Genomic DNA, 144,179 nt, shown 5'->3' on the forward strand with positions numbered 1-144,179 from the left:
GTTGCGGGTTCGGTCCCTGCCCTTGCTCAGTGGGTTAACGATCCGGCGTTGCTGTGAGCTGTGGTGTAGGTTGCAGACGCGGCTTGGATGCCGCGTTGCTGTGGCCTGGCGTAGGCCGGTGGCTACAACTCCTATTCGACCCCTAGCCTGGGAACCTCCATATGCCGCGGGAGCGGCCCAAGAAATAGCAGCAACAACAACAACAAAAAAAGACAAAAAAAAAAAAAAAAAAAAGAATGTTAGATATAGATTTTTTTAATGTGGATGCTTATTATTCAAATAAGTTCCCTTTTATTACTACCTTTTTCATTTTGATGAAAAATTTTGATTTTGTCAAGAGCTTTTTGTACATCAGTTGATAAAATTGTGATTTTTTCCCCTTTTTTAGCTTATGTGATGAATTACATTAATTGATTTTTGAGAATTCAGCCAGCTGTTCATCCCTAGAATAAATTCCACTTGGTCATGGTGCCTGATTCTTTTTACACATTGCTGGATTCTATTTGCTGATATTTTGTTAAGAATTTCTGTATCTGCATTCATGAGGAATAGTTTGTAGTTTTCTTATTTTGTGCTTTTCCCTCAGTTTTCACATCATGAATTTCTAAGTGTTCCTTTCTGGGAGAAATTGTGTAGAACTGGTAATAATTCTTTAATCATTTGTTTGAGTTTCCCAGTAAAATAATCAGTGCCAGGAGAGGTTTTTTATGTTTGTTTGTTTTTTTGGTTTTTTGGTTTTTTTTTTTTTTTTTTTTTTTTTGATATTGTTTTTAATGGTTGCACCCTTGGCAGAGAAGTTCTTAGGCCAAGGATAGTTCCAAGCCACAGCTGCAGCAACACCAGATCCTTTTAACCTACTACACCGGGCCAGAGATTGAATCCACACTACCACAGAGACAATGCTGGATCCCTAACCTGCTCTGCACTCCCAGGAGAGTTCTTTTTTGAGAAGTTTTAAAATTATAAATGCAATAATAGCTACAAGGCTTTTCAAATTGTCTATTTCATATTGCGTGCATTGTGATAGTTTGTGCTTTTTGAGGAATTAACCCATTTCATGTAGGTTGTCATATTGATGTGTGTATTATTCCTTGTTATCTTTTTTATGTCTGTGGGATCTGTAATTTTTTTTTTTTTTTGGTCTTTTTAGGGCCATACTCATGGCATATCGAGGTTCGCAGGCTAGGGGTCTAATCAGAGCTGCAGCTGCCAGCCTACACCACAGCTGCAGCAACGCCAGATCTGAGCCATGTCTGAGCCATGTCAGCTCACTGCAATGCTGGATCCTTAACCCACTGAGCAAGGCCAGGGATCAAACCTGCAACCTCATGGTTCCTAGTCGGATTCATTTCTGCTGCGCCATTACGGGAATTCCATAGGCTCTGTAGTGTTGTCCATTGTTTCATTTCTGGTATTTGTGATGTGTGTCTTTTCTCTCAATTTTACTAGAATTTTTCCAATATTGATGATCTTTTCAAAAAACTGTTTTCTTAACTTGTTTCTACTGTTTTTCATTTCAATTACTTTTTTTCTCCCTTCCTTTAGGTTTTGTTCTTTTTCTAGGTTCATGTGGTGGGAGCTTACATTGTTGATTTGAGACTTTTTTCTCTAATATAAGCATTTAGTTCTTTAAATTTCCCTCTTGGAGTTCCCGTCATGGCTCAGTGGAAACAAATCTGACTAGGATGCAAGAGGATGCAGGTTCAATCTCTGGCCTCACTTAGTGGGTTAAGGATCTGGCATTGCTGTGAGCTGTGGTGTAGGTTGCAGATGTGTTTCAGATCTGGCATTGCAGTGGCTGTGGTGTAGGCCAGCAGCTACAGCTCTGATTTGACTCCTAGCCTGGGAAACTCCATATGCCCTGGGTGCAGCCCTAAAAAGACTAAATAAATAAATAAATGTCCCTCTCAGCACTGATTTAGTTGTATAACACAAATTTTGGTGTGTTGTAATTCCATTTTCATTCATTTAATGTAAATTTTTGATTTCCCTTCAGATTTCTTTGAAGGAACTAACGACTGTGCCCCATCACTGTTCCCCTCTTAGTTTAAATCAACACCAGCAGTGTGTGGCCTCTTTATTGCTGGGAGATAATGAACGTTGACTCTGCTAGAACTTCATGGACACCACCACGATAGGGAACTGTAGGGGCTCCTAGTTACTGCCAGGTGGATGCATGTCCGGTCTCTCGCCCAGGCTACCTGACACCATCTCGGAAGGGTGGGGCTGAAGTGCCTTTCTAAGCCAGGTGAGTGTGAGAATCTAGGCTGCCCACTCAGTCTTGCTTGGCACTGGTAGGGAATGGGGCCACAGATTTTTTTGTTTGGTGTACTAGTACCTCTATTGTCTAAATGATTTCTGTTTTGGTAGATTGCACCTTTCCTGATCCTTAGAGAGAGCAGGATTTTTGTGTCCTTTTTGCTTTTATTCATTCATGTTTCTGAGTTGCTAGCTTCTCCATCTCCAAGTATGGGATTTGTAAATCAAAAAGGAAACTCAGGCAGCTCAACACAGTGTTTTCCTTGGGTCACAAGGTCACTAGCTGGGCTGCCTTCTTCTCTCAAACTTTCAGTCTTTTTACATTTGTTCTGTATGTAATGTCCAGGTTTTTAGTTTTACTTAGTGGGAGGAATAGGTAAAAGTATGTCAACTCCATCTTTTCTGAAGAAGAGTCTTCCCTTTATAATTTTTGGTAACCTCTTTATTATATGCTGATCTTATGTATGATCTTGCACATGGTCTTATATATGATCATGTCTACTAGTACTGAACTAGGATATTTCATATAATGCAATAACAAACTATAACTTTTAAATTTTGTGACAGTACTTCACTTTTCAATTTTTTAAAAATTTTATTGAAGTATAATTGATTTACAATGCTGTGATAATTTCTGTTGAAGAAAAAGTGATTCATTTATACATATATGCAATCCATTCTTTTTCAGATTCTTTTCTGATATAGATTATCACAGCATATTGGGTAGAGCTCCCTGTGCTATAATGCAAGTCCCCATTGGCCAACCATTACATATACCGCAGTGTGCCTATGCCAATCCCAAATTTTCAATATATCCCTTACCCCTACCTGTCCCCTTTGGTAATCATTCATTTGTTTTCAAAGTCTGTGAGTCTATTTCTGTTCTGCAAATAAGTTCATTTGTAACCTTTTAAAAAAAAGATTCCAGATATAAGTGATATCATATGATATTTGTCTCTGTCTGATTTGCTTCACTTAGTATGATAATCTCTAGGTCCATCCATGTTGTGACAAATGGCATTATTTCACTCTTTTTTATGGCTGAGTAATATTCCATTGCATATATGTACCATATCTTCTTTATCCGTTACTCCTTTGCTAGAAATTTAGGTTGTTTCCATATCCTGGCTATTGGAAATAGTGCTACAAAGAACATTGGAGTGCATGTATCTTTTCAAATTATGGTTTTCTCCAGATAGATGTCTAGGAATGAGACTGCTGAATTATATGGAAGTTCTATTTTCAGTTTTTTTGAGGAAGCTCCATATTGTTTTCCACAATGGTTGTACCAATTCTCACCAACAATGTAGGAGGTTCCCCATTTTCTCTACACTCTCTCCAACATTTATTTTTTATAGACTTTTTGATGATGGCTATTCTCACTGGTGTGGGGTGATACCTCATTGTAGTTTTGATTTGCGTTTCTCTAATAATTTGTGATGTTGAGCATCTTTTCATGTATTTTTGGCCATCTATATGTCTTCTTTGGAGAAATGTCTGTTTAGATCTGACCATTTTTTGACTTTTTTTGGTGTTTTGATTATAAAGCTTCATGAGATACTTGTATATTTTGGAGATTAATCCTTCGTTAGTCACTTTGTTTGCAAATATTTTTCTCCCATTCTGTGGGTTACCTTTTTGTTTTGTTTATGATTTCCTTTGCTGTGCAAAAGCTTTTAAGGTTAATTGTGTCTTATTTGTTTATTATTCTTTTTATTTTCATTACTCTAGGAGGTGGATCTGAAAAGATACTATTGCAGTTTATATCAGAGAGTGTTCTGCTTAATATTTTCCTCTAAGAGTTTTATAATATTTGGTCTTACATTTAGGATTTTAATCTATTTTGAGTTTATTTTTGTGTATGGTGTAAGAAAATATTCTAACTTCACATTTAAATTGATCTAGCTTTATAATGTATTTTAATATCTGGTTATATTAATCATTTTCAACCTTCTGATGAACTTTAGTGTCACAATGCCAAGAAAAACTTTGGATATCATCAGGGAAAGTATTAGGAAACAAAGATTTCTATTATCTCTCTTTAAAAACTACAGTGCATCTACACTGTGAGCAATTATGGTGGCAGCTGTTGCATTGTCCTTGAGTTGTGTGTTAGAATTAGAAATGTCCCCAAGTAGATGGTCCAGGTAGTTGTGTTTTAGATAATGTAGATACAGATTTCCTCAAAAGCCCCCAAAGATTTGGATAAGGGATGGCCCTTGACGCTTAAGTGATTTTAGGACAATTAAGTAGGACTTTTCACAGTTGGTGTAAATAATGGAGCTCTATCTGATGTTTAAATGCAACAACTCATCTTTGGTTCTGAGGATTGGGATTGGCGAGCATAACACACACCCTCTCGGGATAGTGATATCTAATTATGTCTTTCCAGGACTGGCCTTGTTGATACTTTAAAAATGTTGGTCAGTATTTCTATACTAGTGTAAAGGTGGTGTCCAATAGGTCTCTTCGCTGTGGTATTTATTTTTTAGAAATAATGTCAGCCACTTTTTCTTTCCAGCTTCTTTCTCCTAATCAGCTGCTCTCCTTTCACTTAGGTGTTTCTGTAATCAAACTGACAAATTCCTTTCAAGTTCCATTTTGCCTTAGCATTCAATTTACCTCAGGTTCCTTAAATATTTTGCTGGTTATTCACTTGGCAAAACATTCAGCAATTTCCCCATGTAATGGATCTGGCAACATGGTGGAGTTCAAAGGCTTAGCATCTACAAATGAGAATCTAAATATATCAGAGACTACAGTCTGTTTCACTTCCTTGCTTTAAAAAACAGGAGTTGAACTTTGCTTTGAAATAAAATGGCAAAAATTATATATTCTCCCTTTTATTCACCTTTCTGTTTAGGAGTTTAGGACACTATTGCTGAATTAGAAATGTAGGTTAATATAGGCTGTTGCAATCATAATTTTAAAATAAGAGTATTCCAAAAGCCAAGCAGTTAGGAATGAGTATCTTTATGTTTATGTGGGATAAATCTGTTTTTAATAATTGCTGTTTAAAAGCTGGAAACTGACTTAATAGTACTTTTCCTTTATGAAATCTTAGTTCGCTAAATATTTTCCATGAAGATTTGGTTGCAGTGATTAAAATTTGGAGATTAAGTTTTTATTTTGATTATTTTATGATCATCTTCCATTGTGTCTAGAGAATTTAGGTCAAGAAATTAGAATTTACATGAAATTGATTAGAGTATTCTATTTTTCCTTCCATGAATTACAAGATATTGTGTAATTAAAAAGCACAGTTATAATTTGGTATTTTAAACTTTTGAGGCATCTGCTCATATTAAAAAAAGACATTTCAAAGCTTTTACAATCATTGACAATATTCTTGTTTATTGATATTCCTTTCATTTACATAGCTTTCAAGTTTATGTTTCTGTCATTTCTTTGGGGACTGAGAAAGAAATTTTCCTAAGCATATAATAAACATTTAAATAAAATGCCCTACTTTCATTATCATTTGAATTATGATAGTAATTTCTAGCAGCTATTAAGTGAATTGTATTTCTTTATTTCTTACCATATTTATCCATGCAAATAATTAACCTGTTAGCCTCAATTATGTGTTTTCTTTTAATTTAAAATTGATTGGACAAAGTGAATTCTCTTTTGCTTTTCTTGTCATGACCCAATATAATTTTACTAATCTATAGAGACTGGCAGGAAGATGAGGCCAATTCTGGCAACCATTGTATTTAAATTAATGACCCCAGTTAGCAAAGTTGGAGGAAGAGGAGACGGGAGATGATAGCAAACCCTTCTTTCTAGCAGAAAGAAGACACAATTAAGATGAGAGTGAAGCACTTCAGAAGAGGTGAGACCATTGAAGAATGTGGACATTTGTGTAACATGGGGTGGTCTGAGGAATACAGAAAAAATTTGCCCATCGTAAGAGAATCAAGTTCGTTTTGTTGTTCATCCCAAGAAACATCATTTTATCTAGACATAATGACTAGACCAAAATTTAATATATGTTAGCCTAACTGAACACACACTCACTCTGTGACTTCTCAAACTAATATCTAAATTGAGAATGGGTCCATGAAAGATGCCTTGTTCATGAATTTAAATCAGGCCTTTGAAAGTGATTGAAGTGATTATTTCAGAATATTAAGTTAAAAACTTTTGAAGCAAGATATGGTTTGGGCCTTGTTTTTATACTTATCAAGCCAAAGAAGGCAAAATTTGAAACTAAAATATGATTAAAGGAAAATACATTACCCTGCACAATAAAGTAAAACAACATTTACAGCAAGGCTGACAGCCATGCAGGTCTTCCTCATGGATCTGGACTGTGCTGTCTCTGAGGAATAGTCATCTTTGCCTATGTGTGTGTATGTGTTTGTGTGTGTGTGTGTGTGTGTGTGTTGGGTAAGTGGTTAACAGTTACCTTCTTGACAACTGGAGGAAAAAGTAGGCCTATCTGAGGCTACACTGGTAAAGAGATGTCAAGTGAACCCAGGCTCAAAGTCACACTCCTTTCCTGACTGTTCTGATGAACATGACCCGTGAAAGCCACCATGACCTCTCTCTTGTTGGCTGTAGAGGGTTCTCTTGGGCCAAGGAGATGAGCTGTTGCAGTGAAGTAACACTGTTTTTTGTGGGGAGGTTTCCTCAAAGATGACAGAGATTAAAAGGAAGAAAGATGGTTATTTATGGAATAGACAGAGTATTAGAAAGGTAGACTTCGAGGATAGGGGAGCATATTTAGAAACTGGGAGTATTCACAGAGGGTGAATGTATATTCACTTCTTAGATGCTGTCCTCATTGACTATAGGAAAAGTAATGTTTTCCAGAGAATTTGTTTTTTTCTCTTTCAGTATTCCCTACATCCATTCCCAAGGCTTCACTAAAATCTTGTGTGCACTTAAAAACTTGTGTCTATGTTGTAAAGAATAAAGTAAAAGAGCAATAAAGGGACATATGACCTACCTTATTCATTTCTGTTCACATTTATTACACCAATGGAACCCATTCAAAAAGAGTGGCTATGTCATGGAAAAGATGTATAAAAGACCAGGAAAAAAAATTAAGCAGAAGCCCACGGCAATGCTGGCAATGATGGAGAGAAACACATATAATGGAGAAGCAACTTTTGGGTGATCATCTGGAAGGTATTCTGGGAGTGGGAAGAGGAATAGATTGATATGGGTTGCACAGCTAAATAAATATCAGTGAACATTTTCCTTAGCCCTTATCCTGGTTCTTTTCAATGGTGCTTGATTTGTTGCATAGAAATATTTCTAGTTATATTAAGCAAATGTAATTCTACTTTATCCTGAATGAATGACCTCTAATGATAATTTCTTTTCTAAAATAACTCTTTCTACTTTAGATATAATTTGAAATTTGTCTTTAATGATTAAAGCCTTTAGAATTTAGTTTTTATGGAAGGTTGTTATTATGATTCTCTCATTTGTAGCATCTTTTCTAAAAATTTGGAAGAATTAAACCTTCATGGGTTAATTTCTGTTATCCATGATTCAGGTTACTTAGCTTTACCCTTGGTATTATCACAAGGTGTTTCCCTGATCGGTTGATTTATGTCAGTGCATAATCTATTTTGTTGTTAAAAAACACATTTGAAAAGTTTATTTTCTAGGTCATTTGCCTTATATCCATTCTAAAGACCTTGCATAACTTTGCCCTGGAGAATTTCAGCATAGCTATGCAACAGAAGACTTTTTTTTTTTTTTAATTGCTCTATCTTGTGGCCATGTGTCCATCCTATAATGGGCATAGGCAAATATGGGATTTTTATACATGCTTCAGGGTTTTGAATCAGTGAAAATTTTGTATTTCAATGCAAATTTTGTAGCCCAGTCCCTCTCTAGGAAGAAGATCTATCTATATATTTTATCAGATCATTGAAGTTGCCCATGACCCAAAAAAGCATAAGAAGCCTTGCAACAGAATGTCACCTAGAGTTTTTGCAGTATTCAGTGATCCACATACATAGGGATAGGCCAAACTGGTTAACACAGAAAATTAAATCAAAGACATGCATTGTGATAAGGCAAAAGGGGTAGGGGTGGATTGTCTAGTCTGATGTTGATATTCTTTGTGTGGTTTTTTTCAAGTATAATTACTTAATGTTTACTGACAGTGATACTTGAAAAACTTCATTTTATGTTTGCAATTTGAGACAGAGTTACAAAGATTTATTTGTAAGACAGGAAAGGTTGCTCTTTCTAGGCAGTTCATGAACTTATAATGATTTCTCTTTGTTCAATTCATTTTTCTTGGCCTTTTGCATTCACTTTGTGTCTTCGATTATTGGAACAATTTGTGTGACCAATTATGTGAAAATAAATTTCAATGTACTTTTGCTTAAAAACCTGGGTTTTCTTTCCTTTTTGTTTCAGATTCAAGAGAAACAAGTTATCTTTGACCATTCCATTTTATCTTCTTTACCCACCTTTCCTCTCCATGTGTAATGCAATATTCCTTAAATCCATCCTAACTTTTCAGGTTCATGACTGGCATTGCCTTGGCATAGGCTGGATTATTCAGTGGCTTTCCAACTAATCTTCTTACTTAGTTTAGCCCCCATGAATCCACCTTTTGTACATTTTTAGAAATGATCCTTTTAAAATCTACCTCCGATCTTGCAGCTTCCCCCCTAAAAAGCATCTCCTTGGATTTTTACAACTTTCATGAAATTTTTTCAAACCGTTTAGCTTTTGTACACATGAAGCTATCCAAGAAATGGATCCTACAATTCTCTGTCTTCCACTATTACTGCCTCCACTTTATTCATAGGACCTACACATAGCGTCTGGCATGGCTCACAGTACTTTATGGCTTTGTAGAAACAAAAGCAGCAATAATCACTGCATCATCATCAATAAGAGTAGCCAACATTTGATCATACATTCTGAATGTGACATTGTGCTTTTGTGTATTTACATATGTTATTCCATGTAATTGCAAGTCCATTTGGGAAACTTACTACTGTTAGAGCTATTTTACTGAGAGCTAAGGAACTTGATGGATCCACTTAGAATAAGTGAAAATGAGTCCAAATCCAGGTCTCTCTGATTCTTTTCACATTCCATTTTCTGTGCCTGAAATGATTTGCCTATGCTACATAATAATTCTTCTTTCAAAACAACCCATTTATCGCTGTGCCTTAGGAACATTTTCTGACATCCCTCCCCATTATGACTTAGATGACTTTTTAAAAATGTCTTTCCAAGGAGCCCTCTGAATACCTCTATTATAATATTTTATCATATCTTAATCACTTTATTAATTTCCTTTTACTCTTAGACCAGCCAGAGGCTCCAGAGACCACATTTGTAAATTTCTTCACAATTTTCCGTAATTGGATTGAGGACAGCTGATCTCAAAGTATAGTCTCTAGATTAGCACTGTTAATCTCATGTAGGACTCTACTGGAAATGAAAATCCTAGGATGTCACCCTCAATCTTTTGAGTCAGAAAATCTGGAGCTAGTTAGAAAAGCCTTGCATTCTGTGTTTAGATTAGCCTTCAGGTAATTATGATTTACATCAAAATTTCCAAATCACTATTGCATAGGAGACTGATCTAATCCTATTCCGATATGGGTTATGTTCCTCTTATATGTACCCGTCGATCTCCTCCCATCCTACTATATGCTTACTTCTGATAGAGTATTTAGGAGATTATATTACACCATACTATTGCTTTGAGGGTGGGGATTATGATTTACCAAACATTCATTCCCTCACCCCATATGTAATAGTTGAGAAGTATTTGCCAATGAATATAATGAGGTGAATCTGTGATATGATCAGAAATATATTCATTCTGTTTTAAATTTTGTTTGTAAAATTTGATTGTTTAAATTAATGGCAAGTATTTCATTATAATTTGTTAATGGCATAAGACAACTTAGTTTTAGATGAGGTAGGGTAAATAGGAGACAAATATTTTTGCACTTTACTGATATGCATGAGCATACCATAAAAGTTTTCCTATTATTTTTGGTTTCATGATGAGATAGGATCAACATAGCTGTATGTTTTATGTATTTATTTATTTATTTATTTTGTCTTTTTGTTATTTCTTGGGCCGCTCCCATGGCACATGGAGGTTCCCAGGCCAGTGGTCCAATCGTAGCTGTAGCCACCAGCCTATGCCACAGCCACAGCAACGCAGGATCCGAGCCGCATCTGCAACCCACACCACAGGTCACAGGCAAGGCTGGATCGCCAACCCACTGAGCAAGGCCAGGGACCGAACCCACAACCTCATGGTTCCCAGTCGGACTTGCCAACCACTGCTCCACAACGGGAACTCCATAGCTGTATGTTTTACTTCTTAGACTGCCAATGTTAACTTACTGATGTTCTTTCAACAAGTTCAAGTTCCTAGTTGAAGACAAATATATTTGGGCACATTTAAGGGCAAATCAATGCATCTTATTTTAGGGAAGAAAGGATAATACATTTCTGTTTACATTCCTACTAGTATTTTTGGCTTTTGTTTTTCACTCTTCCAGGCTGGCAAGACATCATCCGTTGACAATGGGCCACTTGCATGCTCTAATCAAAGACCCTGCTACTTCTTTTGAGAGTCATAAGTTCTCAAAAAGTAGTGGTATGACTAACCAAAATAATAGCAGCTTTCATTCAATTAAACTCAGCATCTATGAACAAGCACCTGCATTCTAGGCATGTATTTATGAACTCAGAGATGATTAAATCATACTGACTCAGATGATGTAGTTATCATTAGGATACTCAGAGGTACTTAATGATAACATTAAAATCAAGATATTGTCAGAGCTTAATGGGGGGAGAGAAACAGCTGAAAATTTTGAGTTGCTTTATTTGAATTACTGTATTGATTCCTTTTTTTTTTTTTTCCCCTGTCTTTTCTAGGACTGCACCTACGGCATATGGAGGTTCACAGGCTAGGGTTCTGATCAGACCTGTAGCTGCCAGCCTACACCAGAGCCATAGCAACACAGGACCTAAGCCGCATCTGCGACCTATACCACAGCTCACGGCAATCCCAGATCCTTAACCCACTGAGCCAGGCCAGGGATCAGACACGCAACCTCATGGTTCCTAGTCAGATTCGTTAACCACTGCACCACGAAGGGAACTCCTGTATTGATTCTTTATACTTCAATACTGTTTGACTTCTGATAGTCCTACACTTCGCTCTTTTTTCCCCTCTCACTCCAGTTGGTCCTCTTTCATCATAGTGTATTGCTTTGTCTTCCTTAGAGGTACTCACACTTAAAAGCCCATTTCTTTTTATAGATATATTAAATTTTGTGTATAATCACACAATTTCAGATCTCTTTTTTAAAAATTCAGGAATAGGGAAATGGCTAAGCTGATTGCTGTCCGGATGCTATCACTAAATAGACTGTGGTCTTTACCTAGTTCAGGCAGATTCATGGTGTACTGCTGCCAGTCCAGCTATGGATTGATTCAAAAGTGACCATGTGTGAGTCATATTTTTTTTCAGAAAACCACTCAGGAGGCTAAGAGGCTTGTCCTAGAAATAGGGTTATAGGAAAACAAAGCTTGTACTTAGAGGCTATTGTCATATTGTTAGAGATGCTCTTAAAGATTTTTATCAGCTTGTTATCCCTTTGGTTGAAGACAGCAGGTGCATGGCACATGGCTCATTACAACATTTAGGATTCAGTTCTTCCCCAAATGAGTAAATGTAGAGCAGGGAGAGTGAAGGTATTCCAGACATTTCTTAGAAGTGTGAAATATTTGATACAAAGGAAAACTTTAGGGGTCTTTCTTCCCACAAACATATTAAAGACAGCCACCAATTAAAAAAAAGAAAATTATAAATAAGAACTAACAAGTGGTAATTTCTATAAATGAAGTACTAAATTGAGAGTAAAAAATACAGAATAGAATTTGATTTAGAAGAAGAATCTTTATGGTAATGGTATTTAATGACTAAATGTATTCTTTTCTCAGGAAAGTGTTATGAAAAGATTTTTTTTGTCTTTTGCCTTTGTAGAGCTGCACCCATGGCATATGGAGGTTCTCAGGCAAGGGGTTGAGTCTGAGCTGAAGCCGCCAGCCTATACCACAGCCACAGCAACACAGGATCTGAGCTGCGTCTGCGACCTACACCGTAGCTCATGGAAATTCTGGATCCTTAACCCACTAAACAAGGCCAGGGATTGAACCCATGTACTCATATATGCTAGTCGAGTTTGCTAACTGCTGAGCCACTACAGGAACTCCAAAATATTTTTCATGAATAATAGAACTTTACAGCTGGGAAAAGATCTGATATATTATTTCCCCCATATTCATAATACATACAAGTGGAAACTGAGGTTCAGTTTTTGCTCCCTGTCCAATTGTAGAATCATGGAATTTGAGGGCTTCAAAGATGAGAAATATTATTATTAGTAGTAGTATTAGTATTTTGGTCTTTTTGCCTATTCTAGGGCCGCACTTGTGACAGATGGAAGTTCCCAGGCTAGGGCCTAATCGGAGCTGTAGCTGCCAGCCGACACCACAGCCACAGCAATGGAGGATCCGAGCCGTGTCTGTGGCCGACACCACAGCTCATGGCACCACAGGATCCTTAACCCACTGAGCGAGGCCAGGGATCGAACCCACAACTTCATGGTTCCTAGTTGGATTCGTTAACCACTGAGCCACGATGGGAACTCTGAGAAATGTTATTTAATCAAACCACCGTTTGAGGTTTAAATTGGTTTTCTTTTTATTGAAATCTTTCATTCAGTAACTTTTTAAAAATTACAAAATTTTTGAGTGCCTGCTGTGGTGCAGTGGGTTAAGAATCTGACTTCAGTAACTCTGGTCACCGTGGAGGGGTGGATTCAAGTGCAGTGCGTTAAAAGATCCAGAGTTGTTACAGCTGTTGCATATATCATGCCTTCTTTATCCATTCCTCTGTTAATGGACATTTAGGTTGTTTCCATGTCTTGGCTATTGTAAATAATGCTGCAGTGAACATCGGGGTGTGTGTATCTTTTTGAATTAGTGTTTTCTCCAGATATATACCCAGGAGTGGGATTGTTGTATCATATGGTAGTTCCATATTTAGTTTTTTAAGGAACCTCCATATGGTTCAACACAGTGGTTGTACTAATTTATATACCCACCATCATTGCAGAAGGGATCCCTTTTTTTCCACACCCTCTCCAGTATTTATTTTTTGTAGGCTTTTTGGTAATGACCATTCTGACTGCTATGAAGTGATACTGATTGTAGTTTTGATTTACATTTCTGTAATAATTAGCTATGTGGAGCATCTTTTCATGAGCCTGTTCTTGGGAGAAATGTCTATTTAGAGCTTCTGCTCACTTTTTAATTGGGTTATTTGTTTTTCTGATGTTGAGCTCCATGAGCTATTTGTATATTTTCAGGATTAATCCCTTGTCAGTCATGTCATTTGAAAAGATTTTCTCCCATTGTCTGGGTTTTTTCATTTTGTTTATGGTTTTCTTTGCTGTGCAAGGGCTTTTAAGTTTAATTAGGTCCCATTTATTTATTTTTGTTTTTATTTTCATTATTCTAGGAGGTGTATGTGAAAAGATATTTCTGTGCTTTATGTCAAAGTGTGGTCTACCTGTGTTTTCCTCTAAGAGTTTTGTAGTATCCAGACTTACATTTAGATCTTTAATCTGTTTTGAGTTTATTTTTGTGTATGGTTTAGAAAGTGTTCTAATTTCATTCATTACATGTAGCTGTGCAGTTTCCCTAGCACCACTTATTGAACAGACTGACTTTTCTTCACTGTTTATTCTTGTCTCCCTTGTCATTGATTGTCAGCTGAGGTGAATGAAGTTTATTTCTGGGCTTTCTATTGTCTTCCACGGATCTATATTTCTTTTGTGCCAATACCATACTGTTTTGATGACTGTATTTTTGTAGTATAGTCTGAAGTCAGGGAGTATGATTTCTCCAGCCCTGTTTTTCTTGCTCAGGATTGCTTTTTATGTTTCCATACAAATTTGAAAATTTGTTGTTCTATTTCCATGAAGAACACCATTGGTAATTTGATTTGGATTGCATTGAATCTGTAGTTTTCTTGGGTCATGTTAACAGCATTGATTCTTACAATCCAAGAACATGGTATATATTTCCATCTGTTTGTGTCATCTTTGATTTCTTTCAACAGTGTCATAGTTTTAATAGTACAGGTCTTTTGCCTCCTTAAGGAGGTTTACTCCTAGACATTTAATTCTTTTTGATGCATTGGTAAATGGGATTGCTTCCTTAATTTATTTTTCTGATCTTTTTTGTTAGTGTGCAGAATGAAAGATATTTCTGTGTATTAATTTTGTATCCTGAAACTTTACGGAACTCATTCATGAGCTCTGGTAGTATTCTGGTAGTGTCTTTAGGATTTTCTATTTATAGTATCATGTCATTTGCAAATAGTGACAGTTTTACTTCTTCTTTTCCAAATTGGATTCCTTTTATTTCTTTTTCATCTCTGATTGCAATGGCTAGGACTTCCAAAACTATGTTAAATAAAAGTGGTTAGAGTGGACATCTTGTCTTGTTCCTGATCTTAATAGAAATGTTTTCAGCTTTTCACCATTGATATATATGTTCTTTTGCTGTTTTCTTAATTATTTTAGATTTGTTTTCATGGATATTTTTCTTCCCTTTTTATTTTGTTCTCTTGTGGTTTGATGTCTATCTTTAATGTTGTGTTTGGATTGCTTTTTCTTTTTTTGTGTGTGTTTTATTCTAGACTTTTGGCTTGTGGTCCCCATGAGGTTTTGATATAGCAGTTTATATATATATATACTCAAAATTGTTTTAAGTTGCTGTTCTCTTAATTTAAAATGCCTTTTCAATAAAAGCATTTCTACTCTCCTCATGATTACAAATTTTGGTGTCATATTTATGTGTGGTTGATCTCCTACTTTTGGCATGGTTTGCCTTTTGCTGGTGAGCTTTTCCCTCTGTAATTTTCTTCTTTCAAGTTATTTCCCTTTCTTTTCCATCTAAAGAAGTTCCTTGAACAATTATATGGCAACAAGTTTGACAATCTGGAAGAAATGGACAATTTTCTAGAATCTTACAGCTTGCCAAAACTGAATCAAGCAGAAACAGATCAACTGAACAGACCCATCACTAGAAATGAAATTGAAGATGTCATAAAAACACTCCCTACAAATAAAAGTCCAGGACCAGATGGCTCCACAGGCGAATTCTATCAAACATATAAAGAGGAATTGGTGCCCATCCTCCTTAAACGCTTTCAAAAGGTTCAAGAAGAAGGAATACTCCCAAAGACATTCTATGATGCCAACATCACCCTCATTCCAAAACCAGACAGATACCACCAAAAACAAAACTATCGTCCAATATCTTTGATGAATATAGATGCAAAAATTCTCAACAAAATCTTAGACAACCAAATCCAACAACATATCAAAAACATCATATACCATGACCAGGTTGGGTTCATCCCAGGTTCACAAGGATGGTTCAACATATGCAAATCAATCAACATCATACACCACATTAACAAAAGAAAAGTCAAAAATCATATGATCATCTCAATAGATGCAGGGAAAGCATTTGACAAAGTCCAACATCCATTCATGATCAGGACCCTCACCAAAGTGGGTATAGAGGGAACATTACTGAATATAATCAAAGCCATTTATGATAAACCCACAGCAAATATAATCCTCAATGGGGAAAAACTGAAAGCCTTCTCACTCAAATCTGGAACAAGACAGGGATGCCCACTCTCACCACTGCTCTTCAACATGTTTTGGAAGTCCTAGCCACAGCAATTAGACAAACAAAAGAAATAAAAGTCATCCATATAGGAAGAGAAGAGATAAAACTGTCACTATATGCAGATGACATGATACTATACACAGAAAACCCTAAGGACTCAACCCAAAACCTACTTGAACTGATCAACAAATTCAGCAAAGTAGCAGGATACAAGATTAACATTCAGAATCAGTTGCATTTCTGTATACCAGCAATGAAATATTAGAAAAGGAATACAAAAACATGATACGTTTTAAAATTGCACCTCACAAAATCAAATACCTCGGAATACACCTGAACAAAGAGGTAAAGGACCTATATGCCGAGAACTATAAAACTTTAATCAAAGAAATCAAAGAAGATGTAAAGAAATGGAAAGATATTCCATGTTCCTGGATTGGGAAAATCAATATTGTAAAAATGGCCATACTACCCAAAGCAATCTACAGATTCAATGCAATCCCTATCAAATTACCCATGACATTTTTCACAGAACTAGAACAAACAATCCAAACATTTATATGGAACAACCAGAATCGCCAAAGCAATCCTGAGACCCAAAGACCAGAATCGCCAAAGCAATCCTGAGAAACAAAAACCAAGCAGGAGGCATAACTCTCCCAGACTTCAAGAAATATTACAAAGCCACAGTCATCAAAACAGTGTGGTACTGGTATCAAAACAGACAGACAGACCAATGGAACAGAATAGAGAACCCGGAAATAAACCCTGACACCTATGGTCAACTAATCTTTGACAATGGAGGCAAGAACATAAAATGGGAAAAAGAACGTCTATTCAGCAAGCATGGCTGGGAAACCTGGACAGCTGCATGCAAAGCAATGAAACTAGAACACACCCTAACACCATGCACCAAAATAAACTCCAAATGGCTGAAAGACTTAAATATACGACAGGACACCATCAAACTCCTAGAAGAAAACATAGGCCAAACACTCCCTGACATCAACATCATGAATATTTTCTCAGGTCAGTCTCCCAAAGCAATAGAAATTAGAGCAAAAATAAACCCATGGGACCTCATCAAACTGAAAAGCTTTTGCACAGCAAAGGAAACCCAAAAGAAAACAAAAAGACAACTTACAGAATGGGAGAAAATAGTTTCAAATGATGCAATGGATAAGGGCTTAATCTCTAGACTATATAAGCAACTTATACAACTCAACAGAAAAAAAACCAATCAACCAATGGAAAAATGGGCAAAAGACCTGAATAGACATTTCTCCAAGGAAGATATATAGATGGCCAGCAAACACATGAAAAAATGCTCTACATCGCTGATTTTAAGAGAAATGCAAATCAAAACTACCATGAGATACCACCTCACACCAGTCAGAATGGCCATCACTAATAAGGCCACAAATAACAAGTGCTGGAGGGGGTATGGAGAAAAGGGAACCCTCCTGCACTGTTGGTGGGAATGTAAACTGGTACAGCCACTATGGAGAACAGTTTGGAGATACCTTAGAAATCCCTCCACAGAACTACGATATGACCCTGCAATCCCACTCTTGGGCATCTATCCGGACAAAACTCTCCTTAAGAGACACATGCACCCGCATGTTCATTGCAGCCCTATTCACAATAGCCAGGACATGGAAACAACCCAAATGTCCATCGACAGATGATTGGATTCGGAAGAAGTTGTATATATACACAATGGAATACTACTCAGCCATAAAAAAGAATGACATAATGCCATTTGCAGCAACATGGATGGAACTAGAGAATCTCATACTGAGTGAAGCAAGCCAGAAAGGCAAAGATAAGTACCATATGATATCACTTATAACTGGAATCTAATATCCAGCACAAATGAACATCTCCTCAGAAAAGAAAATCATAGACTTGGAGAAGAGACTTGTGGCTGCCTGATGGGAGGGGGAGGGAGTGGGAGGGATCGGGAGCTTGGGCTTATCAGACACAACTTAGAATAGATTTACAAGGAGATCCTGCTGAATAGCATTGAGAACTTTGTCTAGATACTCATGTTGCAACAGAACAAAGGGTGGGGGAAAAATGTAATTGTAATGTATACATGTAAGGATAACTTGATCCCCTTGCTGTACAGTGGGAAAAAAAAATCTGAGGAAAAAAAAATAAAGTTCCTTCAGCATTTGTGGTAAAGCTGGTTTTTAGGTACTGAATTATCTTAATTTTTGCTTGTCTGTAAAGCTTTTGATTTCTCTGTCAAATCTGAATGAGAGTTTTGCTAGGTAAGTATTCTTCATTGTAAGTTTTTTCCTTTCATCATTTTAAATATATCATCCATTCCCTTCTGGCCTGCAGAGTTTCTGCTAAAAAGTCAGTTTATAATCTTATGGAGATGCCCTGTTATTTGTTGCTTTTCCCTTTTTTCTTTTAATATTTTCTTTGTCTTTAATTTAGTCAATTTGATTAATATGTGTCTCAGCATGATCCTACCTGAGTTTATCCTTTATGGTACTCTTTGCGCTTTCTTGACTTGGGTGACTCTTTCCTTTTCCATGTTAATGATCTCGGCTATTATGTCTTCAGATATTTTCTCAGGCCTTTTCTCTCTTCTCTCTTTGGGATCTCTATAATGTGAATATTTGTGCTTTTAATATTGATTTGGAAGTATCTTAAACTGTCCTTATTTCTTTTCATTTTTTTTTCTGTATTCTGTTCTGCAGCAGTGATTTTGACCATTCTGTCTTCCAGTTCACTTATATGTTCTTCTCCTTCACTTATTCTGCTATTGATTCCTTCTAATGTATTTTTTCATTTCAGTTATTGTATTATTCAACTGCTTGTTTGTTTTTTATGTCTTCTAGCTCTTTGTTAATTATTTCTTGTATCTTCTTCATCTGTGCCTTCATTCTTTTTCTGAGATCTCGTATTATCTTTACTATCATTACTCTGATTTATTTTTCAGGTAGATTGCCTGTCTGCACATTACTTATTTGTTCTTCTGTGGTTTTATTTTGTTCCTTCATTTGGAGCATATTCTCCTCTCATCCTCTTTCATTTAACTTTCTGTGTTTGTGGTCTCTGTTTCACAGGCTACAGGATTGTAGTTCCCCTTGGTTCTTTTGTCTGCCCCCTGGTGGGTAAGGCTGGCCTAGAGCCTTATGAAGACTTCCTTCTGGAAGGGACTAGTGCCTGCCTACTTGTGTTTGGAGCTGGATCTTGTCCCTCTGGTGGGCAGGACCATCTCAAGGGGTATGTTTAGAGTCACCTGTGGGTTCACGAGGATTTTAGGCAGCCAGTATGCTGATTTGTTTTTGTTTTTTGTTTTTTTTTTTTGGTCTTTTTAGTGCTACACCCATGGTATATGGAAGTTCCCAGGATAGGGGGTCAAATTGAAGCTGAAGCTGCTGACCTGCACCATAGCCACAGCAATGCCAGATCCAAGCCACATCTGTGACATACACCATAGCTCATAGCAATGCCAGGTCCTTAACCCACTGAGGAAGGCTAGGGATCAAACCAACATCCTCAAGGATACTAATAGAGTTTGTTACCACTGAGGACACCTGGAACTCCCTGCCTGTAGATTGATGAGGGCATGCTCTTGCTTTGTTGGTTGTTTGGTCTGAGACATCCCAGCACTGGAGCCTGAGGGCTGTTGGGTGGGTAAGTTCTTGGTGTCAAAATGGCAGCCTCCAGGAGCTCTCATGCCAAATGAGTGCTCCCTGGTACCTCAGCCATCACTGTCCTTGTCCCCACAGTAAGCCACACAGCCAACCCTCAAGAGACCCTCAAGATGAACAGCACGTTAGTCTGGCCCAGGTTCCTATGAAGGTACTGATTTTTCCTTAAGTCCTGGTGCACACAAGACCTTATGTGTGCCATCCAAGAGTGGAATTTATTTCCCCCCTAGTTCTTTGGAGCTCCTATACTCAAGCTCCACTGGCCTTCAAAGCCAAATGTTCTTGGGGCTTCTCCTTCCTCTGCCAGACCCTTGGGCTGGGGAGCCTGATGTGGGATTCAGACTTCTCACTCTGGTAGCAGAGCCTCTGTGATATAATTATTTTCTAATTTGTGGATCATCAAGCTAGGGGTACAGGATTCTATTATATTGGGAATGCACCTCTTCTACCATCTCGTTGTGGTTTCTTCTTTGTCTTTGGATTCAGAATATCTTTTTTTATAGGTTCCTATCTTTTTTGTTGATGATTTTTCAGTATTTAGCTGTGATTTTGATGGTTAATTATAGGAGGTGAGCTCAAGTCCTTCTACTCTGCCATCTTGCCTCCAACCTTGAATCAGTTCTTCACTGAGTACTAGAATTTGAGGCTGAAAAGGACACTTAATGACTTTTTTTTGCTGTCCTTTTATCTGAAGTGTGAACCTTTTGCATGATAGCAATCTGAAGAGATTATCAAATTGCTTTTTAATAATTGTTTTTACTTATGGTGGTTATTTTTTAAAGTTTCCATGACCACTAAATTAGTGATTATTGAATCTTTGTCTGTGGGTGGAATATGGAGTTAGTTTTTGGCCAGTTTCTGATCACAACATTTTTTTAAATCAATCAATACTTAACTTTCTTTTATACGTGTTTCTGTTTAAAGTACCATACTTAATTTGTAATGTTGATTCACTAGTTTTGAACTCATGGACAAAAGTACTATAATTAATGCCTCCAGGAAGTTTATTTAATACATGTATTTTCTTTGTAAGGCACATCAAAGCCTTTTTATGCCTAGGAACACTTTGTATTGTCTCCACAACTCTGAAGTTCTTTCTGTCTCATTTCTACAGTTATTTAGGTTTATGACTCTGTATTATCAGCTAAGAGAATTGGAGTCTTTCATATCACAATGTTTGAAAATATTTTATCTATGCAACATATCATAGTATTAAAAATATATGATATATATTGAGTGTAGTATTTGGGAATCTTATTGTGTATTATAGGTTTAACATAGTATTCTTAGTAATAAGCTGGAAGGAAAGCTCTAATTAAGTTCATACATCATTAAAAACCTGTTCTCTTTTGTGCTTCCTATTTTTGGCAGCTTTGGTGTTTCTCATTGTGAGTTTCTTCCCTGTAGGTGAGCATTTGGAGGCAAGTTTCAACACCTACCACCTCCTCAGATGTGTTGTATGAGTAATTTTGAAATGTTTTTGCATATTCAAAGACCTGCCTTCTGGCCACTGTGCACAATTATCAAAGCCTGTTGAATTTTGGAAAGTGTATTATCCAAAGTCTAGACATCATTGCTGCTTTACTTCTTATTCACTATCTTCAAAGCATAGCCTCTGTTTGACTACAGAAAAATGCTTCCTGATAGTGGACAGTGGCACTGATAGTGGATAGTGGACAACAATTAGAGAAGAAAAGTCTGGACCTAAAACAAGAACAGTAATAGCAGCAAAAACAGCAGCCATAGCTGTAACAGTTATAATACAGTCTCAGACTCTTATCATCAGCCTCTTTCCTCCTCAATATTAATAAGATGAAAGGGTGGGACTGCCTTTCTGGTCTCCATAACTGCATTATGCGGGAGTTGTAGGAAATTTTTCCTTTGTAAGACAGACATGATGTTCATGCTATCATAATTTTTCTTTTACTCAAATGTCACAATGGGGAGTGAGCATTCTTTGTAATATAACCTGTAACCCTACCTTCTCTGGGCCAAATCTTCACTATCTGTGTTTTGACATGAATATATATGTTTCTTATTTATTACAAGTTCAATCCTCTGCTTTGGAAATGAGTTTTGAGGATTTTGTGGTTTCACCTCAGAAATATGTGATGCATATTAAATAGCTTTGTGGTGTGGCTATAGCAAGAAAGTCATGTTGGTTCATAGATATTAGCCCTTATGCCATATAATCATTAAATACATAATTATGATATCAAAGGCTCATTTATTTTCTTCTCTGTGTCATATTGGAAATCTACTCTTTGTCATGGAAGAATTGTGACTCTAATATTTCAACAGATTGGAGCACAGATTATGTCTCACCCTTTTTAGAAAAAAAAAATGGGTTTTAAAAGTTTTCTTCAAGTGAACGATTACTTTCTCTCTGGGTACCTCTAGTTCCATGTGGAATTCTTTTTCTTGCAGCTGTTCTCATATAAAATTCAGTACCCATCATATGTTATAAACCACACATGAAAACAGAATGATTCTTGTATTATTCTGCAGTCAGAGTTTTTATTGAACTAAAGTAACCAGATATATCTAATAGTACTGTATCTTGGGTCATTCTATCAGGAGTAGTGGCGAGAGGTCATTTTTCTTTGTCCTCACCTATATTAGCAGCTCAGGCTATTACCCTATATTAAATGTAACAATCACAATTGCTGGCTTTATAGCAGTAAGAAAGCTTCATTATGCTTAATCATGATGGGTTATTTTTGCCTGTGACTCAGTTGCATAGTTTTTTTGTTTTTATTTTTATTCTAGAAACTTAAGCTAACAATGCCATAGGGGCAACTCTAAAAAATAGCAAAAAAAAAAAAAAAAAAGAAAATTAAGCTGACAAAGCAACCATCATATAAAGCACTGCTGTGCTTGTGGCAGAGAGAAGGAAGAGAGTTGCTACATTTGCAGTGACTCTTTGAATTTTTTTGTCTTTTTCTTTTCTAGGGCTGCACCCGCAGCACATGGAGGTTCCCAGGCTAGGGGTCTAATCAGATCTGTTGCTGCTGGCCTATGCCAAAGCCACAGCAACACAGGATCTGAGCTGCATCTGTGACCTACACCACGGCTTACGGCAATGCTGAATCCGTAACCCACTGAGCGAGGCCAGGAATTGTACCCGCAATCTCATGGTTCCTAGTTGGATTCATTAACTACTGAGCCACAATGGGAACTCCAAGAAGTGACATATTTTACTCAAACATATTTACTGGCCAAGCAAGTCACATGTACTCCACAGGGAGGGGCATAACATATTTGGAAATAATAATAAATGCTGTCTTAGTCTATCACTTGGTAACAAAATTCCCTCATCTTCCTTCTATGCCCCTAATATACGAAATATTAGACTGAACAAATTGTATTCCAATAGAAAAGATCTAAAAGTCCCATACAATCAGACTCAAAGTCCAGGTTTGTTAGACAGTCTCCACATCAGGTCAAGTGTGGTTTCTCTTGAGCCAGAGGCTTATTTTTTTTTTAAAAGTCACTCCTTCATGCGCCATATTCCCCTACATATCAATAGAAGAGTAAGGACTAGATAATTATGACAAATAAAATAATTCCACCTGAAAAAGAGAAGAATAGAAGGCACAAGAAGCCGTTGATCACAGCAGTTCTGAAATCACATTGGAATGTACTGTGAGGTTCCCTAATATGAAGATGGGGCATAGGTCTTAAGTAGGCCCAAGTCCATTGCCCTCCAAGACTCTTGGCGATCTTGGCTCCACTCTTTTGGAGGTCCTTTCATTTCCATTAATGTGTATAAGAAGAAATAGGAATGTATGTTCTGCTTGAGGTCTGAGCAGCTTTCTCAATCTGCTTCTTGCTCATTGAAATAAAAGGGACATTTCAATCCTCGAATAGTCACAAGTTTCACTTATCCTAAATTCATGATTCTAATGATATTACAACTTTCTTGAAAACTGTCATCTTTGTATTAATTTGATTGATAAAATTAATATTGGTCAATACCCACAATTTCTTTTGAGACATGCCTGTCTTTCTAGACTTAGTTATTGGCTACAGTATTAATTTTCTGTTGGTAATATGATGAATTACTACAAAAGATATCCTTAACTATAGTTAACATAGTCCTAAAAATATATAATTTTATTATTATATAGTTCTAGAGGTCAGAAGTCCAAAATAGGTCTCATGAGTTAAAACCAAAGTGTTGGCAGGACTATGTTCCTTTTAGAGGCTCTTAGAAAATTTGTTTCCTTGTATTTTCCAGTTTCAAGAGGCTCCTTCCTCTCTCACACTCTCTGGCTCATGGCCCTCTTCCTTTTCAAAGCCAGCATCTTTATCACATTTTCTTCTCTGACTCATCTCCTGCCTCCTTTTTTTAACTTTGTGATCACATTGGTTCATTTAGGTAATCCAGAATAATATCCCCTTTTCAAAAATCCTTAACTTAATCATATTGCCATGTAAGGTAGTATATATTCACTGGGGATAAGGAAGGACATGGACAATTTTGGAGGAAAGTATCCTGCCTATAACAGGTACCTTGTAGTTGTCAAATGGGAGAGCCATGCCATTAGTCTTTTTTCCTTGAACCATTTTGTAAAACTGAACAAATCTGCTGTTTGCCATCTTAATACGTAGTTTTTTACAAAAAGCTTCTTTAATTTGGTCTTTAAAATGAAGCTGAGTTTAAATCAGCTTCTGTTTTCAAATTTACTATTTACCAGTTAGAAATAAAGACAAGTTGCATTTCGTACTCAGATAAGGCCTAGAATTTCTAAAACTCTCTTCTGCTTTCTCCATGCCCACCCACCCAGCCCCCAATTCTGTTGTACATTGGCCAGGTCTTTTCTGTGTTCATCTTTTTTTTACAATACCTAGCCAAAAGTAGCAACCAATTCATACTAGCAATATTCTTTTTCAGACTTCTTTATTTGAAGCCAGAAGATGGTTAGGTATGTTATCTGCCCTTCAACTTATTGGAGTGAGTTTTACCAAATATGTGCTATTGCATAACATAGGTTTTTTTCTTTCTTCAAAAAAGCTTTTCTTGTTGATAGTTCCTGATCTGGCACCATGTATTTTAGGGTACTGTTCTGGCTGCACTTCAATACTTGTAACAACTTCTCTGTTTGAATGGCTTAGACTAAAAGACAAGAACTAACAAAGAACTTGGAAATCTCATTGGCTTTAACAAAGATTTCATTCTCATTTATGGTACCTATGTATCATTTTTTTTAACCATACCTCATATCTATATATTTTTTTCACTAAGGATGCTGGATGATGAAAAGGTCCTATCTGACATAATGCTGGGATTGTGTCAGAAAGAATCATCCAAATGCCTTTCTCACTTCTGCTAGGAGATAACTTTTATCAATTCTAATGACATTTTAGTGGTCAAAGAAAGCCACATGGTCAAACCTTGTATTAAGCAATGATAGATCTGAATCATTGTTCTTTCCCTTACTAACTTTATAGCTCTGGGCAATATTCCTAATTTTCCTGAGAATCTAATTCCTTATATTTAAAATGGGGTTTAGAGTGTTTGCCTTGAAATTGAGTTAACATGATGGTGTACATTGTATAATTACTAGCCTAGTATAAACCTTGAACTATATGGTCCAATAAATTGAGCAACATGAAGGATTTTACTCGATATAGACTTCTCTAACTTTTAGTGGCAAAGGAGAACTTAAATTGATTAAAAAAAAGAAAGAAAGAAAGGAGGCATTCAGATGGATGACATGGATGGCATAGACTCAGAAGAAAAGCATTTGCAATAATACAGGGCATAGGAAAAATAAATTCTGTATAGTACAGCCTTTAAATAAGCATTTTTAAAGGACTAGAGTGGAAATGAGGAGGTGCAGAGGAATAAGTTTGATTAGGTGGACTTATCATTTTATAAATGTTTAATATCTTATTTATTTGTATTTTCCTAAAAGTAGATATGGTACCTCTAAGGCAATCGGATTAATTGTCACCTAACTGGGACTGTTCCATATGCTCAGTTTCCCTTTTGGAGGGTAATGGGATAAAGACCAGATGTCCTCCTACACATACTGAGATCTGTGCTCTAGGTGAGGAAGCCTGAAATTAAGAATCTGGGGGGTTAGAGAGGAATATTGCCTCACCTCCCACCCCTTGCTGGGAAATGGAGTAAAACAATTGCTCCTTAAGAAGGATCCTGTGTTTTTTTACCCTTTGAAATGTAAATATGTCTTAGTGGGGAGAAAAGGCTAGTACCAGAGTTTGTTTAGGGTTTTATTCCCTCTTGAAACTCCTGAAAGTTAAATCTCTCTGAAATTTTCATTAGCAATTCAGTTATAATTTAGCTTTGTGTCTTAGCCCAGGTAAGTTTCAGTAAAATTTGCTCAGAAAGCACTACAGGTATTAACTGTGAAGAAATATAAAAATATTCTCTTCAGAGCCTCACAGTTCAGTTCAAGATGGTGCTGAAGCTGAAAAGTAGTGGAGGGAGTATTTGACCTTGCAATAACAACAAAACAAAGATTCTTGTGTCAGAGAAATTTCACAATCCAATTAAGTTTGAATTACATTGTTTCAGAATTTGTAGAAAAAAAGGAGACTAGAGGTAGAGATACATTTTGAAGCTGTGTAAGGATCTGTGTTTGACACATAGATGTGGATGACACAAAGGACATAGAAACAAGATAGCAAGGAGCTAATACGTTCCCTTTACTGTTAGAGGGAAATGGTAAGTATGCGGATGGGCAGTTGGAAAGACTTCAGTGAGTGGTCAGGTCATTGATAAGAGGTAGAAAGGACAGGTTATAAATATGTTAAAAAGTTCTTTTTTCCCCCCTATAATGTGAATACTTTTGAGAAGGACAGAAAGAGGGAAATGAGGAAATGAAATGGGCATATTCTTAAAGGGTTTGAAATTGGAGCAGTGCATGTCAAGGCCAGATGTGGGTCCAGGATATGGAGAATGGGGATGAGGAAAACAACGGCTGGGAAAGGCAGGTTTGGGAACTCACAGGAACATGCGATGAAGAAATGAGAGGTTAAGGAAGAATGTTATATACAATGTTTGAGTGATCATAGAGAATCCAGTGCCAAGAGTATAAAGGTCAATGCTAGAGAACTGGGAAGAGATGTAAAAGAGAAAAAAGTACCACAATGTGAACATTTATAAAGTGATTAGGGGAAGAAATGTAGATGGGAAAGCTGAAAACAATTGACTTTGGGTCTTAAAGCTACATAGAAAAACCTAGAGTGTTAAGATTTTATAATCTCATTTTGAGATTACACTTTTGTTAATACTGTCATACATCTCAATGGAAGGAAATATGTTAATGGGAGAAATTTAAAGAAGAAAAAGATACTTGTAACCATATTACCTAGAGGTTACAATATTAATATTTCCATATTTTATCTGATCCATAATTTTTTGTTTGTTTGATTTTTGCCTTTTCTAGGGCGACTTCCATGGCATATGGAGGTTTCCAGGCTAGGGGTCTAATTGGAGCTACAGCTGCAGGCCTACACCACAACCACAGCAATACAGGATCTGAGCCACATCTGCAACCTACACCACAGCTCACGGCCACACTAGATCCTTAACCCACTGAGCAAGGCCAGGAATCAAACCCGCAACCTCATGGTTCCTAGTCAGATTCGTTAACCACTGAGCCATGATGGGAACTCCCATAAATATTTAAAAAAATTTTTAAATGGCATTTTATATCCATATACTTATAAGATCCTCCTCCACCTGTCATTCAATAATAAACAATATACTTACTCTTGTTAGATGTTTCTCTACGGCATCATATTAAGTGATGCTTTTTGTGTTTCCTAACAATTTTTGCAGATAGTCCTTCATCTCCTAAGTTGAAGAGAGTAGAAGAAATAAGAGAATCACACAGTTCATATTCTTGCAGTTCCAGCTTTGGGTCTTTACATCCCAGGGCTAGTAGTATAAGGAGCTATTTGGCTTATCACTTGTATCTGGTACAACATTTCCACAGAAAGGTCAGAACAACACCGGGATTATTCCTTTTAGGGGATGGGCAATATTTACAAATAATTTTCTATAGTCATTGTCCATTATATTTTCACACCAGCCTAGTAAGGTAGGTATTATTATTATTTAAAATTTGCAGATGTGAAACTTTAAACCTTAGAGAGATTGACTAATTTTTCTAAGGGTATGAAATGCATAGGTAGTGGAGCCAAAAGTAAAATCCATATTTTCTTTCTCAAAATTCTATTCTTGTTCTTTTACTTCCTAAAGGAATACAATAAAGGAGTATTAATAAACTAGTCTGACCCTCATCTATAAAATTGGAAGGATTGCAAATGTCAAAGACTTCATAACTCACATATTTACAGAGTAATTAAAGCAGCTGGTAGAAATGGACAGAAAACAACATTGTAGAAGCCAAAATTGGAGGTCAAGTCTGTGTTTGGTATATCTGCTAGATAATTGCATGATGTTCACAACATTTTGCTCTCAAATACAAATATGTTTCCTGCCATTGATATTGTGTGTTCTGGTGGTGTATGAGGGGGCTGGAAGGAAATGTCACACTCTCCTGAGGCTTAAGCTTGTTACTGGGCTTTGGTTATGGTATCTTTACCCTAACACATGTAGAGCTAACCACCTTCCATTCAGGTTTTTCTGGGAGTTGGCAGGGACATTGAGAAAATACAGAAATAATATCTATTATAACCATAAAGAACTTTGGATCTGGCAAATGATATCCTGATTTTATGTGCTAGCATCATGGCAAAATTTAAATTAACACCATAAAGCCAAAGTAAATTCTAATGTGAAGTTATTACCTAATAACTTTTGCAGAACCTTGACAGGTATTGAAGGAAACATGAAGGTGGACATGACCAATGCTCAAGGCATAATAGCTGTAAGAAGGCTAGTAAAGCATGCTCTGGGAAGAAAATTGTTTATCAGTATGAGGCTAATTACCTCTTTGAGGACACTGGAAGAAGTGACATTGACAAGAACAGAAAACCTGAGGTCCTTGGAAATCATACTCTTCACCTGTTTGGAGGGACAAATAAAGGGATGCGTAAAATGACCTTGTCTTGCCACACTGCAAACATCCCTCCTCTCTCTGCTAATGTCTAATTCTAAGACTGAAATGGGAACCATTCTTACTTGGGTGTGGTTCAATCACATTTCAGAATCTTCATCCTAAATTTGAAGACAGCAGGAACCTTAAAATGATCCACTAAAAAGCTGGATCCAGTCAAGCACATTCCAAAGTGGGATGTTTTAGAATCTTTCCAGATTGACATTGGATAGATTGTAGGCATTTATTACTCTTTATTATGCGAGGCAAGTAATCTATGAGTACTGTCCTGACTAAATAGGTTTTTTTTTCCTTAAATAGAATGGCAAGTAGAATTGGAACAGTGCTCCTTGAAAATTAATTCAAAATGTGCATAACTATTTTAAGTGCTGAATTGATATTACATATTCTTTCTGAACAAGGCAATGTTAGACTAAATAGTAATACTACAGTAATAAAAATGTGCTTTATGTTTAGTATAATAGCACACATTTATGGAACACTCTGTGAGCCAGGTACTGTTCTTAACTTTAACAAGTATTAACTCATTTTATCCTCATAGCAATACTTTGAGGTAGATGCTATTATTATCATCCATCTTTTATAATCATCAAAGTAAGACCCAGAGAAGTTAAGATCACCTCAAATTACACAACAATTATGCACTAGGTGCAAGGATTGAGTTCAGGTAATCTGATTCCAGGGCTTAAACCCTTGACCTTTATGTCTTGTTGCATCTCTGGGCACACATGATATTAGCTATTCACCGGCATGCAACGTACATTAATTTTCCCACTGTAACAGATCATTTAACCAATGGATTTCCTATTTATAGTTAAGTAACTATAATTGCAGTACTGTTTTATTCCATTTCTTTTTCTTGCCTGGAAAATAAATTTATTTCAGAGTATATCATAAGGAAATCTACATATAGGAAATTTGGCAGGAATATATGAGGGGAAAAAAAAAAGCAGTTTTGAACTCAATTGTGTAAGGCTCCAAATGCCACATTTGCTATAGTTTCCAATCTTATTCATTATGATTGGCTTCCAGAGTCTCCATGCTGTCAGTCTTCTCACTAAGGTGATATTATCTTTCAGATGCTCAAATATTTCAACATTGCTTTAAGTCATTGAAATGCATGTTTGAGTACACTGAACACATCTCGATAGCTTTGTTGGGCAGATTTGGTGGCTGGCCAGACCAACAGAGCAGAACTATCTTAGGCTTAGGAATCGGTATTCATACCAGGAAGAACGTTTATTATAATTCAGTGTTTGGCACTTAATTAATCATGTTACATTGCCCTTTGCCCATCTATAAAATGGAGATATTTCTGACTTCCTCACACAGTGTTTGTGGCAACAATAACAACATTATTATTATTATTAAGACAGATTATTTTCAAGTGGGGATGATACTTTGATAGCCAGTGTATCTATTCATGGATAGATAGTCAAATTATATAATATTTGAGAATTTTTGTTATAATAAAATGGAACAATTGATAAAATAACTTGATATAATTTCAGAAGAACACATTTTTTTGGAAACACTCCTAACTTCTCTGTGAATAGTTTAGAGTCTTGGTCAGTGGTCCCATTCATGATCAGTCCTTTAACATATTATAGAACCTGTCAGTCAGCAATGTATTTTATTTCTTGACATGTGGGTCTGCTGGATACTTGAATTCTCATAGAAGAAGCATCAATACCCATTAATTTTTATAGCTATAGCATCTGCCACACTGTTTGCTACAGAGTAGATGTTTATGAAATAATTGATAAGTAAATGGGCAAACTAATTTTAAGTACTAATTGTGGACATCAGCTGAAATACTGGATTTCATTAAAAATTATGATATCAGCTCAGTGATAATACATTTAATTAATCATATTTAAGTGAAGTGATAAATGTTTTGGCTATTCTCATTTTCCTATATACTTCATGAAAGCCAGGTTCTTTGGGGACATAAATGCCAAAGTTACCATAGTTACATCATTTTAGCAATAAATGAATATATTTTCTATGGACTCACTGACAGAGTGAATGAGTCAATTGACCAAAACAATGTTCAATGTATTAAGCTAAAGAAAAATTTCTTACAAAAGGCAAATTGGTCCGTTCTTAAGTTGCCAATGAAGTTTCTCAAAAGTTGAATCAGTAATAATCCCATTTGTAGTCTAGATAATTGAAATTAAAATACTTGTCAATTGAGTTAGAACCAAGGAGGAAAAAATGTGTATTCTTATCTTAATTTAACTTTAATTGTGTAAGCTATAAAAGAAGAAAATAACATTTCTATGATTTCAATATGACTTGCCTGTGATGACACTGGAGTGTGTGATGGCTCATGTATATTGTTGCCGCCCTAAAATGAGGGCTTATGGAGGAAATAGGGTCTTTATATCATTATCCTTTTCAAGAGCCGGCTCTCAATTAGTGAGATCTATTATTTTTTTCTCCTGGCTTTTCTCCTGTGGCCCACTACCTTTTCTCTACTTGAACTGAGGTGAACATTCAGGGATTTGTGCCAGTTTGCTGAAATTTTTATAACCTGAATTGACTTTTTTGGGTTCAGGTAGCAACACCGAGGATATTAAATTTACACTTCTGAATTTCCCAGGGCTGCTAGCACACATCTGCTCTTCATTTCTACACAGTTAATGGAATGTATATTTTCTAAATCACAAGGATTTGCAGAAAGTTGTTGCTGACAGGATTTCTGAAAAAGGTAAGATGCAACATGAGACACACGAATGTCCCAGATCCTTGATGATGTTGGCTATTAGGCTATGGAAGAGTCTTCAACATCACTGTCAGGCTGATTTTCAATCTGTCTCTGGTGATACTGAACAATTCAAATAGAGAGACAAGGGTGGCCAAATGAATGACTGGCATGGAAGTAGTATGGTTTTAGGAATAATGTAGAATAGATTGTTTGAAATGAAGCAGAGCAGTGAGTTTAGGATACAGTGTGGTCCAAATGTCCATTTCCATGCAGGATGTATAATGGGGTAAACACTTTTACATTGGTAAAATTTGGAAAACAGGTGAGTTTCTCAGACTAGACTCTAAAGATGTTTAAAGCTAAAATGAAAACTGTGCAGTTGAAATAGAGAGTAGTAGAAAATATTATTACCATACTCATGAAGAGGGAAGCTGCATAGAATAGTAGTTAAACATTTCAAATTTGTTTTTTACTAGTTATATGACCTTGGGCATGTAACTCAATCTTGGTAGGTTTCAGTCTTCTCATTTATACAATGATAATGAGACTAATATCTACCTCTGATATTAGTTTTGAGGATTAAGTAAGTTAGTGCACACTGAGCTTTTCCTAAAACAAAAACACTTAAGAATTTTTTGTTATTATTTAAAATTAACATAAGATTGGAGAGGGATTAAGATGGTGGAATAGAAGGACTGGAGCTCAACTTCTCTCCTAAAAAAAAAACAAAATTCACAACTAAAGACTAAGCACTCTTCACCCAAATGGACCGGAAAATTTTAAAAAGATATCCTATTCCAGAAGAAAAAGACGAGGACACACCAAGAGGTAGGAGGGGTGATTTCAAGATATAACCAACCCCATACCTCCTGGATGGAAAGCTCCACAGACTGGAAACTAACTGGTTCACAGAGACTCACCCACAGGAGTGAGAGTTCTGAGCCACACATCAAACTCTCACATGTGGGGATCTGGCAAGGGGAGAAAGAGCCTCTGGAGCATCTGGCATTGAAGGCCAGTGGGGCTTGTGCACAGGAGCTCCACAGGACTGGGGGAAATGGAGACCCCATTCTTAAAAGGCACACACAGACTTTCATGTACACTGGGTCCCAGGGCAAAGCAAAGTCTCCATAGGAATCTGGGTCAAACCTGACTGCAGTTGCTGGGTGACATCCTGGGAAAACAGGGGTGAACATGGCTTGTTGTGAGGGAAGGACGTTGGAAGCAAAGCTCTTGGGAATATTCAGCAGCTGCCTTTCTCTGGAGGTGGCCATTTTGGGAAAATCTGGCCCCACCTGTCAGCCAGCTGCTGAGATGCCCCAGGGCAAACAACAACCTAGCTGGAATCATAGCCCTGCCCCTCAGTAAACAGGTTACCTAAAGACATCTCAGGCACACAGCTGCCTCTAATCCCATCCAGAGACTAAGCCCCACCCACTAGAGGGATTAGAAGCAGCTCCACCTACCAGTGGGCAAGGATCAACCTCTCCCATCAGGAAGCCTACAGCAAGCCTCCATACTGACTTTGGCCACAAGGGGGGAAGACCCCAGAAGGAAGAGAGGCTACAACTCTGTTATCTATAAAAAGGTCACCACACCAAAAACCTATCAAAATGAAAAGACAGAGGACTATAACTCAGATGAGGGAGAAAGGAAAAACCCCAGAAAATCAGCTAAGTGATGAGGAGACTCTCAGCCTCCAGGAAAAAGACTTTAGACTGTTGATGCTGAAGATGATGCAAGACATTGGAAATAAACTGGAGGCAAAGATGGATAACTTACACGAAACACTGAGCAAAGAGATACACGATATCAAACTTAAACAAGAAGAGATGCAAAATACAATAACTGAAATAAAAAATTCACTAGAAGCAGTTAACAGCAGAATACAGGAGGAAGAAGAACAAATAAGCAAGGTGGAGGACAGATTAGCAGAAATTACAAATGCAGAACAGAAAAGAGAAAAAAGATTGAAAACAAATGAAGAGAGTCTCAGAGAACTCTGTGACAACGTTAAACACACCAACATTCATATAATAGGGGTGCCAGAAGGAGAAAAGAGAGAGAAGTGGACAGAAAAATTATTCCAAGAGATAATAGCCGTAAACTTCCCTAACATGGGAAAGGAACCACTCACTCAAATCCATGAAGCACGAGTGCCATATAAAATAAACCCAAGGAGGAATACACCAAGACACATATTAATCAAACTGACCAAAATTAAAGACAAAGAGAAAATCTCGAAAGCAGCTAGGGAAAAGAAACAAGTAACATACAAGGGAACCCCAATGAGGTTATCAGCAGAGTTTTCAGCAGAACATCTGAGGGCCAGAAGGGAGTGGCATGGTATACTCAACGTGATGAAAGGAAAAAACCTCCAACCAAGATTACTCTACCCAGCAAGGATAAATCAAAAGCATCACAGATAAGCAATAGCTGAGAGAATTCAGCAACACTAAACCAGCCTTATGACAAATACTAAAGGAACTTATAGGCAGAAAAGAAAAGGCAGCAACAGGAAAAAAAAAATTTCACAAATGACAAGCTCACCAGTAAAGGCATATATAAAGTAAAGATACAAAATCATCTCTGCACAGTTATACCACCAAAACCAGAAATCATGAGAAGAGGAGGGTACAAATGCAGGACATGGAGATGCACTTGCAATTAAGAGAACAACAACTTAAGACAATCTCATATACACATAGAATCTTATATCAAAACGTCAGAAAAACTGCAAACCAAAAATCTACAATTGATACACAAACAAAGAAGAATCAACTCAAATACAATGCTGAAGAGAGTCATCAAACCAGAAGAGGAGAGAACAAGAGAAGAAGGGAAGAAAAAAGAGCAGCAAAAACAAATCCAAAGCAATTAATAAAATGGCAATAAGGACAAACATTTCAATAATTGCCTTAAATGTGAATGGACTAAAGGCCCCAACCAAAAGACTCAGACTGGCTAAAAGGATATGAAAACAAGAACCATATATATGCTGCCTTCAAGAGATCCACTTCACTTCTAGGGACACATACAAATTGAAAGCGAGAGGAGGGAAGAAAATATTCCATGCAAACGGGGATCAAAAGAAAGCTGGAGTAGCAATACTCATATCAGACAAAATAGACTTTAAAATAAAGAATATTTTAAGGGACAAAGAAGGACATTACATAATGATCAAAGGATCAAACAGATGATATAACAATTTTAAATATCTGTACACCCAACAGAGGATCACCACAATAGATCAGGCAACAGCTAACAACCTTAAAAGGTTAAATCGACAATAACACAATCATAGTCGGGGACTTTAACACCCCACTTATAGCAATGGACAGATCAACCAGACAGAAAATCAATAAGGAAACACAGGCCCTGAATGATGCATTAAACCAGATGGACTTAATAGATATTAATAGGACATTTCATCCAAAAGCAACAGAATACATATTCTTCTCAAGTGCACATGGAACTTTTTCTAAGATTGATCACATCCTGGGCTACAAATCCAACCTCGGTAACTTTAAGAAAATTGAAGTCACATCAAGCATCTTTTCCGACCACAATGCTATACGACTGGAAATCAACAAGAAGGAAAACACTGGAAAAATCACAAACACGTGGAGACTCAACAACATGCTACTAAACAACCAATGGATCACTGAAGAAATCAAAGAGGAAATTAAAAAATACCTGGCAGCAAACGACAACAAAGATATGACACTCCAAAACCCAAAACCTATGGGATGCAACAAAAGCTGTTCTAAGAGGAAAGTTTATAGCAATACAAGACCACCTCAGTAATCCAGAAAAAGCACAAATAAAAAAGCTAACTTACATCTAAAGCGGCTCGAGAGAGAAGACAGACAAGACCTAAAGTTAGCAGAGGGAAAGAAATCATAAAGATCAGAGCAGAAATCAATGAAATAGAAACAAAGAAAACCACAGAAATGATCAATGAAATGAAAAGCTGGTTCTTTGAAAAGATCAACAAAAGTGATAAACCCCTAGCCAGGCTTATCACGCAGAAAAGAGAGAGGACTCAAATCAATAAAATTAGAAATGAAAAAGGAGAAGTAAAAACTGACATCACAGAAATACAAAGGATCATAAGCGACTATTACATGCAACTATCTGCCAATAAAATGGAAAACCTAGAAGAAATGGACAAATTCTTTGAAAAATACAATCTTCCAAGACGAATCCAAGATGAAATAGAAAAGATGAATGGACCCATCACAAGAACTGAAATTGAAAGTGTGATTAAAAAACCTCCAAAAAATAAAAGAGCAGGACCAGATGGCTCCACAGGCAAATTCTATCAAACATTTAGAGAAGAGCTAACACCTATCCTTCTGAAACAATTTCAAAAAATTACAGAGGAAGGGATACTCCTAAACTCATTCTATGAGGCCACCATCACCGTGACACCAAAACCAGACGAAGATACCACAAAAAAGAAAACTACAGGCCAATTTCACTGATGAACATCAATGCAAAAATCCTCATCAAAATGATACCAAACCACATCCAACAATACATTAAAAGGATCGCACATCCTGATCAAGTGGGATTTATCCCAGGGATGCAAGGGTTCTTCAATATCCACAAAACCATCAGTGTGATACACCACATGAACAAATTGAAGAATAAAAACCATATGATCCTCTCAATAGATGCAGAAAAAGCCTTTGACAAAATCCAACACCCATTTCTGAGAAAAACCCTTCAGAACGTGGGCATAGCAGGAACCTACCTCAACATAATAAAGGCCATATATGAGAAACCCATGGCTAACATCATTCTCAATGGTGAAAAGCTGAAAGAATTCCTGCTGAGATCAGGAACAAGACAAGGATGTCTGCTCTCACCACTACTCTTCAACATAGTTCTGGAAGTCCTAGCCATGGCAATCAGAGAAGTAAGAGAGATAAAAGGAATCCAAATTGGAAAGGAAGAAGTCAACTATCCCTATTTGCAGATGACATGATACTATACCTAGAGAATCCTAAAGACTCTACCAGAAAACTGTTAGAGCACATCCATGAATTTGACAAAGTCACAGGATACAAAATCGATACACAGAAATCAACGGCATTTCTATATACTAACAATGAAAGAGTAGAAAAAGAAATTAGGGAAGCAATCCTGTTTACCATCACATCCAAAAGAATAAAATACCTAGGAGTAAACCTACCTAAAGAAGCACAAGACCTGTGCTCTGAAAACTATACGACACTGATGAAAGAAATCAAAGATGACACAAATACATGGAAAGGTATACCATGCTCGTGGATTGGAAGAGTCAATATTATCAAAATGACTATACTGCCTAAGGCAATCTACAGATTCAATGCAATCCCTCACGAATTACCAAGGACATTTTTCACAGAACTTGAACAAAATATTTTAAAGTTTGCTTGGAAGCACAAAAGACCCAGCAGAGCCAAAGACATCCTGAAAAAGAAAAATGGAGCTGGAGGAATCAGGCTCCCCCACTTCAGACTATACTACAAAGCAACAGTCCTCAAAACCATATGGTACTGGCACAAAGACAGACATATAGATCAGTGGAACAGGATAGAAAGCCAGAATTAAACCCACGCACCTACAGCCAACTCATCTATGACAAAGGAGGCAAGAATATACAATGGAGAAAGGACAGCTTGTTCAAGAAGTGGTGCTGGGAAAACTGGACAGCACATGGAAATGAATGAAATTAGAACACTCCTAACACAAAAATAAACTCCAAATGGATTAAAGACCTAGATAGAAGACCAGACACTGTAAAACCCCTAGAGGAAAACATAGGCCAAACACTCTCTGACATAAATGACAGCAACATCTTCTCAGATCTACCTCTCAGAGTATTGACAATAAAAATAAAAATAAACAAATGGGACCTAATCAAACGTCAAAGTTTCTGCACAGCAAAGGAAACCCTAAACTACACAAAAAGACAACCCACAGAATGGGAGAAAATCTTTGCAAGTGAATCGAATGACAAGGGATTAATCTCCAAAAATTATAAACACCTTCTATAGCTCCATACCAAAAAAAAAAAAAAAAACCTCATCAAAAAATGAGAAGATCTAAACAGACAGTTCTCCAAAGAAAACATACAGATGGCCAAGAAACACATGAAAAGATGTTCAACAGCACTCATCATTAGAGAAATGCAACTCAAAACCACTATGAGGTAACACTTTTCACCAGCCAGAATGGCCATCATCCAAAAGTCTACAAACAATAAATGCTGGACAGGGTGTGGAGAAAAAGGAACCCTAGTACACTGTTGGTGGGATTGTAAACTGGTGCAACCACTGTGGAAAGCAGTATGGAGATGCCTCAGGAAACTAAAAATAGAACTACCATTTGATCCACCAATCCCACTCCTGGGCATCTATCCAGAGAAAACCATGACTTGAAAAGACACATGTACTCCAATGTTCATTGCAGCACTATTTGCAATAGCCAAGACATGGAAACAACCTAAATGTCCATCGACAGAAGAGTGGATCCAGAATTGTGGTACATATACACAGTGGAATATTACTTGGCCATTAAAAAGAACGAAATACCAGCATTTTTAGCAACATGGATGGACCTAGAAACTATCATGCTAAGTGAAGTCAGCCATACAATGAGACACCAAAATCCAATGCTTTCACTGACATGTGGAATCTGAAAAAAGGACAGACTGAACTTCTTTGCAGAACAGATGCTGACTCACAGACATTGAAAAACTTATGGTCTCTGGAGGAGACAGTTTGGGGGGTGAGGTGATGTGCTTGTGTTATGGGATGGAAATCCTGTGAAATCAGATTGTCACGATCATTATACAACTACAGAATAGATAAATTCATTGAGTAATAAAAAAAACATATGCTAAGAACTATACAACATTATTCAAGGAAATTAAAGATATAAAGAAATGCTAAGATATTCCATGCTCCTGGGTTAGAGAAATTAATATTGTAAAAATGCAATCTACATATCCAATGTAATTCCTATCAAATTACCCATGAAATTTTCCCAGAACTAGAACAAACAATCCAAAAATTTATATGGAACCACAAAAGACCCAGAATTGCCAAAGCAATGCCAAACCAAGCAGGAGGCATCACTCTCCCAGACTTCAGGCACTATTACAAAGTCACAGTCATCAAGACAGTGTGGTACTGGTACCAAAAGAGACAGACAGACCAATGGAACAGAATAGAGGACCCAGAAATAAACCCAAACAACTATGGTCAATTAATCTTTGACATAGGAGGCAAGAACATAAAATGGGAAAAAGACAGTGTTTTTAGCAAGCATTGCTAGGCAACCTGGACAGCTGCATGTAAATCAATGAAACTAGAACACACCCTCACACCATGCATGAAAATAAACTCCAAATGGCTTAAAGACTTAAATATAAGACAAGACACCATCAAACTCCGGGAAGAGAACATAGGCAAAACATTCTCTGACATCAACCTTATGAGTATTTTCTCAAGTTATTCTCCCAAAACAACAGAAATAAGACCAAAAAATAAACCAATAGGACCTAGTCAGACTGACAAGCTTTTGCACAGCAAAGGACACCAAAAAGAAAGCAAAAAGACAACTTACACAATGGGAGAAAATAGTTTCAAATGATGAAACTGCTAAGGGATTAATCTTTAAAATATACAAACAACTTATACAACTCAACAGCAAAAAACCAAGAACACAATTGAAAAATGGGCAAAAGATCTGAATAGATTGTCCAACAAGCACATGAAAAAATGCTCAACATCCCTGATTATTAGAGAAATGCAAATCAAAGCTACTACAAGATAACACCTCACACCAGTCAGAACAGCCATCATTTAGAAGTCCACGAATACCAAATGCTGGAGAGGGTGTGGAGAAAAGGGAACCCTCCTGCACTGTTGGTGGGAATGGAAGCAGGTACAACCACTATGGAGAACAGTATGGAGGTATCTTCAAAAACTAAACATAGTACTACCATATGACCCAGCAATCCCACTCTTGGGCATATATCCAGACAAAACCTTCCTTAAAAAAGACACATGCACCCACATGTTCATTGCAGCTCTATTCACAATAGCAAAGACATGGAAACCACCCAAATATCCATTGACAAATGATTGGATTAGGAAGAAGTGGTATATACACACAATGGAATACTACTCAGCCATTAAAAAGAATGAAATAATGCCATTTGCAGCAACATGGATGGAACTAGAGATTCCCATACTGAGTGAAGTAAGTCAGAAAGAGAAAGACAAATACCATACGATATCACTTACATCTGGAATCTAATATAAGGCGCAAATGGACCTTTCCACCAAAAAGAAAATCATGGACTTGCAGAATAGACTTGTGGTTGCCAAGGGGGATGGAGTGGGATAGATGGGGTGCTTGGGGTTAATAGATGCAGACTATTGCCTTTGGAGTGGATCGGCAGTGCGATACTGCTGTGAAGCACTGGGAACTATGTCCTGTCACTTATGACGGAGCATGATAATGTGAGAAAAAAGAATGTGTACATGTATGTAGAACTGGGTCATCTTGCTCTACAGTAGAAAATTGACAGAACACTGTAAACTAGCTATAATGGAAAAAAAATAAAAAACCATTATATAAAAAAGAAACCAGCAACTCAATAAAAACTTTAACCAATCAGGAAAAAAAAAAAAAAAAAAAAAAAAAAAAAAAAAAAAAAAAAAAAAGGCTTTGCTGAAAGCCTTCAGGGAGTTCAGGATTTTTAAGATGTGAGCCACCCATATTTTGAATGCCTTGTGAGAAAACCTTTCTCTGCCCCAACCTCTGACATTTGGGTATAGTTTGGCCTCAGTGTGTGTTGGGCACACAGACTTGATACAAAAACACTGGGAACCTGTTCCAAATGCATATATTCTTGAGCTTCCCCAAACCTACTGAATCAGAAATTAAGTGAGTGAGATTCCTTAACCTATGTCTTAGCAAGTTTTCTCAGTAAATCTTATACATATCAAAGTTCCAGATGGATTGATTTACTTACCCCTGCTCTTATTTCACAGGTGAGGAAACTGAGGCCTCAATTTCTGTAACTGACCAAATTCACCAGCCCTAGAAAATAATTTTTTGTACAAAGGCTAGTAAACTCTCCAATCCCTGATTTCCCCCTTGCTGATTTCCATAGGAGTCAAGCTTCTAGAGCCATGATATGGAGAAACCATTGTTGATTTTCCCATTCACAGTACAGTCAAAGCCTGTTTCCTAAAGTGGAAGCAATACCGCCAAATACTTCTTTCTTCAAATGTGACTACAGAGTTGCTTCCCTAAGAACCCACAATTCTGATAATTTCACCAAACATTAATGATCTCAAAGAGTTCTACAAAATAGACCTATTTTAATTTCTCTATAGAATTAAAGAAAAAGACAAATTATCTTTCTTAATCCTTAAATTTGTCTATTTTTGCATGACACAACCCATCTAGAAGACCCATATACAGTATAGTAAAGGTACCAAAGTTAAAACTTCAACATGTGTGGGAATTTCAATATGTCAGGCAGTTTGGGACACCTGGATCATTAGGTTGTCTGGTTTTACCCCTTACCCCATCTAGATCTGTAGTTCCAGTGCAGTCAGATCCCTATTAATCTCCCTGGGTGTTAATCTAATCTAAAATCACTTGCTCGCTTTTTGGATGAGGAATAAAAATGTTTTCCTCATTTAGTGTCAGCTTACCAAGAGTTTTTCCGATGTTCCACAAAGGTCCCCACATGTTTTAGAAGTTCATTTCCAATAGAGATCTCAAAGGAAGCAGAATTTGTTTGTACATGATAATTACTCAAGAATTAAAAGAATATGTTCTTCCACTCATTGAAAGAAAATATCTTCTAGAATTAGATATTGTAGCTCAAGTCAAAAGTGTACATGAGAAGTTCCCATGGTGGCTCAGTGGAAACGAATCTGACTAGGAACCATGAGGTTGTGGGTTCAATCCCTGGTCTTGCTCAGTGGGTTAAGGATCTGGCACTGCCATGAACTGTGGTGCAGGCCGCAGATGCAACTTGGATCTGGTGTTGCTGGGGCTCTAGTGCAGGCCAGCAGCAACAGCTCTGATTAGACCCCTAGCCTGGGAACCTCCATATGCTGCAAGTGGGGCCCTAAAAAGACAAAAAAAAAAAAAGTGTATATGAACTGGTAAAGCTTGATAAGAATTGCCCTATGCAAGAGCCTCTTTCCAGATGTGCCTACTGAAATATCTGTGTCTGTGTCCAGAAATTGCATGTTCACTGTCTGATTATTTCCTATGTTGGTCAGGCATCTATATTTGAAAGACATACTTCTTATTCTTAAGAAGATGTGTGTTTAATGTTCTGTGAAGATATTAATGCTTCCTGAGGACTGATCTTTGTCTTCTAATTTCAAGCACCTGGTGTATCAATATATTAACTTAAAGTCTTACAACGTCTCCTAAGGCTAATAAACATTTCCTCATCCCCAAGATTTATCTGTTTACAGTATTTTAAATTACTAGTGATCATAAAAAATAACCCTTTATCTCCCTCATTGCTATGACCTTTCAGAATTAAGAGCACTATAACTTATGGAGGGAAAAAAAAGGAGGAAAGAAAAAAAACAACTCAGCTGTAGCATTTCAGATATTTATGACAGCGCCTGGCTCAGTTTTCTCAACAGCTTGCTGCTTTACTAATGATCCCTTTTTCTCTTTTATTTTCTTAATTCAATTTATTTTCAGGCCTGCAAGGGCATGTGCTCTTTCTGCCTCTCCAGATACATCATACCGTTTCCAGAAATTAAATAATATCTGATCACAAATTGAAGAAGATAATTTAGGAAAAGACTGCCTGCTGGTAGGCACCCACCCAACAGCTCTGCCCTCAGACACTCAGAAAATCATCAAGTGAAGGGCTTTCCCTCCCAGACCTATGGTCAGACACAGACTCATCTCACAGGAACAGCACATAGAAATTCATTGTGAGGATGGCATCTGTTATGATGGTTTTACACACTATTAAGAACTGATAATGGCAACCTGTATTATCATGTTTAGTTAACTACCCACATAAGTGGGGTTGTCACTGCTTACTTTGTTTGTTTGATTGATTGTTTTTGCTTTTTAGGGCTCCACCCATGGCATATGGAAATTCCCAGGCTAGGGGTTGAATTGGAGCTTCAGCTGCTAGCCTTCACCACAGACACAGCAACACAGGATCTGAGCCACATCTGCAAACTACACCACAGCTCACAGCAATGCCAGATGCTTAACCCACTGAGCGAGGCCAGGGATCAAACCTGCACCCTCATGGACACTAGTCAAATTTGTTTCTGCCATGCAGCAATGGGAACACCCTCACTGCTTACTTCATTAAATGTTATTGATAACATAGAAAGGAAATCAATTAAGAGAAAAACCTCAGATCAATTGTAGACTGGGCTAGCTTTGTTTTAATTATTTTTATTTTTTTCCATTATAGCTTGTTTATGGTGTTCTGTCAATTATCTACTGTGGGCTAGTTTTAGAAAACTTACCATCCTCCAACAATACACATGGGGTTTTTGTTTATTTGTGTATAAAAAAAACATTGTATTTATCCTTTCCTCACATGCAATACTTTTGACACCAGATGTGTGGGTTTTTTTCCCCACACCAAGTAATTATCTGCAACACTAGTTGAGTGTCCTACAATTTAATTCAATTCTAACACTAACTAAAGTTAGCATAAACCCCACAGGTTAAGGGCTCAGTCTCATCAAGACAGCCTTCCATTTCAGATGCCAATCACAGGCAACCAGGGCAACAACCTCTGCTGATTTGGCTGCAGATCAGAGGTTTCTATAACCCCCTCCTTGGACTAGACCATTTGTAAGAACAACTCACAGAACTGAGAGAAACACTTGCTTCCATTTACCAGTTTGTTTATAATAAGGGTATGATGAGGAATAGAGATGAACTGCCAGAGGAAGCAGAGAACAAGAATTAGAAGGGTCCCAAGTGCAGGAATTTATGTTCCCTTGAAGTTGGGATGGATCTTCCTCCCAGCACATAGATGTCTTCACCAACCCAGAAGCTCTCCAAACCCCATACTCTGGAGATTTTTATGGAGGTTTAATGGAATAATCATTAAGTTAATCTTCAGCTCCTCTCCCCTTCCCCAAGAAGAGGAGGTGGGGCTGAGCATTCTAGGGTTCTAATAATGGCTTGGTCTTTCTGGTTACCATTCCTCATCCTGAAACCATCTAGGAGCCCATAAAGAGTCACCTCATTAAAAACAAAAGACATTCCCACCATCTAAATAATTGCAAGGGATTTGGGAATTCTGTATCAGGGACAGGGGTCAAAAGCCAAGTAACAGAACAAAAGATGCTTCTAGTGCTCTTATCTCTTAGGAAATTATGTTAGGAATTCTATGTTAGGAACCAGAGGCAGTGACCAGTAGATATATTTGGCCTATTGATAGACCAATATAATAGATATTATATTTTCTACTTCACAGTTTGCTTATTGGAATGTCCTCATTTTCTGGTCAATGAATTTCCTATTTTGGATTTCTCTGTAATTTTCTGCCAAATGGGTCTGTAGCCTTTGCCATATGTTTCCACATTTGGAGCAGGTTCAAGAAATGTTTTAGAATGCCAGGTCACTCACAAAAATAATAAATAATTCAAATTTACAAAATGAGATAGTCATTATACTAGAGACTCTCTGTGAATACAATTCTTTTCATTCATTTATAAATATTTTTTAGGGCTTATGTCATCCACTGGACTAAACACTTGGGAAAAACAAACATAAAATAGCCATGACATCTATTTTATACCATCAGCTACATTTGAAGAATGAGACAAACTTAATATGTTTTCCATGCTATCTTGAGATTTTTGTTTTGTTTTATTACCTAGAAATAAATATCTTTCTAAAAGAAATCTATTTCTAGAAATATAAGAATTGTCCATCCACCTTCAGAAATAAATGACTCTTAAGAATTCTCACTTCCAAAATAATCTCCAAACATCAATAATTTGCACTTTTACTAAATGAATATCACTAAATACCTTTGTAAAAGGAAGGTATAGATTGGGAATAGTCCTTGGTGGAAAAGTGCCTGCCTTTGCTGCACCAACACTCTACTTCTGTACTTCTCTTAGCCTTCTCAGACACCTCACCATTCCCACTACAGCAGAGGTGCCTCAGGCAAGCCCCACCCAGGCCTCCCCAGCTTGGCTCCTCAGATTTTCCACTTCCCCTTCCATGAGCCGGATTAATACAGACTGATTTGAGCCGCCTGCTCAGGTTAGAACACACCAACTGCACTAATGAGGCAATAACTTTTAATGTGCAAATTTGTCGCTCTTCTCAAATAACTTATTTGTAATTTAAAGACACAATTCCTTAAGTGAAATAATTGCCATAGACAGGAAATTAAGCAAGTGAGACATTTAGGGATGAAGGAATCTTACAGTGTTCAAATTAGATCAACTTCTGGGAAGATCTAATTGTTCTTTCTCACCTTCCAATCCCTATGATCTTTAAACATCATTTGAGTTCCCTCCCCTTCATGGGCTTCTCCCCATCACTTCAGTCCTGAAATTATATAATGGTTTTTGTCTGTACCCTGGGTTAAATGGAGGCTACATTCTATGTCATTCATTCAGTCATACATTCATTCAACAGATATTTGTTGAAGACCAAATATGAAGTGGGCATTGTAAAAGGCACTGGAGATATGGTAATATGTACTTTAATAGGTACTAGAGATTTAATACTGTAATATATGTCCTTATGAGCTTCCAGCCAATAAAAATAAATAATAATTAAGCTTATGAAAAATTAGAGAATAAAAGCCTATAACAGCAAACTTTGATCATTGCAGTCATTTTAAAATTCATGTTATAATACCATAATAAAGCAGCCTTATTAAATTTTTTCTCATAAATTAAAACATTATGAAACCAGCTGAAAGTTGGCCAAAATGATGTTTAAGTTAAATACTGCAAGAAACAATGCATGTAGACTGATACATGGCATGTAATCCTCTCCCTGACAAATAGTAATTTATCTTATTTGCTGGCACTGTTTTAAATTATTGATCCAATTCTCAAATTCTACAATTTTATAAAAATTCCTGATAATCATTGTTAATGTGATAGATGATCATCAAATTCCACACCACAGCAGAACTTCATCTTCCAAAGTTTTAATTCATTTATCAGTTTATTTGACAAACATTAAAATGGATTGCCAAGCACTAGACATATATGTGATTAGTTACATCCCTATCTTCAAGGATTTCACAATCAATTTGGAGAGGCATACAAGGAAACATGATTTCAAGATGAGCAACTGTAAAATGGATCATCTTCTGTGAGCACATGTAAGAGATATTGCCTATTCATATTCTTAAAAAAAGACAACAAAGAGTGTTGGTCTCCTGGACATTTTAGGCAGATGGACTAATAAAGGTGCAGATGAATAATAAAACAAGCCAGGAATGTGCATGAGTAGATCAAACAAATGCCAATATAAATTCAGTCTCCATGTGATTAAGCTGCCTGTAAAAATATATAGCCATATCCTCTGAATGCTAGGCAGGTGCAAGAGTGTCAGATCACAAAGGGGCCATATGCCATTCTCATGGATTTATTCAATAGGCAATAAAAATACAACTAATAAACCTGGTTTTAAGATAAAGATATTTCACCCCTTCCCTTTTCAAAAATCATCCCCAAATAATAAACAAAAGGAACAAAAACAGTGTCAATGAAACTAAAAGCAGTTGTCATGCCAAACTACTGCATTTAAAGACTGAACTCAAGAGGAATGGCAGATAAATTTCCACAGTTGAAGAAGATTAAATCGAACTCTCAGCAGAGGAGTATATTGATGAGAAGCACATTGGTTCACTCTGAGAAACCCAAAAGATGCGGAGGACTTGGGAGAACAAGGTACTGCAGAAGTCAAGGGGGCAGGTGCAGAGCTGAAGTTAGTTACATTGTTTAAAGTCTCTATAAAAAGTGCACAAAAAGCTCCTAAATCTCCACAGGTTTGACTGTTCTCTCTCAACAGGAAAAGAGAGGTGTATATCTTGGAGAATTTGAACCAGAAGCTCCTGACTCAGGGACCCCACCACATACAGAAGAGCAAGATCAAAGCCAATGTATATTATCTTGAACAATATGAATGGTGGAATATTCCAGCTCTTTTTGCTTCTCAACTACAGACCAAATGCATAACACAAAATTTATTCTTATCCAAATACCCAGAAGGAGATAATTCTGACATGTGCCTGGAGGTTGCTTGTCTGGAGAAACTACTCTCCTTAGAGAGAATACTTGCAGATGTTGATAAGGAAGTCTCCAGTGAAAGGCCTGAATATGCTTCCATCCCAGGCAAAGCCAACTTTTCAAACAAGGCTTGCTCAAATACTCAGAATCAATAATCTTTTCAGTGTTAACTCTTAAAAGCATAGACATCAGTAACAACAAGATGTTTTAGGAAAGACTTCAACATAAAATATAGGGACTGAGGCAGAGCAAGATGGTGGAGGAGTAAGAGGTCTCATAAACCTTCTCCCACAAACACATCAAAAAAAATGCATCTACATGTAAAACTACTCACACAGAACATTGACTGAATGCTGGCAGAACTTAAACCTCCAAAAAAGGCAAGAAACTCTTGGCATAACTGAGTAGAACAAAGGGGAAAAAGATAGAGAAAAGGAATTAGGATGGGACTAGCATTCCCGAGAGGGAGCTGTGAAGGAGAAAAGGAACCCATCTCCTGGGAAGACACCTAACTGACAAAAGATCGGCTGAGTCAGTGGGACCACAAAGTCGCCAAGAAAAGTGTAGCAGCTAGACTGAGAAAAGCAAAGCAGAGTGAGTCCACACAGGACAACTGAACCATCAGCCCATACACCACAGCCTGAGACACTCAGGCGGGGACTGGGCACTGAGACTCAGGCTCTGAGATCAGTCCCAGGGAGAGAACTGGGTATGGCATGAGGGACTAAGGAGCAGTGTGCCATGGGCTAAGGAGGGGAATGCCATGGCAGAGGGAACCTGGGAGAAGGTCTGGACCCCCAGGAGAGGAAAGATGGCATTGTTGAGGAGGGGAGAGGAAGAAGAGTGGGCCATCATAGGAAACTCCCTGTGCTGGAGTGTGTGCAAGCCTGCAGGCTTAGAGGATGGGGCAGCTCTGTGGAAGCTATGGGCAACAAGAAGCCTCTTGCTCATTTAAGGGAGATTAGGCCCTTCTTGTGCAGGCTACTGGTGGTCAGGCACCTATTGTGTGGGCTAAGGACATAAGGGGGCTAAGTGCCACCTGGTGCCTCTTGCATGATCCACAGGTGGCAGGGACAAACTGCAGCAGTCATCTCAGAGGCTAGAAGGAGGCATGGCTTGCCACCACTGACACTAGGCATTTCAGGGGTTGCCAAAAAAGAAAAAGGGCATTGCAACCAAGCACCACACGCTGTTGTTCTCACTCCCTTAGGAACACAACCATCCTTCAGCTGCCATTGCCAAACACTCTAGGGGACCCCTAGACTCTTGGTCACTGACCCTTCCCAAGACCCTACAACTAGGAGCAACTGGTGCAGCACATCCTGCATGGGCTAAGTGGGACAGGGTGTTTCTTGCGTGGTCTGCAGATGGTGGAGATAAACCACCACAGTTACCCCCAATTCCAGAGGTGGGCATGGCCCACTGTCATTGGAGATATCTGGACAAAAATCACTTTGACCCAAAGGGCACCATGGAGGAGGGCATTGTGACCGAAGACCACCTGTTGGTGTTCTTGCACCCCTGGGAACACATCTGCCCTGATGTTGCCACTGCCAAACATTCTGGCTTGTACCCACATGCCTGATCTCTGTCACTTTCCAAGATCCTGCAACTAGGAGCAACCTGTACAACACCTCATATGTGGTCAAAGTGAGACAGGTTTCTTCATGGATGGCCTACAGGTGGTGGGGGCAAACCACCGCAGTTATCACTGACTCTAGAGATTGTCATGGCCTTCTCCCAAGAGGAGTCCCTGAACAGGCACCACCTGCAGTTCCACTCACCTCAGAGGAAGGCATTGCAATCAAACACAAGTTGTTGTGCTCTCACTCACCTGGGAACTCACGCAACCTGCTGTTGCTACTGCCAAATGCTCTGGTCACTTTGAAGATCTGCCTAGAGCTTATTACCACTTCCCTAGGCCCTGAAACTATGAGTAGCCTATGCCACCTTCCTGCAGGTCCTTGCTGCTTTGAGAGCCCAAAGAGCAGGCAATGAATGCTGGCCCTACCCATTGCCTCCTTCTCCCTGAAAACACACTGAGCTTCCTGGGAAAAACAGCCTGCTGACACCAAAGAAAGACACAACAAATATTCAAACTCCCACACCAAAAATAAATAGTAACCCCCCCCCAAATATAAAGGGGCATTCTTGCATAGAAGGAACCTTACAAGACTACAGTTTGGCTTCCCCAAACTCACAAAAAAAGAAAAACACAAGCAAGATGAAGAAGCACAGAAACGATTCCCAGTGAAAGGAACAGGAGAATTCATAAAACCGGACAAAAATGAAACAGACCTCTGCAGTCTGACAGAGCTTGAGTTAAAAAGGAAGGCACTGAAAATAATGAAGGAATTTAGAAAAGAGAGGATATTAACACTAATGCAGATTCCTTAGCAAGGAACTAGAAAGTATAAGGAGGAGCCAAGAAAAACTAGAAAATTCATTTGCAGAGATACAAACTGAGCTTAAGGCAATAAAGAACAGAATGAATAAAGAAAAGGAACGAATTAGTGACATGGAAGATAAACTAATGGGAATCACCCAATCAGGACAGCAGACAGAAAACCAAATGAAAAAAAACATGAAAGCAATATAAGAGACCTATGGGAAAATATAAAGCAGGCCAATCTACACATAATAGGAATTCCAGAAGGAAAAGAAGAAGAAAAGGGGATTGAAAATATATTTGAAGAAATTATGGGTGAGGACTTTCCAAATCTAAAGCATACTGATAGCAAGGTACAGGAAGCACAGAGGAAACAAGCGGAAACCAAACAGGCCCACACCAAGACATAATATGCTAAAAATGGCAAAAGGCAAAGAGAGGATTCTAAAAGCAGCCAGAGAAAACCAAAGCATTAATTATAAGGGAAACCCCATAATTATAAAGGAACCCCCATATCAGCTGATTTCTCTACAGAAACACTACAGGCCAGAAGGGAGTGGCAAGATATATTTAAAGGGATGAAAGGGAAAAAAATTGCAACCTAGAATACTCTATCCAGCAAGAATATCATTTAAATTACAAGGGGAAATAAAGAATTTCTCCAACAAACAAAAGCTAAAAGAGTACAGCAATACTAAACCCATTCTAAAAGAAATACTGAAAGGGCATCTCTAAATTAAAAAAAAAAGAGAGAGAGAGAGAGACAGAGAGAGAAAAAAAAGGGGGAAAGAAGAATTAGGATGGAGGAAACCACAACTGGAAAGCAATCACTTAAATAAGCCAGCATACAGATCTAAACATGAAGATGTTAAAAGCAAAAAAGACATCAACATCATACATTGTAGGGAAGGAAAGTAAGAAAATACAGATTCTTTTTTTTTTTTTTTAATGATGTGTATGAGCCTATATGACCATCAGGCAAAAGAAAGCAGATAAAGGAAGGGCTTAACATGCTTAAAAACAGGGCAACCACAAATCAAAACCAAACATTACATTCACAAAAACTGGAAAGAAAAGTACTCAAGCATAAAGTAAATGGAAACCATCCAACCCAAAAAAGAAAAGAAGAAAGGAGAAACATAGAAGCAACTGGAGAAACATAGAATCAACTGGTTTAAAATGACAATAAATATACATATCTATCAACAATCACCTTAAATATCAATGGACTGAATGCTCCAATCAAAAGACACAGAGTGGCAGACTGGATCAAAAAGCAAAAACCTTTAATCTTCTGCCTACAAGAGACTCACCTTAGAGCAAAGGACATGTATAGGTTGAAAGCGAGGGGATGGGAAAAGATAGTTCCCGCCAATGGACAAGACAGGAAAGCAGGAGTCGCAACACTCGTATTAGACAAAATAGACTTTAAAATGAAGGCCATTAAGAAAGACAAAGAAGGACACTATTTAATGGTTAAAGGATCCATTCAAGAAGAGGATATTACAATCATCAATATATATGCCCCTAATATAGGAGCACCAAGATACCTACAACAAGTGCTAGCAGACATAAAAGGAGAAATCGATGGGAATACACCCATAGTAGGAGACTTTAACACCCCGCTCACAACAATGGACAGATCCTCTAGACTGAAAATCAGCAAGGCAACAGAGATCCTAAAGGACACAATAGAAAAGTTAGACTTAACTGACATTTTCAGGACATTACATCCAAAAAAATCAGAATATACATTCTTCTCAAGTGCACATGGAACGTTCTCAAGAAATTGATCACATCCTGGGGCGCAAAGCTAACCTCAACAAATTCAAGAATACAGAAATTATTTCAAGTATCTTCTCCGACCACAATGGCATGGAACTAGAAATCAACCACAGGAAAAGACATGAGAAAAAACTGACTACGTGGAGACTAAACAACACGCTACTAAAAAACCAATGGGTCAATGAGGAAATCAAGAGGGAAATTAAAAAACACCTCGAGACAAAAGATAATGAAGACATGTCCACTCAAAAACCTATGGGATGCCGCAAAAAACAGTGCTCGGAGGGAAATTCATAGCGATACAGGCCTTCCCCCAAAAAGAAAAGAAAAATCTCACACCAACAACTTAACCCACCACCTAAATGAATTAGACAAAGAAGAACAAACAAAACCTAAAGTCAGCAGAAGGAAGGATATCATAAAGATCAAAGAGGAAATCAATAAAATAGAGATTCAAAAAACAATGGACAAAATCAATCAAACCGAGCTGGTTCTTGGAAGAGGTAAACAAAATTGACAAACCTCTGACCAGACTCACCAAGAAGAGGACAGAAAAAACCCAAATAAACAAAAAGGAGAAGTCACAATGGATACTACAGAAATACAAAAAACCATGAGGGAATACTATGAACAATTGTATGCCAGCAAATTTGACAACCTGGAAGAAATGGACAACATTCTAGAGACTTACAGCCTGCCAAAACTGAATCAAGAAGAGATCGATCAACCAAACCGACTGGTCACTAGAAATGAAATGGAATATGTCATGAAACTCCTCTCTGCAAATAAAGTCCAGGACCAGATGGCTTCACAGTTGAATTCTACCAAACATACAAAGAGGAACTTATACCCATCCTCCTTAAACTTTTTTCAAAAGGTTGAAGAAGGAACACTCCCAAAGACATTCTATGACACCACCATCCCCCTAATTCCAAAACCAAACAAGGTACCAGCAAAAAGGGAAAAAAAAAAAAGCTATAGGCCAGGATCGTTGATGAATAGAGATGCAAAAATTCTCAACAAAATTTTAGCCACCTGAATCCAACAACATATAAAAAAGATCATAGACCACGACCAGGTGGGATTTATCCCAGGTTCACAAAGATGGTTCCAACATATGCAAATCAATAAATGTCATACACAACATCCATTCATGCTCAAAGCTCTCGCCACAGCGGGTATTGAAGGAACATTCCTGAACATAATCAAAGCCATTTAGGACAAACCCACAGCAAATATAATACTCAATGGAGAAAAACTGAAAGCCTTCTCAATCAAATCTGGAACAACACAAGGAAGTCCACTCTCACCACTGTTATTCTACATAGGACTGGAAGTCCTAGCCACAGCCATCAGACAAACAAATGAAATAAAAGACATCCAAATAGAAAGAGAAGAGGTAAAACTCTCACTGTATGCAGGTGACATGATACTATACATAGAAAACCCTAAGATTCAACCCAAAAACTACTTGAACTGATCAATACATTCAGTGAAGTAGCAAGATATAAGACGAACATTCAGAAATCAGGCGCATTTCTGAATACTGACAACGAAATATTAGAAAGGGAATACAAAAATACAATACCTTTTAAAATTGCACCTCAAAAATTCAAATACCTGGGAATACACCTGACTGAGGAGGTGAAGGACTATATATGTGCTGAGAACTGTAAAACATTAATCAAGGAAATTAAAGAAGATGTAAGGAAATGGAAAGATATTCCATGCTCCTGGGTTAGAAAAACTGATATTGTAAAAATGGCCATGCTACCCAAAGCAATCTACAGATTCAATGCATCCCTGTCAAATTACCCATGACATTTTTCACTGAACTAGAACAAACAATCCAAACATTTATATGGAACCACAAAAGACCCAGAATTGCCAAAGCAATCCTGAGAAACAAAAACCAAGCAGGAGGCATCACTCTCCCAGACTTCAGGCACTATTACAAAGTCACAGTCATCAAGACAGTCTGGTCCTGGTACCAAAACAGACAGACAGACCAATGGAACAGAATCGAGAACCCAGAAATAAACCCAAACACATAAGCTCAATTAATCTTTGACAAAGGGGGCAAGAGCATAATACGGGAAAAAGACAGTGTTTTTAGCAAGCTTTGCTGGGCAACCTGGACAGCTGCATGCAAGTCAATGAAACTAGAACACACCCTCACACCATGCACAAAAATAAACTCCAAATGGCTGAAAGACTTAAATATACGACAAGACACCATCAAACTCCGGGAAGAGAACATAGGCAAAACATTCTCTGACATCAACCTTATGAATATTTTCTCAGGTCTCTCTCTCAAAGGAAGAAGAATTAAAAGCAAAAATACACCCCTGGGACCTAGTCAGAATGACAAGCTTTGCACAGCAAAGGAAACCAAAGAGAAAACAAAAAGACAGCTTTCATAGTGGGAAAAAATAGTTTCAAATGGCGTGACTAAGAAGGGATTAATCTCTAAAATATACAAACAGCTTATACAGCTCAACAGCAAAAAACCCAACAACCCAATGGAAAAATGGGCAAAAGACCTGAACAGACATTTTCCTAAGGAAGATATACAGATGGCCAACAAGCACATGAAAAAATGCTCAATATCCCTGATTATTAAAGAAATGCCAATCAAAACGACCATGAGATACCACCTCACACCAGTCAGAACAGCCGTCATTAAGAAGTCCACAAATCACAAATGCTGGAGAGGGTGTGGAGAAAAGGGAACCCTTCTGCACTGTTGGTGGGAATGTAATCTGGTACAACCACTGTGGAGAACAGCATGGCGGTACCTTAGAAAACTATACCTGGAACTACCATAGGACCCAGCAATCCCACTCTTGGGCATACATCCGGACGAAACTTTCCTTAAAAATGGAACATGCACCACCAACATGTTCATTGCAGCTCTATTCACAATAGCGAAGACATGGAAACAACCCAAATGTCCATTGACAGATGATTGGATTAGGATGAAGTGGTATATATACACAATGGAATACTACTCAGCCATAAAAAGAACAAAATAATGCCATTTGCAGCACCATGGATTGAACTAGGGCCTCTCATCCTGAGTGAAGGAAGTCAGAACGACAAATACCACATGATATCACTTATGTCTGGAATCTAATATAAGGCACAAAGGAAACTTTCACCGAAAAGAAAATCATGGACTTGGAAAATAGACTCGTGGTTGCCAAGGGGGAGGGGGAGGGAGTGGGGCGGTTGGGGAGCTTGGGGTTAATAGATAGAAACTATTGCCTTTGGAATGGATTAGCAATGAGATCCTGCTGTGTAGAACTGAGAACTATGTCCTATCACTTATGATGGAGCATGATAACGTGTGAAAATAGAGTGTGTACATGTATGTGTAACGGGGTCACCATGCTGTACAGTTGAAAAAAAAATTGTATTGGTGAAATAACTATTAAAAAATAGCAATAACAAGAAAAAACATGACTAATGCATAAACGAATTGGAGCCCATTTCCCCATATAATTTGAACTTTTATATGCACAGAGTGTTTTGAATCTGTGTTATTCTGGTATGATTTAGGCCTTCATCATATCCTCTTTATTGTTTAAATAATTACCTGCTTTCTTTATTTCCAGTCTTCTACCATATTCTACCCTCCACTGTGCTTTCAGATAGACAAAAAAAGTCTGTGTATGAAATATATATTGAAAATATACAGTTGCAACCATGTCATATCCGTAGTAAATGTTTCTTTCCCAATAGCTTCTCATGATGCTCTGGATAAAGCCCCAATTCTCTCCTTATCGTGATATATATAGAAGCTCAGTTCTGCCTGCCTGCTTCCTGCATATTTATCTGCTCCCATGCTGAACTATGAGTATCATGAAAATGAATCTTTGTTATATTCTTTGTTTCAGTAGCACCTATAGAATGTCACACATATACGTGACATGTTCTCAGTAAATATTTGATGGATGAATCAATGAATCAATGAATGGATGGATGAATAGCTAGAAAATGAATATAAGAGATTTTCATGTCATTTAAGTGTTTTTTTTTTTTTCTGTTAGGGAACTAACCATTTCTGTCCATAACACATTTTAGAAAAAATCTTAGGAGTAATGAAAAGTCTGTTTACCAGACCCTTAACTGGAGAAAGTATAATATTTTGAAGGAGGGGGATGTTTGCTGAGAATAGAAAATCAGAAGTTGATTGTTTTCAGTTACTATAGCCTTTCCTTTCCTCAAGATTGTTTTGTCAAAATTATTCAGCTATTGTATCTGGAGGTCAGCTAGGGAGACCAAAACCTCAGCCACGGCAAGTGTTATTCCAGAGGATATAATAGAAGTCAAGTTATCTAGGAAGAGAGTCTCTGTTGCTGGACAATAATACCAAAGGGCTCTTCATATTTCATGGTCTTTAAATATGCACTTAATGATTTCATTAAGGAAAATTCTTCCTTAAGGAGGCTTTTAGACGTCTCAAAATATGAGTATGCTATGGTTGCCATGAAATACAGACTTCATTTACAGATTCTTGTGACTCCTGAGCCCTTTTGGTTTTATTTTATTTTGTTTTATTTTTGCCCTTTTTTTTTTAGGGCCACACCCAAGTCATGTGGAAGTTCCCAGGCCAGGGGTCAAGTCTGAGCTATAGCTGCCAGCCTCTGCCACAGCCACAGGAACATGGGATCTGAGCCACATCTGCGAGCTAAACCACAGCTCATGGCAATGCCGGATCCTCAGCCCACTGAGCAAGGCCAGGGATCAAACCCACATCCTCATGAATACTATTTGGATTTGTTTCCTGAGCCACAATGGGAACTACGTGGTCTTACTTTTAAAACTTCATACATTTTAAAGTCTAGAAGGGACAGGCGCAGTAACCTTAAATTGGGAATCCTGACTCAGAGATGGCTAATGTGTGTCTAGAAAGCACGTTGCCTCTCACTGTGCCTTTGTTAGACATCCCTGGTTGATCTCAGCCCTCTTTGTTTTTTGGGTGCTGACTCACATTCAGAATTATTCATAACTCATACACCCAAGCAGCCACCATCTATCTTTCTCCAGTGGAAAATAGGAGGACACCCTTTTGTCATCTAGGGGAAATTGTAGAGCTAATCATTTCTTCTTATAGCACTGAATTGTATCACTTACACTTTGTAGTCACTAGTCATGCTATGGACAGCATAGGTGGTGCTAAGATTACTGATTCTGGGTTAAAGGCCACCTAGTTTCAAATCTAGCCTATGACTAGGTTGTGTGACCTTGAGATTACTTAACTTCATCTAGAACATTGGAAATAATAGCAACACCTACTTCATAGGTATGCTGAAGGAATTGTATGAATTAACATTTCTAAATAGAAGAAAATTATTTTTTTCAGTAATCACCGAATAAGTGTTTGTTAAGTAAGAGGAAAAATTCTAGCTTTTAAGACCTGAGTCATGACTTTCTGAAGATAACCACCCTTGGATTTAAAAAACAAGAAGACAAGAAGATGGATTTTTTTTTCTGTATTATAGAACCTATGTAAATTTGTATCTTATAAATATACTTAAAAATCTTTTTTGCAAATTGAATTCCAGAGAAATGTCATCTATTGGCAGGGGTCCAGATATTTCAGAATTTTACATCAGTAAAAGTGATTAAAGGATTGAATAAAACTAACATTTAAAAATGGCACTTGAAAGCTAAATATTTTTATAAAGAGCTGAATTCAGTGGGTAAGTGGACAAAGAAAATGTGGCAAAGTTGTACTAAGGAAAAACAAAAGATGCCAGAAAAGAAGTACCATTGAGTAAGTTATTGGGATATGTAGTTGAACCCACTCCTCAAGCAGGACAAGATCTTCTACCATTTAGATATGTTGTAAGGCTGATGGTATAGGAGTAATTTAGAAGAAAGCTATTTTGCTTTTTGTTATGACATGTTCCCTTTATTAGGTGCTCAATGTATATTTTGACATTTAGTGACTCTTTTGCTGAAGCATCTGAGTTCATATACAGCCTTTGAACAAAAGTAGACAGATTGAAAAAAGCTAGCAGAGAGAGGACTTTGAAAAGGGATTACATTTTTTTTCCTAACTCAATTTGGTTAAATTTTGGTATCTTAGGAATCCAGGTATCTAAAGAAATTACCATAGTTGTTATAATAATTAAGAATGTCTGTTTTAAAATTCAAGGTAAGAATGAAGGTAATATGGAAAGAACAGCTAAGAAAAATGAATTGGAGACATGCTTTAACACTCCAACCTTCAAGGAATCTAAGGAAATGTTTAAATACGGTAGTTTTTTAAAGGGTAGGGAACTATTTTGGAACAGAGTTTTTGAGGTTTTAGTCCATGGATAGGATGAGAATTTGGATTTTTTTCTTTTTAGTGTCCTGAATGGTGCTAAAGCCTATTTAATTGCTAATAAACTGTTAGAGAGTATGCCTCTTTAAATACATAATCATTATAAATTATTATAGGAAAAAAAATTATTATAGATTTTTTTATCTGTACTGTGGCCTTTTGGGGGCACTTGTTTTTTAATAAATCAGAGAAGAAATTATCAAATATGAATATAACATCATCAGGAAGAGAAGGAATAACAGATACATCCCCAATGAAAACAAGACATTGTTAAAGAAAGAAAGCTATCAGAAAAATTAAAAATAAGACAGTCAAAACCACAAATTAATTCTGATTATGATTGGAATGGATTGAAAAAATATTTTAGAAAACAGAAAGGGAAAATATAGGGGGAAAAAAGGGAAAATTAGGTAATATAACCAGGACATTCAACATACAACATATAGCAGTTCCAGAAAAGAAAGGAAGAAATGATAACAAGAATAATTTATCATAACTGAAAGGCACCACTCATCAGATTATGAGGTTTGGTGAGCAAATAAAAAGGTTGTTTTTCAGAGCCACTAAGCTTTCAGATGATTTGCTTATACCAGTTGGTAGCTGACACATCTAACTGAGGTCATGGTCTATACTCTAGCTGCCTGGGGTGGGAGGCAGGCTTGCCTTCCAATAAGAGTCATGCATTATATAACTCACCAGTTTTAAGATGGGAATTTGCTTATATCTGTGGATCTTCAATTTGGGCTAATCTCTGCTGGCATCTCAGATCATCTGTAATTATCTGGCTATTTGACTACAACCATAAAAAATGTAAGATGCCCTTGTTAACACCTGGCAATTAGGTCTGGCTGATAACTAGGCATATATGAGCAGCCCATTTCCAGCCTCTTCACATGCAGCAGAAAAGTTCCTAGCAGCAAAAAAAGGGCAAACACCAGTGCACAAGCATTTTTTTAAGCCTCTATTTGTGAGACAGGCTGGGTCCTGGGTCCTGGGACTCTGCTGCAGTGGCTACAGTGCTTGAACCTGGAAAAATATCTTTAGTAACAAAATACAAAGAAACTACAGAGGGCTAAAAATAACTGTGTGTATGCAGAGTTGGGACAAATTGTGGACAAGATAAAAAAAAGACTAAAACAAAAACCCGCCACTTCTGAAGAGTCAAGAGCAAAAGCAGGGTACTATGCATACCCCCTGCACACAACACCACCAAAGAAGTGTGCAAACCACTTAAACAACCCCTCTGGCCTGACCTTTGTATCCATCACTTCCCTTACTCCATATAAGGAATCAGCTTGCTTACCGTTTGGGGAGGGAGCAAGCAAGGGAATTTGTTGCTTGTTTTTACTCCCCACTGCTGCAGCAGAGGCCTCAAAAAAAGTCTTGGTTGAGTTTCTTGCCTGGGCTCTCATCAATTTCTATTGATTAAGGAAGCCAAGAACCCTGGTCTGTAATACCTGTTGTATCCCATTGGTCAAAGCAAGTCTCATGACCAAGCTAAGGGTCAATGTGGGACCGACTACACTATGGTATAATAAGAGGAAGACAGAGTCACTGAGGACATTACTACAGCCATCTATTGTATTAAGCCAAATAGTCAAGGCTACCCAGAACTTTAGATCTAGCTGGAGTACCTTAAGGGTGAAAGGACAGTGAAGAATATATTTATTTATGATGTTGGCTTGGCTTTCATAAGTAACTTCATCTTAGCATTTATAATTATTTAAACTATATTTTTATTTATGCACTTAATATTTGTTTTCCGCCCAAATTGTAAGCTCCATGCTCTAGAGAACCATATCTCTTTTTTTCACCCCTTTTTTATCCCAGGAAGTAGGCAAAATGCATAGCTACTGATTTTTAAATGAAATAATAGAGTAACAAATGTTAATAAAAACAGGAAGGTTCTAGGCTCTATGATAGCACCAAAGATAGAGAAAGACCAAGAGAAACGGCTATTTAGCTATTTTATCACATGGGATGGCATAAGGAATAAATGAGATAATTTGTGTGTCTCACACATATAAGGAATGATATGATATGCTCAATATGAATCCAGCAAAACAAAATTGTAACCTCTGACCTAGATAGCATTTTGCTCCCTGTCCTGTTGAGAAATTTGTGTAACTGTGTGAAGGTCCCTGCATCCATAGACGTTTCCTCAAAACAAGCAGATATCAAGCTCTTCAGTCCAAGACTACTTATAACTTTTAAAAGTTTTTGAGGACTTCAAAAAGCTTCTATTCAAGTGGATTTCATCCATCAATATTTCTCATACTAGCTATTCTAACAAAGAACTTCTAAAATATTTAATTCTTTAAAAATAACAATAACAAATTGATTAAATATAACATAAATAGTATATTTTTATTTTTTTTAATTATATGTTTCCAAAAAAAAGTTTTAGTGGGAAGAGTGGCATTAACATTCTTGCACATCTCTTTAACATCTGGCTTAATAGAAGAGAACTATACTTTCCTTCTACCTTCATATTACTGCAATACCGTGCATCACATAGCTCCTGGAAAATTTGCACAATGCAGTTATGAGAGGAAGAAAGTGAAGAAAGCAAATAAAATCTCAGTATCATTATAAAAATAATTTTGATCTTGTGGATCCTCTGAAAGGTTCTCCAGCATTTTTCAAGTGAAAGAGGTGAAACATTTTCCCCTAAAGTTGGTGGCATCTTTAAGATAATGCAATTATTAAGGATCACTAAGAGAGTTCCCGTCGTGGCTCAGTGGTTAACGAATATGACTAGGAACCATGAGGTTGCAGGTTCGATCCCTGGCCTCGCTGAGTGGGTTAAGGATCTGGTGTTGCCGTGAGCTGTGGTGTAGGTCTCAGACGTGGCTCAGATCCGGCGTTGCTGTGGCTGCGGTGTAGGCCGGCAGCAACAGCTCCAATTTAACCCCTAGCCTGGGAACCTCCATATGCCGTGGGAGTGGCCCAAGAAATGGCAAAAAAAAAAAAAAAAAAAAAAAAAAAAAAAAAAAAAAGAATCACTAAGAACCAAGGAAACAAACTGAACTGTTGGGATTTTTTAGTACCAAACAAAATACCACTTTAAAAGTTAATAGTGATAAGTTCATTGATAGCAAAATAAATTTGGACTTGCTTAATGAATTCTCTATAGACCATAGCTGTCTGTTCTTTAGCAATTGTATAAACTCAGTGATGTTTGTACTCACTCTTTGGATTCTTCTAAAAACTAAAAACAACCTACAGGCAGCCAGTTTATCCTTAAACACCTATAATCTTATGTTAATTTTATTTATTTTTCTTTTTTTTCCTTTTTTTATTACTTGAATTTATCACACCTATAGTTGTATAATGATCATAACAATCTGATTTCACAGGATTTCCATCCCACAGCCCAAGCACATCCCCCCAACCCCAAACTGTCTCCTCCAGAGACCATAAGTTTTTCAATGTCTGTGAGTCAGCATCTGTTCTGCAAAGAAGTTCAGTCTGTCCTTTTTTCAGATTCCACATGTCAGTGAAAGCATTTGATGTTGGTGTCTCATTGAATGGCTGACTTTTTTTTAATTATTGGATATTATATTTTATATTTTTTATATTTGATGTTATTTTTATATTTGATGTTGGTGTCGTATGGCTAATTTTTTTATAGTGGTTTTGAGTTGCGTTTCTCTAATGATGAGTGCTGTTGAACATCTTTTCATGTGTTTCTTGGCCATCTGTATGTTTTCTTTGGAGAACTGTCTGTTTAGATCTTCTGCCCATTTTTTGATGAGTTTTTTTTTTTTTTTTTTTTTTTTTTTGGTATGGAGCTATAGAAGGTGTTTATAATTTTTGGAGATTAATCCCTTGTCATTCGATTCACTTGCAAAGATTTTCTCCCATTCTGTGGGTTGTCTTTTTGTGTAGTTTAGGGTTTCCTTTGCTGTGCAGAAACTTTGACGTTTGATTAGGTCCCATTTGTTTATTTTTATTTTTATTGTCAATACTCTGAGAGGTAGATCTGAGAAGATGTTGCTGTCATTTATGTCAGAGAGTGTTTGGCCTATGTTTTCCTCTAGGGGTTTTACAGTGTCTGGTCTTCTATCTAGGTCTTTAATCCATTTGGAGTTTATTTTTGTGTTAGGAGTGTTCTAATTTCATTCATTTCCATGTGCTGTCCAGTTTTCCCAGCACCACTTCTTGAACAAGCTGTCCTTTCTCCATTGTATATTCTTGCCTCCTTTGTCATAGATGAGTTGGCTGTAGGTGCGTGGGTTTAATTCTGGCTTTCTATCCTGTTCCACTGATCTATATGTCTGTCTTTGTGCCAGTACCATATGGTTTTGAGGACTGTTGCTTTGTAGTATAGTCTGAAGTGGGGAGCCTGATTCCTCCAGCTCCATTTTTCTTTTTCAGGATGTCTTTGGCTCTGCTGGGTCTTTTGTGCTTCCAAGCAAACTTTAAAATATTTTGTTCAAGTTCTGTGAAAAATGTCCTTGGTAATTCGTGAGGGATTGCATTGAATCTGTAGATTGCCTTAGGCAGTATAGTCATTTTGATAATATTGACTCTTCCAATCCACGAGCATGGTATACCTTTCCATGTATTTGTGTCATCTTTGATTTCTTTCATCAGTGTCGTATAGTTTTCAGAGCACAGGTCTTGTGCTTCTTTAGGTAGGTTTACTCCTAGGTATTTTATTCTTTTGGATGTGATGGTAAACAGGATTGCTTCCCTAATTTCTTTTTCTACTCTTTCATTGTTAGTATATAGAAATGCCGTTGATTTCTGTGTATCGATTTTGTATCCTGTGACTTTGTCAAATTCATGGATGTGCTCTAACAGTTTTCTGGTAGAGTCTTTAGGATTCTCTAGGTATAGTATCATGTCATCTGCAAATAGGGATAGTTGACTTCTTCCTTTCCAATTTGGATTCCTTTTATCTCTCTTACTTCTCTGATTGCCATGGCTAGGACTTCCAGAACTATGTTGAAGAGTAGTGGTGAGAGCAGACATCCTTGTCTTGTTCCTGATCTCAGCAGGAATTCTTTCAGCTTTTCACCATTGAGAATGATGTTAGCCATGGGTTTCTCATATATGGCCTTTATTATGTTGAGGTAGGTTCCTGCTATGCCCACGTTCTGAAGGGTTTTTCTCAGAAATGGGTGTTGGATTTTGTCAAAGGCTTTTTCTGCATCTATTGAGAGGATCATATGGTTTTTATTCTTCAATTTGTTCATGTGGTGTATCACACTGATGGTTTTGTGGATATTGAAGAACCCTTGCATCCCTGGGATAAATCCCACTTGATCAGGATGTGCGATCCTTTTAATGTATTGTTGGATGTGGTTTGGTATCATTTTGATGAGGATTTTTGCATTGATGTTCATCAGTGAAATTGGCCTGTAGTTTTCTTTTTTGTGGTATCTTCGTCTGGTTTTGGTGTCACGGTGATGGTGGCCTCATAGAATGAGTTTAGGAGTATCCCTTCCTCTGTAATTTTTTGAAATCGTTTCAGAAGGATAGGTGTTAGCTCTTCTCTAAATGTTTGATAGAATTCGCCTGTGGAGCCATCTGGTCCTGCTCTTTTATTTTTTGGAGGTTTTTTAATCACACTTTCAATTTCAGTTCTTGTGATGGGTCCATTCATCTTTTCTATTTCATCTTGGATTCGTCTTGGAAGATTGTATTTTTCAAAGAATTTGTCCATTTCTTCTAGGTTTTCCATTTTATTGGCAGATAGTTGCATGTAATAGTCGCTTATGATCCTTTGTATTTCTGTGATGTCAGTTTTTACTTCTCCTTTTTCATTTCTAATTTTATTGATTTGAGTCCTCTCTCTTTTCTGCGTGATAAGCCTGGCTAGGGGTTTATCACTTTTGTTGATCTTTTCAAAGAACCAGCTTTTCATTTCATTGATCATTTCTGTGGTTTTCTTTGTTTCTATTTCATTGATTTCTGCTCTGATCTTTATGATTTCTTTCCCTCTGCTAACTTTAGGTCTTGTCTGTCTTCTCTCTCGAGCCGCTTTAGATGTAAGTTAGCTTTTTTATTTGTGCTTTTTCTGGATTACTGAGGTGGTCTTGTATTGCTATAAACTTTCCTCTTAGAACAGCTTTTGTTGCATCCCATAGGTTTTGGGTTTTGGAGTGTCATATCTTTGTTGTCGTTTGCTGCCAGGTATTTTTTAATTTCCTCTTTGATTTCTTCAGTGATCCATTGGTTGTTTAGTAGCATGTTGTTGAGTCTCCACGTGTTTGTGATTTTTCCAGTGTTTTCCTTCTTGTTGATTTCCAGTCGTATAGCATTGTGGTCGGAAAAGATGCTTGATGTGACTTCAATTTTCTTAAAGTTACCGAGGTTGGATTTGTAGCCCAGGATGTGATCAATCTTAGAAAAAGTTCCATGTGCACTTGAGAAGAATATGTATTCTGTTGCTTTTGGATGAAATGTTAATATCTATTAAGTCCATCTGGTTTAATGCATCATTCAGGGCCTGTGTTTCCTTATTGATTTTCTGTCTGGTTGATCTGTCCATTGCTATAAGTGGGGTGTTAAAGTCCCCGACTATGATTGTGTTATTGTCGATTTAACCTTTTAAGGTTGTTAGCTGTTGCCTGATCTATTGTGGTGATCCTCTGTTGGGTGTACAGATATTTAAAATTGTTATATCATCTGTTTGATCCTTTGATCATTATGTAATGTCCTTCTTTGTCCCTTAAAATATTCTTTATTTTAAAGTCTATTTTGTCTGATATGAGTATTGCTACTCCAGCTTTCTTTTGATCCCCGTTTGCATGGAATATTTTCTTCCCTCCTCTCGCTTTCAATTTGTATGTGTCCCTAGAAGTGAAGTGGATCTCTTGAAGGCAGCATATATATGGTTCTTGTTTTCATATCCTTTTAGCCAGTCTGAGTCTTTTGGTTGGGGCCTTTAGTCCATTCACATTTAAGGCAATTATTGAAATGTTTGTCCTTATTGCCATTTTATTAATTGCTTTGGATTTGTTTTTGCTGCTCTTTTTTCTTCCCTTCTTCTCTTGTTCTCTCCTCTTCTGGTTTGATGACTCTCTTCAACATTGTATTTGAGTTGATTCTTCTTTGTTTGTGTATCAATTGTAGATTTTTGGTTTGCAGTTTTTCTGACGTTTTGATATAAGATTCTATGTGTATATGAGATTGTCTTAAGTTGTTGTTCTCTTAATTGCAAGTGCATCTCCATGTCCTGCATTTGTACCCTCCTCTTCTCATGATTTCTGGTTTTGGTGGTATAACTGTGCAGAGATGATTTTGTATCTTTACTTTATATATGCCTTTACTGGTGAGCTTGTCATTTGTGAAATTTTTTTTTCCTGTTGCTGCCTTTTCTTTTCTGCCTATAAGTTCCTTTAGTATTTGTCATAAGGCTGGTTTAGTGTTGCTGAATTCTCTCAGCTATTGCTTATCTGTGATGCTTTTGATTTATCCTTGCTGGGTAGAGTAATCTTGGTTGGAGGTTTTTTCCTTTCATCACGTTGAGTATACCATGCCACTCCCTTCTGGCCCTCAGATGTTCTGCTGAAAACTCTGCTGATAACCTCATTGGGGTTCCCTTGTATGTTACTTGTTTCTTTTCCCTAGCTGCTTTCGAGATTTTCTCTTTGTCTTTCATTTTGGTCAGTGTGATTAATATGTGTCTTGGTGTATTCCTCCTTGGGTTTATTTTATATGGCACTCGTGCTTCATGGATTTGAGTGAGTGGTTCCTTTCCCATGTTAGGGAAGTTTACGGCTATTATCTCTTGGAATAATTTTTCTGTCCACTTCTCTCTCTTTTCTCCTTCTGGCACCCCTATTATATGAATGTTGGTGTGTTTAACGTTGTCACAGAGTTCTCTGAGACTCTCTTCATTTGTTTTCAATCTTTTTTCTCTTTTCTGTTCTGCATTTGTAATTTCTGCTAATCTGTCCTCCACCTTGCTTATTTGTTCTTCTTCCTCCTGTATTCTGCTGTTAGCTGCTTCTAGTGAATTTTTTATTTCAGTTATTGTATTTTGCATCTCTTCTTGTTTAAGTTTGATATCGTGTATCTCTTTGCTCAGTGTTTCGTGTAAGTTATCCATCTTTGCCTCCAGTTTATTTCCAATGTCTTGCATCATCTTCAGCATCAACAGTCTAAAGTCTTTTTCCTGGAGCTGAGAGTCTCCTCATCACTTAGCTGATTTTCTGGGGTTTTTCCTTTCTCCCTCATCTGAGTTATAGTCCTCTGTCTTTTCATTTTGATAGGTTTTTGGTGTGGTGACCTTTTTATAGATAACAGAGTTGTAGCCTCTCTTCCTTCTGGGGTCTTCCCCCCTTGTGGCCAAAGTCAGTATGGAGGCTTGCTGTAGGCTTCCTGATGGGAGAGGTTGATCCTTGCCCACTGGTAGGTGGAGCTGCTTCTAATCCCTCTAGTGGGTGGGGCTTAGTCTCTGGATGGGATTAGAGGCAGCTGTGTGCCTGAGATGTCTTTAGGTAACCTGTTTACTGAGGGGCAGGGCTATGATTCCAGCTAGGTTGTTGTTTGCCCTGGGGCATCTCAGCAGCTGGCTGACAGGTGGGGCCAGATTTTCCCAAAATGGCCACCTCCAGAGAAAGGCAGCTGCTGAATATTCCCAAGAGCTTTGCTTCCAATGTCCTTCCCTCACAACAAGCCATTCACCCCTGTTTTCCCAGGATGTCACCCAGCAACTGCAGTCAGGTTTGACCCAGATTCCTATGGAGACTTTGCTTTGCCCTGGGACCCAGTACATGTAAAAGTCTGTGTGTGCCTTTTAAGAATGGGGTCTCTGTTTCCCCCAGTCCCATGGAGCTCCTGCATACAAGCCCCACTAGCCTTCCATGCCAGATGCTCCAGGGACTCTTTCTCCCAGTGCCAGATCCCCACACATGAGAATTTGATGTGGGGCTCCAAACTCTCACTCCTGTAGGTGAGCCTCTGTGAACCAGTTAGTTTCCAGTCTGTGGGGCTTCCCACCAAGAGGTATGGGGTTGTTTATATCACAAAATCGCCCCTCCTGCCTCTTGATATGGCATCTCCTTTTTCTTCTGGAGTAGGTTATCTTTTTTAAAGTTTCCGGTCCATTTGGGTGAAGAGTGCTTAGTCTTTGGTTGTGAATTTTGTTGTTTTTAGGAGAGAAGTTGAGCTCCAGTCCTTCTATTCCACCATCTTAATCCCGTTCTAGCATATAAGTCTTTCACCTCCTTGGTCAGTTTTATTCCCTACTATTTGATTTTTTGTGGTGCATCTCTGTCACTGTATGCAGATGACATGATACTATATATAAAAACCCCAAGATTCAACCCAAAAAATTACTTGAACTGATCAACAAATTCAGCGAAGTAGCAAGATTTAAGATTAACATTCAGAAATCAGTCACTTTTCTGTACACTAACAATGAAGTATTAGAAAAGGAATACAAAAATACCAAAGCCTTTTTTAAAGGCAAAGTGAGGTAGGGGTGTGGTTGGTTTCTGCCAACTATTTGGTGTTGGATTGGATTCTTTGTTCTTACAGTTGTTCACAAAGATCAGGTCATGTTCAAGTCTCCATGTTCCTGCATATTTCAAGCTATAGGAGACATTCTTTTACAAAAGGTAAGGAGCCAGCATGACCTAATGGCACTAGAGCACAGAGGTTAAAGTAAGGTTAAAGTAAAAGGAACAGATCTAATATGGAGTCATATTTGTTCTTTCCTATTATACCAAGACATGCTAATGCTAAGAATATAGAGACCAACTTTGAGCACCTCCATAGTATGGTTTCCTTCACATGTAAATGTTATGAGCATAATGAGACCAAATAAACATAGTTTTCCTGCTGGAAACAAAGTTCCGCAAAAGCCATTTACCTACTTGGAGGATATTTGTGTGCAGGGAGTTTCTGAATGATGTTTAAAGTTGTCATCTAATGGCAGCTATTGTGTCTGTTAATATATGTCAGAGATGCATAAATTTGAGTTGAACTTTAGAAGGTTTGTCTATGTGCAAGTCATTTAGAAGAATTATTCACCTGAATGGCATTGTAGGGAAGCAATCCTTGGGATCAAACTCCTGTATAGTAGCAAATATTTTCTTTTATGAGACAAAATAGTATTATTGCTAATAATAATTACAGTTTATATTTATCTGAACCTAAATATTTAATTTGAATATCTGAAAAATGTCATGAAAATGAACTCAGTATTTTGCTCAACAACTCTATGAGACTGGCTAAGTAGAAAATAATGTATTGCATATTTTTTTTCTGGCAATACTTTAGGACAGGTAGATTTGTTTTAGGTATCCCTGTAATCAAGGATGTGAGTGAACTACTGTCTTGCTGCATGCTACTTCCTTTGATTCTTTCCAATTTATCAAAGAAACACATGGCTTGCATTACCCATGTTTGGGGAAATTTTATTTTGTCACTTTTATAATGCAATATTCATTTAACCACTTTTAGGATACATAAACTATTGATGATCATTTTTATTTTCTAGACTATATGGTGACTTCCAGCATTGCAGTAAAAGCTTGGGCTCAAGACAGACAGAGGTTCTAGTCCAAGGACCCTCTTTCCATGCATGAATTTTATTGCCTGAGTAATAGGAAGAATGACAATCTACCTTTCAAAATTTCTATGACAATTTAATAGGATAATGCTGATCATACCTGGTACCTAAAAAGAGTTAATTAAAAGTTAGCTATGATAATTTTTATCCTGTTTGAGAAATTTGCACACTTTCTCTTTGCCAAGACATATTACATTATCATCTTAATACCTATATAAGGAAATATGCAAAATCATAAAATGTCTTTTATCCTTACCTTTGTATCAGAATTTGGGTAATGATATGATGCCTAGTTAGAAATCATTATGATAGGAAAGGAGTAGGCACAGGTAGTTTTAGAGGTCCCAATAAAGGACCACGGATAATGAGGGAAACTTAGGGGACATTGGGAGAGCATTATAAGTTAATAAATTGCTCAAAAAAGCCATCAGAACAAGGCAGGCTTGCTTGACTAGTGGAAGTGTGAGAATTGCCTCAGGTCCTTGAGTGGGGAATGGGATGAGGCCTGCATTCAGATTCAGACTAAGGTCAGGAGTTTGAGGACACCCCTTCTGCTGATTTGAATACACGCATTATCGAATACCAAGGAGGACCTCCTGCTCCCAGAAAGGAAGAGGCCGTCTTTTCCAACCCTCACTCCCCTAGGATGATAAAACTGTAGCCCACTGGATCCTTGGGGCAGAGCCTCCTTGCCTGCCTGCTTGAATGTGTCACAAGCATCTTATCCTAATAAATCTATTTCTTGCCTATCTCCTTTTCTCTTGCTAAATTCCTTCTGCCCGGAGACATGAAAAACCTGAACCTCAGTGAGTCCAGACACAGAGTGAGTGCTTCTAATTTAAAACCTTGGGTTCAAATCCTAATCTGTGTTCTGGCTAGGTTCAGGCCGTTAATACTGTTAGTTTCATATTCCATCATGAAGTCTTATATTCCATCTTTCTTTCCTTCCTTCCTCTACCATTCAAAAGATGAAAACATTTCTTTGATTTCTTTGATTTGCTATGTCTTGGAGATACAGACTTCAAGGCACTCACTTCCTAGTAGGGAGGGATTAGTAGAAAACAAATAATTGAAACTCATTTTATTAGATGCTATCATTGAACAAACTTCTGTGAATCCAGAAGAGGGAATAACAGACTGCCCGCCAGTGACCAAAGTGAGGCGGGGGAAAGAACAATTTCTTAGTAGCTTTAAAAGCTATTGAAGATGTGGTAGAGTTTTGCTGTGTTAAACAAAATCTGTAAGTCAAGATAGGGAAGGGCATTGGAGGGGGAAGAGGACAAATGTGAAAAATGATTGTAGATATTCAGGGACCAATATCTGAAGGTACTTACAAGACTGCCATGCAGAAGATATCAGACTTTCTTAAGAGTGATAGGAGCGAGATTAAAGAGTTTTTTTTAATTTATTATGGTATAGGTGATTTACAATGTTGTATTAGCTTCAGGTTTATAAGAAAGGAATCAGTTATAAATACACATATATCTATTCTTTTTTCCAATTAGAGGTTATTACAGAACATTGAGTAAACCTTCCTGTGCTATTCAGTAGACTAGGAAGATAATGACATGATCTGATGTTTGTTTTACAAAGATGTTCAGAAAAATTCAGTCTAATCCATGTGCTCAAAACAGCAATTAACTAAATGTGTGATTCTAAAATTTCCAGAGTCATCTTCAGCATAATCTTTTTTTTTTGCTAAGAATTAAAGAAATTCCTCTTTTCAGCTGTGAAAAGAAATGATAATTTTGTTAGAATATCAAGAATTAAGGCTCTTCCTTGTAAAACACTAATGTGATGCTATTGTTCATTTAATTAGACACTGATATTGCCTTTTAGAAATGTAAAATGTGTTGAATATCTGCAGAAAAAAAGGTGCAAATGTTGACTATTATGTCAAATGCTATGACATTGATTTTAAAGATTTTTTCATGAAAGAATTTATTTACTGCACTTATTATTACTCACTTGATATCAAGTTTTTTGTTTGTTTTTTGCTTTTTAGAGCTGCACTTGTGGCATATGGCTGTTCCCAGGCTAGGGATCCAATCAGAGCTACAGTTGCTGGCCTACACCACAGCCAGAGCAATGCCAGATCCTTAACCCACTGAACAAGGCAGGGATTGAACCCACAACCTCATGGTTCCTAGTCAGATCCATTTACACTATGTCACCATGGGAACTCCTCATTTTTTTTTATGACATCAGATTTTGTTCTGGAAAAGATTATGATGTTGTAAACAAAATGTCATAATTTTGAGTAAAGAAGAAAGAAGAACAGATGAAGTCATAATATGCAGATTCTATTTTTATGCAAATAAAATATTTTATGCAAATAAAAATTCAGTTTTAAAATACTGAAAAAAATACAAAATTAAAATTATATTTGCACCTCTGTTTTAAAATTACTGTTACCAAATATATAAAAGATAAAAGAAAAGTCTTTGTTGGGTGTGAAGTGTAAACCAAACACAATAAATTTTGACTTACCTGTCCCCTAAAACAACTGGGAGTCCAAAAACTTAAAGGTGGGATTTAGAAAGTTTTGTTTGAGAAAATACTTTTGTGTCCTGAGGTTTGTGGTTTTGGGTATTTTTCAATCCTTTCATACACAAAGCCACAGGACCTCAGGTCTATTTTTAACTTGAGAATAGAATGCGACATTAGTCTATGTGATAATCTGCCGCATACTCTTTCTTTACAGGAAATTACTTTCAGCGCCTTCTGCAAGTTGAGGCAAATTCTAGCCCTGAATATTTTAGAATTACTGTAGTGCAAAAAAATGAAAGAAGATGCAATGAGATTTTTATCATATCTTTAGAAACCTCCAATTTTATAATCAGAGACAAAACGTCATGGCTCTGAATGTGAAATTGCTTTATTTTATGTCAAGCCTATTGATAGTGAGGTAAAGCAATCATCTAATAATAATCTGCTTTGTTAATACAGCCTGATAATTTTGTTATACTATAGAACCATTTAATTATCTTCTATTTCAACCTGGGTAAATTAGTACATTTTTGGAGATGATTTAGTTATAATTTATAAAATATTAAGTAACACCTGGAGTTTTATTTTATTTTATTTTATTTTATTTTATTTTATTTTAAATTTATTTTGGCTGCACCTGCAGCCAAAATTCCTGGGCCAGGGATTGGACCCACATCACAGCTGTAACCAAAGAAATAGCAGTGACAATGCAGGATCCTTAACCCACTTGAGCCACACAAGAACTCAACATCTGGCATTTTAGAATTATTCTCCTAGGTCTGCAACCACAGACTGCCCCATACCTATATCAAATCAGAAAGACTCTGGAAACATGGTGAGGGTGGATTATGCAATCAGAAGGCAAAAGTTCAAGACCTATTTTGTCACTTATTAGAGGATAAGTTTGCACTTGTCTCTAACTTTTTTGCTGTGCATTTTATTTACCTTTAAAATTAGAATAATAATAGTAAAATTCATAGAGTTATTTTTGATAATACAATTAAATCATTTATATGAAATTACTCTCTAAAAGGGAACCCTCCTGCACTGTTGGTGGGAATGTAAACTGGTACAGCCACTATGGAGAACAGTTTGGAGATACCTTAGAAATCTATCCATAGAACTTCCATATGACCCCGCAATCCCACTCTTGGGCATCTATCGGACAAAACTCTACTTAAAGAGACACATGCACCCGCATGTTCATTGCAGCCTATTCACAATAGCCAGGACATGGAAACAACCCAAATGTCCATCAACAGATGATTGGATTCGGAAGAGGTGGTATATATACACAATGGAATACTACTCAGCCATAAAAAAGAATGACATAATGCCATTTGCAGCAACATGGATGGAACTAGAGAATCTCATCCTGAGTGAAATGAGCCAGAAAGACAAAGACAAATACCATATGATATCACTCATAACTGGAATCTAATATCCAACACAAATGAACATCTCCTCAGAAAAGAAAATCATGGACTTGGAGAAGAGACTTGTGGCTGCCTGATGGGAGGGGGAGGGAGTGGGAGGGATCGGGAGCTTGGGCTTATCAGACACAATCTAGAATAGATTTACAAGGAGATCCTGCTGAATAGCATTGAGAACTATGTCTAGATACTCATGTTGCAACAGAAGAAAGGGTGGGGGAAAAATGTAATTGTAATGTATACATGTAAGGATAACCTGACCCCCTTGCTGTACAGTGGGAAAATAAAAAAATACTAAAAAAAAAAAAAAAGAAATTACTCTCTAAAGTCTAAAACCCTACATAAATGTAAGGTAATATTAGAATTATTACTTTGTTATTGCTGCCACAATCCCTTTTCTTTAAGCAGTTATCACCAAGAATGCCAATTTTCGTATAAATCTAGTTGTCCAGCCCTACTAGTTCAAATACTCTAGGTTTAGCCTTACAGAATTATTGGTCTTGTCTGATAAACCATCAAGACTTAAGAATCAGATAATTAAGGGAGTTCCTGTCGTGGCTCAGTGGTTAACGAATCCAAGTAGGAACCATGAGGTTGTGGGTTCAGTTCCTGGCCTTGCTCAGTGGATTGGGGATTCAGTGTTGACGTGAGCTATGGTGTAGGTTGCAGATGCGGCTCGGATCCTGCGTTGCTGTGGCTCTGGTGTAGGCTGATGGCTGCAACTCCGATTAGACCCCTAGCCTGGGAATCTCCACATGCCGTGGGAGTGGCCCAAGAAATGGCAAAAAGACAAAAAAAAAAAAAAAAAAAAAAGAACCAGATAATTAAGAATACCATTGTCTGAGGAGCTGAGGTAAGTGTATGTTAGTTCTGCTTTGCCACAAAACTGTGTTGGTATTTGTTTCTGCACTACAAATGAACCCCCGACCATGCACTGTAAAAGAACAACTTCAAATAGCAAACTTTGATTATTTTGAAGTTTCTGTGGCTCAGGAATATTAAGGGGGAAGATTAGCTTGGTGCCTCTAGCTCAAAGTCTCTCAGGTTGCAATTAAGCTGTCGTCTGGGGCAGTGGTCTCAACTTAAGGCTCAAATTGGAAGGGAATAATATGTCTTCAAGATCACTCACATCATTGGTAGGTCTTGGTTCTTCAACATATGAGTTTCTTTATAGGCAATTTGGGAGAGAGAGCAGAGGAGAGACAAGGAGAGGGAGAAGGAGAGACAGAGATGGGGCAGGGAGAGAGACAGAGAGACAGAGACAAAGACAGTGGGACAGACACAAACCCAAGGTGGAAGCTGCAGTTACTTTATAATCTAATCTCGGGAGTGACAGCCCATCATTTCTACCATATTCTATTGATTAAATGAGAGCCACTAAATCCAGCCTATACTCAAGGGAATTACACCAGGGTACAAAAAAGCAGATGTTATTAGAGAACATTTAAGTGATTCCTAGTACAGTCTGTCCTCTGGCCCCAAACTTATGTCCTTTCCACATACAAAATAGTTTCACCCCCTCCCAAGGCCTGTCTCATTCTATTATAGCATTGGCTTAAAGTCCAGCATTTTGTCCCTAAACCAGGACCAGGTATAAATGAGTTTCCTTAGTGCAGCTTATTCTTAAGTCTGGCTCCTCCAATACCATTCATCCAATTGATAGATGTGTGGAAGCAAAACCCACAAATAATCTTCCCCCACATCTGTAACATATAATGGTGGGATGGGCATAATATAATTATTATAGACATTCTTGCTCAAAAAGGGTAAAATAGGAGCCTCAAAGGAGTGTCTAGTCCATAAAAGTTGTGAAATCCAGCTAGGCAAAGATTAGAAGTTCTTTGATTAGTTCTCAAATCCTAAAAATGATTTCCTCTGCCCCCCAGCTACATATTCTGGGCCCCTGTTTCTGCCTCCATATTCACTTTTCAAAAAAGATAACATATGTGTGTAGCTGAGCATCTCTTATAGGCCACTTCTTATCAGCAAGATTCTGGGGACCCAGTGGCCTCTCCTGATTCTATACTCTCTCTGTTCTCTTCAGGCCAACCCAGTGATATTGCTGCAAAAAATAGCTCTTACAAGCTTTGTAGGTCTTCTGTATGTTTTCTTAGGGTTCATTTCATTCCTTAAAAGCTGTACCACCAGTGTCTTCCAGTAATGCCTTCCCCCTTGGAATCCTGCTGGACACTAAGGAACAGAGTCCCAAAGCTTCACAGAAGAAGCCACTCCTGGACTGAGGAGAGCTACAGGGCTGACTTTACCCTGTCTTCACTTCACTTATACAAAGTTCAAATGGTCAAACTAATCTATATTATTTAGTGATTTCTACAGAAATACTAGAACCATAAAAAAAACAAAGGAGCAATTAACACAAATACTAGAATAGCAGCTACTCCTGGTAAGAGGGAGAGGGATGTGGAAAGAAGCACAGAGGGACTTCCAAGTTTGTAACTTTTCATATGCTATTCTGGATGATAGATACACTGGGGTTTGCTTTATAGTTTTTATTAGAGGGATATAAATATATACTACATGTACAATGGTATACTCTTTTGCCTACATGACTCATACAAAAGAACAAAAAAGAAAAAAAGAATAATCATTAAAATGCAGTAGAGGAGATGTTTCTGAAACCCAAAGGAAGCATAGAAAGATTACATTTTAAAAGTGAAGTAGAAAGGTCTGGGATGAAGTTGCAATGCCATTAAAATCTTAAATTGTATACAGGTGTCAGATGATTGAACTGAGTTAAATTAATATGCTTTGACTTTTGGCATGTTTATTAGCTATTTAGTAATGTTTTTCTGAAAAGCAAACCATTCTAGGAGAGCAACATTAAACATAATACAGTGATTTCTAGTACAGTCTGTCCTCTGGCATCACATACAAAACAGTAGTTTTCTCATCCTACTAATTTTTGTGTTCTATTTTTGCTTTGTGAAGCCGAAGGAAAAGGAGTTTGTGACAAAGAATCAAACTTATTTTGTTGCACAATTTTGAGAAAATACCCTTCTCAAGGACAATTATTCTGAATCATTGGTGAAGTTATATAGACTTAATTAAGGAAAGAAGGAGAGAGGTTTGCTGTTTTCAATGTTCAGATGGAGAACGAGAACTAGGTCAGATCGTGATATTAAAAAGATAGGAAGTGATATACATATAGTCAGAATTTTCTTCCTATGATATAGTTCTGGTTTGTCACTCTTTTGGTTAAAATTCTTCAATCTTTGGTGGCTCCTTGTTGCTCAGGTTGGAGGGCCGCACCCTTCATGACGTGACATATACTTTCCCCTCCACCTTCCCTCTTGACTTCCCACTAATTGAAGCACAGCAGGCTCTGCAAGCCTCATATTACTGCTTTTCAGGACTATATTAAGCTCTCTGTCTGCTCATGCTTAGGGCCATGTTCTCTCTGCCTCAAAGTCCTTTTCCTAGCTAACTTCTAGTCACTCTTCAGGTATGGGAGAGATCAAATACAGAGAGAAAAATGTTCTTGTCACCCTCCAGGGTTGGAGGTGGTTAGGTGCCGTCTCTGATGGAATCATATTTGCTTTGCCTCCTAAGTTATTTATTTCCCAAACTTATCTTTAAATTTCCTGGTGAGGGGGCAGAGGCAGTGTCTTTATAGTTTTATTTTTATGAGTTCACAGGTCCTTGTACCTGGTAAGCACCTAACAAATATTCATTGGTTAAATAGATGGATTATTTTGGTTGGTAACTGGAGTGATTTGGAGAATACTCTTATGATAAAGGAACAGAAAACTAGACAATTTTATATTATAAAACAAAATAGTTTATAGGAGTGATTAAGCACATGGGTTCTGGAACCTGACTGCCTAGGATGAAATATTATCTTTATTTATTTATTCATTCATTCATTTTTTTTTATGGCTACAGCTGGGGCCCATGGAATTTCCCAAGCCAGGGGTTGAATCAGAGCTGCAGCTGAGGCCCAGGCCACAGCTATGGCAACACCAGATCCAAACCACATCTTCAATCCATACTGCAGCTTATAGCAATGCCAGATCCTCAACACACTGAGCAAGGCCAGGGATCAAACCCACATTTTCACAGGGACAATGTTTGGTCCTTAACCTATGGAACCACAATGGGAACTCCTATCACTTACTAACTGTGGATTCTTGAGATATTATATAAACTTTCTTGCCTTAGCTCTCTCATTTGTTAAAGGAAATGAAGAAATAATACTGATTTTACTGGATTGTCAGAGTGAATGAAGTATTGTATTGTATGTTGTGTGTTGTAGACAGTCCAGAGACTTGGTAACTCAATACACTTAGTATTGTTCTGGATGGAAGACTACACATACACTTAACACTCATGAGGGCCAACAGAAGGTGAGTCTGGGAAAAAGAAGAGCAGGGAGCCCTCATATGCATACACTCAGCACTCCTACATCCCTCACTGTGGAACTGAACACACCACATGGATGTTTTGTGTACAAGTGTGCATCTCCATTTCATCCAGAGTTTCTGGGAGAGTAGGTCCACATCCCTTTTGGACACTGCTGTGACACCAGAGCCAGAACATGGATATTTCTCAACAAATATTTGCAAATGATTGGCAAGCACAACTTGATGAAATAATGTGACATACTATTATGACCTGAGTTTGGGGGGTTAGTAGATGCAAACTCTTGCATTTGGAATGGATAAGCAATGAGATACGGCTGTATAGCACAAGGAAATATATTTAATCACTTGTGATGGAACATGATGGAGGATAATGTGGAAACAAGAATGTATGTAAATGTATAACTGGACCGCTTTGCTGTACAACAGAAATTGACAGAGTATTGTAAATAAAATATAATAAAAATTTTTAAAAAGAGGAAAACATTGTAAACTAGGCTGAAAACTCATAATAATCACCATGTCTCTTAAAGGCAGTTATTTGTACTTTGAAATTCTCTCATCTTGAAGTCAAGTTTAAATATCCTCTTTACCTATGTGTATGATTAGGGGTAACATGAGGTAGGACTGGGTCCACCCGAGATGATGACAGTGAAGAGTAGGGGTGAGAACTGAACCCAGGTGCAGATCCCATTTCTATGGGAACTGTGGTGACAGGAGGGAAGTCCAAGTATGTTTGTGGATGGGCCCAGGAGTGCCAGCTATTGTGTGGTAACATAATCCCCACAGGTTCACATTTCATTACAAGATTCAAAAGAAGGTAAAATATAAGAAAGAAAGATGAGTTGGTTTAGGGATATAAGGCAGTGAATTAACTGCTCACTGTTCAGAGAGCATCATATATAACAGCTCAGGACACAAATTTATTTGATAAATGATATCTTCAGGGGATTTTGAGAAAAATAAAGTTTTTCAATTAGTTTCCTTCAGATAATGTCACTTATCCTCATAAACACACTGTGGTTTATTTTATTTTTCATATGTAGTTTGGCTACAGATTTAGACAAAGGTGAATTGACCCAACTTTACTCTCAGGATAAATATTTCAAAATGGAGAACTGGTTCTGGACAGGTGACTTCCACCAGCCAGCCTCAAGGTGAATGAAAAACACTTTGTTGGCTCTTTGGAACACTAACTCTTTCAGGATATTACATTTCATCTCTACGTTTATTAATTAGCAATCTGGGAGCTGAAGAAGTAATGTGTCTCCTGTAAAAGTTGTTTCCTCACATCTAAGGGGTAGTTTACTAGTAGAATCACAGGATGGTAGAGTTTGAAGGAATTTTGAGTAGTCAATAGTCATCAATACTGGCTTTGGCTAGAGGAGCACAAGAGAGCCAGGCATTTTACACGCAGCCCAAATTCCAGAGGGAACTCTGTTGTCTTTGGATCATCCTAAATTCACGCTCTTCTTCTGTGTGTCCAGAAAGTGCATCCTAGGCTACTTCTGGATGGGAGCTGTCAAGTCATGATGAGACATTTTCTTGTTAGTGAGTGGGATTTGTGATGTCTTCTGTAATATCAACAGACAGGTGGTGTGAACCTGATCTTGTTCCTTTTTGGGGAGAGTTTTCAGAAGGTGAGAACTGTTCAACCTATTCCCCAAATTCACAACTCTAACTAAAATTTCTTGCTGGGGTGGTTGTATGTATTAACAATATTTATGCTCAGGTACGCTTCCTGATTCCTCAGGTATTCTTCCTAAATTACTAGTCAATGTCTTAAGTGAAGTCTTATTTTACTCAGAAATCACTGTGGCATGTTTATTAAGAATTGGAATATAAAGTCAGAAGGTCAGAGGTTTGAATCCTGCTCTGTCTACTAGTTCATAATTTGTGGAAGGTTTTAGCTTATTCAAGACTCATTTTCCTCCTCTGTAATGTGGAATAATAATAACAATTTACTTCAAATCTTAGTGGTGAGGATTAAGTAAGATGATGCTTCTTAAACTGTCAAAACAGTCCATGACACATTGTAAATTTTAGATCAATGTCAGTTATAATCATTATATTAATATTGCATAGAATAGTCAGGGTTGAGGTTTACTTCGTGATAAAAATCTTTTTTTTAATTTGCATTTCTTTTATTTATATATGTATATATATATTTTTTTCTACTGTATAGCATGGTGACCCAGTTACACATGCATGTATACGTTCTTTTTTCTCACTTTATGTGTTCCATCATATGGGACTAGACAGAGTTCCCAGTGCTACACAGCAGGATCCCACTGCTAATCCATCCCAAAGGCAACATTCTACATCTATTTACCCCAAGCTCCCAGTCCCTCCCACTCTCTCCCCTTCCCCCTTGGCAACCACAAGTCTATTCTCCAAGTCCATGATTTCTTTTAAAAGTTAGTGGTATAGGGAGTTTCTATCATGGCACAGTAGAAACAAATATGACTAGGAAACATGAAGTCGTGCATTTGATCCCTGGCCTCACTCAGTGGGTTAATGATCTGGCATTGCTGTGAGCTGTGTTGTAGACAACAGATGTAACTCAGATCTGGCATTGCTGTGGCTGTGGCCTAGGCCAGAAGCTATAGCTTCGATTAGACCCCTAGCCTGGGAACCTCTATATGCCATGGGTGCAGCCATAAAAAGAAAAAAAAAAATAGTAGCATGAAGAAATTCTAAGGGGGAGACTTCTTTTTTTTTTTTTGGAAACTTAGAAGATTGCATAAAAAAGGAGACACTTTTATTACAAATTGCTCTAGTGTAGACATAAAAGTGTAATTCAAAAATTTACTTGTTAGTATTGCTATATGTGCTTAAGATAGAGGAAAAAACAGTAGTTCCTCAAAAGTATCAGTTAATTTTGACTTCCTGCTGACTTAGCCTTACTCAGTACATATCTTTCCCGGAGTTTGTCATATACTTGTTTTTCTTCCATGCTAACTATCTTAAATCTCAGAATTTTAATTCAGGGATAAGAATGCTGGCCTGTGACAAAATTTAAATCCTTAAGCATATTAGTTTATAGCTATGTTCCCTGAACAAATGTTTGATCTCTCAAGACCCTGTTTGCTTCCTTATAAAATAGAGATAACAACACTTCATAGAATTAAAAAGAAAATAATTGGGTTAAGTTGGTTTGACAAAAACCTGTTAGGAGCTATTTTAATATAAGGCACATTAATATTCTGAAGTTCAAATTGCTCCTTGTGGTGAAGATGAAATGAGGCCCCAGGAGGTTAAGCTCTTTCCAAGGTTCAAGGGCTAACTTCCTCAAAGTCCAATCATATCCTCAGTCTGCTACATCAGAGATAACCAAAATCTGCTCTTGTGAATATTTTCTCTGCGAGATACTCCTTGGGAAAGGTGGTATGGGCAAATAGGTTCAAGAGTACTGCACATTATAATTCCTTCCCCCCTTGTAGATTCACAGTCCTTATTAATTTATCAAAAACTAAGAATTCCTTCAGTAGAGAAACTTATTTAACCTTGTATAACAGTGCTTAACAAACAACTTTTACCTTTGAACTTATTGTCATACCTCAGAAGAAAGGATATGCTAGAAGGAGCTGATGGCCTGAGGTTGAAGATGATTAAATGATTGTGATGCCAGTTCATGCCATTGTCTCCAGCAGAGCTCAGATGACCACCATATGTACAGAACCATAGAAAGAGTTCATCTGTGGAAATGGTTTATGTAGGGATTGGTTTTTCTAGAGGGGGCCAGTCACAAAGATAGGGAACATGAGAAGAGAATCATGACTGAGAAGCAGATGACTTCTCTTTTGGACTTTGTGAGCATGGTCTGTCTCCGAGATAGTAATGTGAGGATGTACGACCAGAAGTTGGGTGCACATGTGTGACTCTAGAGAGAGCTCAGTGGGTAGGGCATGTAAGGTGGTAGAGTAGAAGGTCCCTGAGCTCACCTTCTTTCATGAGCACACCAAAATCGCAACTAACTGCAAAATAACCATTTATGAAAAAGACTGGAAAACACCAGAAAAGATCTAAAGACATAGAGAATGAACAACAATAAGATAGGCAGGAGGTGAAGACTCATGATATAATCAAATTCCATATCCTCTGGGTTGGAAAACAACAAATTGGAGAACAATGATGCAGAGGTTTTCCCACAGGTCCCCAAACCTGAGGGTCTAGTACTGAGAAGAGGAGTCTCCAGAGCATTGGCTTTGAAGGTCAGCAGGGCTTGATTGCAGGAGCTCCACAAGACTGGGATAAACAGAGACTTCACCTTTAAAGGGTATACACAAAATCTCATGCTCATCAGGACCAAGGGCAAAAATAGTAATTTGATAGGAGCCTGGGCAAGAACTACCTGCTCCTCTTGGAGGGTATTTTGAAGAGGTGGGGGTAGCTGTGGTTCATCTTGGGGACATAGACACTGGTGGAAAACATACTGGAGAGCATTCACCTGTGTGAGCTCTCCTAGAGTCTGACATCTTGGCACCAAGATCTGGCCCCACCCCTCAGCCTATAAGCTCCAGAGTTGGGACACCTCAGGTCAAAAAACAAACTAGTTGAGGATACAGGCACACCCATCAGAATACAGGCCCTCTAAGTCCACAGCAGCCTCTATACATGCCTTAGACATGACCCTTCCCACCAGAGGCCTCCAAGACTATACTGCCAGGAAGCTTGCCCAAGCCTCTAGACCAGTCTCACTCACCAGGAGACAGGCACAAGAAAAAATAAAATTATAGTCCTACGGCTTGCAGACCAAGTTCACAAAGGCAGGCCAGATGCTACCATGGGACTAGCAGGCCTCTGGCCTTTGAAGTGCACTGCTTAAAGGCATAAGATGACTCCTACAGAGAGCTACTTCTCCAAGGTAAAGAAATATACCCAACTTATCACATACACAAAAATACAAATAACAATGCAGACAAAATTAGGTGACAGAGAAATATGTTTCAGAAGAAGGAAAAGATAAACCCCAAAGAATAACTAAGTGACATGGAAATAGGCAACCTACTCGAGAAAGAGTTCAGAGTAACGATTGTAAAATGATCAAAGAACTCAGGAGGAGAATGGATACACAGAGTGAGAAATTATTTTAATAAATAATTAGAAAATATAAGAATAGTCAAATAGAATTAAAGACTACACTAAGTGAAATGAAAAATACATTCAAAGAAATCAATAGTAAACTAAATGACTCAGGAAACAGATCAGTGAGCTGGAAGACAGCATAGTGGAAATCATTCTGGCCAAAAGGAAAAAAAAAAAAGAAAAGAAAAGAAGATAGTATAAGGGACCTCTGGGAAGACACCAAGTGCACTAACAACATTCACATTCTAGGGTCATGGAAGGAGAAGAGAGAAAGGGCCTGAGGAAATATGAAGAGATAATAGCCGAAAACTTCCCTAACCTGGAAAAGGAAACAGTCACTCAAGTCCAGGAGACACAGTCCTGTACAGAATGAACACAAGGAGGAACATGCTGAGACCATAGTAATCAAAATGATAAAAATTAAAAATAGAGAAAACTAAAAGGAGTAAGGAAAAAGGAATAAATAATATACAAGGGAACTTCCATAAGACTATCAGCTGATTTTCCAACAGAAACTGTAGACCACAAGGGAGTGGTATAATATATTTAAAGAGATGAAAGAGAACAACCTATAATCAAGAATAATCTATATGGCAAGGCTCTGATTCAGATTGATGGAGAAACAAAAAGCTTTACAGACAAGCAAAGGCTATAAGACTTTAGCATCAATGTATCAACTTTAAAGCAAATGTTAAAAGGATTTCTCTAGGTGAAAGAGAAAAGGCCACACCTAGGAACAATAAAATTATGAAGTAGATCACTGGCAAAGGTACACATACCATAAAAGTAGGAAGTTATTCACACACAAAACTAGTAGGGAGGTTAAAAGACAAAAGTAGTAAAATCATCTGTATCTACAAGGGAAACATAAAACAATCAGATGTAAAATATCAAACAGAAATCATTAGGGGAGGAGAGTACAAATGCAGGCATCTGAAATTGAGACCAGGACCTTAAAACAAGCATATATATATAGTAGTTTTTGTGTGGCGTCTTTAGGGTTTTCTGTATGTAGATCATGTCATTTGCGTACAGTGATAATATTACCTCTTCTCTTCGTGTGTGTGTGTGTGTGTGTGTCTTTTTAGGGTTGCCCCCCATAGCATATGGAAGTTTCCAGGCTAGGGGTTGAATCAGAGCTGTAGCTGCTGGCCTAAGCTACAGCCACTGAAATGCCAGGTCTGAGCCACATCTGTGACTTACACAACAACTCACAGCAACACTGGATCCTTAACCCACTGAGGAAGACCAGGGATTGAACCTGCATCCTCATGGAGACTAGTCAGATTCAATTCTGCTGAGCCACCAGGAGAACTCCCAATTTGGATATCTTTTATTTCTTTTGTTTGTCTGATTGCTGTGGCTAGGACTTCCAATACTATGTCGAACAATAGTGGTGAGAGTGGGCATCCTTGTCTTGTTCCAGATTTTAGTGGGAAGGCTTTCAGCTTTTCTCCATTGAGTATTATATTTGCAGGGTGTGTGTCTTAAATGGCTTTTATTATGTTAAGGTATGTTCCCTCTATACCCATTTTTGAAAAGAGTTTTGTCATGAATGGATGTTGGATTTTGTCAGATGCTTTTTCTGCATCTATTGAGATGGATCATGTGGTTTTTGACTTTTCTTTGTTAATGTGGTGTATGACGTTGATTGATTTGCATATGTTCAACCATCCTTGTGAATTGTTATGAATCCCACTTGGTCATGGCCTATGATCCTTTTTATATATTGTTGGATTTGCTTGGCTAAAATTTGTTGAGAATTTTTACATCTATATTCATCAAAGATATTGGCCTATAATTTTCTTTTTGGTAGTATATTGGTCTGATTTTGGTTTAGTGTGATGGAACTTCATAGAATGTCTTTGCAAGTGGTGCTGGCAAAACTGGACAGCTGCATGTAAATCCATGAAACTAAAATATACCCTTATACCATGCAAAAAAATGAACTCAAAATAGCTTAAAGACTTAAGCATAAGCCAAGACACTATAAAATTCCTAGAAGAGAACATAAGTAAAACATTCTTTGACATCAACTATAAAAATATTTTCTTTTTTTTTTTTTGGTCTTTTTGCATTTTCTGGCATGGATCACGCGGCATATGGAGGTTCCCAGGCTAGGGGTCCAGTCGGAGCTGTAGCCACCCACCTACACCAGAGCCACAGCAACGTGGGATCCGAGCTGAGTCTGCAACGTACACCACAGCTCACGGCAACGCCGGGTCCTTAACCCACTGAGCAAGGCCAGGGATCGAACCTGCAACCTCATGGTTCCTAGTCGGATTCGTTAACCAGTGCGCACGATGGGAACTCCTAAAAATATTTTCTTAGGTCAGTCTCCCAAGGCAGCAGAAATAAAACCAAAATAAACCAATGGGACCTAATTAAACTGACAAGCTTTTGCACAGCAAAGGAAACCATAAAGAAACCCAAAAAGACAACCTACAGAATGGGAGAAATAGTTTCAAATGATGCAACCAACAAGAGCTTAATCTTCAAAAACATGCAAACAACTTTTACAACTCACAGCAAAAAACCAAAAACCCAATCGAAAAATGGGCAAAAGACCTGAGTAGACATTTCTCCAAAGAAGACATACAGGTGGCCAACAGGCACAGAAAAAATGCTCAACATCTCTAATTATTAGAGAAATTCAAGTCAAAACTACAATGAGGTACCACCTCACACCAGTCAGAATGGCCCTCATTAACAAGCCAACAAATAACAAATGCTGGAGAGGGTGAGGAGAAAAGGGAATCCTCCTGCAGTGTTGGTGGGAATGTAAATTGGTACAACCATTATGCAAACAGCATGAAATTAACTCAGAAAAGTAAATATAGAACCCACAACTTCCACACTCAGTCATATATCTGGACAAAACTTTCCTTGAAAAAGGTACATGCACCTGTATGTTCATTACATTCGCAAGAGCCAAGACATGTAAACAACCTAAATGTCCATTGACAGATGAGTGAATTAAGAAGATGTGGTACAAGTATACAGTGGAATACTAACCATCCATAAAAAAGAATAAAATATTGGAGTTCCCATTGTGGTGCAGCAGAAATGTATCAGACTAGTAACCATGAGGATGCGGGTTTGATCTCTGCCTTGCTCAGTGGGTTAAGGATCCGGCATTGCGGTGAGCTGTGGTATAGGTCACAGATATGGCTCTGATCTTGCAGTGCTGTGCCGGTGGCATAGGCCAGCAGCTGTATCTCCAATTCGACCCCTAGCCTGGGAACCTCCATATGCCATGAGTGCAGCCCTAAAAAAAAGAGAAGAAAAAAAGAAAATAATGCCATTTGCAGCAACATGGATGGAACCATAGACTCTCATACTAAAGGAAAAACCACGACAATAAAATATCACTTGTATCTGCAATCTAATATACAGCACAGATGAACCTATCTACAGAAAAGAAAAAAACTCATGGACTTGGAGAATGGACTTGTGGTTGCCAACGGTGAGGGGGAAGGATTGGGATGGACTGGGATTTTGACTTTAGTAGATGCAAACTACTGAATTTGGAGTGGATAAGCAATGCGATCCTGCTGTCCACTTGCAATGGAATATCATGGAGGATAATGTGAGAAAAGGAATAGGCATGTGTGTGTATGTGTGTATATATAGTTGTGTCACTTGACAGCAACATTGTAAATCAACTGTAATAAAAATAAACAAATTCAAAAGGATTTAAAGACCTAAATGTAAGACATGGCAGCATAAAATCCTAGAAGATAACTTAGGCAAAATAGTCTCAGACATAAATTGTAGCAGTATTTTCTAAGATCAGTCTTCCAAGAGAAAAGAATTAAAAGAAAAAATAAATAAATGAGATCTAATCAAACTTATCATCTTTTGCACAGCAAAGGAAACTGTAAACAAAATAAAAGACAACCTCAGGCTGAGAGAATATATTTGCAAATGATGTGACTGACAAGGACTTACTTTCAAAAATATACAAACAGCTAATTCAACTCAAAAAGTGGGCAAACAGGAGTTCCCTGGTGGCTCGGTGTGTTAATGATCTGATGTTGTTACTGCTGTAGCTCTGGTCACTGCTCTGGTATGAGTTTGATCCCTGGCATGGGAATTTTCACATGCCATGGACACAGCTGAAAAAGAAAATGGACAAAATACCTAAATAGTCATTTCTCCAAATAAGACATACAGGTGGCCAACTGGCACATGAAAAATATTCCATATCACTAATTATTAGAGAAATGCAAATCAAAACTGTAATGAGGCATCACCTCATTTTGTTATAAAAGGCTATCATTTAAAAATCTACAAATAAATACTGGAGAGGGTGTGGATAAAATGGAAACTTCCTACACTACTGTTGGTGGGTATGTAATATGGAAAACAGCATGGACATTTCTTGAAAAACTAAAATTAAAGTTATCTTATGCTCCAGCATTCCCACTACTGGGCATATATCTGGAAAAGACAAAACTCTAATTTTAAGATACATGCACTACAATGTTCATAGCAGCACTGTTTATAAATCTAAGTGTCCTTAGACAGAGGAACAGATAAAGAAGATGCAATATATATAGATGTAATATATATAATGGACTCTTAGCCATGAGATGAATGACATAATGCCATTTTAAGTAACATGGATGGACCTACATATTATCATGTTAAGTCAAGTAAGTCAGAGAATGACAAGCATCATTTGACATCATTTATATGTGGAATAAAATCTAATGCAGGAATTCCCACTGTGGCACAGCAGGTTAAGAATACTCTGTTGTCTCTGCAGTGACTCAGGTTGTTGCTGAGGTTCAAATTCAATCCCTGGAGTGGTGCAGTGGATTAAAGTATGCAGTGTTGCCTCAGCTATGGCACACGTCACAGCTATAGCTTGGATTCGATCTCTAGCCCAGGAACTTCCATGTCATGGTTACAGCCACCACCCCACCACAAAAAACAAAAACATTAGTACAAAAATATACTTATTTGCAAAACAGAAACAGACTCATAGACATAGGAAACAAACAATGTTACCAAAGGAGAAAGAGGGGTTTGAGGAATAAATTAGGAGTATAGGATTAACATATACACACTACTATATATAAAATAGATGAACAACAAGGTCCTACTGTAAAGTAGAGGGAGCTATATTCAATATCTTATAATAACCTGCAATGGAAGAAAATCAGAAAAAATATATGTACAACTGAATCATTTTGCTGTGCGCCAGAAACTAACACAATATTTTAAATCAACTACACTTCAATGAAAAAAAAATTGCCTATAAAGTATTAGGATAATTTTCCTCTGCTTTCCAGATCCTCCTCTATCTGAAGAAAGTCTGGTACTTCACCTGCCTTTCCCACTTAGCTCCTCTCTCATTCCCCTAGTGAACAAACTAGAGACATATTTTAGCTTTTCCATGTGAGTTGTTATTTTCTTTTTGGGTTAGTGATTGTCATCTTTGCATATTGGAATCCTCCAGGAGTTTACGTAATCCTTTCAGGCTGCCATCCAGGCACAAGATTTTAAAAATATTTCCAGGTTATTCTAATAGGAAAATTAAACTGAATGTGTCTACATTAGAAATAATCTTGAACTTGATGTTGATTTCATATTGTCTCTCTGCTTTTGTCTTTTTAGGGCCATGCCCACAGCATATGGAGTTTCCCAGGCTAGGGGTCTAATTGGAGCTGTAACTGCTATCCTACACCACAGTAACTCCAGATCCGAGCTTTGTCTGTGACCTACACCACAGCTCAGGGCAACACCAGATCCTCGCTGAGTGAGGCCAAGGATCAAAACTTTGTCCTCATGGATACAGGTCAGATTAATTTCTGCTGAACCATGATGGGAACTCCATTTCGTATTCTTTTGATACTTAAGATTAATATTTCCTCTTATAGATTTTTCATCTTACATTTAGAGCTTTATGAAATATTACAGCACATGTGTTTTAGTACATGGATACTAGTGAAAAGCCTTAGGTATGTAACACATGGAAGAAAAGATAATCCAATATGCAAGAAGAATCACATTGGCTATAGGAGGAATGTTTAAGTTCTAGCTACAAGAAGGCCAAAACCAATTAATCATTTGTCTTATTGGCTTTAGAGGTGAGTTTCCTTGAAACAAAGAGAAATACAAACATGTAAAATCAGGCCCTGAAGGGTGCTAGAGATGTTGGAGATCAACAGGCTAGAAATGATCTGATAATGAGAGGAGAAAATAAAAAGGAAGACATGTCTCTTTACAGTAAAATGTAAACACAGAGGCTGAGATGGTTATTCTTTTTAAAAACGAGTGTGTTTTGCTTTTAACTTGGCTTAGAGAGTAAGAGTACTAAAACAGTCATTTGGGAGGTAAATGAGTTTATAATGTCTGCTGGGTTTACGGGAGTAATACTATGATTGTTTTCCATGCCTGTTTCCAATATTTATTTTCTCCTTTGAATGGGAGTGAGTGTGAGTGTGCATGTGCCTGTGTGTGTGTGTGTGTGTGTATGTGTGTGAAAAATCCTAAAGCTATCATTGGCCATCTTCCAACAGTATCTTAACTTGCCTTCCCTTTCTACACAATTGACAAGAAGTTAATATACAGAACCAAATAATAACATTGTTTTGAAATATTTGCCCATGGCCATGAGCATTATATTCTCTACATAAACAATGATTTAGAAGGTAGCTCTGAAAATCTAGGGTAAAAATAAGATAAAACCCATCTCAGAACAATGGATGAAGTCCAGTTTTACTTGATTGAAGAACTAGAATATTGGTTAAGATTATCTAACATTTTTTCACATTTCTAACCCATGGTATGTAACATGTTCATGTCAACTCTAGTCACAGTTTTCAAAACTATTGGGTTACTTAAAATAGCATTGGAAACGTTTAAGTTATTATTTATTTCAAAAGCACTTTGGTATAATAAAGTTTATTTAGGTTATTTCTAAATTATTTTTAATATAATTCTATGGGAAAGGAGGATGCATTGGAAAGTTTTTTGATTAGACTCCAGAATAAAGACAGCAAGTAAGTTCCTGGAAGAGGAATCTAAAAAAACTATATTCTCTAGAGCTATATTACCATCTATTGGACATATTAGCCTTTAAAGTCACGTTTTTAAAGTTTAAATAGAGATCTATTAGAAAAGCTGTTTTGAATCCTGGAATTCAAATACAACCTTTTATATTATTAATCTTTCTTGAAGTATAAAGTTATGGGAATAAAGAGAAAATTATTTCATCTTAAATTTAGCCCTGTGTATTTTTTTTTCTTTTTAACTCACTTGTCTTTTATGGATACTGCCTTTGAACTATTACAGAGAATAGAAAATAACTGTTTGACAAAATTCTTAGGTGTAGGAATCTATAATATATATGAAATGACTACATATGTAAAACATCATGTTTATGAAAATACTGCAGAGCTATCATGCCACTAATCCTAAATGAAAAATGTTAACTCTATGACAGCAGTAGTCATGTTTATCTTGATTATTTCTATCTGAAGCCCTTAATATAATGCTTTATGCATTGTGGGTATCTAAACAAAGTTTCAGGAAAATTAGAATGAAATTGATAAGCAAAATTGGATGAGGAGGTTACAGATGTCCTGGGAAAGATTGCAATTTGAGATGGAATGAACTGGGGAACTTGCAAAAAACAAACTGGAAAATTTGAAAATTGAGATGGACCTTGAAGAATGCACAATATATGGGCAAAAAAAATGAGTGGAATGTGTTAAAGTGTGTGTGTGTGTGTGTGTGTGTGTGTGTGTGTGTGTGTGTGCTGATATGTGTGTAGGTACAATGTGAAAAATCAGAGTGAAAGGTATGGACATATTGTGGATAGAGAGGAAATGACCCTGCATCAATGAAAGATCTTTTGGAAGTTAAATAGGAAATAAAGCTTAATAGGTTTGGTGAAACTAACATATTGGAATGTCTTGGTTTTCTTTTTAGAAGTTTAAACTTTGCACTAAAATCAGTGACGAACCCCCTCCCCCAGGAAAAAATATTACTATATTGGTTTTATGAAGAATTATTTATATTCTTAATATATTTGAAATTTGGATTGCCCATAAACAGAAAATACTGTAAAATAAAATTTGGCAACTATCATTACACTTTTCACTGCCTTAATTTTGTAAGTTTATATTCTTATTTTTTCCCAATGACATAGTTGTAGTTAGCATTTTTGTATAGATCATCCAAGAAGTAAAAATATGGCCTTTTTTCTTAAGTTTTTTTTTAATGTAAGTCAATTTTCCAGACTTGACTAGTCTCTTTTATTCTGCCACAAGACTAAAATTCCTGAGGCAAGGTTTATTTCTCAATCTGCATTATCTGTAGTGTTAAAGAACTCATTAGTGCTGGGATATTAATAATTTTCTGGTAAACTATTGTCCATCCACCTTAAATTATTTATTAAGTGCTACTAGGTATTTTTCTAGGTTCTGAAGACACAGTCATCAATACAAATCATTAATAAAAATGACAGTAATTGAAAAAAATTCTACTCTTCTGGATCTTGCGTTTCAGTGAGAAGACAGTTAAAAATATTTTGAAAGTTAGGCAGTAATAGGTGGATACAGGAAATTAAATAGTTAAGATGCTATTAAACTTTTAAATAAGGTAGTTAGTAAAAGCATCAATGAAATGTGAAAGGAATGAAAGGAATGAAGTCTGTGGATATTTAGAGAAAGAATATTTGAGATATAAGCCTCAGCAAAAGCAAAAAGCCTCAGGCAGAAGGATGATGTGCTCTTAAGATCAAGGAGATCCATGTGTGATAATAGTAAGAAATAATTTTGAGAAGAATTGTGGGAACGAGAACAACATGAAAACTTTTAGCCGCTGTAATGAATTTGGCTTTAATTTGAACCAAAATGGGGAGGCATTGGGTAGTTTTGCATGTAGCAAAGGCACGACCTGCCTTGAGTTTTACAAGGACATTGTGACTTCCTTGTTGAGAAAGCTGTGCAGGGTAAGGGTATAACAAGAGACACAAGCTAGGAGGGTAAGGCAATGATCCAGGCAAGAAAGATGGTGCTTGGATTAGACCAGCAGTAGTGGCAATAGTGAGAATGGTTGTATTCTGGATGAATTTTGAAGGTGGAATCATTTAGGCTTGATGGACTAAATTAAAATGAGTGAAACAGAAAAAGAGAAGAGCCAACAATGACTAAAATTTTTGCCCCAAACAATTGAAAGAATTGAACTGCCATTAATTAAAATGGGAAAGGTGGAGGGAGAAGCAATTTTGGAAGGAAAACCTCATTTTTGGATCTATTAATTTTGAGGTACTATTATACTAATTTAAATGAAATTAAGTTAAACAGAAATTTGCATAGTATGTGTTGGAGACACGAATTTGGTTTTTGCCAGTATAGATATTAGATCAAACCAAGAAAATGGATAGAATCACTAAAGAGGTGAAAATATTAGAAAAGAAAAGAGAAGAGGTTCAAGGACTGACTTTCAAAGATTTCTAACTTTAAGAATTAGAGAAAATGAGAAGAATTTATAAAGGAGAATGCAAATGAGTGGCTTTAAAAATGAAGGGTCCTGGAAGCTAATTGTGGAAGCACATGTTTTAATGCTGTTAAAAGCTGTTGCCAGGTCAAGTAAGATGAGACTGCCAAATGAACCATTGGAATTAGAATGGGGAAGTTATTGTAGTAGAGTGAAGGGTTCCTGAAGTATGATGCAGTAGATTTAAGAGAGAGTAGGAAGGGATGAATTGAAGACAGTGAATATAAATAACTCATTCAAGGAAATTATTAACTAATTTCTTATTATAATATGTGAATCATAAGTATAAAATATAATAAAGAATGAGTTACTAATATTCTTAACACACTGCAATATTTACCTTCAAATGAATGTTTTAACCTACAAAGAAATCATTTTAAGCACCTTTACTTCCTTTCCAAAGAAACTTGGATTATTGATCAAAATAATTTTGAAAACTTTTTTTTTATTTCTAGAACAAAATATTTGAAATATCCTTTTTTGGTGCCTGGAATAAACATTGTGCTTTCCTTCACCACGCATACACAAAAAGAACATTTAAAATAGAAAGTACCTGAGAGATCATCCCTACAAACTCATTTTATCACATTTTTTTCCATTACTTTCTGATTCTATTTACATGTCACTCATAATTATTGAGGAAGGATGCAGGGGATCAGATAATTAAAAAATTAATATCTTATTGCAGATCAGTGAATAAAAGGTGATTTTGAGTGTTTTAATCCCCAATTTTCATTCTCACCAGAGCTCCTTAGAATGTGGATACTAACATATTAGAATCCCCAACAGAATTCAGATAACCCACAAATAATGACCAAAATGATGTAATTAGTATTTAGGACATGGTGGCAGCTAGCCTTTTTAGCACTGCTCTGGTCTCAGATTTCCAAGAACCATAAAGGGAACACTAGGATAAGAAACTCAGAATATCCACAGATATTTTAATACTTTAAAGATACAAACTGGTGACAGGAAGTGGTTAAGAAAATGTAAAATAACTTAGCATAGCCATACATAAATAAAATTAGTAATAATTTATGATAAGATTTGCTAATTTTAATGTATATAAAATTAATCTTTTTATCAGAGTTTTTTTTTTTTTTTTTTTGGTCTTTTTGTCTCTTTAGGGCTGAACCCATGGCATATGGAGGTTCCCAGGCTAGAAGGTCCAGTTGGAGCTGTAGCTGCTGGCCTATGCCAGGGCCTCAGCAATGCAGAATTTGAGCTGCATCTGTGACCTACATCATAGCTCACTCTCACTGGTAATGCCAGATCCTTAGCCCACTGAGTGAGGCCAGGGATCAAACCTGCGTCCTCATAGATGCTAGTCAGATTTGTTTTCGCTTAGCCATGATGGGAATTCCTGTTTATCAGAGATTAAATTGCATTGATATGATATGACTTTAAATTAAGAAACATGCTGATAAGGTAACATGTAAAATGACTATATATTTCCTATAATTTCTATTCTCACGTTCCTCATTCTATTTTAGAATAGAACATATTATCTATCTTTTGAGTTTATTAATTCTTATATATTGCTATTCTGAATTGTAATATTCATTTTGAAACTAAATTGGGGTTTGCTAAAAATAGCACTTTAATATCTTTTGCAGTTCCTCAAGCATCTGTCAGATGCCTTGTTATACACAGATTTTATGTCAAATCCGTATAACATTGTCTTTGATTGACATGAAAGATTTTTGTACCTGATTTAAGATCATTTTACTACTATACTTAGGCATTTTAAAAGCCTGAAATTAAGAGTAGTTTTACATTTGGTTTTAGTATTCTTTACTTTTTTTATAGTAGCTGAAGACTAATGTTTTCATGTAATTAAAAACCTTGGTTAATATGCTTTGTAATTTTACTTTGTGATAAAAAATGTACCATGAAACTGAGATCTTGAGGCAGATTCTAGTTAATACCCCTTTCCAGAGACTCCTCAAAGCCATGGGGAGAGAAATAGAGGTTTGCCCAATTATTACAGAAACCTTTTGAAAAGGACAATCAGATTGATAGATCATGGTAGAACATAACTAGTCATCAGGAGACTGCAAAATAAAATCATAATGAAACATTTTATACCAGTTATAATGGATAAAATTAAAAAGACTGAAAATAGCAGATTTGGAGGCAAATGGATTGCTCATTCATTGTTAGTGAGGATGTAAAATAGTCTAGCTCTATGTAGTAGAGAATTGCTCTTTAGTTTCTCATGAAGTTAATCATTCATCTATTCTATAACACACCAGTTCTATGTAAATATCCAGGAAAAATGGAAATGTGTCCCCCAAAAATATTAACACACAGATATTTGTAAAAGTTTTAGCTCAGTAACTAAAATCTGTAAAAAATCCAAAACATCAAAACATTTATCAACTGAAGAATGAATGTACAAATTAGTATATTAAGAAAACGATATACTACTCTTCAGTTAAAAAAATGAACACAAAACCGTTGTGAATCTCACAAACAATATCAAGCAAGTCTGTTTTCATCCCTGAGAAAGTAAGTGGTTGCAGACTCTCAGGGTAAACAAGCAGAAAGAGCTTTTCCCATGTAGTGGCATGGAACCATGTTCAGTGGGAGAAGGGATATCAAAAATGTAACCCCTCCAAATTGACTCAGCTCTCTGCTTGGGGACATTATTCATTCTGTGGTACAAGGCGTTAAGAACCAAACCCAACTTGGCCATTTTTCTAAAGTGAGGAGATAAAGCTCAGAATTTGTAGAGGCCAGATGGTTAAAATTTGTGGAGTCAAATGCTGAACAGAAGGGAGCTTCAGAAAGAAAGGGATCTAGAAATCTGCAGAAGTTCCTCTTAAATGTTTGAATGAATCTATGCCTACTTGGGATAATAATCCAGAGCCAGGAAAAGAAGAACTTCCAGAAAAGAATAATTTCTGAAGGAACGAGGCATATCAATTTAGCAACTTCACTAAATGGGATTAAGAGTAGATTAGACTATGCGAATGAAAAGATCCATGAAGAAATAAATCAACCTAGAATTCTAAAAACACAAAAGTATTTTTCAAAGATGAAAGTGAACTATAATTTTATTCAGACAAAGAAAAATAAAGTTGAGAGAATTCATGGCAGCTGACTACAATAAAAGAATATTTTTTTGGTTCTACAAGCAAAGGAAAATAATTCTAGATAGAAAGTTGAATCTAAACAAATGCCAAATTAAGGTAGTAAATATGTGGATAAATAAAATAGACTTTGGCATTATTATAAAAATATCTTAAAAACTATTTGACAGTTAAAAACTTAGTAATGTACTATGGGGTTGCTAACACATTGTTGGGTTGTTAGAATTCATCTTCATTAAAATTCTCTTGAATGTGCATACATGTTACTCTGCCCATAGGTGTAGTTCTTATTCATTATTCCACAGTAAATAGTGAGGGTTTTGCTGGTCACTCATCCTGTCCTAAGCAGGACACAATTACCCCAGAGTGACACAATGATAGTGGGGTCAAATGTCCTACAAGAGTAGCCAGACACTCTGTGGATGAAGGATGAAGAAAAATGATTTTTCTCTGCTCAAAAAACAGATAAAAAGATTATATATTAATTGATTTTCTGTTAGGAGATAGAAAATTGATAGGAAAAAATTCTCTGTACACTAGCCTTGTGTAGAACTGTACATTTAAGATCTACACATTTCACTGCATGTAAATTTTATCTTAATAAAAAGTAGCTAGAAGACATAACAGAAAGTTTTATTTTATATTTATTTCCAAGTAAAGAGAGTTCTATCTAATGGTTAATAAGGGGAATTTGTGGAATTATATTAGAAATTTTTTTGTTGGGTAATAAAAGACATTATTATATATTTCACATTTCTATTGTTGATTCTACCTCCTTAATTACATTTTAAATATGTGCAAGGATTGTACTGTCTCTAACAGTACAGAAAATCTTAGATTTTGAACATTAGCATGACAAAATGGCCATTGAAATATTAAATGCAATCACAACCACAAAAGCCCACTTTTTATTACATTGATGAATAATTTTCTATTGTGGGTCAGAGAGAAGAATGGGTTTTGAAGTCCAGGATTTGAACTTTTGCTTCAGTATGTCAGGGTGAGCTACTTCTCCAGATCTCATTTTCTTTATCAGTAAAATTTATTTTATTTTACTACTCTCATGAAGCTATTCTGAAGAATTATGTGAAAGTCGAGTTCCCGCTGTGGCAGCAGCTTGGGTTGCTACAGAGGTGCAGATTCGATCCCCAGCCCTGTGCAGTGGGTTAAGGATCTGGTGTTGCTGCAAGCTGTGGTGTAATTTGCAGATGTGGCTTAGATTCAGTGTTGCTTTGACTGTGGTGTTGGCTGGTAGCTACAGCTCTGATTTGACTCCTAGCTCAGGAATTTCCATATGCTACAGGCAAGGCCCCCGCCCCCCCAAAAAAGTACAAACATTATGTATAGAAAGCAGCATAAAAATATGACTGTCCTCTAAAGCAGACAACAATGAAACAGACCTCTGCAGTCTGACAGAGCTTGAGTTAAAAAGGAAGGCACAGAAAATACTGAAGGAATTAAGACAGGATATTAACAATAATGCTGATTCCTTTAGCAAGGAACTAGAAAATATAAGGAGGAGCCAAGAAAAACTGGAAAATTCATTTGCAGAGATACAAACTGAGCTTAAGGCAATAAAGAGCAGAATGAATAAAGAAAAGGAACAAATTAGTGACATGGAAGATAAACTAATGGGAATCACCCAATCAGGACAGCAGACAGAAAACCAAATGAAAAAAAACATGAAAGCAATATAAGAGACCTATGGGAAAATATAAAGCAGGCCAATCTACGCATAATAGGAATTCCAGAAGGAAAAGAAGAAGAAAAGGGGATTGAAAATATATTTGAAGAAATTATGGGTGAGGACTTTCCAAATCTAAAGCATACTGATAGCAAGGTACAGGAAGCACAGAGGAAACAAGCGGAAACCAAACAGGCCCACACCAAGAAATAATATGCTAAAAATGGCAAAAGGCAAAGAGAGGATTCTAAAAGCAGCCAGAGAAAAGCAAAGCATTAATTATAAGGGAAACCCCATAAGCGTATCAACTGATTTCTCTACAGAAACACTACAGGCCAGAAGGGAGTGGCAAGATATATTTAAAGGGATGAAAGGAAAAAAAATTTGCAACCTAGAATACTCTATCCAGCAAGAATATCATTTAAATTACAAGGGGAAATAAAGAATTTCTCCAACAAACAAAAGCTAAAAGAGTACAGCAATACTAAACCCATTCTAACAGAAATACTGAAAGGGCATCTCTAAATTAAAAAAAAAGAGAGAGAGAGAGAGAGACAGAGAGAGAAAAAAAAGGGGGAAAGAAGAATTAGGATGGAGGAAACCACAATTGGAAAGCAATCACTTAAATAAGCCAGCATACAGATCTAAACATGAAGATGTTAAAAGCAAAAAAGACATCAACATCATACATTGTAGGGAAGGAAAGTAAGAAAATACAGATTCTTTTTTTTTTTTTTTTAATGATGTGTATGAGCCTATATGACCATCAGGCAAAAGAAAGCAGATAAAGGAAGGGCTTAACATGCTTAAAAACAGGGCAACCACAAATCAAAACCAAACATTACATTCACAAAAACTGGAAAGAAAAGTACTCAAGCATAAAGTAAATGGAAACCACCCAACCCAAAAAAGAAAAGAAGAAAGGAGAAACATAGAAGCAACTGGAGAAACATAGAATCAACTGGTTTAAAATGACAATAAATATACATATCTATCAACAATCACCTTAAATATCAATGGACTGAATGCTCCAATCAAAAGACACAGAGTGGCAGATTGGATCAAAAAGCAAAAACCTTTAATCTTCTGCTTACAAGAGACTCACCTTAGAACAAAGGACATGTATAGGTTGAAAGTGAGGGGATGGGAAAAGATAGTTCGTGCCAATGGACAAGACAGGAAAGCAGGAGTCGCAACACTCGTATTAGACAAAATAGACTTTAAAATGAAGGCCATTAAGAAAGACAAAGAAGGACACTATTTAATGGTTAAAGGATCCATTCAAGAAGAGGATATTACAATCATCAATATATATGCCCCTAATATAGGAGCACCCAGATACCTACAACAAGTGCCAACAGACATAAAAGGAGAAATCGATGGGAATACACCCATAGTAGGAGACTTTAACACCCTGCTCACAACAATGGACAGATCCTCTAGACCGAAAATCAGCAAGGCAACAGAGATCCTAAAGGACACAATAGAAAAGTTAGACTTAACTGACATTTTCGGGACATTACATCCAAAAAAATCAGAATATACATTCTTCTCAAGTGCACATGGAACGTTCTCAAGAAATTGATCACATCCTGGGGCGCAAAGCTAACCTCAACAAATTCAAGAATACAGAAATTATTTCAAGTATCTTCTCCAACCACAATGGCATGGAACTAGAAATCAACCACAGGAAAAGACATGAGAAAAAACTGACTACATGGAGACTAAACAATACGCTACTAAAAAACCAATGGGTCAATGAGGAAATCAAGAAGGAAATTAAAAAACACCTCGAGACAAAAGATAATGAAGACATGTCCACTCAAAAACCTATGGGATGCCGCAAAAAACAGTGCTCGGAGGGAAATTCATAGCGATACAGGCCTTCCCCAAAAAAGAAAAGAAAAATCTCACACCAACAACTTAACCCACCACCTAAATGAATTAGACAAAGAAGAACAAACAAAACCTAAAGTCAGCAGAAGGAAGGATATCATAAAGATCAAAGAGGAAATCAATAAAATAGAGATTCAAAAAACAATGGACAAAATCAATCAAACCAAGAGCTGGTTCTTGGAAGAGGTAAACAAAATTGACAAACCTCTGACCAGACTCACCAAGAAGAGGACAGAAAAAACCCAAACAAACAAACAGGAGAAGTCACAATGGATACTACAGAAATACAAAAAACCATGAGGGAATACTATGAACAATTGTATGCCAGCAAATCTGACAACCTGGAAGAAATGGACAACATTCTAGAGACTTACAGCCTGCCAAAACTGAATCAAGAAGAGATCGATCAACCAAACCGACTGGTCACTAGAAATGAAATGGAATATGTCATGAAACTCCTCTCTGCAAATAAAGTCCAGGACCAGATGGCTTCACAGTTGAATTCTACCAAACATACAAAGAGGAACTTATATCCATCCTCCTTAAACTTTTTTCAAAAGGTTGAAGAAGGAACACTCCCAAAGACATTCTATGACACCACCATCCCCCTAATTCCAAAACCAAACAAGGTACCAGCAAAAAGGGAAAAAAAAAAAGCTATAGGCCAGGATCGTTGATGAATAGAGATGCAAAAATTCTCAACAAAATTTTAGCCACCTGAATCCAACAACATATAAAAAAGATCATAGACCACGACCAGGTGGGATTTATCCCAGGTTCACAAAGATGGTTCCAACATATGCAAATCAATAAATGTCATACACAACATCCATTCATGCTCAAAGCTCTCGCCACAGCGGGTATTGAAGGAACATTCCTGAACATAATCAAAGCCATTTAGGACAAACCCACAGCAAATATAATACTCAATGGAGAAAAACTGAAAGCCTTCTCAATCAAATCTGGAACAACACAAGGAAGTCCACTCTCACCACTGTTATTCTACATAGGACTGGAAGTCCTAGCCACAGCCATCAGACAAACAAATGAAATAAAAGACATCCAAATAGAAAGAGAAGAGGTAAAACTCTCACTGTATGCAGGTGACATGATACTATACATAGAAAACCCTAAGATTCAACCCAAAAACTACTTGAACTGATCAATACATTCAGTGAAGTAGCAAGATATAAGATGAACATTCAGAAATCAGGCACATTTCTGAATACTGACAACGAAATATTAGAAAGGGAATACAAAAATACAATACCTTTTAAAATTGCACCTCAAAAATTCAAATACCTGGGAATACACCTGACTGAGGAGGTGAAGGACTATATATGTGCTGAGAACTGTAAAACATTAATCAAGGAAATTAAAGAAGATGTAAGGAAATGGAAAGATATTCCATGCTCCTGGGTTAGAAAAACTGATATTGTAAAAATGGCCATGCTACCCAAAGCAATCTACAGATTCAATGCATCCCTGTCAAATTACCCATGACATTTTTCACTGAACTAGAACAAACAATCCAAATATTTATATGGAACCACAAAAGACCCAGAATCGCCAAAGCAATGCTGAGGAACAAAAACCAAGCAGGAGGCATCACTCTCCCAGACTTCAGGCACTATTACAAAGTCACAGTCATCAAGACAGTGTGGTCCTGGTACCAAAACAGACAGACAGACCAATGGAACAGAATCGAGAACCCAGAAATAAACCCAAACACATAAGCTCAATTAATCTTTGACAAAGGGGGCAAGAGCATAATATGGGAAAAAGACAGTGTTTTTAGCAAGCTTTGCTGGGCAACCTGGACAGCGGCATGCAAGTCAATGAAACTAGAACACACCCTCACACCATGCACAAAAATAAACTCAAAATGGCTGAAAGCCTTAAAGATAAGACAGGACACCATCAAACTCCGGGAAGAGAACATAGGCAAAACATTCTCTGACATCAACCTTATGAATATTTTCTCAGGTCACTCTCTCAAAGGAAGAAGAATTAAAAGCAAAAATACACCCCTGGGACCTAGTCAGAATGACAAGCTTTGCACAGCAAAGGAAACCAAAGTGAAAACAAAAAGACAGCTTTCATAGTGGGAAAAAATAGTTTCAAATGGCGCGACTAAGAAGGGATTAATCTCTAAAATATACAAACAGCTTATACAGCTCAACAGCAAAAAACCCAACAACCCAATGGAAAAATGGGCAAAAGACCTGAACAGACATTTTCCTAAGGAAGATATACAGATGGCCAACAAGCACATGAAAAAATGCTCGATATCCCTGATTATTAAAGAAATGCCAATCAAAACGACCATGAGATACCACCTCACACCAGTCAGAACAGCCATCATTAAGAAGTCCACAAATCACAAATGCTGGAGAGGGTGTGGAGAAAAGGGAACCCTTCTGCACTGTTGGTGGGAATGTAATCTGGTACAACCACTGTGGAGAACAGCATGGCGGTACCTTAGAAAACTATACCTGGAACTACCATAGGACCCAGCAATCCCACTCTTGGGCATACATCCGGACGAAACTTTCCTTAAAAATGGAACATGCACCACCAACATGTTCATTGCAGCTCTATTCACAATAGCGAAGACATGGAAACAACCCAAATGTCCATTGACAGATGATTGGATTAGGATGAAGTGGTATATATACACAATGGAATACTACTCAGCCATAAAAAGAACAAAATAATGCCATTTGCAGCACCATGGATTGAACTAGGGCCTCTCATCCTGAGTAAAGGAAGTCAGAATGACAAATACCACATGATATCACTTATGTCTGGAATCTAATATAAGGCACAAAGGAAACTTTCACCGAAAAGAAAATCATGGACTTGGAAAATAGACTCGTGGTTGCCAAGGGGGAGGGGGAGGGAGTGGGGCGGTTGGGGAGCTTGGGGTTAATAGATAGAAACTATTGCCTTTGGAATGGATTAGCAATGAGATCCTGCTGTGTAGAACTGAGAACTATGTCCTATCACTTATGATGGAGCATGATAACATGTGAAAATAGAGTGTGTACATGTATGTGTAACGGGGTCACCATGCTGTACAGTTGAAAAAAAAATTGTATTGGTGAAATAACTATTAAAAAATAGCAATAACAAGAAAAAACATGACTAATGCATAAACGAATTGGAGCCCATTTCCCCATATAATTTGAACTTTTATATGCACAGAGTGTTTTGAATCTGTGTTATTCTGGTATGATTTAGGCCTTCATCATATCCTCTTTATTGTTTAAATAATTACCTGCTTTCTTTATTTCCAGTCTTCTACCATATTCTACCCTCCACTGTGCTATCAGATAGACAAAAAAAGTCTGTGTATGAAATATTTATTGAAAATATACAGTTGCAACCATGTCATATCAGTAGTAAATTTTCTTTCCCAATAGCTTCTCATGATGCTCTGGATAAAGCCCCAATTCTCTCCTTATCGTGATATATATAGAAGCTCAGTTCTGCCTGCCTGCTTCCTAGCCTTCCACCATCCCACCCTTTCTTGTTTCATAGCATGCTAATTTTGTTACTCTGTGCTTTATATCAAGGTTTTTTTCAAAAATAAACGCCTTCTCTGTCTCTTGGCCACTGGACAAATCCTCAATATGTTTTAATACTCAGAACAAAGGTAATTTCATTGAATAATTACTTAATCCTCCCTTGATTTGGAGAAAAAATTAAATATGCTTTCATCTAAGCCCAGTATAATATCTTTCACATCTCTCTATTAATCACCTAGTATTTTGTATGAAACTGCATATTTATCTGTTCCCATGCTGAACTATGAGTATCATGAAAATGAATCTTTGTTATATTCTTTGTTTCAGTAGCACCTATAGAATGTCACACATATACGTGACATGTTCTCAGTAAATATTTGATGGATGAATCAATGAATCAATGAATGGATGGATGAATAGCTAGAAAATGAATATAAGAGATTTTCATGTCATTTAAGTGGTTTTTTTTTTTTTTTTTTTTTTTTTTTTTTTTTTTTTTTTCTGTTAGGGAACTAACCATTTCTGTCCATAACACATTTTAGAAAAAATCTTAGGAGTAATGAAAAGTCTGTTTACCAGACCCTTAACTGGAGAAAGTATACTATTTTGAAGGAGGGGGATGTTTGCTGAGAATAGAAAATCAGAAGTTGATTGTTTTCAGTTACTATAGCCTTTCCTTTCCTCAAGATTGTTTTGTCAAAATTATTCAGCTATTGTATCTGGAGGTCAGTTAGGGAGACCAAAACCTCAGCCATGGCAAGTGTTATTCCAGAGGATATAATAGAAGTCAAGTTATCTAGGAAGAGAGTCTCTGTTGCTGGACAATACCAAAGGGCTCTTCATATTTCATGGTCTTTAAATATGCACTTAATGATTTCATTAAGGAAAATTCTTCCTTAAGGAGGCTTTTAGACGTCTCAAAATATGAGTATGCTATGGTTGCCATGAAATACAGACTTCATTTACAGATTCTTGTGACTCCTGAGCCCTTTTGGTTTTATTTTATTTTGTTTTATTTTTGTCCTTTTTTTTTTAGGGCCACACCCAAGTCATGTGGAAGTTCCCAGGCCAGGGGTCAAGTCTGAGCTATAGCTGCCAGCCTCTGCCACAGCCACAGGAACATGGGATCTGAGCCACATCTGTGAACTAAACCACAGCTCATGGCAATGCCGGATCCTCAGCCCACTGAGCAAGGCCAGGGATCAAACCCACATCCTCATGAATACTATTTGGATTTGTTTCCTGAGCCACAATGGGAACTACGTGGTCTTACTTTTAAAACTTCATACATTTTAAAGTCTAGAAGGGACAGGCGCAGTAACCTTAAATTGGGAATCCTGACTCAGAGATGGCTAATGTGTGTCTAGAAAGCACGTTGCCTCTCACTGTGCCTTTGTTAGACATCCCTGGTTGATCTCAGCCCTCTTTGTTTTTTGGGTGCTGACTCACATTCAGAATTATTCATAACTCATACACCCAAGCAGCCACCATCTATCTTTCTCCAGTGGAAAATAGGAGGACACCCTTTTGTCATCTAGGGGAAATTGTAGAGCTAATCATTTCTTCTTATAGCACTGAATTGTATGACTTACACTTTGTAGTCACTAGTCATGCTATGGACAGCATAGGTGGCGCTAAGATTACTGATTCTGGGTTAAAGGCCACCTAGTTTCAAATCTAGCCTATGACTAGGTTGTGTGACCTTGAGATTACTTAACTTCATCTACAACATTGGAAATAATAGTAACACCTACTTCATAGGTATGCTGAAGGAATTGTATGAATTAACATTTCTAAATAGAAGAAAATTATTTTTTTCAGTAATCACTGAATAAGTGTTTGTTAAGTAAGAGGAAAAATTCTAGCTTTTAAGACCTGAGTCATGACTTTCTGAAGATAACCACCCTTGGATTTAAAAAACAAGAAGACAAGAAGATGGATTTTTTTTTCTGTATTATAGAACCTATGTAAATTTGTATCTTATAAATATACTTAAAAATCTTTTTTGCAAATTGAATTCCAGAGAAATGTCATCTGTTGGCAGGGGTCCAGATATTTCAGAATTTTACATCAGTAAAAGTGATTAAAGGATTGAATAAAACTAACATTTAAAAATGGCACCTGAAAGCTAAATATTTTTATAAAGAGCTGAATTCAGTGGGTAAGTGGACAAAGAAAATGTGGCAAAGTTGTACTAAGGAAAAACAAAAGATGCCAGAAAAGAAGTACCATTGAGTAAGTTATTGGGATATGTAGTTGAACCCACTCCTCAAGCAGGACAAGATCTTCTACCATTTAGATACGTTGTAAGGCTGATGGTATAGGAGTAATTTAGAAGAAAGCTATTTTCCTTTTTGTTATGACATGTTCCCTTTATTAGGTGCTCAATGTATATTTTGACATTTAGTGACTCTTTTGCTGAAGCATCTGAGTTCATATACAGCCTTTGAACAAAAGTAGACAGATTGAAAAAAGCCAGCATAGAGAGGACTTTGAAAAGGGATTACATTTTTTTTCTTAATTCAATTTGGTTAAATTTTGGTATCTTAGGAATCCAGGTATCTAAAGAAATTACCATAATTGTTATAATAATTAAGAATGTCTGTTTTAAAATTCAAGGTAAGAATGAAGGTAATATGGAAAGAACAGCTAAGAAAAATGAATTGGAGACATGCTTTAACACTCCAACCTTCAAGGAATCTAAGGAAATGTTTAAATACGGTAGTTTTTTAAAGGGTAGGGAACTATTTTGGAACAAAGTTTTTGAGGTTTTAGTCCATGGATAGGATGAGAATTTGGATTTTTTTCTTTTTAGTGTCCTGAATGGTGCTAAAGCCTATTTAATTGCTAATAAACTGTTAGAGAGTATGCCTCTTTAAATACATAATCATTATAAATTATTATAAATTTCGTTACAGATTTTTTATCTGTACTGTGGCCTTTTGGGGGCACTTGTTTTTTAATAAATAGACATATACTTCAGAAAGTACATTTTATGATTGCTTTTAAGACAGGGCCAAATGGCCTTAACAAAGGATTATCTTGATTTCCAAACGTACATTTACATAAGTATTTGCCGTTATTTTCACTAATAGTAGTGTTAACCTTTATAAATGGGTTATTTTTTTAGTTAATATAATCTTCTAATGTTAGGACTTTAAAGGCTTTTGAGACTATTGGCTCTGCTTCTACGTGTAAGTAAAACTCTTCCTTCAGAAGGGAATTGACCCTTCAGCTTACTAAAAGCTCTAGAGTATTATAAATCATTGCCCTAGTATCATTGTAGAAACTGAGTCCCTGTTTTGGTCCAGATCCTTTGAGAAACAGATGTCAAGACAGCATTAGGCACAGAAGAGATTTCTTAGGGAAAATGCTTGTGAGACAAAATGTGTAAGAAGCTAGAAAAAGTTGAGAGAATATTAAACTGTGATGCAGAAGCGACCCTGTGAAGGAGAGACATAAAAAAAAGGAAGGTTGTTTGTAAGAGTCTCAGACTGCAGTACTGTTCATAGAGGGTTCAGCAAGGTCCATGGGAAGTCCGCAAGCCCAAACCTGCTGTTGGAAGAGCTCCCCCTTCCCTCAGGTGTGATCCGCTTTAGTAGGCTTGCTGTGTTCCATTATTGACTGGGAGCATCACTGGAAAAGTGGCCTCAGTGCAAAATGGTAATGGATTTCAGAGCATAGCAGCTAAATCTATAGGTCTCTTGTGCTCCTTGTAGGGGAGTTCTTTCATGGTCATCATCATCTTCCAAGATGAATTATCTCTCCACTGCCAGGAGAGGATTAGACTTATTATGTCTATTTCCACCACATCCTTATAAAGTTGGGATAACTAATCAATTTCTTTCTATCAGGTATTTTGCATACTTAATCCTTGTTCATGTTTACGTAGCTATAAATATTTCCATACTGATAATAAAAAAATGAAATTTAGGTATCCTGCCCTCTTTAGATAACACTTCTGGCTTTTTCATTTTTTTATTAAAATTTTTCTGTGAATGATATTTCTGAGAATTGTTCTCTCTTATTATCAAGGAAACGATCTCTGGTAATGTGATAATAGGTGTTAATGGGCATACTCCATTTCCTGACAGAAGAGTTCTTTTAATGCCTAAGAGGCATTTGAGCAGGAGAGGCACATCCATGACTATTTGTTCTTAGCTTAATGCTCAGTGTTTTACACACTTAAATGTAAGAAACAAAGAATTTAAAACCATTTGTAGCTTTAAAAATGGGTTATATATTTTAAATTCTGTTTAAAAATTAGATTACTATTATGAAATTATTACAACTAATTCATGTACCTCAAATAGAAGGCAAAAGACATACAAACATAGTTATCACTAAACTAATTACTTCATTTACATTCAAATCAAATCTGTGATTTAATAGATTTTTTGATTAATTCTCTATTTGTTTGCATATCTTTTAAGTATCATAGCTACATTACTTCAATGTCTTTTAAAGATTTTACTGATATTGCTTTGATATAATTCCAGAGTAGTAGTTACCTTATTTGACTTAAAAAAGTAAAGAATACCTTGTCTAAACAGTCAGATTTTGGATTCTTGGTTGGGATCTTGATCTGCCTTGCTTTTCCAAAAGTGATTCAAAATTGAGCCATTGATTTTTAAACAGAGCTTTTTCTTGTATTGTTAAATCTTTACTGCTAGGTAAAGTGTACTTTTTTTTTCCAGTTTATGTCTTCAACATAGCTTTTAGTTCTTTGAAACTTGCTGTCTCCTTTAAAAACCTATGTGTGGCTTATCAATTTTTGTACCATTTAATTTCTTTAAGTTTCATAGAATATTAAGGATTGAGTCAGCTGACTTAGCCCTTATTTATAATGCATTTATTTTATTAATCACCTTGGAACACGTAGTTGAAGTCTACTTTGTCATTGGCCTAATTATCTTAAATCCCCATTTTTTTCCCTCTTCCTAATGTATGACCAAAAGGACTGATCAGTCTTTTCCATTTTCAAAAAATTTGTACACTGTCCATGTCTATATTATTTATTTACTATTACATTTCCCTTCCTATGTAGGCAAAGAATGTCACCTACTATTTCAACAAAGAATGTTACAGCCATAGTCTTCAGCCACTGCTGCTCTGTACCCTAAGGGGATTCAGGATGGAGAAAAACAGAATACTGGCCCTAAATAGTTAAGATGTGTATCAAAGGAATGATTTCAATAAGCCCAGATTCTTGCATCTTCCCATACATAGCAAAGCACTAAAATCATTGAGATATTTGTTTTTGTGATTGGCAGTAATATTCTGATGTTCAGCTATCCTTTTTTTTTTTTTTTTTAGAAGAAACTGCTATATATCCTGGCTCTTCCTTTACCTCTTTGAAACAGTTCCTCAGAGCTGTGAGAAGCTGTATCATAGGTTATAGTCCTCAGTAAGCCTGCAAAATAACACATAATTCTCAACTTTTGGGATATAAACTTTTTGTCAACACCTGCTTGTGCAAAGAGAAGCAAGTACAAGCCTATAATTTAGAAACATATAATTAACAGAATAAATACATCAAACATGAATATACACACATTTTTCCTCTCTTTATTAAAATAGTCATTCAAACTTGGCATTTTTTCTACAGCCTTTTATCTGTACAATTTTTATTAACTTTTCTTATTTGAATCTCACTATGTACAATAAACAAACGTCATTTTTCATATTTATCTTGTCCCAGAACTTCTGCCAGAAGGTATAAATAATTATTACTTGTCCGGAGGAATCACTTTTAACTTGATTTCAGACTTCATTTCTTTTGTAGCCATGACTCTTTCTATTCATTAGCATCAGTAAGATTCTAAACTTATCATGGAATTAGTTACTCTCTACAGAAATCTAGTTTCTTTTAGAGGAGAATATTATTAGAGAACAAATCAAAAGAAGGTACACATGAAGATTAATGAAAACCAAACATGATGTTTCTGCTACTTTGAGCCCATTTTAGTGACAGAGCTTGAAAAAGCATCTCTATGTTTATGAGTTTTACTGATCCTTTCAATTTAAACTTATAGCCTGCTTTTTTAAATTACTCAATGAATTTATTACATTTATAGTTGTACAATGATCATCACAATCCAATTTTATAAGACTTCCATCCCACACTGCCAGTGCATCCCCCACACCCCAAACTGTCTCCTTTGGAAACCATAAGTTTTTCAAAGACTATGAGTCAACATCTATTCTGCAAAGAAGTTTATTGTGTCCATTTTGCAGATTCCACATGTCAGTGAAAGCATTTGATGTTGGTGTCTCATCGTATGGCTGACTTCACTTAGCATGATTATTTCTAGGTCCATCCATGTTGCTAAAAACACGGGTATTTTATTCCTTTTAATGGCTGAGTAATATTCTGTCATGTATATGTAACACATCATCTTGATCCACTCCTCGGTTGATGGACATTTAGACTGTTTCCGTGTCTTGGCTATTGCAAATAGTGCTGCAGTGAACATGGGAGTACATGTGTCTTTTCAAGCCATGGTTTTCTCTGGATAGATGCCCAGGAGCGGGATTGCTGGATCAAATGGGAGTCCTATGTTTAGTTTTCTGAGGCATCTCCATACTGTTTTCCACAGTGGTTGCACCAGTTTACAATTCAATCAACAGTGTAATAGGGGTACTTTTTTCTCCACACCCTGTCCAGCATTTATTGTTTGTAGACTTTTTGATGATAGCCATTCTGGCTGGTGTAAAGTGGTACCTCATAGTGGTTTTGAGTTGCATTTCTCTAATGATGAGTGCTGTTGAACATCGTTTCATGTGTTTCTTGGCCATCTGTATGTCTTCTTTGGAGAACTGTCTGTCCAGATCCTCTGCCCATTTTTTGATGGGGTTATTTGTTTTCTTAGTATTGAGCAGTAGGAGGTGTTTATAAATTTTGGAGATTAATCCCTTGTCAGTTGATTCACTTGCAAAGATTTTCTCCCATTCTGTGGGTTGTCTTTTCATTTTGTTTAGGGTTTCCTTTGCTGTGCAGAAACTTTTAAGTTTACTTAAGTCCCATTTGTTTATTTTTGTTTTTGCTGTCATTACTCTAAGAGGTGGATCTGAGAAGATGTTGCTGTCATTTATGTCAGAGAGTGTTTGGCCTATGTTTTCCTCTAAGCGTTTTATAGTATCTGGTCTTACATCTAGGTCTTTAATCCATTTGGAGTTGATTTTTGTGTATGGTGTTAGGGAGTTTTCTAATTTCATTCTTTTACATGTGGTTGTCCAGTTTTCCCAGCACCACTTATTGAAGAGGCTGTCTTTTCTCCATTGTACCATTGTATGTCTTTGCCTCCTTTGTCATAGATGAGTTGGCTGTAGGTATGTGGGTTGAATTCTGGGCTTTCTATCCTGTCCCACTGATCTATATGTCTGTCTTTGTGTCAGTACTATGCAGTTTTGATGACTGTTGCTTTGTAGTATAGTCTGAAGTGGGGGAGCCTGATTCCTCCACCTCCATGCTTCCAAGCAAACTTTAAAATATTTTGTTTGAGTTCAGTGAAAACTATCCTTGGTTATGTGATAAGGATTGCATCGAATCTGTAGATTGCCTTAGGTAGTATAGTCATTTTGATAATTTTGACTCTTCCAATCCAGGAACATGCTATGTTTTCTCATCTATTTGTGTCATCTTTGATTTCTTTCATCAGTGTCTTATAGTTTTCAGAGCACAGATATTTTTGTCTCTTTAGGTAGGTTTACTCCTAGGTATGTTATTCTTTTGGATGTGATGGTGAATGGGATTGCTTCCCTAATTTCTCTTTCTGATTTTCATTGTTAGAATATAGAAATGCCATCAATTTCTGTGTATTAATTTTGTATCTTGTGACTTTGCCAAATTCATGGATGTGCTCTAACAGTTTCCTGATAGCAACTTTAGGATTTTCTAGGTATAGTATCATGTCATCTGCAAGTAGTGATAGTTTGACTTCTTCCTTTCCAATTCGGATTACATATATTTCTTTTACTTCTCTGATTGCTGTGGCTAGGTCTTCCAGAACTATGTTGAAAAGTAGTGGCAAGAGTGGACATCCTTGTCTTGTTCCTGATCTCAGTAGGAATTCTTTCAGCTTTTCACCATTGAGAATGATGGTAGCTGTGGGTTTCTCGTAAATGGCCTTTATCATGTTGAGGTAGGTTCCCATTATGCCCACTTTCTGATGGGTTTTTATCAGAAATGGGTGTTGGATTTTGTCAAAGGCTTTTTCTGCATCTATTGAGAGGATCATATGGTCTTTATTCTTCAGTTTGTTAATGTGGTGTATCACACTGATGGATTTGCAGATATTGAAGAACCCTTACATCCCTGGGATAAATCCCACTTGATCATGATGTACAATCCTTTTAATGTATTGTTGGATGTGGTTTGCTAGCATTTGAGGATTTTTGCATTGATGTTCATCAGTGAAACTGGCCTGTAGTTTTCTTTTTTTGTGGAGTCTTTGTTTGGTTTTGGTACCAGGGTGATGCTGGCCTCATGGAATGAGTTTGTGAGAGTCCCTTCCTCTAATTTTTTGAAATCGTTTCATAAGGATAGGTGTTAGCTCTTCTGTAAATGTTTGATATAACTTGCCTGTGAAGCCATCTGGTCCTGGACTTTTGTTTGTTGGATGTTTTTTAATCACAGTTTCAATTTCAGTTCTCCTGTGATGGGTCCATTCATCTTTTCTATTTCATCTTGGTTTAGTCTTGGAAGATTGTACTTTTCTAAGAATTTGTCCATTTCTTCTAGGTTTTCCATTTTTTTGGCAGATAGTTGCATATAGTAGTCTCTTATGATCCTTCATATTTCTGTGATGTCCATTGTAACTTCTTGTTTTTCATTTCTAATTTTATTGATTTGAGTCCTCTCTCTTTTTTTTTTTTTCTTGATAAGTCTGGCTAAAGCTTTATCACTTTTGTTGATCTTTTCAAAGAACAAGCTTTTTGTTTCATTGATCATTTCTATGGTTTTCTTTGTTTCAATTTCACTGATTTCTGTTCTGATCTTTATGATTTCTTTCCTTCTACTAACTTTAGGTCTTGTCTGTTCTCTCTTGAGCTGCTTTAGATGTAAAGTTAGCTTGTTTATTTGAGCTTTTTCTTGTTTCCTGAGGTGGGCTTGCGTTGCTATAAACTTTCCTCTTAGAACAGCTTTTGCTGCATCCCATAGGTTTTGGTGTGTCACATATTCGTTGCCATTTGCTTCTAGGTATTTTAAAATTTACTCTTTGATTCCTTCAGTGATCCATTGGTTGTTTAGTAGCACATTGTTTAGTCTCCTTGTGTTTGTGTTTTTTGCAGATTTTTTCTTGTTGATGTTTAGTAGTATAGTGATGTGGTCGGAAAAGATGCTTGATATGATTTCAATTTTCTTGAAGTTACTGAGGTTGGATTTGTAGCCCATGATGTGATCAATCTTAGAGAATGTTCCATGTGCACTTGAGAAGAATGTGTATTCTGTTGCTTTTGGATGGAATGTCCTATAAATATCTATTAAGTCCATCTGGTTTATTGCTTCATTCAGGGCCAGTGTTTCCTTATTGATTTTCTGTCTGGTTGATCTGTCCATTACTGTAAGTGGGGTGTTAAAGTCCCCGACTATGATTGTGTTATTGTTGATTTGTCCTTTTAAGGTTGTCAGCAGTTGCCTGATACATTGTGGTGAACCTATGTTGTGTGTGTAGATATTTAAAATTGTTATATCTTCTTCTTGGATTGATCCTTTGATTGTTAGGTAGTGACCTTCCTTGTCCCTTAAAATATTCTTCATTTTAATGTCTATTGTGTCTGATATGAGTATTGCTACTCCAGCTTTCTTTTGATTCCCGTTTGCATGAAATATTTTCTTCCATCCTCTCACTTTTGATTTGTATGTGTCCCTCGAAGTGAAGTGGGTCTTTTGAAGACAGCATATATACGCATCTTGTTTTTGTATCCATTCAGCCAGTCTGTGTCTTTTGGTTGGGGTGTGTAGTCCGTTAACCTTTATGGTAATTATTGAAATGTATGTTCTTATTGCCATTTTATTAATTGCTTTGGATTTTTTTGTTGTTGTTCTTTTTCCTTCCCTTCTTCTCTTGGTCTCTTCTCTTGTGGTTTGATGACTGTTTTAGTTTTGTTGTATTTGAGTTGATTTTTCTAATTTTTTTGTGTATCAATTGTAGATTTTTGGTTTGCATTTATTCTGACGTTTTGACTTAAGATTCTATATGTATACGAGATTGTTTTAAGTTGTTCCTTTAATTTCAAGTTCATCTCCAGTGTCCTGCATTTGTACCCTCCTCTTCTCACGAATTCTGATTTTGGAGGCATAATTGTGCATGGATGATATAGTATCTTTACTGTGTGTATGCCTTCACTGGTGAGCCTTGTCATTTGCGGAATTTTTGTTTCTGGTTGCTGTCTTGTCTTTTCTGCTTAGAGAAGTTCCTTTAGTGTTTCTTGTAAGGCTGGTTTAGTGTTGCTGAATTCTCTCAGCTTTTGCTTATCTGTGAAGGTTTTGATTTCTTCTTCAAATCTGAATGACAGCCTTGTTGGGTAAAGTAATCTTGGTTGGAGGTTTTTTCCTTTCATCACGTTAAGTATACCATGCCACTCCCTTCTGGCCTGCAGAGGTTCTGCTGAAAAATCCGCTGATAAATTTATCAGGATTCCCTTGTATGTTACTTGTTTCTTTTCCCTAGCTGCTTTCAAGATTTTCTCTTTGGCTTTAATTTTGGTCAGTTTTATTAATATGTGTCTCAGGGTATTCCTCCTTGGGTTTATTTTATAAGGTACTTGTTGTGCTTGCTGGAGGGGTTCCTTTCCCATGTTGGGGAAGTTTTCAGCTATTATCTCTTGGAATATTTTTTCTGTCCCCTTCTCTCTCTCGTTTCCTTCTGGCACCCCTATAATATGGATGTTGGTGCATTTAACATTGTCCCAGATTTCTCTGAGACTCTCTTCATTTGTTTTCAATCTTTTTTCTCTTTTCTGTTCTGCATCTGTAATTTCCACTACTCTGTCCTCCACCTTGCTTATTTGTTTTTCTGCCTCCTGTATTCTGCTGTTAAGTGCTTCTAGTGAATTTTTTATTTCAGTTATTGCATTTTGCATCTCTTCTTGTTTAAGTTTGATATCTTGTACCTCTTTGCTCAGTGTTTCCTGTAAGTTATCCATCTTTGCCTCCAGTTTATTTCCAATGTCTTGCATCATCTTCAGCATCAACAATCTAAAGTCTTTTTCCTGGAGCCTGAGAATCTCCTCAAGGCTTAGCTGTTTTTCTGGGGTTTTTCCTTTCTCCTTTATCTGAGTTATTTATAGTTCTCTGTCTTTTCATTTTGATAGGTTTTTGGTGTCGTGACCTTTTTACAGATAATAGAATTGTAGCCACTTTTCTGGCATCTGCCCCCCTTGTGGCTGAATTTGGCACTGGGGCTTGCTGTAGGCTTCCTGATGGGAGTGGTTGATGCCTGCCCACTGGTAGCTGGAGCTGATTCCTATCTTTCTGGTGGGTGGGGCTTTGTCTCTGGGTGAGATTAGAGGTGGCTGTGTGCCTTGAGGTTCTTTAGGTAGCATGTTTACTGATTGGCAGGGCTGTGATCCCACCTGGCTCGTTGTTTTCCCTGGGGCTTCTCAGTGCTGATGGGTGGGGCTAGATTTTCCCAAAATGGCTACATCCAGAGAAAGGCACACTGCTGAACATTCCCAAGTTCTTTGCTTCCAATGTCCTTCCCCCACAACAAGCCACATTCACCCCTGTTTTCCCAGGATGTCTTCCAAGAACTGCAGTCAGGTCTGACCTAGATTCCTACGGAGACTTAGCTTTTCCCTGAGATCCGGTGCTTTTGAAACTCTGTGTGTGCCTTTTAAGAATGGGGTCTCCATTTCCCCCAGTCCTGCTGAGCTCCTGTGCCTAAGCCCCACTGGCCTTCAATGCCAGATGCTCCAGGGGCTCTTTATCCCAGTGCCAGATCCCATGCATGAGGTTATGATGTGTGGCTCAGAAATCTCACTCCTATAGGTGGGTGTCTGTTATACAGTTACTTTCTAGTCTGTGGGACTTCCCACCCTGAAGGTATGGTGTTGCTTATTTCATGTAATTGCCCCTCCTACCTCTTGATGTGGCCTCCTATTTGTCTTCTGGAGTAAGATATCTTTTTTAAGGTTTCTGGTCCATTTGGTTGAAGATTGTTCAGCATTTGGTTGTAAATTTTGTTGTTTTTAGAAGAGAAGTTGAGCTCCAGTCCTTCTATTCCACCATATTAATCCCATCTCCCTCATTGCTTGCCTTTTGCATTGTTTTTCCATTCACACTTGATTCCTGTCCTCTTGCATAAGGTAGTTGCATTTTATTTTATTTTATTTTTTTATTTTTTATTTTTTTTTGTCTTTTTGCTATTTCTTGGGCCGCTCCCGCGGCATATTGAGGTTCCCAGGCTAGGGGTCGAATCGGAGCTGCAGCCACCGGCCTACGCCAGAGCCACGGCAACGCGCGATCCGAGCCGCGTCTGCAACCTACACCACAGCTCACGGCAACGCCGGATCGTTAACCCACTGAGCAAGGGCAGGGACCGAACCCGCAACCTCATGTTTCCTAGTCGGATGCATTAACCACTGCGCCACGACGGGAACTCCCGGTAGTTGCATTTTATTATGGCCTTCTGCCTTAAAATTGCAGCAGAATTCTGATGTTAGGAACTTTAGCAATGTTTCTACACACATGCTTCATGAGTTAAACTTCAATATCATTCAACCATTGATAGTAATTTCAGCATCAGTTCAGAATTAATGCACAGGATGGAAGAGCAGCTTCTTATTCTCCCTGAACATGCCACATTTGTTGCTCTCTACTTAACTGATGCCACCATATGATATAGATCCAGCAATGTAAGGATCTTAAATACAGAGATTTCAAAATATCTTGACAGTAAAAGAAGATACTTTCTTCATTTTGAGGTCTTGGAACTTGTCAGTGCTTGCACAATCCTGCCTTCTCATTCTGATTAGTTTTGCTTTTTGGTCAGCAATGAATAATGGAAGTAGAAGACAGTGTGTGTGAGAAAGTGAAGACATCTGTGTCTAGGACCTAACAAAGGATGCTAGGGAGATTAAAGAGATAATCCTAACAACTACAGATGATGAGTTAGTAATGGGCTAAATAAATGAATGGAGGTGAATTGGAAGGAAAGAATTAAAGAATAGGTAGACAAATCCAAAAACAATAAAAAAGAGCAGCAATATGATTATATAGTCTCTCAAAGCTGACATAAATTTTTAATGAATAAATAGCTAAAACAACTAAGGATGGTCAAAAGAGCCTTGTTTTTTTTTTTTTTTTCCCTCAGTATTAAAGGTAAAACCTACTTAAGTAAGGGCCATCAATTTCTTCTAAAATGTAATTACATATACAAGCAGTCTCTGACTGCTTTAAGATTTGACTTCTTAAAAGCGTACATTTCTACACATCAAAAATGGAAAAATCTTTTGTATGCTGAATTTTAACATTTATATGGGTTCTAGAAGAACATTTTGAGGTGTTGTAAAGTGCCTTTGCTGGTCAATGAACAGTTTAGTCTTTAAGAATCATTGCAACCTTGTCCAAATAGCAGTGTTTACACTATTGTTTTTGTTTGAATTTAGAATTGCATTTAGCTTTCTCTAGGCTGAAAAAGGAAAAAATACAATTGATAATGATAGTCTTCATGAGAGTAGGCCTCTTATGTGGCTAGTAATTGGGAGAAAGCAGGTTGTCATCAGCCATTGAGAGAGTAGCCAATCTGTGGTCTCACTAAAAGCTCAGTGGATCTAAATTAAGACATAAAATGCCAGAAATATATAGTCAAATACTCTGAATTAAATAAGTATGTAAATATGGATTTCTCTTTCTTTTTTTTACTCTTTGGGACTGAAATCTCTGGAATCTCTCCACTAACATGGGAACTGGTGATTGGACTTTTATATATCTTTCAAAGATGCTTTTAATATATTATTTCTTAAAGCAAGGAATTGTCCATACAAGAGAATTTATAAGCTAGTGGTCCCAAGAAAATAAATATTTTATCACATTTTCTGGCACATAGAATGTGCTCAGATAATGTTTGAAAAATAAGTGGGGAGTTCCCATAATGGCACAGCAGAAACAAATCCTACCAGGAACTATGAGGTTGTGGGTTTGATCCCTGGCCTTGCTCAGTGGGTTAAGAATACAGCATTGCAGTGAGCTGTGGTGTAGGTTGCAGACGTGGCTCGGATATGGCTTTGCTATGATTCTGGCATAGGCTGCTAGTTGTAGCTCTGATTAGACCCCTAGCCTGGGAAACTCCATATGCCATGGGTGCAGTCCTGAAAAGACAAAAGACAAAAAAAAAAAAAAAAAAAAAAAAAAAGAAAAATAAGTGGATGAGGTTGCATTGACATTTCTCCTAAAAACACTGTAAGTTCAAGTAACCAAGTTGGAAACCTCAGTTTCTTGCTCTCTGAGCCTGTTGTCTACTTGTGTTAGTAAATTTCGAGCTGACTTACCGTACTGCAAGGTTCAGCTCTCCTCTTAACCATTATTCATCAGGACAGCTATGGTCAAGGCGACATCTTTTCCTCTACTGACTCTCATCATATATTCAGTTTGCCTTCAAAAAATGTAAACAATGACATAAACAACCAGTCATTTCTCCCCTTTTGAAGCAAAAGTAAATATTGTTACTTTACCATGGAGTTTGGAGGTCATTTTCCTTTTAGACATAAATCTGTTAGTTAGCAGAGTTTGAGGTAAATAACCAGAGGCAATAGGAAACAATTTAGAAAGATGAGGTTCTCAGAGAGTCTTTGACTCCAAGAAGAGGAAAAAAGTCATTCTTAACATTTTCTTTTTTCTTATTTTGTTAGACATTTTTACATATTTGGATAAGTCTCACTCAGAGATGAAATACACTCCTGATTATTTATTAGCACTAATAGTAGAAACATGAGATCCTGTTAAATTTCTATATTTTCTCAGTGGTAGCAAAATTAAGCAATGCTTGTTACAAATATCTATAGAAGGGTTGTAAGTTAATGGAGTTATATTTATTTTTGTATCCAGTGACAAATTATTTTTACTGCTTCCTTTATTTTTTTTCTTTGTTTTCTCAAGGAAATAACTTTCTGTGAAAAGGTACAGATTTAATAGATACTGAGGTATCAACAAGTTGATCACTCTGCAAGCTGTGTTAGCAGACTACTCCTTCCTGATGAGAGCTGGAGGAGAGAAATTATTTAGTGTGTTGGGAGAAACTTAGTCATAATTGAACTATTTGGTGATTGAACGTTTCTGGTAGGAAACATGATTCAATTTCTAGACATGTTATAAAGATAGTTTCACTTATTTGCTTGTTCTATTATAATTTTTTTTTATTTAGTTGCATCACTCACCTATCTACTTATTCATCTTTGTAGAATATCCAAACTGGATTGCTTGCTTCAAGCATGAAGAAAGATGAAAATTAAGAACAAATTAATATACAGAAAATGGCCCAGATGGTTTAAGATGCACAGAAATTTCATGGCTGACTTCAGTTTATTTGATTCTTAGGCAGACCCCTTATATAATACCACACTACAGAGAATGGTGTAACAACAACATGTAGGAGAGTAAGAGAGAGAGTAACATTTTATACTTTGCATGTTAGTTTCACTAGGAATGTCTCCTCAAGGCAAAATGGTAAAGATGTACATAGCTTGGGCTTTGGAGAAGGACACATGCTAGCTCTGGACTGGGTAACTAGGATTTTAGTCTTACAGTGCTATGATATATTTTGAAAACTGGTAAATTAGTTTCTTCCTGAAAAAAAAATGTTTTCCCATCTTACACCAAAGCCTTTACCCAGTTCATTATTCAGTCTCAGCTTCTTTCTCAGGAATAGTCTCTCAGATATATAATGGCCTTCCAGAGCTTTAGGCAGCCCTGGTTCTACAGCCATGTCATGATTGGATGCTTGTAGAAGAATGATGCTGAAGTTCCTGGAATTTTTTAAGAGATTTGCTCAAAAGTTTAGTTATTTATTCAACTAATCTTTATGAGCATCTACTATTTGCAAGACTTTGCACTAATAATTGCAAATAGAATATTCTAAATACAAGTGAAACAATCTCTGTACATCAACATGACCTGTTACACTTTTTGTTTTTTTCACAGTTAAATCCATATTTAACTGGTTGTCCATAAAGTCATCAGAAAAAGAAATAATGTGATTTGGGAATGGCAAATGTATTTGAAGTAAAGAAAGATAAATTAGAAAGGAATATAGAAACTAGTAATAAAAATTTTAAATTATTTAAAACAAAGATTCAACAGATTAAAATTGTACTTAGTGCTTTTATATTTGATCATGAAAAATGGAACATGTCTAAACCATGACATTATGTCTTATCAGCAATCCAGATTATGTTTATTAGGTGGAGTCTAAGTAGGCAAGTAAAGGGGATCATTTGAAAATTAACACATGTAAGGCTTGAGGAGATATTTTTTATAAAATCATCATTATTATGATTCAAAGTCTAAGATTTCCATAGAAGCAGAATTTGCAATGAATGTTTTTGGCTGTAGGTTCAATACACCATGCTATTAAAAGTGAAAATCACTTACTTATTTTAGAGCTTCTTCCTTCATTAAAGTGTGTCATTATTAAAGTCCCTTGGTACATACTCAAATATTTAAAGGAAAAAATAATCTGCAGTGCACCTGGTTGTATATAATTGTCCTTGATTCTAATAGCAAAATTAGCAGAAATGCTATTTAAGATGTTCACATTATAGTCACTAATTTTCTTGCTATTAATAGATTTAAACAGTTACATAGTGTTTTATGGTGGCCTGCTTAAATTATATATTTGAAAATTGAGTATTTTTTACATTATAAAATAGGAGGGACATATAGAGTTATACACTCACCTCCATCCAAGTCTTGGCATCATTATACACCATACAAACCTCCTTCCTACTATAAATCTGTAGAAAGTTCTGAGGCTAACATGTTTTTGTTTATGTCAAATAAATGTGTAAAGACATGCTGGATTAATATAGTTAAGATTCTGATGTATTTTTGCTTCTTTCTGAAAAAAATTGTTCTGGCCAAGATGGGTATTTCCACACATCTCCAAGTTGGTAACCAGTTTTCTCATCTCTTTTATCTTTGAGTTAAATGATGGTAATGTGTGATGGAATGTGGCAAGAGCAAGATGGGTAATACGTTGGAAGGTGAAGCACATGACAACCAGAGTAATTATGTAGAGGTGAAGAGTAGGGAGCATATGGTGTTACCTCTTGATTTTTTTACAGGACCCTGATAGAAATATGTTCTCACAGCACCCAGTTTTATTGTTATTATTATTAAGGCATAACTAAGATATAACATTATGTAAGTTTTGAGTTCCCATCATGGCTCAGCAGTTAATGAGCCCGACTGGCATCCATGAGGACATGTGTTGGATCCCTGGCCTCACTCAATGGGTTGAGGATCCAGCATTGCTGTGAGCTGTGGTGTATATTGCAGATGCAGCTCAGATCCTGCATTGCTGTAACTCTGCTGTAGGCCAGCAGCTGCAGCTCTGATTGGACAGCTATCCTGGGAACCTCAAAGTGCCATGAGTGTGGCCCTAAAAAAAAATAACATTATGTAAGTTTAAGGTATAAAAAAAGTTGGTTTGACACATTGATATATTACAAAATGATTACCACCATACCATTACCTAACACCTCCATCTTGTCATATACTTACCTTTTTTTGGTGACAATATTTAAGATTTAATCTATTATCACCTTTCAAGTATGTAATACAGTATTATTAACTTTAATCCCCTTGCTGAACATTAGATCCCCAAAATTTATTCATCTTTTGACTGAAAGTTTTAGTCCTATGATTAATATATCTCCATTTCCCATACTCCATGGTTCCTCGTAATCAATACTCTATTCCGTTTCTGTGAGTTTGGCTTTTTAAGATTTCACATAGGATACATACATGTATTCTTTTGTCTTTCTCTACCTGACCTAGTTCACTTAGCATAATGCCCTCAAGTTACATCCATGTTGTTGCAAATGGCAGAATTTCCTTCTTCCTCAAGAAGAATAATATTCCTGTATGTGTGTGCCTGAATGTGTGTTTGTGTATATTTATTCACATTGTGCCCATTCATTCATCTTTTGATGGATACTTAGTTTGGTTTCAGGTCTTGGCTATTTTGCACAATGCTGGAATGAATATGTGAATGCAGATATTTCACCCAGATAGTGATTTCATTTCCTTTGGATATATACCCAGAAATGGGATTCCTGTTAAAATGTCCATAACACCCAAAGCCATCTACAGCTTCAAAGAAAACTTTATCAAAATATCTATGGAATTCTTCACAGAAATAGAAAAAAAAACCACTTCTAAAATTTGTGTGGAACCACAAGAGATCCCAACCAGTCAAAGCAATTCTGAGAAAGAATAAAACTGAAAGCATTACACTGCCTGATTTCAAACTATACTACAAAACTATAGTAATCAAAACAGTAAGGTACTGGCATAAAAGTAGATACATAGTCCCATGGACTAGAAATAAACACTGAATATACAGTCAGCTAGTCAAGGGAGTCAAGAATACTCAATAAATGGTATGGAAGGAAAACTGGATAATTTATTTTATACCATTCACAAAAATTAACTGGAAATGGATTGAAGAAATAAACCTAAAACCTGAAACCATAAAATATTTTTGGGAAAACCCCTTGACACTACTTTTGGCAAGGGTTTTTGAATGTGACCAAAAGCACGAGCAACAAAAGTAAAAATAAACAAGGGGGACTACATCACACTAAAAAGCTTCTGTACAGCAAACACCAACAAAATAAAAAGGGCACTTTTGGAATGGGGAAAAAATATTAGCAAATTATATATCTGATAAGGGGTTACTGTCCAAAATACATAAGGAACTCATACAACTCAATAGCAAAAAAAGCAAATAATTTGATAAAAAAATGGTGGAGGGACTGAATAGACATTTTCCCAAAGAAGACATGCAAAGGATCAGCAGATTGATGAAAAGATACTCAATGTTACTAATCATCAGGGAAGTGGAAATCAAAACCATGGTGATATATTACCTCACATCTGTTAAAATAGCCATCATTAAAAAGACAAGAGATAAGTGTTAGTGAGGATGTGGAGAAGGGGTACTCTTGTGCACCATGGATGGGAATGTAAATTGATACAGTGACAATGGAAAAGAGTATGGAGGTGTCTCCAACAATTTTAAAAAGCACTCAGTTTTCATGGCTTTGAAAGGATCAGTAATTTAATAACATTTTATCCTTTAAAACTTTGTCCTTTAACTTGAATAGTTCTTATCTAACTATTGCATGCACTGTTCAGATTAAAATCATTGTATCAGTTATATATGGCACAATGAATTCTGTTAACTAGAAGAGAACCAAAAGAACCAGAAGACCATCTGATTATCTCTGTTATTTCAGCTAACTTGTTATCTGACGTTTTACCAACCAGAATGGGGTTCTAATGATCTATTTGGCCATTAACCAGGTTTATTGCTGTGAGGAAGTCATTTAGCTTATATTGGCCTTAGTTTTCTCTTCTATGAAATGATAGTTTTGTATTTTAGTTCAAAAGTTTTTTATAATACCCTCAGGATCTCATTATAGGGATGATTCTTATTGCAAGTTACTAAGAAATTTCTTTCACTAGCCCAGCCTTGCTGCAGACTATTGCTGGTTTAGTGACATTGTATCTTCAGTGAATCTTTTTAAAAATGCAGAATTCTGGAGATTCTTAACAAGTAGTGTAGGGCAAGATCATTTTAAATAGCCTCACTGTATTAAGAGATATTTAAGAATAGTATTGGAGTTCCTGTCCTGGCTCAGCAGAAACAAATCTGACTGGTATCCATGAGGATGCAGATTTGATCCCTGGCCTCACTCAGTGGGTTAAGGATTCAGCATTGCAGTGAGCTGTGGCATAGGTTGGAGATGTGGCTCAGATCTGACATTGCTGTGGCTGTGGTATAGGCCAGTGGCTAAAGCTCCAATTTGACCCCTACCCTGGGAACCTCCATATGCCATGGGTGTGGCCCTAAAAAGACAAAAAAAATTAGTACTTCAGGTGAATGTGAGACATATCTGAATTTGTGAAAAAACTAAACTGTTATAAATTGTGCCATGTAGTTGACATACCTGAGTGATGTCAGAGCAGGCTTTCTTTGCCGATGGGGATGCAGAGAATGCTCTGGAGAGTTATGTGTAATCAATCCAATTTCTTCTAGGGCCCTCAAGTATTCAACTAGTAAATTCACATTGTATCATTCTTAAAAATGGAAGTTATAGTCCCTACATGACTGAACTAATTAAAATATCAATCCAGACTTGAAAAAAGGAATCAATTCTATGGCTTCAGCATTAAGGATGGAGAAGTAGAGTGGTAGCTGGCAATTTAACATCTGAAGATACTAAATGGGTTAGAGCTGATTTAAAATTGGCAAAGGCAGCAGGGACAGGTGGCTTCAGCATCACGTTTTATGTTTTTAAAGGGAAAAATACTCGGCATCTACATAAGACATTTTCATTTTCTTTTCAAAATATAGAGCTACTCCCAACAACATAATGACACATTCCAGAGCAGCATAGACATGACTGTCCCCAAGAAATGAAATTAGTTCTGCGTCTGTGGGACAAATGCAGATCCAGAAGCTACAAGTCAAACTTTCCCCAAGGTCCCATTAACATCCTTCAAAACAAACTTGGAAAAAGGAAAGGCATTTCAGTTTAGTTACAATTTAAATCAAACTTCACTCCTAAAATGATCAGCAATAATCAGATGCAGAACACTGTGTGTGTGTGTGTGTGTGTGTGTGTGTGTGTGTGTGTGTGCGCGTGTGCACATGCATATGATGATGGTGTACAAAGGAGATCACATCTGTGATTACCAGAGGTGCGGGGTTGGGGGTGGAGGAATTGGATGAAGGTGATTGAAAGATACAAACTTCTAGTTATGAGATAAATTAGTACTAACATTGTAATGTACCGTATGATAAATATTTTAATTAACAATGTTGTATATTATATATGAGAGGTTTTAAGAGAGTAAATCCTGAGTTCTCATCATAAGTAAAATATTCTATTTCTGTTCTTGAAATTTTGTATCTATATGAGATGATGGATGTTCACCAAACTTATTGTGGTAATCATTTCATGATGTAAGCCAAAACACCTTAACCTTATACAATGCTATATGTCAATTATATCTCAATAAAACTGGGGGGAAAGCTAAAATAAGTGAAACATTTTAGTGAGAGAATTAAAGATTTATTTGGAAATGCACAAGTCTCCCCTCAAGGGGCCTCTGCCCTCAGTAATCATAAACTGAACGTCTGCCCTGCTTTAGAGGGTTCTCACTCTACTGAAGTTTTGCCCAAACAGCAAATCTCACTTCCTTGTCTACAATTTGTATTCTATTTTATTATGTCACTTCATTGCAAAGAATGGATCCTTATTTTTTTTGAGCAGTGTCAAAAATCAGGCTTACTGTTATCTTAGAGTTTCTGTTAAGAGAATTCATTTGGCAGTGTTCAAATCTTAAGCCAAATTAGAGCAATTTGTTTCAATGCACCAATTTCATGGTTCATGAATTTGCTGTTATTATTGCTAACTTTCACTCTAATTTTGCCTTGAAAATGAACACTAAGTAATATCTGACCAAAAGCTGTATAGGACCTAAAAGCCCCATAGGATGAGGGCAGAAATATATATACCTAGACAAAATGGATAACCAACGGGCTTACAAAATAAGGAAGGTTTTTAATTGGAACAAAATGAAACACTTTTGTAAATGAAAGGTAATTCAGATTAATTGGCAGCATTGAGCCTATTGTTTATGGTAGAAAATTGTCTAATCCTGTAATGGCAATTTTAGCACACAGGCTTGGGAAAAATTTTAAACTTATTTCCAGTGTGTTTGTAATATTAACTTATCTTTAAAAGAGACATTATTTACATTAAAACATTTAACTGCTTCAACTGCAGCTATTCTGAACAAAAATGCTGATGTAAATCTAAATAATTAGAGCTACATATCATTTTGGAATTGATATTTTAAATTATATATATTTATGGTTAGCATTAGTTAATGCCTCAACTTTTACATTAAGTAAATAGATTTGGTTTTCAAAAAAAATCTTGTTGTTTGATTAAACTGACACAGAAAAGAAAGTAAAGACTAAAAAGCAATTCCCTCATGCAAAATAGAAATTTCCAAAATGAATTACTTATGGAAAGAATTTAAAAATACTAGTAATTGTTTTTAAAATTTAAAAGACCCCAATTTTCAGCAATACCATTATATTTAAATGTTTTAATAAATATTTGATATTTTAGTGTTACTCTTGAAAAGAACATTTTTAACAGTAAATACTCATGTCTAGCCCTTATTTTCTCCTTTTGAGTCTAAACTTTTTCAACTGTTTCTTTAACATCATTCTCTCTGCATTAAACTCTGTTATCTCCCTTACTTAAGTCACCAGTGGCCCCTTAATTGAAAAGTCAAAAGAATGCTATGGGTTTTCATATTATGTGGCCTGTCCCAGTATTCAATGATGACAACCAAACCTTTCTTCATAAAAGTTTCTCCTCCCCTGACATTTTTTCAATGACTCTTTCCATTTTTCTCTAAATGAACCTCTTAATTTTCTTTATTTTTCTATTAATTTTTTAGAGCTGACCTCTCCTAAGTTTGACTTTCATTTCTTATATCAAATATTTTTCCTGAGAAATCTCAGGAAAAATAACTTGTAAGCAGAAAATTCTCTGCTCTGGACTCTGGGGCACCTTTTATGGTCTCTGAGGCATCTTTTGTGCCCCTGTATCAGAACATTCCACAGGAACATTCCATATGGAAATCCCACATTACTTCATTCCTCACATGAAAGTAAAATTGCTACTTTCCCATAAGTTTGCTTCTCTTCTTCTTTCCGTATGTTTGCCAATGGGATAATTATACTCTTAGCCCGTGCTCCATTTTTTTGTTTTTTTTTAACATCATCTCAACACATTCTCTGTAAGAACAGAAACTAGTGTTCTTTCAAATCTGAGGTTCTATGACTCTAAGATATACAAAGACATTTTAAGCTAGTTTGATAGTACATATTAAGAATTGTTTTTTGTTTGTTTGTTTTTAGTATTTTTCTATTTGTTGGTTCTCGCAGTTACTTCACTCCCTTGATATTGGCCTCTTTTCAGTTGAAATAAATGCTGCCTGTTCAACGGTGATCCTATCAAAATTGTACACATAGTGTTTTACCTTATGATTTCCTAGATATTGAACCATATGGACCCCTTTTTTGATGAATATTGCTGCCAGTGCACTGAAAGTGCTCTTTGAGCCAAGTTGTGGTCACCTTTTTTAGACTATTTCTCAAGACAGTTAACAGCATTGATTCTAACTTGAATTTATTAGAGTTTTATTTTTGCTGATAATTGCAAAGACATTTTTGACCCTGCTTTTGGACAAGAGGATGAGGAAAAGGGTTGGTGGCCTGTTTGATATTGTAGCTTATGAGACTGAAACTCTCAGGGCATCGTTGCTGCTGGGAATAATGGTTTCTGAACATGCAAAGCCAATGGGACACTGTGATATTGGTATTCATCACCCAGGCTAGGGTCTGGCACTTGTGAACTCTCCGGTTCCACACTGAGCAATTCCAAAGTTGTTCTCCATCTTCTGTGGCACAGAGGAGATGCGGCACATCTCCAGACTGGGAATTTTTATTAAATTGCCCTAGTTAGAATGAGGGTTAGTGATGAACCACTGGGACCATCAGTCATCTCACTTTTTTTTTCTTTACCATGTCTAACCATCATTTTATATTTGCTTCTAGTAGTTGGTCTTATAAATCTTAATTAAAGTTTTCTCAGATGCCAAATTTAATCTATCACCTATTACAGATTTGTTGAACTATCCATGTCCACTAAAACCTTATCAAGATGTGGGATCTATTTATTACCTTTGTAGCTCATGTTGCATTTATCTCTATAAGTGTTGTTGATGTGGGGAGGGTGGATGTTTGCTGCCAGCATAATGTTCCCTGACAGATGGTACTAAGAAGCAATGACTGGCTTTTTTCTCTCCACAGCCTTGGTTGGGTCTTATAAAACCCTGGAACTGTGGTTTGCTAGACACAGGATGTCTAGAATCAGTCAAACAAGAAAAACTTAGGTTCTCATTTCAAGTCATGAAGGGATATTTTACTTAGTTCATGATATTTTTATTTGGTCATTCACATCTTAAAAAGCAGTGTAAAATAATAAGATTTAATTTATTGGCATCATCCAGTTAAGTATTTGTAAGTTTGAGAAAATACATATCCAAATTCATGAACAAAAAGAATGTGTTGATTCTAAATTGTCCTTCTGGTATTTTCTTGTAAAAGCAGATGTAACTTAAACCCAATATGTTTGTATTGGCTTTATTGCATAGTGTTTTAGGTATTTGCTTTCTATAACTGGATTGAGTAGGAAATGAACCTGAGAAGGTGAGAATTTCAAATGAAGGTCTAAAAGCATGACTAAGTGCAAGATTTAAAAGTAGAGAGCTGAAAATTATGTAAAATAAACCTTCAGAATACTGCAGCATCAAATTTTACTGCTACGGTGACACCAATGAAAAAAAATATTGCCAAGTTCTTTAGTTATGAGGAATAAAAACGATCAAATAGAGTACTCAGACATAAACACGTTTTTGGACCAAACAATTTAGATACTATTAAAGTTTCACAGTTGCTGCCAAGCAGGTTGCAATAAGGGTTAAAACACTTACTAGTTATGAACCTGTCTTGATAACCTTATCAATCCTTCAGAGGCACTAGAGGAAACTGCTAACAACTGTTATAACTAATATGGATATATTTCATCCAGTTGCAATCCCTTCTCAATTATTCAAGGAACTTTCTCAACTAAAACCTTTCAGACCCTCTGTGTGTCATTCATCTGTAAGAGCATTGGCAGTATTTCCACTGTCTCTAAGGGGTAGCAGGTAAATATCAATTCCTCCTCTCATTTTCTGTCCAGCATAACCAGAAGCCCTTCCAGGGCAGGACTTTCTTGTGCATGTGCTTCACCTACATCCTTGATAAATGGCACAGGGTTTTACGCAGAGGGATTTGTAAATGCAATTGATGATGTTTGGTGGAAATATTTCTAAGGACACATTTTGTGAGACAGGGAGTGAGTAGGAAGAACTTTTTTCCCCCACTCTTTGCAAAGACTATAATCTTAAGGCTTAAATATACATTACCTAGTCTGTCTATCTTTTAGTTTTTTTTTTTTTTTTTTTTTTTTTTTCAGTTTGTAGCTGCCCCCACTGGATCCTTAAACCACTCTGTTGGGCTGGGGATTGAACCCATGTCCCAGTGCTCCCAAAATGCTGCCATTGTCATTGTACCACAGGGGGAACTCCAGCAATGTTTTTATTTTTTTCCTAATTTACAATGTAATTTATTTAAATTGTTAAATTATATAGGAATGTTGTATCTGCTGATATTCTGATCTTAGAAAAATAACTGTAGCAATCAACCTATTACCTGACAGATTATGTATTCATGAGGGAAAACATGACTTCCAAAATTCACAAAGAGAAAAATCATAATCACTGTCCAATAAGCCAACCATATTACAGTTAGTGTGTTATGTTCAATTTCAGTCTTCCCTCTTAGTTTTCTTATTTACACATCTATCTTTTTGTAAATAATATTTTCGGTGTCACATTGAATGTAGATCTGATATTACGGCCTTTGCATTTAACATTATACCTCAATGTTTTCCTCTTTTTAAATTTTATATTGATTTTTTTTCTGTTATAGCTGGTTTACAGTGTTCTGTCAATATTCTACTGTACAGCGAGGTGACCCAGTCACACATACATGTATACATTCTTTTTTCTCACATTTTCGTGCTCCATCATAGGTGACCAGACATTCCCAGTGCTACACAGCAGGATCTCATTGCTAATCCATTCCAAAGGCAATAGTCTGCATCTATTAACCCCAAGTTCCCAATCCATCCCACTCCCTCCCCCTCCCCCTTGGCAACCACAAGTTCTCCATGTCCATGATTTTCTTTTCTGTGGTAAGATTCATTTGTGCCATATATTAGATTCCAGATATAAGTGATATCATATCATGTTTGTCTTTCTCTTTCTGATTTAACTTCAGTTAGTATGAGAGTCTCTAGTTCCATCCATGTTGTCCAGCAGTGTTTTTAACAGAAAGAAAGCCTCCATATTTTTCTGTAATCATGTTGCTTATGCTTATAGAAAATACACAAATTGTATTATTTCTCTTAAGTTTCAGAGCAGTTGTTATATTTTAATAGCTATTTCACTGTTTTCAAAATATTTTTTTAAAGAGGTCTTTACATAATGCTGGGAGAGATGTTTATATAGAGGCAATAAATGCATACAATGTAATATATAATCTTTATGTAACAGAGCTATATTTAGGTTTATTTAAAGAATAATTAGAACATAAATACTACCATTAGTCTGCTATCCATTCCTTCTAGTGTGTTTTTCACTTTTATTATTTTATTCTTTGGTTCTGACATGGTTCTTTTTTATATTTTATAGTTCCTTATTAAAATTCTCAGTGTTTGTGTATTATTTTTCCTGATTCAGTTAGCATTTTTGTTACTGATATTTTGAAATCTATACCTGGAAAATTATTTATTTATGTTTCATTTGTTGCTTTTTGGGTTTTTTTTTTCTTTTTCTTTGAAATAAATTCTTCTGCCTTCTCATTTTGCTGAATTTTCTCTGTTTCTGTAAAATTAGGTTTAACAGTTATCTATTACAATCTTGAATGGGTGTCCTTGTATGGGAGTGTCTCTATACAGTCTGCCTGTGCTCAGTGGCTTTGGTGGAAGAGCTGGATCAGATGTGAGCACAAGTCATATCTTCTCCCATATTGTGCTGGCAGCCATCACCTTGGTAGGAACTGGAGCTGGAAATAGAGGGACTAAAGCCAGAAGCATTTTTAGCTTGGGCTTCTCCTCTGTTCAGTGACCAACACTGCTGTATAGGGGGTAAGTGTGGGTCCCAAGTTGCTGTAGCATAAGCCCAGAGGGTGGCTTTGAGCTGGTTTCCTTCCTGCTAAGTCTGTTTTCTCCCCTACCACCCCCAGCACTGGCATCCTTGCTCTCGAGCTGGAGCAAGAGTGGATGAAGCGAGTATTTGGCATGGATCAGGGTATGGATGTGGTGGTCCTGGCACCAGTCAGTGTCTCAGATGGCTTCTAATCCTCTGTCCTCATAGCACCAGGTAGTTGCCCTGTTCACATGCTGTTCTGGGTCTGAGCTGGCACTTTTCTTCACTGCTGTGCACTCCCCTCAGCTGCAGCAGCCTGTGCCTTAATGAAGCCCTAGAGCTTAACTGTGGAGCAAGAGTGGCTGGAGTGGGCCCTCAGCTCACGCTGGGGTTTGTGCCAAGGCAGTTGTTGTAGCAAACCAGCTGGAGTCCTGGGCATTTTCAATCTTTTCCATGTGTCTTGTTTTCATCAGTAAGCAGGCTTGTGGACACCCTTTGTGAGCAGAGTCTAGGTTTCTTACATGCCCTTTGTCAGCCCCTCTGACAAGCCAGCTAAGGGGAGTTGATGTCCTAGTGCTGGATCCTAGGGTTAGGGAACCCATGGTTCAAAAAGCTTATTTCCCAGGGAAGATCTATGGGACCATGTAACCATCCTTCTCTTCTTTGTCCCCTCCCAGGTGTGCAAGTCCTTAACTGATAGCTTCTCTTCCCTTCCCAATTCTGTATAGATATTTTTTTTTTTAAGTCTTGGTTGTATAAGAGTTTTCTGCCAATCTCTAGTTTGTTTTAAGTAAAAATTTCTCCACATGTAGATGTATTTTTGTTGTGTTCATGGGGAGAGATGAGCTCCACACTCTTGTACTCTACTGTCTTGATTCCATCCCAGGCTGATGTTTCTTTATTGATTTTCTGTCTAGATAATAGATTCATTGATGTAATTGGGGTACTAAAATCTTCTACTGTTATTGTATTTGTGGAAATTTTTGCTTTTAGGTTTGTTAATATTTGCTGTATATAATTAGGTGCTCCTATGTTGGGTGCATATATATTTACAAATATTACATCTTAATGTTGGATTGAGCCTTTTATCATTGTGCATTGCCCATCTTTTGCTTTTATTAGTATGTTTGCAGTCTATTTTTTCTAAGATAAGTATTGCTAACCCAACTTCCCTTGGTTTCCATGTGCATGAAACATTTTTTCTATCCATTTTCTTTTAGTCTGTGTGTATCCTTACATCTGAGATGAGTCCTTTGAAGGGGACATTTAGATATGTCTCTCTCATTATTTTTTTTATCCATTTAGCTACTCTATGTCTTTGATTGGAGAGTTTAGTCTATTAACATTTAAAGTAATTGATAAGTATGACCCTATTGTGATTTTGCTCATTGTTTTCTGGCTGCTAAGCAGTTCCTCTCTTTCCTTCTCTTGCTTTCCTCACTTGTGTTTTGATGGTTTTCTGTAGTGTTATGCTTAGATTCCTTTCTCATTGCCTTTGGGGTATCTATTGTAGGTTTTTGCTTTGTGGTTACAATGAGGCTACATATAACACCTATATACATATATGACTCTGTTTTGATAGCAAGTTAAGTTTGAACAATTCTAAAACTGCATTTGTATTCTCCTTCCCTGTATTTTATGATTTTGATGCCACATTTTATATCTTTTTATTTTGTATATCTCAATTCTTACATAGTTATTTTTACTTTTTTGCTTTTAACTTTTATAGTAGTTTTACTAGTGATTAATCCACTACTTTTATTATATATTTACCTTTCCCAGTGAGATTTTTACTTTCATGTTTTCTTGTTATAAATTAGTGACTTTCTTTTCAGCTTCAAGAAGTTACTTTAAGGTTTTTGTTTGTTTGTTTGTTTGTTTTTGTCTTTTTAGGACCACACCCATGGCATATGGAAGTTCCTTGGCTAGGGGTTGAATCAGAGCTGCAGCTGTCAGCCTATGCCACAGTCACAGCAATGTCAGATCTGAACAAGGTCTGCCACCTACATTGCAATTCCTGCCAACACCTGATCCTTAACCCACCGACAGGGCCAGGGATTGAACCCACATCCTCAGGAATGCTAATTGTGTTCACTACTGCTGAGCCACAACAGGAACTTCTCTTTAAGTTTTCTTTTAAGTTTTGTTTAATGGTAATGAACTCCTTTAGTTTTTGCTTGTCTTTATCTCTCCTTCAGTGCTGAGTGATAACCTTGCTGACTAGAGTATTCTTGGTTGGAAGATTTTTTTTCCTTTTAGCATTTTGAATATAATATGACACTCCTTTCTGGCCTACTTAGAAATTTGCTTATAGTTTCATGGGAGTTCTGTTGTATATAACAACTTGTTTTTCTCTTGCTGCTTTTAAGATTCTCTCTTTAGTTTTTGACATTTTAATTGCAATGTGCCTTTGTGTATATCTTTAGATTTATCATATTTGTAACTCTCTGGGCTTCCTGGACCAGGATATCTTTCCTTTCCTATATTAGGGAAGTATTCATCCATTATATCTTCAAATAAATTATCTGCCCCTTTCTCTCTTCTCCTTTTGTGACCCTTATAATGCAAATGATATTCCATTTGATGTCATTCCATGAGCCCTTAAGCTATATTTACTGTTTTATTATTTTTTTTTCTTTTTGCTGCTCTATTTGGGTGAGTCACTGCCCAGTCTTCCAGATCACTGATTCTGTCTTTGCTTCATGTATTCTGCTGTTGAACTCCTCTAGTGTATGTTTCAGTTCTGTTAATTTATGCTTTAGCTCTGTGACTTATGTTTGGTATTTTCTTATATTTTATCTCTCTTTGTTGAAGTTAATTCTGTGTTCATTTATTCTTCTCTAGAGTTCAGTGAACATCTTTATGACCATTATTTTAACTCTCCATCAAGTAAATTACTTCACTTCATTTAGTTTTTTTTTTTTTTCTGGGGTGTTGTCTTATTCTTTCATTTGGAACCTATTCCTCTATTTCCTCATTTTATTTATTATCTATGTTTGTTTCTATGCATTAGACAAGGTACTTATCTCACCTATTCTTAAAGGAGTGGCCTTGCATATATGAACCTTATTATTTAAACTTGCCAAGTTTTTGGTTGTCTCTCCAATTGCTTCAGACATGTTGGGCCCAGAAACACAATTGCCCTGTGTTACCACAGCCTGGTGCTCAAAGGGCATCCCTTACATGGGCTGCAAATGCCCATCACCTCTGGAGGGACATGCCAAGCAGCTTGGAGGTGGAGTGCTTGCCTGTTTCCCTTGGCAAGGGCCCAGAATTGGTGCAGGGAGCAGAGCACTACTGGCAGCTTAGAGTAAAAATGTAAAAATAGCATCCACCGGGGATGGTGCTAGCAAGGCATAGGGAGGATATAAAAATATTTCTTGCCAGCACCTTTGTCCCTGGAAAGAGTCCTAAATAGTCTTCTTCCCCTTTGACAAACACTTTAAGACTAGCCATTAAGTCTCCTTCACACATGATCTACATTATTTTTAAACTGGTGCTTTTGCACTGGGTCCCAGAGTGAGTGAGTCTGCATGAGTCCTTGAAGAGCAGTCCCTTCATTCTTGACAGAGACAGAGTTCTTTGGACATAGTCCCCATTTTTTTTTTTTTTTTTTTTTCTTTTCTTTTTTTTCTTTTTCTTTTTTTTTCTTTTTTTTTCTTTTTGGCTGCACCTGCAGCATAGGGAATTTCTCAGGCTAGCGGTCAAACTGTAGCTGTAGCTGCCGGCCTACACCACAGTCACAGCAATGTGGGATCCAAGCCTTTTTTATGAACTACAAAGCAGCTCATGGCAATGCTGGCTCCTTAAGCCACTGAGTGAGGCCAGGGATCAAACCGAAATCCTCATGGATAATATTTGGGTTTGCTACTGGTGAGCTAAAATGAGAACTTCCCTCATTGGTTTCTGAAGTGACATCAACTTCAAAAAGGTGTATCAACACTCTAGAGTAGGTCCCAAGGGTTAGGATGCCTTATGTGGAGCACAAGCCCCTCCATCTTCAGGGAGATGTCCTATATTTGGGAGATCCTTCCACTTGCTGGTTGCTGTTTCAGGGATGGGATTTGTCAGGGATCCATCTTGTCTTGATGTGTCCATTCTATTCTTTTTTGGAGAATAGCTGTTAGCTGGTTCTCAGGTTTCTTTCAGAGGGAGTTGTTCCATTTGTGTCTATATATTTTTTGTATCCAGGAGAGGAGGTGAGTTCAGGATCTTCCTACATCACCATCTTGAACCACCTCTCTCATTACAATTTTATTTTAACATTGTGATGGGGCTTTTTTATTTCTGTTTTTTTTTTCCTTCCCACCTTATTAAGATATAACTTATTTATAACATTGTGTAAGCTTAAGATGTACCCTGTAGTGATTTTACAGATGTATATATTGCAAAATGATCACCACAATAAGGTTAGCTAACACATATGTCACCTCAAGTACTTGTTGCGAGACATGTTTTTATAATATTTCCTTAGCCTCTTTGCTGAAAACTCCATCTTGTCCTTCTTTACTTTATCCCACCTTCCTGCTTGAAAAACAGTCACAGTGCTGGTAAATGACTTAAGCTTAAGAACAAAGACCTAAAGGCATGAGTTATTTGCAGGGTCAGCTGAATGAGGACATAATACAATGGTCTAGGCACGCTGGACCTGTGCAGATTGGCATGCCATTTGCACAAGCATGATATATCCTCTAAAGAATAAGAGAAAGAGGAACCTCATGGCCAAGTGGTTTATGAGTGGTCATTAACAGAACATACATTAGCAAAGAGAACCAAGGTGCAAACCTAGGCACACAGGCTTGCCGCAAATAGGCATGCAGTTTGCGGAAGCACAGTGAGGATTCTCTGAAATGCTATGCATAGATAGCTAACTCAAATGCTAATGATTCTTAAATGCCTAAAGTTTAGCTTAAAAGTTTAACCATCTACCAGCTAAGTGACTTTTGAAATAATAAAAGAACTTATAAAATAATAAAAAAAAACCCCTATATCCTGCACCTACAACCCCCTTCTCACATGACGTAATCCTCAAGAGCACAATAAAAGCAGTGTGGCTTCTTGAGGCGGGGCTCTTGGTCCCTGAGACCTTGAGTCCCCCCGTTCCCCACCTTTACTTAAGATAAATGGCTCTGTGTCTTGTTTTATGTTAACTTTTTCCCCTAAGTTTCATAGCACCCGTTCTTCAGCCCCATCCTGATGAGCTGGTCTCGGCAAGTACTGACAAGTTTTTTTCTTGTGGTGAGAACTTTTAATTTTTTTTAATTAAAAAAAAATTTGGGGGGGTCTTTTTAGGGCCACACCTGCAGCATATGGAAATTCCCAGGTTAGAGGTCTAATCAGAGCTCTAGCTGCTGGCCTATGCCACAGCCACAGCAATGTGGGATCCAAGCCACATCTGCAACCTACACCACAGCTCACAGCAATGCCAGATACTTAACCCACTGAGTGAGGCCAGGGATCAAAACCACAACCTCATGGTTCCTAGTTGGATTTGTTTCCACTGTGCCATAATGGGAACTCCTTGTGGTGAGAACTTTCAAAATCTACTCTCTTAGCAACTTTCAGTAAATTTCAAATATACAATATATATTGTAATATATTGTGAACCACAGTCAGCATGCTATAAATTACATCCTCAGAAATTATTCATCTTAAAACTCAAAGTTGCAGAGTTCCCATTGTGGCTTAGCTGTAACAGACCTGACTAGTATCCATGAGGATGAAGGTTCAATCCCTGGCCTCACTCAGTGGGTTAAGGATCCAGAGTTACTATTAGATGTGTTGTAGGTCACAGGTCTCAGATCTGGCATTGCTGTGGCTGTGGCATAGGCCAGCAGCTGCAGCTCTAATTTGACCCATAGCCTGGGAACTTCCAAATGCTGTGACTATAGTCCTATAAAGACAAAAAAACAGAAACAAAAACAAAGCAACAAAACAAAACTCAAAGTTGGTACTCTTTTACCAACTCCATCCATTTCCCTCACCCTCAACCCCTGCCCCTGGGAGCATATCCTTTGTTTCCGTGAATTTGGTTTTCAAGTATTCTGCATATAAGTGAAATCATACAGTATTTGTCTTTTTTTGTCTGACTTACTTCTTTAGCATATACCCTCGGAGTACATCCAATGTTGTCACAAATTTCAAGACTTCCTTTGTTATGGCCCCAAATATTCACATATATATATATATATATATATATATATATAATATAAATATATATATATATATATATAATTCATTCATTCATTCATTGTCACTTAGGTTATTTCCATGTTTTGGCTATTTTAAATAATACTGCAATGAACATAGGGTACAGATATCCTTGTCAGTGATTTTGTTTCCTTTGGAAATACACCCAGAAATGGAATTGCTGGATCATATAGTGGTTCTATTTTTAACTTCTCGAGTAATCTCCACACTATTTTTCACAGTGGCTATACCAATTTACATTCCCATCAATAATACACAAAATTTCCCTTTTTTTCCACATCCCATCAGCACTTGTTATTGCCTGTCTTTTTAATAATAGCCATTCTAACGTGTGAGAAGTGATATCTTATTGTGGTTTTGATTTACATTTTCCTTATAATTAGTAATGTTGAACATCTTTTCAAGTATCTGTTGACTGTTGGACATTTGCATATCTTCTTTGGAAAAATGTCTATTGAGGTTATTTGCCCATTTTTAATTGGATTATTATTATTTCTGCTATTAAGTCATATGAATCCTTTATATATTTTTGCTATTAAGTTATCAGACATGCAGTTTGCAAATATTTTCTCACATTTCATTCATCCTGAATATGTTGATTCTTCACCATTCATATCCTTTTTGAGAAACATAGCATTTATGTCTAGAAGGAACTATCATGGTCTTCTAAACCAGCAGTCTGTCTGGTGCTTAGCTGCTAACTAAATCCAAATTATAGTTTTGTTGGTTTTGCACAATACCGGAGATTGAGAACTTAATTTCTTTTTTCTTCTTTTTTTTTTAAGGGCTGCACTTGCAGCACGTGGAGGTTCCCAGGCTAGGGGTCAAATCGGAGCTGTAGCCACTGCCTATGCCACAGCCACAGCAATGCCAGATCTGAGCTTCATCTGCCACCTGCACCACAGCTCATGGCAATGCCAGATCCTTAACCCACTGAGCAAGGTCAGGGATTGAACCTATGTTCTCATGGTTACTAGTCGTGTTCATTACCACTAAGTCACAACAGGAACTCTGAGAATTTAATTTTTTTATGGAGTTGTCCATCTCACTTTTGAAAAATTGAGACAGTCTACTTTAGCATTAACTTTGTGTTCATTAGACCAAAGTCTGTCTTTTGGGACTAGTTAGGAAATAAAACTAACATATTTTAGGTACAAGAGCTTTGCAAATTTTGAAGGCGTTTAAGACTTGGCAGAATTTTTTCTTCTGGCAAACAACTTCTTCTTCAGCTAATCTTTTTACAGTGTGGCTGTGATTCTCCTTATCTTCTTGGTGACTCTCTTTTGAATGTACTCCAGTTTATCCTTCTTCTTGGTGTGCAGCTTCTATGTGGTTTGATATAGAGGCATAATAGAACATAATTATTATTTCCCTTGATCTGGACAAAATATTTTATTAATGCAGCCAAGAATTACATTAGCCCCTTTGTCACTCACTACTCAGTGCTGATTTATATCAAGCTCCCTGTCAATCCTACTGGGGCATTTTAATTTATACTCTTGCTAAGTTATGCCTCTGACATCCATATGTTTAACTGATATTTGGAATAAAGAGAGTGATTTTAGATTTTTTTTTCTAATTAAATTTCATCCCAAGGTGCATTGTTCCATTTTGGGCGATCTTATTAGATTCAGATTCCATCATCTTTCAAGAATTAGTAGATTTACAACTGAGCTCAAAATGTTAGTAATGTTCTTTTTAAGGACTATTCTCTAAAAGATTGCCTTCTGAAAATATAAAGAAACTTTACAAGATGGTTCATCATAGAATTTAAAAGAGCAGATCTGGGTAGTAGCCAGACCTGATTTCAAGCCACTTTCCAGCTGAATTCATTCACTTAGTTAACTTATTGAGCTATGTTACACACATCCTAGGCACTTAAGACACATCAGTGAATAAAAGATGAAAATACTTGTCCTTCGGGAACTTATAGTATAACAGGAGAAGAAACCTTAGAAAAATAATTTATATTCTCCAAATCAGTTTTCTCAGTAGAAAAGTGGGGATTAATGTAAGATTTCATAAGATGGTATATTTGTCAGTGTTCACCAGAGAAACGTATATTATATGTACATGATATATATGAATGATTTGTTGTAAGAAATTAAGTCCCATTTTGGAGGCTAAGACTCCAGATTAGCAGTTGGCAAGCTGGATACCCAGCTACACCAATAGCATAGTTTTATTCTGAAGGCTAACAGGTTCAAAACCCAGGATGAGCTGATGTTTCAGTTTTTGTCTGAAATCAGGAAAAAGGTAATGGTCCAATTTAAAGGTATCCAGGCAGGAGTAATTCTCTCTTGCTTGGGGAAAAGTTAGTCTTTTTATTCTACTTATGTCTTGAACAGACTACATGGAGCCCACCCACAGTGGGGAGGACAATTTGCTTTATTCAGTCTACCAGTTTAAATCTTAGTATCCAAACACACCCTAACAGAAATATCTGGAATAATATGTGACCAATATCTGGGCATTCTGTGGTCCAGTAGATTGACATATAAAATTAACCATCACAAATTGTGAGGAGGATTCTAGGAATTACAGTATATAAAAAGTTTAGCATAGGAGTTCCCGTCGTGGCGCAGTGGTTAACGAATCCGACTAGGAACCATGAGGTTGCGGGTTCGGTCCCTGCCCTTGCTCAGTGGGTTAACGATCCGGCCTTGCCGTGAGCTGTGGCCTAGGTTGCAGACACGGCTCGGATCCCGCGTTGCTGTGGCTCTGGCGTAGGCCGGTGGCTGCAGCTCCGATTCGACCCTTAGCCTGGGAACCTCCATATGCCGTAGGAGCGGCCCAAGAAATAGCAACAACAACAACAACAACAACAACAAAAAAAGAAGTCTGACTAGGAACCATGAGGTTTTGGGTTTGATCCCTGGCCTCGCTCAGTGGGTTAAGGATCCTGCGTTGCCGTGAGCTGTGGTGTATATCGCAGATGCGGCTTGGATCCTGTGTTGCTGTGGCTGTGGCGTAGGCCGGCAGCTGCAGCTCCGATTGGACCCCTTGCCTGGGAACCTCCATGTTCCACGGGTGCGGCCCTGGAAAAGACAAAAAAAAAAAAAAAAAGGTTTAGCATAGTAAGCTCTCAAGAAATGATAGGTATTATGTGCATGCAATATTTTTTCAAACTACCTTTTCAGTGTTAAGAATAGAATCATAGCTCCCTATGTGACACAGTAGTTTTGGCGCTCTACTGGAGTGAGACTCTATTTGCTATTTGGTATTGCGAAGCAATCAAGTTCATGTAGCATATAGTTGCTAATACTTATTTCTCTCCTAGTGCCCATTTCAAGGAGATATAAAAACTTGCTTTCTGTCTCACAAGTGTGAAGCAAGGGAATCAACTACAGATACCTTGCTGCCATCTGGACAAGCTGACAGTGATGAAACAGTTATGAAGGTGTCTGGTTCTTTCAATGTTTTTTGGCAGTACTTCCTTTTCAAAGAAAATATTATAAGATTTGGAAAGGTTTAAGAAAGACCGAAAAATAGTTTTTTTTTTTTTTTTTTTTTTTTTTAATACCTCTCCTTTGAACTCACTGCAGGAATAGTTCAATTTACTTAAAGCTAGCCTAATAATTAACTATGATTTCGGGGTAAAACTGGTTCATAATACTGCCAAATAATTCATATATGTAAAAATGGCAGTTGTCTCATTTACTTGTTATGCCAACACTTGTCAAGCTCAGCAACAGCTTTCAGTTCTGTTAAATGTTGTTTAAATACGACGGATCTAAAATTGAATTGAAGCACCCTACAGTTGATAATAAATCAAATATACATTTAATACTTTGCTCAAAGACAGCATGGTTAGTAAGGCTTGAAAGTAAAAATGGCAGAATTTATGCTTTGACTGTGATGAGGATTTAATTAGGATTCTGATTATATTATAAAAGTTGAGATCTAATGGTTTTTAAGAATTACATCTGAGAAAAATATTTTGAAGTTGCATTGGATGGTGTTAATAAATAATGAAAATATTAAAATTACTTTAGAGGGGAAACATGCATTATCAAATCATAAGCTTTATATTCTGCTTTAATTTTTATTATGAAAAATTTCAAACCTATTAAAGATAGCATGACACCCATATTTCCATTGCCTATATTAAAATTAAAAAATATATAAAATATTTTGCAAAATTTACCTTATTTTTGAAGTTCAGCTTAAACTTATGTTCTGTCTGTATTTTTAAGTCATCTTTTAATTAGACGTAAAAGAAATTCTACCTTTTCCCAGTGGATTACTATAAGGGTGGAACACTTAAAAGCAGAAAGTATTTTACATTTTTCACCCTAGAAACAGGTACAAACTCACCAAAATCAAAAAATATTTGTAGAAATTTGTAGAATTTGCTGTCATTTTTTAATGGTTAGTGAAGAACTAGACTCTATAGTTTTCTCTGTGTGTGTAATACAATTGTGATGATGTCTACCTCGTAGAATTGTTTTCAGGATTAGCTACAGAGATAAAGATTTGTTTTGAGTACTCAGTAATGGCAGCTGGTTGATGGTTTTTTTTTTTATTTTTAAATTTTTTATCAGAGTATAGGTGATTTACAGTGTTGTTTCAGTTTCTGCTATACAATATAGTGACCCAAACATATATATACACTTTTTCTCATATTATCTTCCATCATCATCTGTGCCAAGAGACTGAATATAGTTCCCTGTGCTGTACAGTAGGAGCTCACAGCTTATTCATTCTAAATGTAATAGTTTGCATCTACCAACTCCATTCTCCCCATCCCTACCACTTCCTCTGCCACCCCTTGGCAACCACAAGTCTGTTCTCTATGTCCCTGAGTCTGTTTTCTCTTTTTACTAAGTATTAGAGAAATGTACGTCAAAACCACAAAGAAGTACCACCTTACATGGGTCAGAATGGCCATTATTAACAAGTCTACAAATAACAAATGCTGGAAAAGTTGCGGAGAAAAAGGAACTCTCCATCACTGATGTTGTTTCTTGAAACAGCGTAACAGGAAGACTATTCATGACTTTTGAAAAGCAAGGGGAGGTGGTGTCAAAATCTCTCCTGTTCATTTACTCCTTATGTGCCCTTGTATGAGTCCCCCAGTCTCACAAATCCCTGGTGTCCTTAGTTGATAACTGGCTCTAATTGTATTTATTCCCACAGCATTTTTTTTTTTGGAATTTAGAGTTTTAGCACTCTATTGTAATGAGCCACTATTCCACATTTACTTGGTAAGAATGTGGTTGGCATGTAACTTATTATTGAAAATCTGGTTCCTGAAAATCTGTTCAATCAACCAGTTTCAAGCTCTGAAGGTACATTTGCAGCTTAATGATATGGGTTTTAGTCTTCTTGATAATTTTGCCAATATTTTGATAAAGATATAAAGGACAGGAATATCAAATTTAGAATAGAAAGTCCTCAGTAGGCTAGAACTACATGGTAAAACCAACAAAATGAAATTTATAGAGGAAAAACTGATCAACATAGTGGATTTAGCTGACTCTAGTTTTCTTATGTCAACCTTATGAATGTCTATTAAAATAATTTATTCCATTTTAGGTTAATAAATTCAAGTGTGAGTATGGATTAAGGAATATAAAGGTTGCTCTGAATAAAACTGGTAAGACCATATTTGGAATTTTGTGCTTTTACCAGGATTCCACTTTCCACAAAGGACATTAAAAATCTGTCAGTTTCTCAACTTTGGAACTATATTGACACTTTGGATCAGATGATTCTGTGTTGCTGTTCTGTGCATTGTAGGTATATAGCAGCATCTCTGACATCTTTCCACTAAATGCCAATAGAATTTCTATCATCTGTAACCTGGTGTGACAGAAAAAATATCTTCAGACATTGCCAAATGTCAGCTGGGCAGCAAAATTACCCCTGGTTGAGAAATAATGTGCTGAAGGATATTGAACAGAAGGTCCTAAGGAAATTGGAGGGTTGAGAAAGTGTACTTATTAGGAATAACAAGGCCAAGTAACTTTCATTCCTGGGACTGTACCTATTCCATAATTTTATTTTGTTTTATATTTCCCTGTCTTTTAAAATCTGTTTTTCCATGTGTTTCATTCTTTTATTCATTTATTTTTTTAGCATGCAGTATTTTTATTGGCACATTGTAGACTCAGTGTTTTATAAAATAAAGAGAAGTAAACTTGAGAAAAAAATAACGATGTAGATAGTTACTAGAGACATTTTTAGGTATTTGAAGAGCTACTAGAAGGAAGATCATATTAAATTATTCTATGGAAGAGAAATGGGATGCTTCTTCAGAGCACAGAACTAATAGCAATGTAGAAAAGTTATGGAGGCATAGATTTCATTTCATTTTAATGTCAAATATTTAAACAATATTATACTTATTTAACACCGATTATTTTTGAAATCATCTTGGTTGTTAACATTGAAATGATAATATCTTGTAATAGAAATGTAGCTATAGTATTATTAGGATTCTTTTGTATGTTATATACATTTGTAAGATATAAAAATATTGATCAAATACAAAATTTCTGGTTTTCCCTATTTAAAATTGTCTAAATTTATACTAATGGCCACTAAATACTTGAAAATGAAGCATACAGATAGAGATATAAGAAATAATTTTTAAAAAGCAATAAACTAACAGAAAGGAAACATAGGAAAGAATATCTTTTTTAAATATATATTTGGTAAATTTGAATGTGTAGCGATCATGATAGAAATATATATTGAGTGCTTTCTGTATTACAGTCATTGTGTGTGTTCTAAATACATTCTTATTTAATCTTTACATCACTCAATGAAATAGGTATTTTAACTTTTCCTATTTACATGTGAGGGTAAAGTAATCTATAGTCACAAAAGATAAGTCTTTAAAAAACTAGTAGAATTTATAAATGTATATTGCTTTCAAAATTCTTAGTGTTGAAAGTAGGTAATGGATTTTGTGTTTATTTAAATAATATTGTCAGTCATTCTAGTAATTTCAAATTATCCTTTGATGTCATTATTTTTTGTAGCTACAGGTTTACTCTGTGTAACTGAACACATATCCAACCAAATTAGTAGACATGTGATTCATTCACAAATCATTTAATTATTTAGGTTTTTTTTTGTTTATTTGTTTTTGCTTTTTATGGATGCACTCATAGCACATGGAAGCTCCCAGGCTAGGGGGTGAATAGGAGCTACAGCTGCTGGCCTGTGCCACAGCCACAGCCATGCAGGATCTGAGCCACATCTTAGACCTATACCACAGCTCGGTCATGCTGGATTCTTAACCCACTGAGCAGGGCCTGGATGAAATGCTCATCCTCATGGATATTTGTCAGATTTGTTTCTGCTGCACCACAATGGGAACTTTTTTCTTTCTTTCTTTTTTTTTTTAAATTTAGGGCCCTACCCACAGCATGGGAATTTCCCAGGATAGGGGTGGAATTGGAACTGTAGCCTATGGCCTACACCATCACAGCAATGCCAGATCTGAGTCATGTCTGCGACTTACACCACAGCTCACAGCAATGTCACATTCTTAACCCACTAGGCGGGACCAGGATCAAACCCTGTCCTCATGGATACTAGTTGGGTTCATTACTACTGAGCCAAAATGGGAACCCTGAATTATTTAGTTATCATATAGTTCATAAAACCATACTCCCTCATTTATCTGAGAAAGTTTTCTATATTCTGGTTGGTATGAAAACACATTCAAAATGCATTTTCCCAAAATGTGTCCAAAAGCAGCACATAAACTCAGACATGGTACTATTACCAAATTATTTTTTATATTGATTTTAGGTATTTTTTTATTTTCCAAAATGTTTTATTTTTTTTTAATTTTTTTAATACTCAAATGAATTTATCACATCTGTAGTTGTATAATGATCATAACAATCTGATTCCACAGGATTTCCATCCCACATCCCAAGCACATCCCCCCACCCCTCAAACTGTCTCCTCCAGAGACCATAAGTTTTTCAATGCCTGTGAGTCAGCATCTGTTCTGCAAAGAAGTTCAGTCTGTCCTTTTTTCCAATTCCACATGTCAGTGAAAGCATTTGATGTTGGTGTCTCATTGTATGGCTGACTTCACTTAAGCATGATAATTTCTAGGTCCATCCATGTTGCTAAAAAAGCTGGTATTTCATTCTTTTTTGTGGCGGAGTAATATTCCATTGTGTATATGTACCACATCTTCTGGATCCACTCCTCTGTCGATGAACATTTAGGTTGTTTCCATGTCTTGGCTATTGCAAATAGTGCTGCAATGAACATTGGAGTACATGTGTCTTTGTGAGTCGTGGATTTTTCCGGATAGATGCCCAGGAGTGGGATTGGTGGATCAAATGGGAGTTCTATGTTTAGTTTTCTGAGGCATCTCCCTACTGCTTTCCACAGTGGTTGTACCAATTTACAATCCCACCAACAGTGTACTAGGGTTCCTTTTCCTCTACACCCTGTCCAGCACTTATTGTTTGTAGACTTTTGGATGATGGCCATTCTAGCTGGTGTAAGGTGGTGTCTCATAAGTGGTTTTGAGTTGCGTTTCTCTAATAGTGAGTGATGTTGAAGATTTTTTCATGTGTTTCTCGGCCATCTGTATGTCTTCTTAGGAGAACTGTCTGTTTAGACCTTCTGCCCATTTTTCAATGGGGTTGTTTTCTTGGTATGGAGCTGCAGAAGTTGTCTGTAAATTTTGGAGATTAATTCCTTTGTCTGTCGATTCACTTGCAAAGATCTTCTCCCATTCTGTGGGTTGTCTTTTCATTTTGTTTAGGGTTCCTTTGCTGTGCAGAAACTTTTAAGATTAATTAAGTCCCATTTGTTTATTTTTGTTTTTACTATCATTACTCTAAGAGGTGGATCTGAGAAGATGTTGCTGTAGTTCAAGTCAGAGATTTTTGGCCTATGTTTTCCTCTAAGGGTTTTATAGTGTCTGGTCTTCTATCTAGGTCTTTAATCCATTTGGAGTTGATTTTTGTGTTTTTGTGTTAGGGAGTGTTCTAATTTCATTCATTTACATGTGGCTGTCTAGTTTTCCCAGCACCACTCCTTGAACAAGCTGTCTTTTCTCCATTGTATATCCTTGCCTCCTTTGTCATAGATGAGTTGGCTGTAGGTGTGTGGGTTGAATTCTGGGCTTTCTATCCTGTTCCACTGATCTATATTTCTGTCTTTGTGCCAGTACCATGCAATTTTGAAGACTATTGCCATGTAGTATAGTCTGAAGTGGGGAGCCTGATTTCTCCAACTCCATTTTTCTTTTTCAGGATGTCTTTGGCTATGCTGGGTCTTTTGTGCTTCCAAGCAAACTTTAAAATATTTTGTTCAAGTTCTGTGAAAAATGTCTTTGGTAATTTGATGGGGATTGCATTGAATCTGTATATTGCCTTAGGTAGTATAGTAATTTTGATAATATTAGCTCTTCCAATCCACGAGCATGGTATATCTTTCCATGTATTTGTGTCATCTTTGATTTCTTTCATCAGTGGTTTATAGTTTTCAGAGTACAGGTCTTTTGTCTCTTTAGGTAGCTTTACTCCTAGGTATTTTATTATTTTGGATGTTATGGTAAACGGGAGTGCTTCCCTAATTTCTCTTTCTGCTCTTTCATTGTTAGTGTATAGAAATGCCTTTGATTTCTGTGTATTAATTTTGTATCCTGTGACTTTGCCAAATTCGTGGATGAGCTCAAACAGTTTTCTGGTAGAGTCTTTAGGATTCTCTAGGTATAGTGTCATGTCATCTGCAAATAGCAATAGTTTTACTTCTTCCTTTCCAATTTGGATTCCGTTTATTTCTTTTACTTCTCTGATTGCCATGGCTAGGACTTCCAGAACTATGTTGAAGAGTAGTGGTGAGAGCACACATCCTTGTCTTGTTCCTGATCTCAGTGGGAATTCTTTCAGCTTTTCACCATTGAGAATGATGTTCGCTGTGGGTTTCTCATATATGGCCTTTATCATGTTGAGGTAGGTTCCCATTATGCCCACGTCTGAAGGGTTTTTATCAGAAATGGGTGTTGGTTTTTGTCAAAGGCTTTTTCCA

This window comes from Sus scrofa, chromosome 11, assembly GCF_000003025.6.
Source record: "Sus scrofa isolate TJ Tabasco breed Duroc chromosome 11, Sscrofa11.1, whole genome shotgun sequence".
Lineage (NCBI taxonomy): Eukaryota > Metazoa > Chordata > Mammalia > Artiodactyla > Suidae > Sus > Sus scrofa.